The following is a 121896-nucleotide window of genomic DNA, read 5'->3' on the forward strand; positions in this document are numbered from 1 at the left end:
TTAAATCATAACATTTCTTCAAGCCTTTGCAGACGCCCTGTGATGGCATCACACCCCCACACAGGTCTGCGGACCACAGGTGGAGAACCACTGTTCTATGACATGTCACATGCAGCTATAGTGCCATATATCTGCTCTTAATGGTTTGACTTCATTTTAATTCTATGATGGAATTAGACATTTCTATAAGTAAAAATGTGGGGGCTGCAGGCCAGTGTACACTTTGTTTGTTTGTTTGTTTCATTAGTTAGTTCATTAGTTGGTTAGTTAGTTTGTCAAACATGTACAAAATAACAGGAATAACATGGAAATTAATACAGTAAATGGGAACAAATAAATGGGGATAGTAGGACAGGGACAGAAGGCATGCTGGTGCGCTTATGTACGCTACTTACAGACCTCTTAGGAATGGGGAGAGGTCAGCAGTAGACAGCTTAAAGTTAAAGTTATGGGGGGTTGAGGATATAACAACAGAGTCAGGTAGTGCATTCCAAGCACTGACCACTCTGTTTCTGAAATCGTATTTTCTGTAATCTAGTTTAGAATGGTTTACCTTGAGTTTGTATCTATTGTGTGCTCATGTATTATTGCGGTTGAAGCTGAAGTAGTCATTGACAGGTAGTACGTTGTAGTTTTGTGTAATTTTGTGTACTACGCTTAGGTCAGACCGTAAGCGGCCTAGTTCTAGGTTGTCCAAGCCTAAGATTTCAAGCATGGGTGCATAAGATATTTTGTTGCAAGCAGAGGAGTGGAATACTCTTCTCATGAAATTCCTTTGGACTTGCTCATTTGTATTAATGTCCGATGGAGATTGAGAGATATTGATGGAAAACAATTTGTCTAGTTAGCCTTGTAGAAAATAGATATTTGTGACTGGTCGCAAAAGAGATTCATTAACCCTGTTAGTACATAACCATAATGCTCCTTTTTTTTTATGCTAACAAAGGTGCGGCCTGGTGCTACCTGTGCTGTTGTTGGACTCGGAGGAGTTGGTCTCTCAGCAGTCATGGGCTGCAAGGAAGCTGGAGCTTCCCGAATCATTGGAGTCGATATCAACAAGGATAAATTCCCCAAGGCTAAAGAAATTGGTGTCACAGACTGTGTCAATCCCAAGGATTACCAGAAACCAGTCAATGAAGTGATCTTTGACTTGACTGGGGGTGACGGAGTAGAATATTCCTTTGAAGCCGTTGGAAAACCTGAAACCATGGTATGTGCATTAAGGTAGTACCACAATGGAAGAACTAAAAGGGACATGGGAAAGAAGTTATCTTTTACTAAAACCTAACATTTCTGTGGGCTTTATTGAAATAATCATTGCAGCAATTGTAGAGTGCTAAGTAACAAAATGCAGCAGGAATTTTATCTGGGGAAACGAGAAATAGGGCCTAGTTACTCTAATTTTACCTCAACAGGGATGGCTGCAGGCAAAGAAACAGCTTACTGTATTTTTTCCGCATCCCATTACATGTAGTCACAGCACATATTGCACCTTTCAATTTGGTAAAGGAGTCATGTGATTAGGAGAGCCAGTTTCAGTGGTGTGATTCAACCGGTTCACACCGGTTCAGGAGAACTGTTTGTTAACTCTTTATGAAGTTCTGCGAATCGGCTCAACAGTCAAGGTGTGCCTGCCTGTCTGCCGATTCCAATAGCTCACACACATCTCAGGCATTCCTGCTCATTTGTAATTAACCAAAGGAAGGAAAAAGAAAAAGAAGAAATAACCACATAGCCATTTCCTCAGCAGAAAAATTCTAGCCCCTTTAAAACTCAAGCTTAATGTGCAAGAGAGGTTTTTTCCCACTTCTCTCTCTCTTCAGTTAATAGCTCTGGCCTGGGGAAGACAACCAAGAACCATTTAACAGGTAAATACTTAGTTGCGATAACAAAACTGCAGGAATGCAGTCAGCATGGAAATTTACAGATCATACAGATTAACAGAGTTGGAAGGGACCTTGAAGGTCAACTAGTCCAATCCCCTGCCCAAGCAGGAAACCCTGCACCATTTCTGGCAAATGGCAGTCCAATCTCTTCGTGAAAGCTTCCAGCAATGAAGCTCCCACAGCTTCTGAAGGAAAGCTGTTTCATTGGTTGATTATTCTCACTGTCAGAAAATTCCTCCTTATTTCTAGGTTTGAATTTTTCCTTGTTCTGGACAGGATAAGGCCAGGGAAGGAGTTTTAAAAATGTTAAAACAGAGCAGGAGTTTCATCTCAGAGTTCTTGTGTCTTTTTAAATACACATTCTAATTAGCAGAATTGATTTTATTAATTTGGAATAGGGTTGCAATGCTCTTTCTATGTTTATGGATTTTGATCCGGCATTTTCAGCATTTAAGAATTAGCTTACAGTATTAGACTGTAAAGATTTCAAATTGTCTTGTAATTGTGTTGCTTGTGTGTGATGCAGCACCCACAACTTCTGAAGGCAAGCTATTCCATTGGTTAATTGGTTCCACCCTTAAGAAATTTCTTCTTAGTCCTAGGTTGTTTCTCTCTTTGGTTAGTTTCCATCCATTCTTTCGTGTTATGCCTTTTGGTGATCTGGAAAATTGTTTGACCCCCTCATTTTTGTAGGAGCCCCTCAAATTTCCTGACAGAACAGTGGAACAACTTATCTTCAGAAATTGTGAATACTCCAACACTGGAAGTTTTAAAGAAGAAATAACCATTTGTCTGAAGTGTTGTGGGGTTTCCTGCCTAAGCAGGGGGTTGGACTAGAAAACCTCCAAGGTCCCTACCAACTCTGTTATTCTATTCTATTCTATTCTATTCTATTCTATTCTATTCTATTCTATTCTATTCTAAATATTGGAATGGTGCTATTTTATTGTGCTATTTTATTGTGAGTTGAACTAAGGAGAAATTTCCTAAGGGTGAGACCAATCAAGTTGGCCACGCCCACCCAGCCACACCCACCCAACTGGGCATTAGTGCAGAGAACCGGTTGTTAAATTATTTGAATCCCATCCCTGGCCAGTTTGGTCTAGTGGTTAAGGCATCATAGTAGATACAGGAGACCATGCAAAAGAGAAATTGAAAACTTTCTTTCTGCAAATTACTTTATGGTAGCTTATCATAGGAAGGCATTGCCAAACAGACCATTTGAGGAGATGTTATTTTTGATACATTTGAAACAATAAAATCCTATTTGAAAGGTCAATGGAAGAATTCTGGTTGGAGTGGTAAACATTGACTTTGACTTGATTCAAGTATATGTCTTTGGATTGACTTTAGCTGGATGCCTTGAATTCTTGCCAAATGAATTATGGAAAGTGCATCACTATAGGAGTACCACCTACAGATTCTAAGATTACCTTGTCTCCAGGAGTTCTCTTCACTGGCCGCACTTGGAAAGGAACTCTATTTGGAGGTAGGGCCCCTATTTGGCTATTAATACAGTCTCTCTCTCTTTTGTACCCTATACTATGGGAGGCTCAATATCACCATATAATATAGCAATAGCACTTAGACTTAAATACCGCTTTACAGTTCTTTACAGCCCTCTCTAAGTAGTTTACCGAGTCAGCATATTGCCCCCAACAATCTAGGTCCTTGTTTTAGGATGGAAGGATGCATGGCTGACTCCACCTTGAGCCTGGCCAGTGGTGGGATGCTGCCGGTTTAACAACTGGTTCAGTGATTGCACACTTTGTGCACACGCGTGCACTTTGCACTGCGCGTGCATGCACAGTTTTACAAATACTAACCTTCTGTGTTACCATTTGGGAGTAACACAGCTGAGATGTGGCAATCCACTCTGCCACGCCAATCAGCTGAGAAGATAAAGCTGTTAGTGTTAAGAATAAATACAATTATTGACCTCCACCCTGAAATAAATGTGGAAGGGGGGAAAAATGAAAATCCCATCTTTGTCAACCTACATTAACCATCCCATCCATCCATTATGCATCATTGACCCATCACAGCAATCCTCACCCCATGCCCCATTAGATGTAGCCTCCTGCCACCAAAAGGTTGTCCCACACTTTACTTGATCTTCTGACACCAAATCATAGAATCAGATGTAGTTCTGCTATTACTTACAAGCAGGGGTGAAATCCAGCAGGTTCTGGCAGCTTCTGGAGAACCAGTAGCGGAAATTTTGAGTAGTTCGGCGAATCGGTAGTAGAAACTTGCTGGTCCCAGATGGGGTGGGAATGGAGATTTTGCAGTATCTTTCCCCTGCCACGCTCACCAAGCCACGCCCACAGAACTGGTAGTAAAAAATTTGGATTTCACCACTGCTCACAAGCCCAATTGCCCTTTAAGAAAAGTTAGAGGAGACCTCTCATCATTTCTCTTACATGGTTGGCTGAACAGCTGGAGGTCATCCAACAACCAGCAGACTGTTGCTTCTCCTGAAACTAGTTACTAAAAGGACCACCAAAGTCCTTTCAAACACAATAGTAAATTTCGTAAATGATTATGTTTAAGTAAAACAGGATCCAGAAACTCTACCAGAATTTCAATATGTCTTGATGTAAATTGGAATATCTGACTGCTTCGAGGGATGTTTTTAAAAACTTAAAAGCTGGAGTAGCAGGGAGAAGAACCTATTAAGTCAAGTAGCAGAGTTTCTGGAAAAAGAGTTTAAACATTTTGCAGTAGAATTTTTCTGGTTCCCTAAAATTGCTATCTTTCAGGATATTATTGTTGCTGGCAAATAACACATTAATCTGTTTTTTTTTTCAAAAAGAAAGCAATATTAGTTGCAGAGGAAGTGAATACTGAGTCTGGGAATTGGGAATATCCCAATTGCCCCTTTCACAGCTCTAATTATTTTTTTTTTAAAGATTCAGAGCACCAATGATTCATCTCCTGCATTATATAAATGAAAATTGTACTGAGAGGCAGAGAAAAAACTCATTATGAAGCTATATTGTTGTTCTAGTGGTGGTACTATTTACTTATTCATATCGACTTTTCTCAATTTAATATTCTCCAGAAATGTTAACTTGAATTCCAGCATTTCTCAGGCAACCTGATCTTTAAAGTCCAACACTTACGGAAAACACTAGGTCAAGGAAGGTTGATTTTCAATGATGGTCCAGTAATCTTTACAAAGGACAGACATGATAATATTATAGATTCCCTAATACAAATATTGAAGCAAGAACTTTAGAATGGGTTGGTTCCTACTCCTTGCCCTCTGAGAACCAGGACTTCAAGAATGAGGAATAGATGGGATCATAGAAATTTGAACAGAGTCCATAGGTTATCCAATACAGGAAAAAGTCTGTAATTTATACTGTAAATTCCTCAATTGATAGCAAACTCCTCAGCTCTGGGATCAGCAGATCATCTAATATCACATGACACCTAGTCCAATCGTATTAAGAGTTTCTGCCTCAAAGAAAAGCTGTAGAAGTGCATTTCAAATGACCTTGTAAAATTAATGCAGTATCTTTATATCCTTTTTTACTTTCAGATTGGAAAAGTAAAGATACAGTTCCTAAATTGGTTTCGGATTTCATGAACAAAAGGTTTAGCCTAGATCCATTAATTACTCACACTTTACCATTTGATAAAATCAATGAAGGTTTTGAGTTGCTTCACTCAGGAAAATGGTAAGACTTCCTTAAAAAAAAATTTCCCCCCAGCTTAAAATGAATAAATACGGTCCAAAAGATAATGAACTGTTTTAAGTACTCACATAATTAAAACTCAAAATTCATATTAAGGAATTGTCTGTTTTGCCAACAGAAACTTTGCAAAATAGCTACATGCCTTGAGTTTCAGGCAAGGTGCCTAAATCCCAGAAAGAAGAAAATTGTACTAAGAGAATTTGGAGAAAATATTACTGACTTTGCTTAGTTGTACAGTTGGGATGATGTAACAGAGGTGATCACGTTGTTGTGGCTGCATGTTGAATTTTTAATTCCACTCGAGAGACGCCCCCCCCATTTCTTATAGAAACTAGATTTAGGTAGGGGTGGGGTGCTGGGTGTTCGCAGAGATTCAGGAGAACCTCTAGCTAAGATTCTGTGCAGTTTGGAGAACCCCCAAATCCCAGTTCTGGCTGGCCCCACCCACCCCGCCCCTCCCAGGAGTCCCCACGTGGCCCATTTTAGATGAAGGTAAGTGAAGGGCATGCGCAGAGGCTCCGGGAGGGCAAAAAACGGGCCTACCAGAAGTTTGGGAAGGCCCGTTTCCGGCCGCCAGAAGGCCTCCAGAGCCTGGGGAGGCCATTTTTGCCCTCCTGGAGACTCGAGGAAAGCCTCCGGAGCCCAGTGAGGACAAAAAGCCCCCCTCCCCACCAGAGCTGTGGAGTCGGGAGATAAATGTTCCGACTCCGACTCCGACTCCGACTCCTCAGTTTTTTGTACTTCCGACTCCGACTCCGACTCCGACTCCCCGACTCCGACTCCTCTGTATTAATATGCGAATGTATTTTATACATTCCTTGAAGGAAAGAAAGGCAACATACATGTCATTACCACAGGACTACTGGCTGGGAAGCCAACAGTCTACTGTATTGAACAGTTTAAGCAAAAGACAAACACAATGAAAACAACAAAGTTTTATTAATTTTTTTTTATTAATTTAATTAATCAAGTTGCTGGATAGTAGCAGCAGGCATAAACATCAGGAACAGGAACTTTACCAGTTCAAAAATACAAACCACATTATTTGGTTGTTTTAGAACAAAAACAAAGCTTATCTATATGAACCAAAAACAAAATCTGTAAAACCTAGAAATGGTTTATATTAATCTTGAAATGTAGTTATAGGCTTAGCAAATGCAAATCAATTCAATGTAGAGTTCTAAGGAAGAGAATTGCCTCTGCCAGATCCTCTTTCATAGAGGCTCTTAAGTCAGACTTTATTATTTTTAGGGCTGAAAATAATCTTTCGACACTGACTTGGGTGGGTGGCATTGCAGTAACTATTCTGGCCACATCACTAACGATCTCTGGATAAACAAGGATGGCTTCTTCAACAGTAAGTTTTGATGAGCGATCATACTTTTCAACTTCTTTTAGTGCTTTATAAAACTCCTGTTGGAATTTTTTTATTTGGACATTTACTGGTTCTGTAACGCTTATGCGACGTCGCTTTCCTTTAGCAACTTCCATTTTGTCTAAGAAGGAATCAAAGTCTAATTCTTCATTTGAAGAAGATGATTCTGAGTTACCACTATTGCTTAAAAGAACTCCATCCTCCTGTGGAGGTATTTCAGGTCGTAATCCCTTCATGCGAACTGCTACATCATAGAGGGCCTTTTTCCCAGTAGCAATCTGTTTACTGTTCAATAAAAGTCGGCTCATTGGGTCGACATAAATAGCCGCTAACAAGATTTCATTTTCCAGCAAAAGACTCTCTCTTTTCATCATTGAAGATGCAATGCCCTCAGCTATTAACCCTCCATTTTTGTTCAGGCGATATAACAGGCTCTTCCATTCCAAGAGGAATTTACCCGGGGTTAGATCATCACATTGCAACCTCTTGGTGACAGTGAAGGGGTGAGAAAGAAGGTTCTCCAGCTCTTTTGTTTGTGTCCACTGGCTTGCAGTTAATGCAAGATTTTCATTGTCCATTTCTTCTATGAAGTCTTTAAGTTCAAGCAAACGCTTCACCATTAAATAAGTGCTTCCCCAGCGAGTTGTTTGATCCAAAATGGCTCCTTTTCCTGCACGTCTTTTCAAAATTGCATCTGTTTTTGGGGCCCTGGCTGCAACAGTTACTTGCCGTAATTTGCCAATTAATGTAGCTGCATGGCGATCTTTTAATCCATCTCTTATGGCAAGTTGCAGTGTATGAACAGCACATCGCATATGATGAATAGTAGCAAGCTTCAATGCTTCTTCAACAAAGTTGTCTAAAAAAATGTCAGCATTCTCTTCAGTTTCTAAACTTTCTCTAATACTTGCAGAGCTGTCTTCCTCTAAGTCTAATATCTGTTTGATACCTTCTTCATCTGCCTTCATCTTCTCAATTGTGCTCAACATGTTAGAAGCGTTATCTGTCACAACACATAAAATCTGTTCCTTTTTAATTTCAAAATCTTCTAGAACACCCTCCACTAACTTCTGAAGGTAATCACTGGTGTGATGTGCCTGAGTGTCCTTTACTCCGAGGGTCCGTGTTATTGTTTTGTTATTTTCATCCACAAATCTAACATTAATAGCGAAATAATTGACTCTGTGACGTGTGCATGCATCCATTTTAAGGAAGACAAAACGTCCTTTCATAACTTTCTGTAGTTCTTCCTTTTTACATTTGGCCTCCTCAATTATAAGTTTCCTTATACTTTCTCTTTCCAGAGAAACACCAAGTTTTTTTGCCATTTCTCCATTTAGGCCTAAAAAGGCTGTCTGTGAAAAGAAGGATAGTGGTACACTATTCTTTACTACCATTTCAATAATGTGGTGTTTGAATTTTTCTGGTGTCATCCTTATGGTAACTTTGTCAGATATAAAGAATTTTCTTATTTGTGATTGTTCTCCAGTAGATTTCTGAACGTTTTTTGTCACAGAAGTAGATGCAATGTTTTCATTGCTATCTTTCTCATTCACGGCTTCTAACACTTTGGGATGAAAACGCTGTAAGTGTCTTTTCAAATTTGATGCTCTTGTAGGTGCATTTTTATCAGGCCCACTGAAACTGCTAATTTTTGCATCACATTGTTTTTCACCATCATCATCTTTTCTAATACATTGGCACACGTAATGTTTTCCATCACTTGATAATGCAAAGTGCTCATAAACAGTAGACTTTGTTGTGTTTGTTGTTAGCAGTCTTTTTGCCATTGTTTAGGATGCCTCTTTCCCTAAAATATAAAATATGTTATACTAACTGGCATATAATTAGATTTTTAATATCAACATACACAGTCTTGTAAGTTGTACGTACATGGCTTTATACAAACAAATAAGCTATATATCCCAGCACTAAACCTAGACATGATTTGTCCTATACAATATAAACACTTACAGTTGAATCCAAGAAGCTGTTCCACCAAGTTCTTCTAAGCCAGTGGTTCTCAACCTTCCTAATGCCGCGACCCTTTAATACAGTTCCTCATGTTGTGGTGACCCCCAACCAGGGGTGGGTTCTAAATTTTTTTACTACCGGTTCTGTGGGCGTGGCTTATTTTGTGGGCATGGCTTGGAGGTTATGTGACTGGGTGGGTGTGGCTAGCTGGTCATGTGACCGGGTGGCCATGGCTATGTGTATAGAGGGCTGAAAAAAGTCATTTCTGACAGGTCCTCGCACTTTTGACTGGTCCTCACACTTATGACCATCCTCACATTTATGCCCGTGCAGCATTTTTAACAACCATGTCACTCATTTCACAACTGCTTCTCTTCACCATGGTGACAAGATAGGGCAAAAACGTAAAATGTGAGGACAGTCGTAAGTTCGAGGACTGGTCAAAAGGGAGAGGACCAGTCAGAAATAACTTTTTCAGCCCTCTGAGTAGTCCATATACATAAAAGGATACAGCAATAGAGAGGGATGAAGGAAGGGAAGGGAAATTAGAGTAGGAGTGAGGGTAAGAGAGGGAGGAAGAGAGGAGGAGAAGGAGAAAGGAAGAGGAAGTAGGGAGGAGAAGAAGAGGGTGAGGAAGAGAAAGTAAGAAGGAAAGAAAAGAGAGAGGTGGTAGGTTTGAGGAGAAAGATTGCTGTACAATAAAAAAGATGAAAGGGAAGAAAGCCAACCCCAAACAAATATAAAGATATTAAGATAAAGAATGAATTGTTAAACTTTAAAGAATAAAAGAGAACAAATATGAATAAATAACAATAATTAGAAACACACATACAAACATACAATGTATTTTCTTTGAACAGAGTATTTGGCCGGTTCATAAATTTAAACAGTGTTTAGTCATTTCAATTAAATTTACAATTTCTATATTTCCTTTTTGCCATATTTATTCCTCATCTATTTTTGTAAAAAACCAATATTACCCTTCATCCTCATCTCTAATCTTAATCAAATTCAATTTTTCCCTTCTATTCTATATTATACCCCTTCCCATTGTCATCTATTTTTATATCCATCCTCACATTGGTTAATTATGTAATATTACAGTTGTTTAATATGAATTCAACATTTTAATATAAATCAATTAGTTATATAACTACCTTTTTTGTATATTAATCAATATGAACATGAATATTCCAATTATTTCCATGCAATCCAATTTCTTACAAATCAATTAATTATATTTACCAATAATAATAAACCAAATAATTTCCCCCATATATTCCTCCAAACCACAACTTAACCATTTCTGCTTTCAACACAATATACAATTAATAGTATCTCAATTATTACAATTCCCTAGTTAAATAGAGCTTTTTTTCTTTTGTGTTTTAAAATCTCCTTTTTTCCCTAAATTTCCCGTTGTTTGCACCTACCTTTTTTGGTGAGGAAAAAGAAAAGAAATCTGCCTGCCTAATTTTCTAACATGCAAAGCCAACAGCCTGCTTTACTTTCTCTTTCGTTTTTCAGTATAGCTAGGGGGGGAAAAATCTGCAGTCTTTCCAAGCAAGCAAAAGAGCACTGAGCAAAACAGCTCAGAGCAAATCAGCTGGGGGTCGGGAGCCGATCTAATCAAGGGCTAATTAGCCTATGCTGAAGCTCCGTGGGCCAATAAAATTACAAAAAAACCACCGAACCATTTGTTAAATTGCTGGGTCGCCCGCCCCTCGCCCACCACTATTTATTGGCAATAAATAGTGGTGCGGAGGGGCGGGGCAAGCCAGCAATTTAACAAACGGTTGGGCTGCACCACTGGCTCTAGGGCGGCCCTTTGAAGCCCCGTGGCAAGAATTTAAACAGTTTTTTTTCCTCTAGCCATCGGAGGCAGCAATAGATTGGGAGTGGGCGGGGTAAACGAACGGCCAGCGATCCAACAGAGCAGAGAGTGAGGGTGAGTGAAGGCATGGGGGGGGCAGAGAGGGCTTTGGCGACTCCTGTGAAATGGCCGTTCGACCCCCAAAGGGGTCGCGACCGCCAGGTTGAGAACCGCTGTTCTAAGCTCTTCTAGCAGAGAGAGGTAGTTGGGCAGAAGCTGCTGCCTTCTCCTTTTTGTGTGCTGATCTGCTGCTGAAGATAGGGCAGTGGGAGGATCCAGGAAGGGGCATTTATTATAAAACATGATTTCCCTAGTAGAATCCCATAGTCATGTTTAAAGTTTAAGCTAACAATCAGAGTTTACAAGTTTTTATAGCCTTAGCTGAATGACAGCAGTTTTTCCAATGGTTTACAGCTTCAGTCTTGAACTATTGACCCTCCATTCCCTTCACTTATGCAAGTGTCTCTAGTCCTGCAAAAAACATATTTACTTAATCCCTTATCAGTGAGAGGCTAGGTTACCCATGGGCGCTGCGTTCCCTGTAACAGCAGAACACAACACTATGGAAAGTATAAGTATTGCCACTCCTAATTGTGCGTTGCGTGCCTTATAGTGAAGCACATGAAAAGCATGCTTCTTCACGGTCACTTAACGTGTTCATTTTGCGGTTACGTGAGGCACTGCATGCATTGGTCTTTATTCTTACAGTAGAGAAGTCATTAATTATAACTTTTTGTGAATTGGGACATTTAAACTTGCTTTTTTTAAAATTCCAATCTAAATTTAGTAGGAGTCGGAGTCGGTGCATTGTTTGCCGACTCCGACTCCGACTCCAGGTACCCAAAATTTCCTCCGACTCCGACTCCTCGACTCCGACTCCGACTCCGACTCCACAGCACTGCTCCCCACCATGGTGCAGGAGGCCGACTAGGCCACACAGCAACCGGGCAGAGAACCTCTTGCTAAAATTTTTTGAAGCCCACCCCTGGATTTAGGCTACAGTTTTCAAATAGTTGCCATTTTATTGTGAGAAATTGATTTTGCCTCCATTTTAATTATATTAGCTATTCTGAAAATTTTGGCTGAAGATGAAATTACCAGCATAAGGTGGTAATCAATTGAAATCAATGCTGTTAATTATCTAAAAGATTAAGAAATCTCACAGGCAAGACAGATGCTTCCGCATACTTGTGTGAACATTTGCACCACCAAATTATTTTTTCCTCATACTTTCTATCAGAAGTCTTCTGTTGTTATCAGGGCTGTCTTTTATACTGTACAAAAAAGCTGAGTAGCGGAGTGCCTCATTTGCAAAAGAGAATTCAGATTTCTCTGTGTTATTAATTCCTCCACAGAAATAATGGCATGTTAGAAAGTTTTAATTTTGGCAGAATCCATCCATTTTCCTGTTTTTTTCACCCTCTCTTTAATCTGCCTTGAAAGTTCTTACAATATTAATCTATTGATAAAAATAGTCATGAACTGTTATTATCAATGGCCTTACTTAAAGTCTAAATAAAATTTCTTGACTTTGCTAAGAAAAGAAATAACCACATTTAAATATAAACTGTTTTCTGATGTTTCAGCATCCGCTGCGTCCTGACGTTTAAAGGCTCTGATGCAGAAGAAAAATAGAAAACTACCATTTCTGTCTCTGAAATCCACCAGAAATGCATTATGCAGCATATATACTTCAATAAGCCAGTCAACAGAAACAGAATTATTTCTTTTCGTTCTATCTCTTTTCTCCCCATTCTGGTTCATGTGTTATTATTACTGCTGAATTTACCTGCAAGGATGACAACCCTGGAATTAAGGCAGTCCCACATGAAAGTAAAGATTAGGCAAAATATAGTTATAAACATGCTTAACCTTCCTGTGTTTTGTACACTTTCCCTATTTCATCATCTTCTTCCCCCCCCCCCTCTCATGATTGGTTAATTATGTGCCCCTAAAAGACAGGGGATTTCTAAAATTGTGTGCATGTGTGCTCATGACCTTTTTTCTCACAAATTATTTTCACAACATAGACGAATAGATAAATGCAAGGCCAATGCATAAGATTCAGTGGCTTTTATGGGTAGGGAAACAGGTGTCGTCTGGTGCTTTGTTGAAGTTTTAACTCATCCTATTCTCCCTAAACTGGGGTAAAAATTAGAGAGGAGATTATCAGAGTATTAAGCTATATTTTTCAGTCTGTTTGCAAAGATGAATTAAGTTCAGAGAGATGTTTCTTTTGGGCTTCAAGTCCAAGGAAACCCATGCACGTTTAGACTTCATTAAGTCTCATTAATAGGTCCCATTTAAATATACTCAGGGCTTCTAGTTATATTGTCTATCTGCTCATTGTCCTCGCATTTCCCTCCTACCCCTGCCATTTATAGATAAATGTGTTTGGGGAAATACTCATCATCTTGGTTAAATGCAACAACTAAGCAAACAATTAAATATATTAAATATACCAAAAGGTAGATAATCCAACAGCAGTAATGATCTGCAACAAGTTTAACTACTTCCAGTTTTAGAAACAGATTTATTTTATCACCATTTCTGTGCTTTTAATTCCCACACACACACACTTTTTTTAAGTGGCAGGATGGAATTTATATTTTTACAAATTCAAGATGGAAAATGATACACGGCTTTTTATTTGGTACAAATATTAACAGCTTGTCAAAGTTCTTTTGTCATTTTTAAATGTTGTGGGATTGGAATATTTTTCTATGCTGGGAGTTGAAGTCCACAAGTCTTAAAGCTGCCAAGTTTGAAGACCTCTGATTTACAGTTAGATTGGCTATTCACTTACATTTAAAAGATCACCAGCATCAATAACGGGTTCACAGCTTTGTCCTTCTCCTTTAACATAGAAGAATGGATGAAAGGTCAAGAGAGAGACTTTATCACTCATAATTCTTTTATAATTGTTTGGCACTTTTTATCACGTAAGACTGCCAAAGAGTAGGAGCCAAAATATTTTGGAAGAGACTTCACTTACAGATGGGACAACTTAACAGAACATAAGCTAGAGATTCACTATCCCCAAGGGATTTGAGATACTATTGGGTTAGTAATTTTGGCATTCCGATATGATGTTATTGTAAAATAATAAACCTCTTGGATCAGATTACGTGTTTATTTTCTTCCTCAATGGTTATATGGGTGCCTTCAGAAAACCCACAAACAAGGAATGAAGGCAATATCTACTGACCTAATACCACTCTTCAAAACATTTATTTTCACTACCGTAGCTGTTCAAAGAAAAATCCCATCTCAGGCACTGAAAGAATCAAAAAGAAGTTTAGATCTATCTATCAAGGTATATTGGCAAAGACATCAGAAAACTCTGACAATCAAATTCCAAGGAACCAAACAACTACAAGAGCAGAAGTCAAAGGCTCCATTTTCATTTCTTGTCTTTGTTCATATCACATTTCTTTTTCTGGAACTGGCTGAAACCCATGTCAGAAAAGATATCCTAACCAGTGGTGGAATTCAATTTTTTTTACTACCGGTTCTGTGGGCGTGGCTTGGTGGGCGTGGCAGGGGAAGGATACTGCAAAATCCCCCATTCCCTCCCCACTCCTGGGGGAACGATATTGCAAAATCTCCATTCCCACCCCACTCTGGGGCCAGCCAGGTGGTATTTGCCAGTTCTCCAAACTACCAGTACTCAAAATTTCCACTAACGGTTCTCCAGAACCTGTCAGAACCTGCTGAATAGCATGCCTGATCCTAACCCATAATGATCTAGGCTAGAGATCCAGGAATTATGAATAATACAGAAATTAGTAAAAGTCAGATGCAGATTAGAATTTTATTTCAGGGATCATGATCTCAAATTGTGTGGCTTCTGTGTGTTGGAGGAAAGAGATTAATGGATGAAATAGTAGCAATTAAAATCATCTGGGTTTTTTCCTTTACCATATTCTTTCTTTTCTCCTTTTTTTGAACCTTGATATCAATAATAATAAAGATTTGAATTCTTAATGAATCACTAACTTTCATTCTAGGGAAAACCTCAGTAGCATATTTTTTCAAATTCAGTGGCAAGAGGAAGATTGCCACCTGTTTTAGTAAACCATGGCAGAATGGGATTTACCTTGGAAAAAGTGACAGGTGGCAACATTACTGAAGTAGCTCCTAACTATTGTGTGGAAAGTTCAATAAGATTGGATGGATAGTTTGAGGCCCTCCCACCAACCCCACCACCACCACCGAATCTACCACATTCTGTATATACACATGCACTATGTCCCTTTCCAATAATGAGTAAACCTACAATTGGAAACTCATTCTATATTTTTTAAAAACCATAACCCAGCTTCTGGTAGCAAAATTTAAAAAAAATCAATTTGATTTACCAGGAATATTTATGCTGGTGCATTTTTAATCAACAACTAAGCTGAATTTGGAATGATTTGGAATATATTTGCTTTTTATAAAAAATGATGTTTTTTATGAACTGTCACACTTGTTTATTTCTTTTGAGTATTTAGCTGCAGTCAGTCATGTTAACTAAAAAATTATAATACTGACTCATAGTACAGATGTTATAATTCACGCATTTCTTTTCAGAATATGAACAGGTGTTTTTTTTTTTGAGTAATCAAATCAGACCATATAGAAATTTGAAAAACAGATGTTTCAGGCAAAACTTCTCAATTACTTGAACACTAACAATTTATGATAAAAAAAGAAGTCACTGGAAGCTCCTAATAAGTAACCACAAAAATTCCTCTATGGGCGAGGTCATTCTCTAGTATGGATCATAGCCACAGGAATATATTGGATGGATCACTACATTCTGGCAAGTTCTTTTCCAAAGTAAAATATCCAATAATTCCAAGCCAGAATGGTAGAGAGCATTAGGCCAGGAGAGACATATTTAAAACCATGTCAGATCCCCTCCCTCTCGGGTTTTATGACATGCATTTTAATACCTTCAAAACGCAATGTGAATTCAGTGTAACTGGACGATGTGCCATTATACTGAACCTCATTGTACAAGACTAAGCTTACATAACACATAATGTCATTGTTTTATTTTGGTTTTGTAAGGTTTTGTAACCTTACAATCGCTTCTCGGCCTTTTGACTAAGATCAAATGTAGTACCTGTAGTTCTATAAAGAGAGGCAGTTTGGTATAGCGGTTAGGGCACATGAATTTTAGTCTCACTGTAGTCTTAAAATCAGCGTTTACACTGATTTTACATTGCATTTACATTCAGTGAGGGACAGTCATTCTCTTCTCTCTTAGGAAGGAAACAATGGCAAATCCTTTCTTTGCCAAGAAAACAGCAGGGATTAGCCCAGTTGGTTATACCTTTAACCCAACTCACGTGTTCATTTAAACAGGAATGCAGGATATAAATTCAATAATATAAATGGTAATAACCAGCTGCCAGTTGGATTAGACATTACTGAAGAATTGAAGATAATCCCCCATTTCTCAGGGGAAAGTATCACACTGTTATCATAATCATAATCATAAGTTTATTTGTCAAGCATATATAAGATAACAGGTAAAAGTATAAACATAATTTGAATACATGAAAAGAGTAAGTAAAAAAGGAATATTAGGACAGGGACAGTAGGCACGCTGGTGGCACTTATGTTTAATAAGTATATTAAATTTATTATATTTAATAATAAACCTCCTATTTAATACACTGCTTTTTCTCCAGCAGCATAAAGTAGAGTAGCACACACAAAATTTCCCATTTTTCCCCACAACAAGTACAGATTGGGTTGAGAAAGAGACCCAAATCTCCCAAAGAACTTTGGTTGCTGGTTTCTCTGCTCCCAGTCCAACATGAAAAATTATTTTCAAAGTCTTTTGAGGACAAACGTGTTTCTGCTTCTCTCCAAATCATCTATAACCAAAAAAAGGAAAAAGGATTATTGTCCTATACTGCATACACCAGTGGTTCTCAACCTGTGGGTCGGGACCCCTTTGAGGGTCGAATGACCCTTTCACAGGGGTCACCTAAGACCATTGGAAAACAAATATTTTCAATGGTTTTAGGAATAATTTTATTGTTGGGGGTCACCACAACATGAGGAACTGTATTAAAGGGTCGCAGCATTAGGAAGGTTGAGAACCACTGGCATACACAGTATTTCAGAGTTGTAATCTTCTTCCCCAAATTCTGGTAAAAACAAATAATGTCCTTTCACACCACCTTTGCATACGAAAAAGTCAATGTATAGATGGAAACGAATTTACACAGTCCCTTTATTCAAACTGTCAGGTAAGAAGTTTCCTATGACGGTTACAGTCAGTATATTATCACATGCGGATGCTATCTAGCGCTTCTATGAATGGTGTAGTAGGCAATATTGTAGGCAGATTTCACTGCATTCCCCAGAGTCCTCCGCGGCGCGTCTACGGCAAGCGAAGAGTTCTAACTGAAAAAAGGGTTGCCTTTGGACCGCTCTTTGACCCTAAACTAAAGGAATCTCGATGGTGGAAGCTAAGTGCCTATCGCCGTGTTACTCTAACGTTCGCTTCTATCTCTCCCCTCTCCCCCCCACCCTCGAAATTTTCCAAAGCAATAGACCAGGGTTCTCCGAAAGCGAAGTGAAAAGATCTTCGTTGCAGTGGGTAATTTGCAGACATGGACACTTCTGGGAAAGTAAGAAACGGTTTATTCTTCTTAGGGAGAAAGTAAACTAATCTAAGCTGTAAACTCGTTTAAACGGGAAATGCATCTGCTAATTTGTGGTTAATCTTTGGTGCGAGCCCCGCTTTTAAGATATGTAAAGGATAGCCGGTGCTTCCCTCTTTTGTGTAGAACTAATAGAAGAACGTATAGCTTCTACAACAAACTACAGTTAAGCAAAACCAAGAGCTTAATGCACAGTTTAAGACGGCATATCTTCTTGCATGCTTTCTGTGAAATAATGGCAACCTAATCGAACAACCTGCAAGAATTATAGCTAGAAATCCAATGTTTGTTTAATTGCATTCAAATATATAATGGACTACACTGGTCTACAGTCGCCCCCCAGACAGAATTGCCATTCATTGGCACAACGCATACACAACGAGTAAATTATTTGTCTTGCTTGTTGGATCACGGTTTGCCCTTAAACTGAGACATCCTAAGTAAATAGATCCTAATGGCTTTGCTTGCAAGGCTTTTAGCTGTAGTTATTGCACTATGCTTCGTGTAGTAAGCCTAACACATCACAGATGAGCGGCGTTCTCAAAATATGCTAGACTAAAATGCGGTGGACTTCTTTGTTGTTCACAATAAATCCAAACAGTATGTTCAGTTGGATCGATTTCTATTTAAATATGTTTACCAGATTGATGTAGGAGTTAAGGCGTGAGGCTAGAAACTGGGAAATTGTGAATTCTAATCCCACCTTAGACACAAAGCTAACTGGATGACCTTAAGCCAGTCACTCTCTCCTAGCCCTTGGAAGCAGGCAATGGCAAACCATTTCTGAAATCTTGCCAAGAAAACCTCGGGGCTGTCCAGGCAGCCACCAGGAATCAAGATTGCCTTGAAGCAGTGGTGAAATCCAAATTTTTTTACTACCGGTTCTGTGGGTGTGGCTTGGTGGGCGTGGCAGGAGAAGGATACTGCAAAATCCCCATTCCCTTCCTACTCCTGGGGGAAGGATATTGCAAAATCTCCATTCCCACCCCACTCGGGGTCCAGCCAGAGGTGGCATTTGCTGATTCTCCGAACTACTCAAAATTTCCGCTACTGGTTCTCCAGAACCTGTCAGAATCTGCTGAATTTCACCCCTGCCTTGAAGGCTTTCTACCACCTAAAATGGTTACAATTGCAATCTAATTTTCATGCTATTGCAGTTAGTTATTGACATCTGAAGCATATATAACTAGGGATTTAAGTTGCAGGAAGTCCTAAATGCATACATGGCTGCATTCATCCCTTGCTTAGAACATATAATACTTGGATACAGTACTGTATAATACATTATCTAGCGTGTATATGATTTCTGGAAAATGTATTAGATTATATTATAAATCACTGATTGCACCGAGTGGGGATTAAAAACCTCAGGAATAAAGATATTTGTTAAGATAATACTATTAATATATAATTGCCTAAAGAGGAAAGGGCGCCCTGTTGCACCACTAGACTTGGGGTCATAGCTCAGTTGTAGATCACATTTCATTTACTACTTTGTCCAAGTCCAAGTTTCAAAGTAAATTAAAAATGGGCATTTTTTTAGGTGACTGGAAGCCAGAATTAACATTTTGGGAAAGTGAATTCATGTTATGCCACAGAGGTGGCTCAGTGGCTAAGACGCTGAGCTTGTCGATTGAAAGGTCGGCAGTTCAGCGGTTCGAATCCCTAGTGCCCACCCCGTTACTTGTCCCAGCTTCTGCCAACCTAGCAGTTCAAAAGCATGTAACAAATGCAAGTAGAAAAATAGGGACCACCTTTGGTGGGAAGGTAACAGCGTTCTGTGCACCTTTGGCGTTTAGTCATGCCGGCCACATGACCACAGAGATGTCTTCAGACAGCATTGGCTCTTCAGCTTTGAAACAGAGATGAGCACTGCCCCCTATAGTCGGGAACGACTAGCACATATGTTCAAGGGAACCTTTACCTTTACCTTACATCTTCATGATGCCTGTCCAAAGGGAGTAGAGCTTGTGGTGCAATCATGGGACATTAGGTTTCAAATTTGAGCCTCCTGTGGAGGCCTCAAGGGAGCTGATTACTCCCACAGGAATGGCATAAGAGGTTCTCTATGAACCCCACCATGAGCTGCTACATTGTGTGGGAATGCGGTGGCCATAGTATATGTGTAGACCAGTTTAATTGGTTGGACACATATATGGAGCTTGGCACCAAAATAATCTGAGTAGAAAAAGCGGGTTCATATGGATACTCTCTGAGGGGCCCTATTCGTTCTCTCTTTGTTCATAACATAGACTGTATTTGCAAAGGCAGAGACATCTCCTTGTGCTACATTCCTGAGGGTTGACGTAATCTGATACCGGGAAGATGGGCCTCTCGGCTAGCAGCAAATATGATAAGTTTTGTTTTCACCTTAAGTATCGCTTTCCTAGAATTCACGTGATTTACTGTAATATGGTAGGATGTGAAAGTTATGTCCAGATATGGAGAAAATCCTTTGTATCACAGATGTAATATGAGAATGTATAGCTGTAATCATGCCTTCTGATACGCCCTATACCCTTGTATAATAAAAGAGAGGTCTGGAGTCAGTTCGAGGCTCTCTCATCCCGAGAAACACCTGTCCTTGTGTTATCTCTAATCTGATCCTCTCATGAGGAGCCCACCAGGTTGATTGCAACACATTGAGAAGGCTTTTAGGCATCGACCAACTTGTGATGTTATAATAGTGGGAAAGTTCTGCTAGTTGATTTCATCTACTTTGTGCTTTGCATAGGATGAGATTAAACATGTTTGTTTTTGGTTTGGCTTTCCTAGGTTATCAAATGTAGAGCAGCTGTGGCTTGGGAAGTCGGCAAACCACTTTCTATTGAAGAGGTAGAAGTGGCTCCACCAAGGTCTCATGAAGTTCGTGTTAAGGTAGTTCAATTTTTTTTTAGTAATTTTCCATGGTCCTCTATTTTGGAAAGCACTGTTTTGTTCTTAAAGGAAAACTACAACTTGTCACTTCCTTTAATCTATTTTTCAAGCATTTGCTAAGCAGTTTGCTAAATAAATACTTGTACATTGGCAACCCTTGAATAGGTAAGAGAAAAGTAAACGGGAATTGTGTTTCATTCAGAATGGGTTTAGTAAATGTGTCCTGTGAATGCAGCCTTGCTTTTATTAAATTGTCATTCATAATCTCTAGTTTACGTGCAATTTTTCTGGCACCCCATTTGTGACCTCCTACACTCATTTTTAAGTATATTTTATTAGATATTTATGCAATAGCTTTATTAGATATTTATGCAATAGATTTTATTAGATATTTATGCAACTTTTATTTGGGAGTCACAACAGTGTACACAGTACTTCTTCTTACTTGTTTCCAAAACAACAACACTGTGAAGTAATTTGAGCAAAGAGAGAGAAAAAAACTGTGATTGGCTCCATTACCCAGTGAGCTTCTGGGTCTAAGGATAAAGTAAAACTATGACCTCTCAATTCCTAGTCCATCAACTCAACCACTGGATAAGGCTTAAAGGTACAAAATGGATCCCTGAGGTTTTGCAGATTGAGGGTCTTTTCTGATCCCAAGAAGTGACACAGCTAATTTAAAGAGTTGTAGATAGATTCTATTCATGGGTTCTCATGTTTTCAAAGCACCTTTCACCTTCCAATCCAATGCAGTGCTCATGTCAGCTGCATAGATCTAAATGAAAATAGTGGAGTGGACAGGGATGCAAAGACTCATTCTGAGTTGGAATTTGCGGAATATTAGTTTTGGCATAATTTGCTTGAATATTAATTTTGGCATAACCTCCCGTCCCATTTTCCCGAATGATGAAGCAATTGGGGCATGAATGCTTCCTCGTCCAAGAAACGATGTGATATCGTTTTAAAATTATCTTACTTCATTGTTTCATTTGGCATAAAAGTATGGGATATTTATCTTTCATACTTCATAGGAAATTCCATACTACCCGTGTTTCCCCGAAAATAAGACCCTGTCTTATATTTTTTTTTTCAACCCCGAAATAAGCGCTTGGCCTTATTTTCAGGGAGGTCTTATTATTTTGGGGCATGTGGAGCAAGATGGGGCTCCTCTTGCCGTCTTACCTGATTTCCAGCTCTGCGTTTAAATATTTTTGGGGAGGGCTTATTTTCAGGGGGAAGGCTTATTTGAGCACATGTGCTCAAAAGCCTGATTAGGCTTATTATCAGGGGATGTCTTATTTTCAGGGAAACAGGGTAAATGTTTTATTTTACATTACTGCTGTATTAAGAAGACTGCTGATAAATTAGAGCAGCATTTCCCAGCACAGTTAGATGGGTAACATCATCAGCAGTGTGGTCAGTTGGAGCTCAGAATTTAAATATAGCTACAAACAAACAAACAAATAAACAAATTAAGAACAATTTAAACTCGGACCACACGTTTTCTGAATAGTTTTTATCCCAGAGCTATAATTGCACTCAACAATGAACTAAAGGGCCACCATCAGTGAGTTGTTGGACAGTATTACTTGGTTGTTGTGTGGATGTTTGGGTGGTTTAGGGGTGGGGAATTGTGGTGGGTGGGAGTGTGTTTGGGGATTATGTGTGTGGGACCTGGTCTTTGGGTGTCAAGTAAATTTCGTTGTATGTGTATACTGTGTATACACATGCAATGACAATAAAGTTTATTTATTTATTTATTTTATTTTATTTTAAATGAACAACTGACCGCACTGACACGCAAGACATTTATAAGCTAAGGAGAATAGGACAAGACAATCCTGCTGATGATGTTACCCAGTCTGGTAACGAAACGTTCAGAAATTAAACTGAAACAAGCTTGGAGAGCAAACCACTGCCAAAATATTATTCATCTTTTTTCCGTCTTTAAGAGAACGGTTAAGATGGATGAGTGGAGTTAATAGCATGCATTCCACTGGTAAAGATAAACAGCCTTCAGCCCCATAGTCTGTGGCATCAGAGTAATAGCATTTTTACATTTGTTTTTCTCCATGGTTTAGAACCCATTGGCTTGTCCATATTCATATGAGACTGTTATACATAGATCATTGGAAGCCCCTAGTAACTACTCACATAACATCAGCTATAGTTGGACATAACTCTTTGTTCTCTATTATAGATAATAGCCACCGGAATATGTGGGACAGATGACCATGTTCTGGAAGGTTCTTTCCCCAAAGTAGAGTATCCGGTCATTCCTGGCCACGAAGGAGCCGGGATAGTAGAGAGTGTTGGGCCAGGAGTGACATGTGTGAAACCAGGTACAGAAAAGAATTCCTCTGGCTTTTTCCATGTGCATTTTAATATCTTCAAAATACAATGGGTATCCAACATACTGTATTTGCTATACACTATTGCCGTGATGGTGAACCTCTGGCACGTGTGCCAGAAGTAGCACGCAGCGCCCTCTCTGTGGGCAAGTGAGACATCGCCCCAGCTCAGCTTTGCCGCACGTGCCTCCCACGAGCCAGCTGGTCTTCGGGTCTCTGCTGCGCATGCGCTGGGGGGGTGCATGGGGGAGAAGCTCACACGCATGTGTTCAGGGGCGGAGCGCATGCAGCGGGGCCATGCACGCATGCGGGAGCGGGACGCATGCGGGGGGCCACACACATTGCATTTTGGGGGTGCGAGCGTGCACGCTTTGGCCACTCGGTCTACAAAAGGTTAGCCATCACTGCACTATTGCATAGAGTCTGCATTGTACAGAAGTGAGCTCAGATATTACAGACCATGATTTGTTTAACTATAGGTAGTCCTAACTTAAAACCACTTGTTTAGAGACCACCCTTTTCCGGGCCCTGAAAAAAAGACTTACAATCAGTCCTCACAATTATGACCTTCTCAGCGTCCCCATAAGCACCTTAACAAAATCTGGGTGCTTGACAACTGATATATATTTACGATGGCTGCAACATCTCAGGGTCATGTGACCACTCTTGGCAATTTTCTCAACCGCCTTCTGACAAGCGAAGTCAATGGGGAAAGTTCAATGATTCATATAACAGCTGCAGTGATTTGCTTAACTGTGGGGGAAAAGCTCATAAGATTGGGTGTGACTCACTTAACAGCCTTGTTTAGCAAGAGAAATTCTGGCCCTAATTGTGATCATAAGTTGAGAATTACCTATATGAACTGTGTTTATAGCACTATTTTTCCTTGACTACACCAGAGCACAGGAACGTCTTGTCAGACTACTTAACTGAATTGGTTATTCATTACACGAATTTCTCTATCATGTGGCTTCATATTTAGACACATATAGAACAATTGTGAGTCTTAGTGTCCCTTCACCATTTCATTCTTCCTCTTCCCAACAAAGCTGTATGTATAATAAAATAATTTTTCTCGCTCTCAGACCTGTACTCTGCGCACCTAACTAAGTAACCTTTGATCTATGAAAACTTACGTAATGAGGGTCCAAGGATTTGCTATGAACCATGAATTGCAAAGCTGAATTGTAGACCTTAAACCACAGATGCTAAATATGCTAAGCCGTGGTATAGTGTGAATGAAGAATGATTAAATATGTTTAAGTGAAAGTGCTTCTAGGACATCTGATTTAGTATTCCCCACTCCCACAATTCACAATGAATTACAATCTGAATTTTAATGAGTGCATGCAGAAGGCTGTTTCAACTATGGCAAATATATCAGGAAAAGTCTGCTTTATAAATCTTGATTTATAAAAATGTGGGTAATAAGTGTGATCTTTTGATCCAGAGATTTCATGTTTTTTTCTTTTGTATTTGAAGGAGACAAGGTTATTCCTCTTTGTATGCCCCAGTGTGGAGAATGCTACTCATGTTTAAAATCAAACACCAACTGTTGCCTGAAAACCCAGTGAGTTCCTTTAAAAACTTTTTTTTGTATATTTTTGGATTCAGAGCATTGCACATAAAGTTTCTTTTCTTACTGACAAGTCTGTTTATCTCTGAAACAGCATTTCCGAACCACAAAATCTGATGCCTGACAAAACCAGTAGATTCAGCTGCAAAGGAAAGCAAATTCATCACTTCCTCTGGATTAGCACTTTCTCTGAATATACAGTCATGCCTGACTCTACCGTTGTTAAAATTGATGCTGCTGCACCTCTGGATAAAGTCTGTCTTTTTGGCTGTGGATTCTCCACTGGTTATGGGGCTGCCCTTAATACAGCCCAGGTGAGAAAACCTATTTATTAAGTTGTCTGTGGAAATTCTCAATCATCCAGGTCATGATTATCCCAAAGGTGCTTTTCTTTTTTTCAAGAGGCAACTGGACTTTCTGTTTTTTCTTTGAAGATGTTTCGCTTCTCATCCAAGAAGCTTCAGGACTAGACTCAGCAGTCCCTCTGCATTTAAAAGATACAGGCCGCTCTTTTGAAGACAACAAAGTCCATATTTTGGACAGAGAGGATTGATGGTTTGAAAGAGGGGTCAAAGAGGCCATCTATGTCAAAACTGAACAGCCCTCTCTCAAAAGAGGGGGAGGGATGCGACATCATCCATCTCCAATCTACAACACAGACCTTTCAACAGTTCCAAGAAGGCTCCACACCAGAGGTGGGTTTCAACAGTTCTGGAGAACTGATAGCGGAAATTTTGAGTAGTTCGGAGAACCGGTAAATACCACCTCTGACTGGCCCCGCCCCCATCTATTCTCTGCCTCCCAATTCCCAGCTGATTGGGAGGAAATGGGGATTTTGCAGTAATCTTCCTCTGGAATGGGGAGGGAGTGGAGATTTTACAGTATCCTTCCCCTGTCATGCCCACCAAGCCACACCCACCAAGCCATACCCATAGAACCGGTAGTAAAAAATTTTGAAACCCACCACTGCTCCACACCAATTTGCACCACTCAGGTGACCCTGATGACACAAATAAACCTCCAAGTGACCTTAACGACCCACTAAAAGAATGCAAATGACCAGCTGTCTGCAAGGAGTATAAATCCTTCCATTCCGCACCATCCAGTCACAGCTGAAGAAGCTTCTTGGATGAGAAGCAAAATGCCTTCAAAGAAAAACAAGGAAGTCCAGTTGCCTCTTTAAAAAAAAGCACCTTTGGGACTATTTATAAGTTCTGATCGGCTCTCAAATTCTATGCCATTTAAGAACTTCTCCATCAATTCATTATGCTGCTGAGGATAGCTTGAATGTATCTCTGCTCCAGGGATGAAATGCTCCTAGTTCGGACTGGCTCAGGCGAGTAGGTAGCGATGACGGCGGGCAGTTCGGGGATGTGGTAGCAAAAATCCCTGCCCCCGCCCCCCATGCCCAGCTGAGCCGCGCGATCATCAGAGCCTTTTTTTCCTTTTAAATGGCTCTGACCAGCCAAGCTCTGACGATCCCAGCTGAGTTGCCTGCTAATCAGGCAACTCAGCTTGGATCGCCAGAGCCATGTACAAGAAAAAAAACTTTCTTTTTCTCTCTCCCTCCCCCCTCCCAAAGCCTCCAGCTTGCTTACCTTAGCTGCTGGTCGCAACGCAATCCATTGCATCAGCAAGCAACTGAATCTCCCTGCCTGCAATCAAGCTCATCGGTGAGCAGCTCTATCTGCAACTTTAAGACTTGTGGACTTCAACTCCCAGCAAAGCTGGCTGAGGAATTCTGGGAGTTGAAGTCCACAAGTCTTAAAGTTGCCAAGGTTGGAGACCCCTGTTCTATTGGGTAAGTTCTTTTTCCCCTTTGGGAGCTTTAAAAAAAATAGTTAATTGGGTTTTTTTTTTAGTTGTTCTTTTTTTAGACCTAGCCATTTAAAGTTTAGGAAGTTTTAAATTTAGCTGCTTTTATATAAAAATCAAAATAAATTAAAATAAAATAATATTTGTGCAGCTTTCTGAGATTTACTGTGTTTCTATAGTGTTTCACTCTAACTACACAAACACACAAAATCTCACAAAGCTGTATGTGGAATTTTGTGTGTGTAAAGTGTGAAAGTTGGTTTTTTGGACTTTTTGTGGCTGTGTGAGGTTCCTGCTTGTTGCAGGGGCCATTTTGAGTCTAGCACAGCTGCTTTTACATTGTGGGTGAGCCTGTTGTGTTGTGTTGTGTGTGTGTAAAGTGTGCAAGTTGTTTTTTTGGGCTTTTTGTGGCTGTGTGAAGTTCCTGCTTGTTGCGGGGCCATTTTGAGTCTAGCACAGCTGCTTTTACATTGTGGGTGAGCCAGTTGTGTTGTGTTGTGTTTTGTAGGTTAAAAAAGGGCAAAGAAGTAACATTGACTTGGCCACGCCCACCCAGTCACCTTACCACCAAGCCCCACACACTAATTAAGCCACGCCCACAGAACCGGTAGCAAAAAATTTTAGATTTCACCCCTGCTCTGCTCTCTTTCTCCATGACTCCAAAGGTTACACCTGGATCCACCTGTGCTGTTTTTGGTTTGGGAGGAGTTGGTCTCTCTGTGATCATGGGATGCAAAACAGCTGGAGCATCTCGTATCATTGCGATTGACATTAACAGCGACAAATTTGGAAAGGCAAAAGAACTGGGAGCTACAGAATGTATCAACCCTCAAGATTACAAGAAACCCATTCAAGAAGTAGTGCTGGAAATGACTGGACATGGTGTAGATTATTCCTTTGAGGTTGCTGGATGTTTGGAGACCCTGGTATGTATTTAATCAAAATGTATTGGCTCATTTGCCATTTGATGCTAGTTTCAATGAAAACACTATAGTGAAATTTTGATTTAAAAGAACATTCAGGATGACACAACATCTGCTACTACCAGCTATCTAAGTCAGAATATACCTCATTTGTGTAAACAGTCACCGTTTTACTTTATTTGCATAAATCCATTCTAATGCAAGTGATAATACAATTTAAATCATTAATCTAAATTTAAATGAAGTGTCTAATTACTTTGGATATAATGGACTTAGTCTGATATTTTGGAGAGATATTGGGAGACAGATTTTCTCCACTGTATCCAAAGTTTGAAAATGTCAATCCATTAAATCTGGATACTACTTTATGTATGTTTTCTCCAGGTTTGCTGTATTAATATTTTTGTGAAATTATTTGTCACTGCAGTAAAACATTTATTTCATAAAAATCAGCCCAAGGCAAGGTGGGTTTCAGCAGGTTCTGACCAGTTCTGGAGAACTGGTAGTGGAAATTTTGAGTAGTTCGGAGAACCAGTAGTAAAAATTCTGACCGGCCCCGCCCCATCTATTCTCTGCCTTCCAAGTCCCAGTTGATTAGGAGGAAATGGAGATTTTAAAGTATCCTTCCCCTGCCCCGTCCACCAAGCCGTGCCCACCAAGCCATGCCCCGCCCACCAAGCCACACCCACAGAACCAGTAGTAAAAAATTTTGAAACCCACCACTGACCCAAAGGATCATCTGATTCAGTGCTCTCTGTCTCCCAGTAACCTAATTGGTTCATTTGGGAAACTGACAAATGGAATGAGCCTGGTAGCATCTTGTATGGTTAACCAGCGTTTATTTTAAACTTTTATGAGCTGCAACTCACTTGATCAGTGACTGGGTTTGAAATACACAGGTATAAGGCAGAATGGGGAGGGGGAGAGAAAGAGATGGCAGAGTAGTAATATAGATGAAAATTGTCCAGGAAAGAGTTTTAAGCACCTAATCATTTATCAAGGTATATTTTAATCTCACATCAATCCCTGTATTTATAATCTCACATCGGTCCTTCTGCATTTTAGAAAGCAATCTGCAACTCATGATCGTTAATCTTAAAATCTTTCTGATGTTTGGCTTCCTTAGACTAACATGGCAGTCTTTCTACAGCAGGGGTGTCAAACTCGATTACATTGAGGGCCGCATCAGGGTTGTGTTTGACCTTGGATGGCTGGTGTGGCTGTGGCTTGTGTGGCTGTGGCAGCTCAGTGTCACTCGTGTTGGGAACACCTGTGGTGCCCCGAACACTCTGCCAGTGAAAACAGGCTCCCGAGCTCTGTTTTTTGCTGCAACCGCCTCCTGAAACCTTCTGCCAGTGAAACCGGAGCTCGGGAGGGCTGCGTGAGGCCTGCGCAAGCTGTTTTTGGCTGCAGTGGCCTCCTGCAATCCTCTGCCAGCGAAAATGGAGCACCGGGGGCCGATCCTTCACTGTTTCCTGGGGAGCCCCATGGGCCAGATCTAAGCACCTTGAGTTTGAACCTTGAGTTTGACACCTCTGTTCTACAGTGTCTCAAATAGTGTAGGGATATGAGTCCTCTTCCCTTCCTGCTTCTTGACAGCTGGGGTTCAAAGCATTCAGGGAAAGTAAATGGCCATCAAGACAACAAACGATAGTTCATTCCTCTATGGATCAGTTGCTGGGGTATAGCGGTTAAGATCTTCAATCAGGGTTGGGGAGAGACAAGTTCAAGTCCATTGTCAACCACAAAAACTCACAGTAGTTTCCTCTTTTGAACAACCTCATTTGGTAGCCATCACCATTTCTGAAGACAATTAGTTCGCTGTCTAAAAATGGATCCCTTTTTAGTTCAAATATTCTGCCCTTCAGGCAGACTGCCAAGGAAGCCTCTTGTTTGAGATTAAACTCTTGTGTGTTAGTAGCTAGAGCCTACAGTTAAGATAATTGGAAGATCAAATCTGTCTTTATTTATTTATCTATCAAAAAAAAATTCATATAGCTGCTCATCTCACAAACAGTGACCCTGGTCAGTGTTCAACAATCAGATTTAAAAAATCAACAAATATAAAAACAAGAATTATAATTGTATTGATTTTCTTAAGTAGCAAATGGAGGGTGCTATTTAGGGATACTGGACTGTCAATACTTGGTGTGCCTTGGTGGCGCAGCAGACTAAAGTGCTGTTAAGTGACACCAGCTGCCTGCAATTACTGCAAGTTCGAATCTCACCAGGTTCAAGGTTTACTCAGCCTTCCATCCTTCCGAGGTAGGTAAAATGAGGACCCGAATTGTGGCGGCAATAAGATGACTTTGTATAAAAAAGAACACCGGTTGGGGGGGGCCAAAAGCCCTACTAAGCAGGTATATACAAAAGTATGAAGGCTATTGCTTAACGCATTGTAAGCCGCCCTGAGTCTCCAGAGAAGGGTGGCATATAAATTGAACCAATAATAATAATAATAATAATAATAATAATAATAATAATAATAATAATAATAATAATACTGAAAAAAATCACTGATCAATTTTCCAGAAAGATCAGAGATCCTTTGGAAGGCTATCAGCAGATTCAGGTGTAACTTCCTAGAATTGTTGGTAAAAAATTTATTTTAGGAAGTAGGTAGTTCAATTCTTCTTGTGAGGCATGAGCGTCAGTAGTGGCTGTATGAAGATTGCAGAACATTCAGTATACATTTGCTTTATACTAAATCAGCTGTTATTTATCTTTACCATTTCCAGGGTCAAATACAGTATTTTTAATGTTCATTCATTGTCCCTTTTTTCTTTGCATGGCAAAAACTTCCTTAATTTCTTCCCTTTTTTTCAACCAGACAGCTGCTTTGGCCTCTTGTCACATGGGCTGTGGGATCTGTGTGGTGATTGGGATGCCCCCCCTAGGTGCAAAATTCCCATTGGATCCTATGCTGCTTCTTACAGGGCGCACCATAAAAGGGAGTTTCGTTGGAGGTATGTTGATAGATGAAAGATAAGTGAACACACCCATACGCAGATATTTTCTTTGTCTTTTTTAGTATGGAATTACAGTGGAAATGATGGTATGTGAACATACCTATAAACCGGAAATTGTCCTAGGATAATTGGTTCATTTGATCTGTGGCTGTATTACAGATAATCCTTGATTTACGACCACAATTGAGTCCAAAATTTCCAATGCTAAACAAGGCAGTTGTTAAGTGAGTTTTGTCTCATTATATGACCTTTGATGCCACAGTTGTTAAGTGAATCTCTGCAGTATCCCCATGATCAAAATTCAGACGCTTGGCAGCTGACAGATATATATGACGGTTGCAGTTTCCCGGGATCATGTGATCACCATTTGCGACCATTTGTGACCACCATTTGCGTCAAAGGGGAAACCAGTTTCACTTAACAACTGCAGTGATTCATTTAGCAATGGTGGCAAGAAAGGTAATAAAATGGCACACTTAACAAATGTCTCGCTTAGCCACAGAAATTTTAGGTTCGATTGTGGCCCTAAATCAAGGATTAACTGTATTATACTTATTTATCAGTTAGTTTGATGTATACTCCACCTTTCTAAAAGGTACAAACTGAGGTTCAAATGAAGTTATAAAATTCTGGCAAAAGAAGTTGTATAAGTTTTCTAAACAACAAAGAAGAAAGTTCATTTCTTAGCCTGGGACAAGAAAAACAGGCCTCTGAAAACCCAGATCTTTTTCAAAAGGGTGTCCCCTGCAGATCTTAGTAACTACTATATTTTTTGGACTATAAGCCGCATCTAAATTTAGAAGTGGAAAACAACAAAAAAAAGTTTTTGGCCTACCTTTTTTCAAGCCTTTTTTCAGCCCTTCTCCAGTCTTTTTTTTTTTTTTTGGTCCATTTTTTTGGCTTTTTTCGCCCTGTTTTGGGGGCTTATTTTGGCCTGTTTTCAAGGCTTTTTTCAGCCCATTTTTTTGGCTTTTTTGGCCCATTTTGGGGCTTTTTTGGCTCATTTCCAAGGCTTTTTTGGGGGCGTTTTCAAGGCTTTTTTCAGCCCATTTTTGAGACTTTTCGGCCCATTTTTTCTGAAAAAAAAAAACAGGCTGAAAAAAGCCCTGAAAACGGGCCAAAAAAAAAGGCTTGAAAATGGGCCAAAAAAAGGCCTGAAAAAAGCCCGAAAACAGGGCATGCCGAGGCCAAAAAATGGCTGGCGGGTGGACAGGGCTTTGGCAATATTCGGTCTATAAGACGCACAGACATTTTTGCCCCGTTTTGGGAAACAAAAAAGTGTGTCTTATAGTCCGAAAAATACCGTAAACAGTTTGGCTCTTGTACTAACTTTCTCCTACTGTTGCAATCCTAACAAATTCCTGTCCCATCCCATTTTATCTTCAAAGAGAGTCTGTGCACTTGAAATCTCCTCATGATTATTGCATATCAACCTTCTCCATTCTGGTGTCATCCAAATACTCTGTTCACAGTTACTCATGCCTTCATCACTCCCCAGGTTGTAGTATGCTATGCTGAATATGGTGCAATCTATGGGAAGTATCTGAAAGTTTCAGATGGTGTAGAATGTGGTGCTGTGGGCTATCTTCTAGGTGACCAAGGTGTTGGTCACCACCTTTAAAGCGTTCCATGGCACAGGACCCAGGTACCTTCGAGACCGACTTCTGCCACAAACAGCCTCCCACCGGCCAGTTCGCTCCCACAGAGAGGGTCTCCTCAGGGTGCCATTGGCCAAGTTATGTCGGCTGGCGACACCCAGGGGGAGGGCCTTCTCTGTGGGAGCCCCTGCCCTGTGGAATGAACTGCCCCCGGAAATGCAAGATCTCCGACCTCCGTGTATTTCGCTATGCCCTCAAGACCCTGCTGTTCCGCCAAGCTGGGCTATCAATTTAATGATTTTTAAATTGGGTTTTAAATTTTTGGGGTTTTAAATTTCAGCCGAATTATGTAATAATTTTAATTTTTTTAACTGATGTTTGTCGTTGTGTTTTTTAATAGGCTGTACACCGCCCTGAGTCCTTCGGGAGAAGGGCGGTATAGAAATAAAATTATTTATTTATTTATTATTTATTTATTTATCTGTGTCCTTAGAATGGCACATGCTGCATTGGCTGTCAGTTTGCTTCTCGGTCCAATTTAAGATGCTGGTTTTAAAGCCCTTCATGGCATGGGGCTAGGTCAGGGTTGTCAAACACAAGGCCCGGGGGCTGGATTCGGCCCTCTGGGTGCTTAGATCTGGCCCAGAGGGCCGCCCTAAAAACAGCAAAGAGGTTTTGTGAGATGGGTGGCCCAGCGGTGAAATGGACTTACCTTCACTACTAGATCGGAAATGTGAGCTTGCGCGCCTCTTCTGCATGCGCAGAGGGTCAAAAACGGGACGTAATGATGTCCCAGTGGGTGAGCAGAGCCTCCTGCCACCGGCCCTACCATCTCGCGCAAGCCGGATAGATCCGGCCGGATTTCACCGCTGGGTGGCCATATAATAATGAGAGGGAGAGGGAGGGAGACAGAGACTTCATCTGGATACCAGGTTAGGAAAAAGCTGCCATCTTTCCTCCAGAAAACGAAGCAGCAGTTAAGAGTAAACATTTAGCAATTCACGTGCTTCCAGTTTTACTTTATCATTCTATATTTGATTTTACAACAACAAAAAGTAATGTTACAAGTTTTGTTACAAGCGCTTTTGCGATTTGCCAAAAAGAAAAAAAAAAGTTTGACAAATTGCAAAAATGTTCATGGGAAGCAGAGCCAACATCTACATTACATTTGTTTTTGTTTCTTCTAGGCTGGAAGATGAAAGATTCAATTCCTCAATTGGTCTCCAGTTACATGGAAGGAAAATTTAAACCAGATGTTCTGATTACCCACATTTTACCATTCAGTGATATTGGGAAAGGGTTTGACTTGCTTCATGCTGGAAAGAGGTGAGATTTCTGCCCCATTGTTACCTACTTTTAACAGAAGTAGTTTCAGCTCAGACTTCAGTTTGAATTCCAAAAGCCAGATTGGTCTAGTGGTTAAGGTACAAGGCTAGAAACCAGGAGAGTGTGAGTTCCAATCCCACTTTATACATGAAAGTCAGGTGGGTGACTTTGAGCCAATCGCTCTCTCTCAATCCAACCCACCACACAAGGAGGTTGATGCGAGGTAAATAGGAGGAAGAAGGAATATTAGGTATGTTTTCTGCCTTGAGTTATTTATCAACATAATACAGGATATAAATAAATAAATAAATTCAGTTTCATCTACACATAGACCAAATATTAATTTTGTAGCTCCGTAAAGACCAAAAGGGCTTGCCAGGAAACCAAAGTATTTGCTGCACTTTTCTTAGATGTTCATCTCACAGAGCAGCTATGCTAAGTCTAAGAGTTCTCTAGATAAAAGTTAAAGGGTAATTGAAAGAGTGCATTTTATGCAAAAAAGTCCCTGGAACATATTGCCATCTCTGGTGGACATGTCCTAAGGTGAAAAAATATTGGGCTAAAATTAGAAGTTGGACAGAAGAGATAATTGGCCACAATGTGGACTTGAAACCAGAGACATTTTTACTAGGGATATTAAACAGAACCTACAGTAGGAGTGCATTTTAATGCCTTGTAAAGGTTTAATTCTACTAATTCATTGTTTTAATGAATTCTATATACACAAACCCCTCCCCACCTCCACCCCCAGAAATAAGTAGCCCCAACTGGCAGCCAGATCAACCAGCTCTATTTAGCTGATCAAACTCAGAATCTTGGAGGAGAAAATGACATGATTTTAGGTATCCCAGGTCTAAGCCGCTTTAAACAATCAGCTATAACCTCTTCTGCTCCTGGATGCAAATTGACAACCTGACTTCAAATGAGCATGATGTGGGCTCTGGGGGATAAACCAAACATCGACCTGGCTGTAGTAGTTTGTCCCAATTAAAGCTTTCAAGTTGCACACACAAACAACCTTATATAATGCATAACACAAGCCTGGAAGTTATAGTTAGATGCTGATCTAATCCAGAGTTACTCCTAAATTGTATATCCACTCTTTTTGGGGGAGAGTGATTTCATCAAGAATAGCGCCACGCAAAATGTGATGACCTTTCACAATGAATATTTTTGTCTTATGTGGATTCAGTTTCAATTTGTTTTCCTCCATTCAGCGGCCATCAGTATCCTTAGGCAGAACTTCAAGGGAGCTACACGATTGCCTGATAGTGTTACCTAGAGAATTGGATTTCAAGATCCCGCCCCAACAGTTGATGTGTTTATTTAAAAAGAACTGTAGGTCAAAAAGAGCCTTGAAGGACTTCACATGTCAAGCTGACCAAGGCAATTTCACTTCTATACATGCTGGCAGCGTTTATAACAAGGGGCTACCAAATGAGACAAGACTGTAAAATTATTTTGCAAATATTTTACCTTGTGCTAGGCTCTCCATTTCTGGCTTTCTTCTAATATTGAAGCAAGGTTGTTGAAGCAATTAATAAGTGGTTGATGCAAAGATCTATGAGGCAATAAAGTTCAGGAGATTCCTCAGATCTGCATGCAACTTTTGTTGTTGAATTCCCAGATTCCTCCATTGTTTGGTGAGTTACCTCAGGAGTGAATCTACACTATACACACATTGTGCGCCATTCTTTGTGGCCCACAACTACTTGACTAGATGGGTTTTCCACAGCACTGATTTCTTACGAATGGCAAATGCTGTTGTCCTGACATTGCCACATAACAAGTGCAGCCATCACATTTTCCAACTGCCTAGCCTGCCTTTCCCATATTCCAAGATTAACAATAATATCTGTCAGCAAGCTTTGAAAATAGGAAATCAGTCACAGGCTCTGAATTTAAAAATACTTGTGTTTTGATCATTTTTCTTTACAAGAGGATGTGGAAAGTGAAGCCTGTGTTTTTATTTTTCAGCATTCGTACTGTCTTGATGTTTTAAGTGGCTCAACTTGCTGAATCTGTCTGGAAGTCTTTAAGCATGGGAACCACGAAGATTACCCTTTTTCTTGGCCCTATGTTTGTTCTGAAAATACTGGAAAAAGACATTCCTATTTTGTTTCTCTGCGTGTTTATGTTTAGGCCATAGCATAAACCACACGATTTACAAGATGGAAAGTTGATTTTACTTGGCCCCAGATGCAAAAAAGAAAATCCAAGTCATGGTCTTAGTTTTAATTATCACAGAAAGAGCATAATCCAATTTTAAGGCTCCAAAGTGGGGAGGGGGGGAATCAATTGTATCTACATAAAATGTAGAAACTCATGTTTTTCACTGCTTAGCCTCATGGTGTTAGGATGTGACATGATTCAATAACTGAATTATACCAGAAGGGCTCCTGATTAGTGAAGAGAAATTAGGACCAATCACTCTTGATTGCTTTAGCCATAACAATTCTGTTTCCTTGAGACCTAAACCTCAAGGCAGTCCCTTGATGCCGAAAGCAGCTGCTCTCCTTTGGCAGTTCAGGGCAACCTCCCTTCATTTTCTCTGCACCACAGTTCTCTTGTTTTACCAATAAAGGAGAATATTTGTAGCTCAGGGTTTAAATGAGGGGCACCTGAGCATGGTGCCTGATGATCTTACCTAGTTTGAGCAATGAAATGTCTGCAAGAAAACAACCAAGCTCAGAGAGCACCAAGGATCCGGGGTGAAATCCAGCAGGTTCTGACAGGTTCTGGAGAACCGGTAGCGGAAATTTTGAGTATTTCGGAGAACTGGCAAATACCACTTCTGGCTGGCCCCAGAGTGGGGAGGAAATGGGGATTTTGCAGTATCCTTCCCCTGGAGTGGGGAGGAAATGGGGATTTTGCAGTAACCTTCCCCTGCCATGCCCACCAAGCCACGCCCACAGAACCAGTAGTAAAAAAAATTGGATTTCACCACTGTAAGGATCCCTTAATTCTTTTGTGTAGCCAGAAATCAAGGGGAGAATTTACTTGAATTTAGGCTTCCCTTGTTTCAGTCCAACCCCTCAACCATTGCACTTGCTGTCATAAAGCCTGGATGCCTCTGCTGCATAATCTTATATCCAAAATATATTATGAATATATAATCTTACACACTCTTACTTTCTCTCCTGTTCATGTTTCCTTAACACACCCATAGCTTATTGTGCTGAATGGAACTGTCTTGATAGGCTTGCCTTCTAATCATGTCAATCAAAAGTGGGTTTCACATACTGTAGTTACCAGTTCGCCCAACCCTGGAAATGTGAGCTCGCACTCGCGCACGCCATCCACACCTACGTGCAACATCAAACAACATGATTTTATGGTTGATTTTATGGTTGGTTTTAAAATTTGATACGGATTTTAAATTGATAAATTTTAAACTACGGGCCAAATTTATCTAATTATTTTAAATCTATTTTTTAACTGTAACTTTATGTATAAATGTTTTTATTTTGGCTGTTCACCGCCCTGAGTCCGAAAGGAGAAGGGCAGTATAGAAGTTTGAATAATAAATAAATAAATAAATAAACACGGCAATTCGTTTGTGCGTGCCGTCCACACCTACGTGCAACATCAAACAACTCCGCAATTCGCTTGCATGTGCCATCCACATGTATGTGCGATGTCAAAAACAGTGATATAGGATGGGATTGCGCCCGGCTGGTTTGCAAGAACCAGCTGAATACCACTTCTGATGTCAACTCTTGAGTAAATGGAACTAGAGTCAGTGGAACCAAAGCTTCTATCAACAGCTCCAGTAATTGTTTTATATGTGCTTAATTGTATCATGAAAGCTTGATCAATAGAAAAATACACATAAGGTCTCATTTGAGGATCAGCACTGCTTCAAAGTGGATAAAGCATAGTAATTTTGTTTTAAAAAAGCCCGGAAAAAATCATCATAAATGCAACAAATACCGGTTGGGTGACTGGGTCAGTCACACACGCTCAGCCTGACTCAACTCACAGAGTTGTTGTGGGAAATATGAGAGGAGAAAGGAGTATTAGTTATGTTCACTGCTTTGAGTTGTTTATAAAAATAGTAAAGGAATATAAATTAAATAAATACAACTTTTTGACTATATTGCTTTAACGTTTTCTTCCTTGACTTTTGGTTGAAAAGGGTTAATTTAAATTTGGCAACACATAGCAGTAAGAAAAACCTTTAGTCATAAATCATGTCCACATTTTCCATTGCAGTATTGTACAGTTCTTTTAGCCAGCATCCATTTCTCTGGTGGCGCAGTGATTAGAATGCAGTATGGTAGGCTTACTCTACCCACAGTCAGGAGTTCGATCCTGATGTGGCTCGAGGGTGACTCAGCTTTCCATTCAATAAAATGAAGATCCAGATTATTGAGGGCAATATGCTGGCATTGTACACTGCTCACTGTAAAGCACTATGGAGCTATATATAAGTCTAGGTACTGTTGCTATTTCCCCAGCCCTCCCAAATCTACCAAATAGATTTTAAATACTGAAGATTTGCATGTATAACATAAAGCAAATTCTCTCAAAGTCATACTGATAGCTACCCTAGAACCAGCAACCATGAGGGCAAGACTAAACCATGCTGTTACAGTGTCCATAGCATAAATCAACCTTCCCTGTATTGAGTGCCTGTCAGATGTGTGGAATTCAGATTACCCAGCTGGGGATTATACAAACTGAAGTCCAATGATTTTAGAGCATTCAGCTTGGAAAAGCTTGATGAAACTGGACATTAAGAACTGTCGCCAATGGTATCCCTTTATAATTAACTTGTAATTAACTTTTAATGTTATATTTTAACTATTCTTGTCCTGTTTTAATTTTTTACATTCAGTTATCCTGTTTTAACGTTTTATATGTTAATGTTTTATTTGTACACCATCCAGCGTCCCTCTGAGAGGGAGATGGATGATTTCTATAATAAATGAATGAATGAAATACCTCTCTGGGCTTCAGAATTAAGATAGGATATGAAATGTATAATAAATTGCTGGCTAAGACTGCAGAGACTATTGAATTGAAAGTTACTAAAACTTAATTTGGGTCATGCTTTGGAGTAGAGAAGAGATCAAAAGATTTTATCTTATTTTGAAAAGAAAAAAGATGGGGAAAAAATTCTTTTCAAACAATACCAGCTATTTTGTTTGGCTTTATATGAAGTGAAACCATTTATGTAGGCTTTTGTGATGACAGAACAAAAATAGGACTATTTTATATCATCTTTTCGATTTTTCAGTTAGATATTGGAAGCCTTGAGCAGGGGTGTCAAACTTGTCACTTGTCGTCATGGGTCATCATGTGACGTATCACCTTTTCCCCCTTCGCTATACCGGGCGTGGGCGTGGGCATGGGCGTTGCCAGCGCGTGACTCATCCGGCCCGTAGGCCATGAGTTTGACACCTGATCTAGAGCAAATCTTGGGACTCATGCTAAAGTTGCATGCAACTTTGTTTCCCTAAATCTCTTAAGTAAATAGAAGTTGACAAAAAAATCATTACATGATACAGAGCTGCACATTGCTTTGCAAATTTGAATGTATATTTATGGATGAAACTGCAGGCTGGGGAATTCTGGGAGTTGAAGTCCACACATCTTCAGGCTGACAAGATTGAGAAACACTGCTGTAAGTGAAACAAAATGGCTTTTAAAAAAGCTTTTGAGAGACAATATAGGAGACGGTTCCCCAAAAAATCTTTATCTTCCTGATTAAGATTCAGGAAACCTTTCTTTAAACAACCAGCCTCTATCTTTCCTATAATCAAGGAGGAATCCTGCCTCCTTCCTGCAAATATTAATGTGAGAAAGAGAGTCAGAATATTGATCATAATGTAATATGCACAAATATAGCTTGGTGTTAAAGTGAAAATACTTTACTTGCTGAAAATCTTGTATGCCCCTTTCATCTTAATAAAACTTGCTATAGAGCATTCTTTGTGAATTGTGGCTGAAAGAGAAAAAAAAATCAGTATTTTATAGCAGGGTGTTGTTTTTTTGTAAAATACTATTCATTATTGTAATGTCTTTGATTCATGACCCAGTGATTTACTCAGATCAGACAAGAATTCAATTTATGCATGATATTAGGTCATGTTTATTGGGTTGCTGAACAAGTCACAATTAGGTAATTTACAGTATGCCATGCTTAGCAATAAACCATTTGTTTTATTTATCACACATGATTTTTTGCATCTTAAATCATTTTGCCTCTAAACAAATCACAAGCAAAAATACAGTAACATCAATATATAGTAGTCACAAAAAAAACCCATAACCATATACGGTTAAATCATGTAACAAATTCAAAATAATAATTCCTAGTATTAGGCCCTTATTCACCTTGGGTACGTTCAACTGTTTACAACCTAAATACTCTTTGAAAAAGATACTTTCTAAATATCAGGATTGATAATGCAGTTCTTGTTCTTGGTGGTAAAACATTTCATAGGAGGGACCTACTAGAGAAAATGCTTCCCCGGTTCCTTCACACTGCACCTCAATAACAAAGAATAACTCTTAAGCCACATAGGACTTTAAAGAATATAACCAGCATCCTAAAAAGGGCCTGGGAACAGACAAGCTACTAATTCAACTCCTGTATCATTGGTGTTACAAAGCAGTACCGGGTTGTGGACATTTTGGCTAGCTGCAGTTTCTCGATGGTGTTGAAAAAGGCAGACTTGTGGAGAGTGAATTAATGGTCCAAATGTAAAGTGATGAGGGCAGGATGATGATTTCCAGCATCCCCTGTTCCAGAAATGGGCGCACAACTGGTGCACCAACTGAAGCTGAACATAACTTCCAACTGGTGCACCAACAGGAACTGAGTGTCCTAGACCTAGAGATTATGCTATCTCTGCATCTGTCTTGTCTGCCTGCCTGCCTGCCTGCCTGCCTGCCTGCCTGCCTATCCATCCATCCATCCATCCATCCATCCATCCATCCATCCATGTCTGTCTGTCTGTCTGTCTGTCTGTCTGTCTGTCTGTCTGTCTATCATCTCATCTGTCTATCTATCTATCTATCTATCTATCTATCTATCTATCTATCTATCTATCTATCTATCTATCTCCTTCCCTTCCTCCTGGTTAAAAATATATTTTATGTTTTATTATAACTTGATGATTTAATTTAAGGGTTTATTTAATTAAACCATTTTAGGTTTTTTAGTGATGCTTCCCCCCCCCCCTTTTCTCTGTTTTGTTTTTGGAAATTTCTCTCCTGTATTGTGCCAGCCAAATACGTTTCTACCAGGAAACTGCTGAAGTAATTTTATATTCAAGTGTGATTGCTACAGTTATTGTTTATGCATCAATTCTATTCATTGATTGCAGTGGCATCTACTTTTAGGCTGTCTTATTTGGTTAAATTTTGCCTAGAACACCCTGCACCAGCTGTGGTTGTGTAATATACTGACACACAAAGTAGTCACATGAGTAGCATTTGACAATTATTTTAAGTTAATAACAATAAAAATTGGATAATTAAATCAATCTTAAGAAGTCATGGGTTAATGATTAAAATAAGTCAACTATGATTAAGCACATCATGCAAATTCAGCTTTCGTGTGGCCATCTTCTGTGAGTAGTCATTTAATGTTTTATGTTTCACATTTGGAAGGCAATGTGAGAAATCTAGAGCTGTACTTTTGGGGCTAATTAGTGTTGCACATGCTGGGAATTTTGCTAAAGATTCATTAAAAAAAGAAGTGCTGCTTTTCCATTTATATTATTTGTCATATGAACTGTCATTTGTTTTAATAAATCTTTGCCTTGACAAACGTGTTATACGTCCAATGCAAACTTAATAGCTATTCCACAAGGAGTAATATTTCTCAATTATGATCCTATAGGAACACCAAACTTGTGGGATTAATACGGTTGCCCAAATGCATCATGTACTCTGAATTTATCCTTTATGTAAGTAGTTTAAGCAAGAGAACATCAATCAAAGATGTTTGTGTTTTGTTCTGTTTTTTTGTTTTTTGTTTTTTGCTGGTACGGACTAGTTCTTAATCAGAAACTTCTTTGGAACTAAGCCCTGAGGTCTGTACGCTTTTAGAATCTATTTTCTGGGGTCTAGATGGCAGTTATCTTTGGATGGCTTCTCCAGAGGGAGATCGTTTTAAGCAAAACTCTTGGAAAACATTGAACTTCTTAGTACAGTTGCAAACGAACCCTCCCCTTCCTGAGCTGACCTATCATAGATTAAACATTTTATGTGTTGTACAGGGTGGAGAAAAGTTACTCATGTATCTCTCAGAGCCAGAGCAATCAAGGAGAGAAGTCATTTATAGAAGAGCTTGGACACATTCTAAGCAGGGAGCTTGGAATACATGGCGACTGCTGGGAAGGTAAGGAAGACTCTTAATCAAAACCTGCCTGGACAGCATAATGTACATGGTTATTAGACCACTTCTAAAATGGAAGCATTTAAGTGCTCCATAAAAATGTATGGAGCATTCTGTGAATTTCACTTGTGCTGATTTACTCTATTCTCTGCAAAGGTCAGGCTTGAAGAACTATCCCACGCTTGTGAATTCAAAAAGTAAAGCTGCCTGACAAGTAAAAAAAAATTAAGCTTTCTGGAGCATTGTTGAAATGATTTAAAATTCTGCCGTGGGTAAGAAAACATATAGTCGTTTGGTTGCTTTATTAGAGCGTAGCATTCTTATCCTTCACCTGAACTCTAGGCAGACAAATGCTGACACAATTAGTCTTGTGCTTACAGTACTAAGACTTAGTGTTGTCTATGGAGTATTTAGGGGAGGGCCTTCTCTGTGGGGGCACCTACCCTCTGGAATCAGTTGCCCCCAGAGATAAGGAGAATCCAAGACCTTAGTGCCTTCCGCCGTGCCCTTAAAACCCACTTTTTCCAGCAAGCCGGGCTGGCTTAAGAAGAAATTTTAAATGTTTTAATTGGTTTGTATTTTTAATTTTGGGCCAAATTTATATATATTTTAATTGTTTTTAATTTGTATTTCATGTTTTTTAATTCTGGCTGTACACCGCCCTGAGTCCTCAGGGAGAAGGGCGGTATATAAATTTAAATTAAAATTAAAAATTAAAAATAAAATAAAGCACTCACAATATATTCTTCCTATATATTGGATTACTCGAGTCATTTCAAGATTGCATTCAAGATGTTGGTTAGAGATAATGGAATCACGATCTAATCTATAGTATCAGAACGGGGTAGAAAACTGTGTTGTTGTTTTTTCCTGTTATTTTGCTCTGCTGAGGAATTTTCAGGATGAGAGCAGGACCAGCAGCATCTAATAAGCCCTGTGGATGAGTATTAGTTCCCAAATATGTTATTAGGCAGTTTCATCTCGGGGGCTTTAAATGTTGTACCATGTTTGATTTAAATTGATACCGTGTTTCCCTGAAAATAAGACCCTGTCTTATATATATATTTTGAACCCTGAAATAAGCGCTTGGCCTTATTGCCAGGCGCTCAAAAGCCCGATTGGGCTTATTATCAGGGGATGTCTTATTTTGGGGAAAACAGCAGGGGTGAAATCCAGCAGGTTCTGACAGGTTCTGGAGAACTGGTAGTGGAAATTTTGAGTAGTTCGGAGAACCGGCAAATACTACCTCTGGCTGGCCACAGAGTGGGGAAGGAATGGGGATTTTGCAGTATCCTTCCCCTGGAGTGGGGAGGGAATGGAGATTTTGCAGTATCCTTCCCCTGCTACGCCCACCAAGCCACGCCCACCAAGCCACACCACACCCACCAACCACACTGACAGAACCGGTAGTAAAAAAATTTGGATTTCACCACTGAAACAGGGTAGTATTTTCATTCAAAGGGTTTGGTAATGTAAATGTGGACAAACCTTTGTTCTTCGCCATGCAGAAGACCAACAGTATTGAGAACCAGGAGACTCTGGGCTTTCATCTCACTTTAGGTTTGAAAGCCAATTGAGTGACTTTGGGCCAGTCACTCTCTCACAGTCCAACTTACCTCACAGGGCTGCTGTTGTATGGAAAAAAGGAGGGAGAAGAGACAGATATGTTTGCTGCCTTGAGCTTTGAGTTATTTATAAAAATAATAAAATCTTAATTTTTTTTTCTTGCCGTGCAGAAAAGTAATTGAATCTCACTGCAGTTTAAGAGAAATGTGCCAAGAGTAAACAAAAATAGTGTGTGTGCATGTGAATGCGTGTGTTTCCAGAGTAATGTTTAAAACAGAGTTTTCAGCCAGAAATCGTTGGATTTAGAGCTAATGCTTCCCACTCTTAGAATCTCTTTTCTGTGGCTTTAGAAACTCATCTAAATATGGGACAACTTTTTCGTTCGTTTTGCATTTATGGCACAAGATTCTCAAGTAGCTTTTTTTTACTTAGTAATAAATTATAACAAATGTAAAGTGTTTTGACTTGCAAACTCTGCCAAACGTAAAAGAGAACTACTTCGTGACAAAATGAATGTATGTGTGCTTGAGGTGAGGGAAGCCCATTTCTTACATGGGAACAGAGATCGTACAATTACAACCAGACCAGAAATGAAAGCTGGGAATAGTTGCTATGCATACATTGCTGTACATGATGTTAGACATTCCTTTCCTCTTTATGCTATATATTCTTTTACTGTTTGTGCCATTTGTGCGCCTTCGAATCAGTTTTTGACTCCTGGTAACTAGCCTGGACCCTTAACCGCTACGCCAAACTGGTTCATAAGTAAATTAACTTCTGTTATTACCTAACTTACCTAAGTACCAGAGGTGGGTTTCAGCAGGTTCTGACCAGTTCTGGAGAACCGAAATTTTGAGTAGTTCGGAGAACCGGTAGTAAAAATTCTGACTGTCCCAAGTCCCAGTTGATTAGGAGGAAATGGGGATTTTGCAGTAACCTTCCCCTGGAGTGGAGTGGGAAAGGAGATTTTACAGTATCCTTCCCCTGCCATGCCCACCAAACCATGCCCCGCCCACCAAGCCACACCCACAGAACTGGTAGTAAAAAATTTTGAAACCCACTACTGCTAAGTACTGACTAACCTACTTCTGTCTGTCTATCTATCTGGTATATAATTAATTACATAGTTAAAATGTTTTCTTATTTTCTGATTTTTGCAAGTTCAGTTAATTGGTATAAAAAGGTGTTTTTTTCTCAAAGAACTTGACTTCATATTGGCATGTGAACATGTTTTTATGAACATCTTTCCATGGATGTTTAGTTGCAATTCTGTATATTATATTTGCAAGCATATTTCCTAACATAAGGAATGGCCTTCCCTGCTATTTTTTTTTTCATTTGGTGAACCCATTACAGATTACAAATATTAAGCTGCAATTGTATGCAGAGTTAGCTGAAAGTAAACCCCAGTTAACATTCTGCATAAATATGACTAGGGGCATCCTTCCTCCCACTGCTTAAAGTGTTCTTGCATCTATAATCCTGCAGAAAACTAAACTAGCATAAATTTTGTAGTCTTCATTGCAATTTGGATTGCCTTTCTTCTGGCTTGCAGATCAACAATACTGTCCTCATGTCCCATGCTAGAAAAGCTGCCTTCAATTTTCTCACTTCACAGGGTCACCAGCAAACCATCTGCTCCAATATTAGTGTAATTCAAGGGTGTCAAACTCAATTTCATTGAGGGCCGCATTAGGGTTGTGTTTGACCTTGGGGGGGCTGGGCTGGGTGTGGCCAGCTCAATGCCCGTTGTGTCAGGGGCGCCTGTGGTGCCTGAGAACTCTGCCAGAGAAAACGGGTTCCCGAGCTCCGTTTTTGGCTGCAACAGCGGACCTCCCAAGCTCCGTTTTCACTGGCAGAGGTACCACGGGCCAGTTCTTCATTGTTTCCAGGGTGGCCCCATGGGCCAGATCTAAACACCCCGTAAGCCAGATCTGGCCCCTGGGCCTTGAGTTTGACGCCCCTGGTATAATTGATGGTTGTTTTGACATATCAGTCTCTACCACCTTTTCTATGAACAGGCTCCACTTTGCCTGCCAGGTGAGCATGAATTGAGCCGTCTTTCAGAACTCACCTGCTGTCTCCTCTGGCCTTTGGAGAAAGGCAAGAGGAAGCTCTTTACCCATCATGGCTGTGTTCCCATCGATCAGCTGCTTGATAGATTCAGATAGTTCAGGCTTGACCATAATAGCCGCCGCCCCCGCGCTGCCCCCCTGCCCCCCCCCGCCCCCCGCTTTGTTGTCCTAGCAATTCTCAGCCATTAAGCCTCCAAAATAAATTGTAGAAGCTGATTGAGAGGGTGGGTACAATAGCAGAGAGCATGCTGGCCTTCTCTTACATGTCTGTTTGTACCCGTTCCCTCTACCTCTGCTTGTCAACTGTTATGGGGACTGATCCACAACTTAGTACAGTACCTGGTAAGTACAGGGGAAAAGCCAAGCTTGAAAAAAACTGTATTCTCCCATTGTGTACATCAATGGTGGGTTGCTACTGGTTCTACCCGGATCAGCAAGCCAGTGGCGGCAGCAGTGGGATGCTCTGCCCACCTGTGCCAGATGCTTCTGCACAAGTGCAGAAGCATCGTGAGCATGCGCAAGCGTGCGCACAAGCAAACCAGTAGCAACAGGTTTTGCAACCCACTACTGGTGCATACCATTATGCTCTAGAGACAATACTGTACTACAGTACTACAGAGCCTGTAGTACAGTGGACTAAAGCACTGTTATTAACATCTGCTGCTTGCAATTACTGCAAGTTCAAATCTCATCAGGCTCTAGGTTGACTCAGCCTTCCATCCTTTCAAAGGTAGGTGAAATGAGGACCCAGATTGTGGGGGCAATAAGCTGACTTTGTATAAATATACAAAAGTATGAAGGCTATTGCTTAACGCATTGTAAGCCGCCCTGAGTCTCCGGAGAAGGGCGGCATATAAATTAGAAAGCAAAAAAAATACCTAGGGATCAAGAGGAATATGCCCGCCCTCTTCTAAATTGGACAATAGGTACTAGGCAGGGGTGGGTTCTACTTACCTTTACTACCGGTTCGCAAAGGGGCCGCGTGTGTGTTCTTCTGTGCATGCGCAAAAGGATTTTGATGATGTCGGGGTCAGTGGGCAGAGCCTCCCGCCGGTTTTACTACCAGTTCTATAGAACCGGTGCGAACTGGGGGCAACCATCACTGGTACTAGGTTAATTCCACTCCCTACTGATAGAATGGTTGGAGAAGTACTTCAGATTATATCCATGGTAAAACTGCCATAACTTGTTAAAATAAACCAAAGAGGTTTAATTGCCTTCCTTTTCTGGTTTAACAGTTCTTGTCACTCCTCTGGCTTACAAGACATATTCTGAGCATATATTTGCTCATTCCTCTGACTTCTCTTTTGATGGTCCATGTATACACAGGTGATTAAATGTAAAGCTGCAGTCATCTGGGAACCAGGCAAAGCATTTTCGATTGAAGAGGTAGAAGTAGCACCACCAAAGAGCCATGAAATTCGAGTGAAGGTAATGCAATGAATAAATTATGATTGTAATAAAATTTGCAGTTGTCTTGCATCTAAACTATTGAGACTTGCTAAAAAGGCTGCTGTTTAGGAAAACATAAATAACAAGACTTGAACCAAGATGCTGCTATCCGAAATGTCCCTGTTGATGGTTGCTCCACCAATCATCCAGTTCTTGTTAGCGCTTTTTTTTTTTCAAAGGGGTTTCCCTTCAGAATCATTTTGGAATAAATGTTTTGTATTGCTGACAGTTTCTTGATCTCCCTTTTGTGTTTGGGTACAGGCAGTGGTGGGCTGCAACCGGTTTAACAACCGGTTCTGTGAGTGCGCGCGCCTAACGCGCTTGCACACAGCGTTCAAAATACAGCAATTTGAAGCTCAGCTGCTTACCTTCTAAGGCAGCCCCAATAAGTAGAACAGTGGAGGCATGGAAATCAGCTGTGCCACCCTAATCAGCTGAGCCAGAAAGAAGGAAATATAGGACAGGATAGGTGGGGGCGGCTGGGTGGGCGGGGCCAGCTGATCGTCAGAACTACCGGTTCACATGCACCGGTCCAAACTGGCAGCAGCCCATCACTGGGTACCTGCAGCTTGTGAAATAGGTTCTTGACTATATCACATTACTGGTGGTCCATAGAGATTGTTCCCCTGCAACAGTTGCTTTTCTTTTGATAAAATGGCCATAGAACTATTGTACTCTCCAGAAAAAAGAAAGATGCAAATCGCCAGATTCTGCATCAACGAATATTCTGCATCCAGAATGAAGAAGGCAACTTGTATATATTTTATAGAACCAGTTTTTAATGAGATCACAGTTCAAATTTTGGTAACCACCCAAAACAAATCATTTTGAAACATGCAATACAGAAACCCATAAATTTGGTGTTCTTTCTCATGATCTCCAGGCAAACTAAAAATCCTTAGTCTTCCTTCCTTTAACTGTATAACTGTTATGTGATGTGATTGGAAGGATTGTTCTCTTTGAAGGCTTCCACAAAGCATCTTCTGGGTTCACTGTGCAAAGAAAATGCTGGATTAGATAGGCTTTGGGTCTGGTGAAGCTCTTTAGGTGAAAATATGAAGTGGACCAGAAGTGGGTTCCTCTTTCCTTCACTACCGGTTCAGAACTGGGAGTGCCGCTTGCGTGTGGCGCTTCTGCGCATGCGCAGAGCATCTGTGATGACGTCTGGGCGGGTGGGCGGAGCCTCCCGCCACCACCACTACTGGTTCACGGGAATGGGGGCGAACCGGTAGAAACCCACCACTGAATTGGACCCAAGCGTTGAAATGACATACTCTTATCTGTACAGATGGTAGCCACTGGGATCTGTCGGACCGATGATCATGTATGGAAAGGGGTTTTTCCAAACATAGATTACCCTGTTATTGGGGGCCATGAAGGAGCAGGCATCGTTGAAAGTATTGGACCAGAAGTCACTTGTGTAAAACCAGGTGAGGATATTATTATTATTATTATTATTATTATTATTATTATTATTATTATTCACATTGGATAGTACAGTACTAGGAATTTCAGGCAATTCTGAAGATGCAGCTATATTTTGAAATATTCAAAAGGGATCAGGTTCCTTATTCTCTTTTGATAATAATTACAAAAGGCCACACTCCTTGAATGCACACATATACTACACTGTATATATTACAACATTGTTGGTTGTTCGGAAGAATTTGATGCTTATGAAGGCCTATATCAGCTAAACTGGCATCTATGACTTGATATTGTTGTGTATATTATAGTAATATCTAGGTACTTGACAAGGACTCAAAAGGTAAACAAACATGTCATATCCAGTCTAAACATCTGGCTGATTGTGCAACCAACCATAAGTTATTAATATTAAAATGTCATAGTGCAATCTCTCTCTTTTAGTTTGAACTTTGAAGTTTATTAGATTTCTATACCGCCCTTCTCCCGAAGGACTCAGGGCAGTGTACAGCCATATTAAAACACATAGATTTATAAAATTTAAAACCAAATTAAAATCAATATATAAAATTGGCCTGCAAATTAAAACATACATACACCCATAATAAAAATCGTAATTAGGCTGCAGCTACTTAAAAATTATGTGAACGGTTGACTTCTTAAAACAGCAGCACAGGGCCGGATTTAGATTGAAAGAGGCCCTAGGCTATTCCACTTATGAGGCCCTTTCACCAGTGGTGGGATTCAATTTTTTAACAACAGGTTCTGTGGGCGTGGCTTAGTTGGAGGTGTGGCTTGGCAATCATGTGACTGGGTAGGCGTGGCTAGCTGGTCACGTGACTGTGTAGGCGTGGGTAGCTCGTCATGTGACCGGGTGGGCGTGGCTATGTGCATAGACTTTTTTCAGAGGGCTGAAAAAAGTCATTTCTGACTGGGCCTCGCACTTTTGACCGGTCCTCACACTTATGACCATCCTCACATTTATGCCCGTGCAGCTTTCTTAACAACCATGTCACTCATTTCACAACTGCTTTTCTTCACCATGGTGACAAGATAGGGCAAAAACGTAAAATGTGAGGACAGTCGTAAGTTCGAGGACTGGTCAAAAGTGCGAGGACCAGTCAAAAATAACTTTTTCAGCCCTCTGAGTAGTCCATATGCACAAAAGGACTACCCAGAGGGCTGAAAAAAGTCATTTCTGACTGGGCCTCGCACTTTTGACCGGTCCTCACACTTATGACCATCATCACATTTTATGCCCGTGCAGCTTTCTTAACAACCATGTCACTCATTTCACAACTGCTTCTCTTCACCATGGTGACAAGATAGGGCAAAAATGTAAAATGTGAGGACAGTCGTAAGTTCGAGGACTGATCAAAAGTGCGAGGACCAGTCAGAAATAACTTTTTCAGCCCTCTGAGTAGTCCATATGCATAAAAGGATACAGCAATAGAGAGGGATGAAGGAAGGGAAGGGAAATTAGAGTAGGAGAGAGAGGGAGGAAGAGAGGAGGAGAAGGAGAAAGGAAGAGGAAGTAGGGAGGAGAAGAAGAGGGGGAGGAAGAGAAAGTGAGAAGGAAAGAAAAGAGAGGTGGTAGGTTTGAGGAGAAAGATTGCTGTACAATAAAAAAGATGAAAGGGAAGAAAGCCAACCCCAAACAAATATAAAGATATTAAGATAAAGAATGAATTGTTAAACTTTAAAGAATAAAAGAGAACAAATATGAATAAATAACAATAATTAGAAACACACATACAAACATACAATGTATTTTCTTTGAACAGAGTATTTGGCCGGTTCACAAATTTAAACAGTGTTTAGTCATTTCAATTAAATTTACAATTTCTATATTTCCTTTTTGCCATATTTATTCCTCATCTATTTTTGTAAAAAACCAATATTACCCTCATCCTCATCTCTAATCTTAATCAAATTCAATTTTTCCCTTCTATTCTATATTATACCCCTTCCCATTGTCATCTATTTTTATATCCATCCTCATATTGGTTAATTATGTAATATTACAGTTGTTTAATATGAATTCAACATTTTAATATAAATCAATTAGTTATATAACTACCTTTTTTGTATATTAATCAATATGAACATGAATATTCCAATTATTTCCATGCAATCCAATTTCTTACAAATCAATTAATTAGATTTACCAATAATAATAAACCAAATAATTTCCCCCATATATTCCTCCAAACCACAACTTAACCATTTCTGCTTTCAACACAGTATACAATTAATAGTATCTCAATTATTACAATTCCCTAGTTAAATAGAGCTTTTTTTCTTTTGTGTTTTAAAATCTCCTCTTTTTCCCTAAATTTCCTGTTGTTTGCACCTACCTTTTTTGGTGAGGAAAAAGAAATCTGCCTGCCTAATTTTCCAACCTGCAAAGCCAACAGCCTGCTTTACTTTCTCTTTCGTTTTTCAGTATAGCTAGGGGGGAAAAAATCAGCACTCTTTGCAAGCAAGGAGCAGATCTGTGAGCAAAACAGCTGAGAGCAAATCAGCTGGGGTCGGAGCCGATCTAAGCAAGGGCTAATTAGCCTATGCTGAAGCTCCGGGGGCCAATAAAATTACAAAAAAAACACCAAACCCTTTGTTAAATTGCTGGCTCCCCCGCCCCTCGCCCACCACTATTTATTGGCAATAAATAGTGGTGCGGAGGGGTGGGGCAAGCCAGCAATTTAACAATGGGTTCGGCTGCACCACTGGCTCTAGGGCGGCCCTTTGAAGCCCCGCAGCAAGAATTTGAAGGTTTTTTTTCCTCTAGCCATCAAAGGCAGCAATAGATGGGGAGTGGGCGGGGTAAGCGAACGGCCGGCGATCCAACAGAGCAGAGAGTGAGGGTGAGTGAGTGAAGGCGTGGAAGCTGCTTTCTCCATCCTGCTCTCTTGCGTCCAGAGCCGGTGGGGAATCACGTGGCAGCCCACGTGGATCCCAGGCAGCGGAACTCAGGCTAGGGAAGGGGTGGGCAATTGTGGCTCTTTTACAACCTGTGGCCTTCAACTCCCAGAATTCCTCAGACAGCCAAGCTGTCTCAGGAATTCTGGAAGTTGAAGTCCACAGGTTGTAAAAGAGCCACAATTGCCCACCCCTGGCTATGGTAGGCTGGTGCCGTGCGGGTGGGAGGTGAGGGGCGGGCGAGCCAGCAATTTAACAAAGGGCTCGGCCGAACCCCCTAGAACCCCCAGAATCCCACCACTGTGTAGGCCCCTCTTGATCTTGAGGCCCTAGGCTGAAGCCTAGTTAGCCTATAGGAAAATCCGGCCCTGCAGCAGCATCTTTCCTCCTGGCTCATGCAAAAGCCTGAAAAAAATATAAACTGTTTTAAAGAATAGCAAAGTGGTGATGACCAAAGATCTGAAATACATCCTAGGAATTATTCTCTGTGTGTATAGCTTAAATATTGATTCCTTGAACTTTTATTAATAGGCTATGAGATTTTTAACCCCAAAATGATCACATTAGGACTGATTTTTATTCCCTGCAAGGTGACAAGGTCATTCCTCTCTGTGTTCCTCAATGCGGACAATGTGACTGCTGCTCGAGTCCAAAAGCCAACTGCTGTCTCAAATCCCAGTAAGTTTGTTGTACATATTACTTATTTGGGTTTTCCAGTTACAGCAGGGGTGTCAAACTCAAGGCCCGGGGGCCAGATTCGGCCCATGGGGTGCTTAGATCTGGCCCGCAGGGCTGTCCTGGAAACAGTGAAGGACCGGCCCGCAGTGTCTCTGCAGAAAAACGGGGTCGGGGGAGGCATGCATGGCCCACCCGAGCTCTGTATTCACTGGCAGAGAGTTGCAGGAGGCCGCCATGGCTGAAAACGGAGCTGAGGAACCCCTATTTTGCTGGCAGGGCGCTCAGGCCGCTACAGGCACCCCCGACCCGAGTGACATCAAGCTGGCCATGCCCACCCCTGTCACGCCCACCCTGGCACCCTGAGGTCAAACACAATCTTTTTGCGGCCCTCAATGAAATCAAGTTTGACACCCCTGAGTTACAGTGACCATTTCTGACCAACCCAGACTATGACAAAACACTGATTTGAATCTCCTCAAACAGCATTTATAAAGCTTTTCAAAGTCTGATGCCAGATGGAACCAGCAGGTTCACCTGCCGGGGGAAACAGATTCATCATTTCCTGTGGATAAGCACCTTTTCCGAATACACGGTGATGCCTGAGGCATCTATTGTAAGAATTGATGATGATGCTCCCCTGGATAAAGTTTGCCTCTTTGGCTGTGGCTTTTCAACTGGCTATGGGGCTGCCATCAATTGTGCCAAGGTAAGAAGAACTTCATGCTTCCTGCTTTGGTTGGAAGAAGAATTCATTCCATATGAATAGAAATGAACCTTGATTTGTTTGGCTTTTGCTGTAACTTGTGTTATAAATATACCGTATTTTTCAGAGTATAAGATGCTCCAGACTATAAGACACACCTACCTTTTTTTGGTGAGGAAAACAAAGGAAAAGAAATCTGCCTCTGTCCCTCAGCAATTTTGCCTCATTGCAGCAAACAGCAAATAGCCTGCTTTACTTTCATTTTGGTTTTCAGCATAGCTTGATTAGCACAAGAAAAAAAATCTGCTCCCAGCAATTTACCTCCTTGCAGCAAGCAGCAAAGGTCCACTCAGCAATAGGCAATGGCAATCCCTGCAGTCTGAAACAGCTGAGAGTCGGGAGGCCGATCCAACGGACAATCAACTTGTCCTAATTAGGCTGTGCTGAAGCTGAAATGGGCTGTTTCCTCTTGCTGCTTGCTGCAAGGAGGTAAATTGCTGGGAGGCAGAGGCCACAGGATGGGGGCAAGTGGGTGGGCCGGGCTACATTTGGTGTATAAGACGCACCTAAATTTTCACCCCCTTTTAGGGGGGAAAAAAGGTGCATCTTATACTCCGAAAAATATGGTAACTACTATGATTTGAGTAATCCTGATCTATTGTGATTGGTTACATTGTAAATATGGTGTTAACTTGTAAACCATGGGTTAACTTGAGGTCAGTCTCTGGCTTGTTTGATTTTGACTTGATAGATCTTGTGAATCCAATTATTAAGATTTGTAAATCATGGTTCGTGGCTTAGTACAACAGAGTGGCAAACAATGGCTTATTGTAACATGGAAACTCAATCATAGGTCTGAACACACAAGTGTTGCAAGGATATCATGCTGCTAGTTTGGACACAGAGAAGTAATGTCAAACATCCTTGTCAATTTATTACACATTGTGAAATAAATTATATTCTCTGCACTGTCTCCAGTCCTAGGTTATACCTTTTCTTGTGTATGTATTCTAACCAGGGGTGAAATGCTCCTGGATCGGACCGGATCACCCGATCCGGTAGCAATTTTTCCCTGTGGTTCAGCGATCCTGGAGCGATCGCCGCCCGGGTGTCATTACTTCCTGGTTTTAACCAGGAAGTAATGTTTTTTTACCTTCTGCGCATGCACAGGTTTTGCGCAAGTGCGCGCGCGCATGTGACACGCATGTGTGCACGTGACATGCATGCGCGCAGAGCATGCACTTCCTTATCTAAGGAAGGTAAGTAGATTTCACCCCTGATTCTAACCTTCTTGTTATATTCCAATGGTTAATTTTGTGGTATTGCACTTTTTTCTTGAAACTAAAACTATTTTTATTGCATTCTGCTCAGCTTTATTTATTTTATTTATTAAATTTATACGCTACCCATCTTGTGGTTTGAAGTGACCCTGAGTGACTCTGAGTTTTGTGTCCATGCTTGCCTTCTTGTTCTAGCCTTTGCTTGTTCTCATGCCATCTTCATCCATCCAGCTCCTGGGTTTGTTTGGGTGTCTTCCAACACAAGATTCTTCTTTGTATGATTTTTTTTTTCAGGTTGAGCCTGGTTCTTCCTGTGCCATCTTTGGCTTAGGAGGTGTTGGTTTGTCTGTGATCATGGGTTGTAAAGCAGCTGGAGCATCCAGGATTATTGGGATTGACATCAACAAGGATAAATTTATGAAGGCCAAAGAATTAGGAGCCACTGAGTGCATCTGCCCCCAGGATTTTGAGAAGCCGATTCACGAGGTGCTCGTGCAGAAGACTGGTCTTGGTGTGGACTATACATTTGAAGTGATTGGACGCATTGACACAGAAGTATGTGATTTGCATTGGCAATAATCTCTTAGGTTCAAATTTCCATTTTGTAGCAGAAAGCACCTTCAGATATTAGGATTAACATTCAAGCGGAAAATATTCTAGTGTCTTGTGGTCACATATTCTATATTTGGGGGGGAATCTTTTTTCCATTTTCTAGGAAAAAATGTGAACGTTAAATATATTGTATGTCCAACACATGCATACTTTGGAATCTTTGTAGTAGTATCAGCGAGTCACATCTAAGGATTATGATTATAAATAATCTCCTCCTCCTCCTCCTCCTCCTCTTTTTCTGTTACCCAGAGGACAAATGAGCAAACTGACATATTGGTTGGTCCTTCCAAGTTACAATTATATACAGGTAGTCCTTGAGTTACGACCACAATTGAGCCCAAAATTCATGTTGCTAAGTGAAACATTTGTTAAATGAGTTTGCCCAGTGGTGAAATCCAAATTTTTCTACTACCGGTTCTGTGGACGTGGCTTGGTGGGCATGGCAGGGGAAGGATACTGCAAAATCTCCATTCCCACCCCACTCTGGGGCCAGCCAGAGGTGGTATTTGCCAGTTCTCCAAACTATTCAAAATTTCCGCTGCCAGTTCTCCAGATCCTGTCAGAACCTGCTGGATTTCACCCCTGAGTTTGCCCCAATTTACGAATTTTCTTGCCATGGTTGTTAAGTGAATCATTGCATTTGTTAAGTCAGCAACGTGGTTGCTAAGTGAATCTGGATTCCCCATTGACTTTGCTTGTCAGAAGGTCGCAAAAGCAGTTCATGAGACCCCGGGACATTGCAACTGTCATAAATGTGAGTCAGTTGCAGAGCAGCTGACTTTTGATCATGTGACAATGGGGATGCTGCAACCGTCGTAAGTGTGAAAAACTGTCATAAGTCACTTTTTTCAGTGCCGTTGTAACTTTGAATGGTCACTAAATGAACTGTTGTAAGTAAGGACTACCTGTACTGCCCATATATTGACAGTAGGTTAAAGAAAGAAGTGAGGAGAAAGAGGTACCTTGTTCCAGCAAGAAAGACCTGTGGTGGCGCAGTGGTTAGAGTGCAGTACTGCCAGCTAATTTTGCTGATCACCTGCTGCCAGCAGTATGGCAGATCAAATCTCACCAGGCTCAAGGTTGACTCAACCTTCCCTCCTTCCGAGGCGAGTAAAATGAGGAGCCAGATTGTTGGGGGCAATAGGCTGACTCTGTAAACCGCTTAGAGAGGACTGTAAAGCACTGTGAAGCGGTATATAAGTCTAAGTGCCATTGCTATTGCTAAGACAGATAACCCATCCAAACAACCAAACCCCATTATCTGAATGAAACTATTGTCCATTTTTAATTCTTGTTTCCGAATGCTGCTAAGTGCACTAAGATGCACTAAGGATCTCCTGTTTATTCTTTGATGTAGCTGTATTCTCTTTTTTTATATAAGCAATACCTCTAGGATTATGTACAACCTATTTGTGGAAAACTTAGACAACAGTCTGTTCACTTGAATTCTTTTTCTTTGGGTCTCAAATAGGTCAGTGCCCTTGCATCGTCCCACCTGGGCCATGGGATTTGTGTATTGGTGGGGGCACCTCCTGCAAAATCACAGCTCTCTTTTGACCCTGCTCTCCTGCTCACAGGAAGGAAACTATTAGGCTGTCTGATTGGAGGTACGCATTGGCTAATGTGGGTCATAAATAAGATACTTCTAACCAGTATGTGCATGTGATTCGTTTTTCAAAATAAGAAATATGGTTTTTGATTGGTCCAGCTTGGTATAAAATTGTATAAAGTTGTCTTGACTCATCTAAAGAATTCTATCTACTATCTGCTTAGTTTCAGCCTCTGAATTGTCTCCATTTCCCATTGCTGAATTTAAACAGAGAACAGGAGGCTCTGGTTAGGAAATGCTGTTTTGTCAAGATTCTCAATATCTTATTAATGGAATGGAATGGAATGGAATGGAATGGAATGGAATAGAATAGAATAGAATAGAATAGAATAGAATAGAATAGAATAGAATAGAATAGAATAGAATAGAATAGAATAGAATAGAATAGAATAATAAACAGAGTTGGAAGGGACTTTCTAGTCCAACCCCGTATTTAGGCAGGAAACCCTATACCATTTCAGACAAATGGTTATCCAAACTCTTCTTAAAAACTTCCAGTGTTGGAGAATTCACAACTTCTGGAGGCAAGTTGTTCCACTCGTTAATTGTTCTAACTATCAGGAAATTTCTTCTTAGTTCTAGGTTGTTTCTCTCCTTGATTAGTTTCCATCCATTGCTTCTTGCCCTGCCCTCAAGTGCTTTGGAGAATAGCTTGACTCCCTCTTCTTTGTGGCAACCCCTGAGATTAGCTACAGTTTTCTTAAGAAATGACATTATAATGAAAAATGAATAATAAACACTTACCCCTTTTCTAATATAACAGCATTTATCATTGTAAGTATTGTGATATAACTGAAGAATTTGCTTACAGCTCAGCTTTCACCAACCTAATGTTCTCCAATTGCATCATTTCAATATTTTGAAGGACAGATCTCTATATATAAAAGCAAAAACCACTCACACCATAATCACGAAATCTCCAGAACCGTAAAGCCTACAAACTTGAAATTTGCCACATATGTTCCTCTTGGCTTCTAAGTGCCTAAGAAAGGATTTTTCGAAATGACCATCAGAACATTAGTATTTCCTATATTATTATTAACACGCTCTGATGCTAAGGAGTTCTACTCCCACTCCCCACCTGAAAAGAAATCTATTCCAAATGCAAAACACAAGCGGGGGAGAGGAGTTTCACTTTCAGTTTTACTTTCACAGCAGGAAGCAGCTTTAATACAGAACACTTGAGCTAAGCCACGGCCAGGTTCCTTCCTGTCTCCTTCTTGCTCACACAGCAAATAGTGTTTCACTTTCCAAACAGCCCTCTGATGCTAAGGATGCTACTCCCCCTCCCCACCTGAAAAGAAATCTGTTCCACGTTCTGATGCTAAGGAGTTCTCCCCAGCTCAAAAGAAATCTGTCCAAATGCAAAACACAAACAGAGGATAGGAGTTTCACTTTCGGTTTTACTTTCACAGCAGCAAGCAGCTTTAATACAGAAAAGTTGAGCTAAGCCATGCCCAAGCTCCTTCCTGTCTCCTTCTTGCTCACTCACACACTGACAGGATGCTAGCCAGATGAATACCGATGGATGCTGCGGGCTGGGACATTCTACTCCCCTTCCCCCTCTGTTCCAACTGCCAGTTGCATTATATTAACACACTCTGATGCTACGGAGTTACACATTCTACATTAAGTTTCAGGCTGTAAGTGTCAATTTATCAAGCCCGAGCACATAGTTTCGTAGCGAAGCAGGGGCATCCAGCTAGTTTATTATAAGTACACCAAAGTTGGTGATGCTGCAAAAAACAAAAAAAATCATTTTCAGTTCTTTTATGCAAAGAAATGAATAATTCAATTACTATTCCTATTTGTTTTCTTTTATAACCCAGGTTGGAAATTAAAAGATGCTCTCCCTAAACTTGTTTTGGATTATATGAAACATAAATTTAATACAGATGCATTAATATCTCATGTATTGCCTTTTGAGAAGATCAGTGAAGGATTTGAGCTTTTACTTTCTGGAAAAAGGTATGATTGTGTCAGCACATTACCAGCTGTCACATTTTATTCCTCTTGTTTTGTCAGATCTTTCTTCTAAAGATTTCATGCTGATACAGTTTCATCATTATAACTGACCTCTAAAGTACATGAGACTAAGAAGTAGTGATGTCACAAGGATAACCTGTCATACCTATGGATGAGAATATTTATAAAACAAGTTGAACAATGGGGTTCTTGGTGTTCTCTGAGTTTGAAAATTTTCATGCAGACGTTTTATTACCAAACTAGGTACCATCATCAGCACTAGCTCTGATTATGTTATTGTATCTAGCATAGTAGTGAAATATGTGCAAAAAAACTAACCAAGCTCAGAAAATACCAAGGACCCCATGATACCCTGTGAACTTCAGAACTGTGTAGGAATTTGAATCCACATGTTTTTGATCAAGAGATCACTGTCCCTTTCCAGTCCAAAGAACTTGAATTTCCATATACTTGGAAATGACAAGGTGTTTTTTTTTTAATTTGATTTATATGCCACCCTTCTCCGGAGACTCGGGGCAGCTTATAGCGCGTTAAGCAATAGCCTTCATACTTTTGTATATTTATACAAAGTCAGCTTATTGCCCCCACAAACTGGGTCCTCAATTTACCTACCTTAGAAAGGATGGAAGGCTGAGTCAACCTTGAGCCTGGCGAGATTCGATCTTACTTTAATTGCAGACAGCTGGTGTTAAATTACAGTGCTCTGTCTGTTGAGCTATCCAGGCTCCTGGATCAAAGATTGGCTTTGGCTAAATTATACAAATAAAAGATAGAATGAATGGAAATTGTTCTTCTTGTTGTACAAATTGTCGTACACTGCCTAGAGTACCTTTTAGTGTTTTTATACAAATTTGATTAAATAAATAAACACTCATTTTTATAATACTTATCTTTTTATGTGAATTTATATAACTTGTTTTTATATTTGTTGTTACATTTGATTGTTGCATGCTGCTCAGAGTCACTTTTGGTAAACTGGGTGGCTATACAAATTTGATTAATAAATATTCATTTTTATATTTATCTTTTAGTGTGGAGTTTTATATTTTTATATCTGTTGTTTTTATAATTGTATTAACTATTGTTACATAATAGTCTAGAGTTGCTTTTTGTGAGATGGGCAGCTATATAAATGTGATTGATTGATTGATGGATGGATGGAAATGGAGACAAGGTTATTGCACTAACACCTTAGTGTACATTAGATATTGCTAGGTAGACATTGCTTGCAAATGTGTTAATCCTCCTCTTTCGTTTTTTCTTTCAGCATTCGCTGCGTTTTGCTGTTTTAAAACTACAAATTTAACCTATCTCACAGTCTCCTTTGCAGTTTTGTGCAGTTTTAATAGCATCTCATTTAATACTGTACAACCATGTAATCTGTGCTGAAAACATTTATAATCAATTACATTGGTAAACAAATATGAAAAGCCACTTAATTTATAAGTTGTTGTGGAAAAATGCTTTTGATATGCTATTAAGGCCAGCTGATCCTCGTATCGTCATTACAGAGATCCATCCGTGTTTCCACAGCATGCAAGATATGTTTACCGTTTGGCCAGATTCAATGAAAAAGCAAACATGGAATCTTGGATCTTGGATTGAAATGTCCTATTGTGTCAAACAAATGGAAAAGTTACTTGTGTTATGTTGCAATAATAAATTGAATCAACTATAATCCTTTTTGAATAGTAGTCTTGTACCTATTGCATATTGGCTAACCCACTATTAAACAAATGAGATTGTTTTTTGCTATGTTTGTAGCTAGCGTGCCACCAAAATTGCCTGGGACAGATTTTGTGACATATCTCAAAGATGTCTGAACTTTCTTTGTCAAATCCATACTTGAGACACTACTCTAGTTAGGTAACCAGGGATGGGATTCAGCTGGTTTGGACTAGTTTGGGTGAACCAGATGTTAATTTTAATCTGGTTCACCGAACCAGTAGTTGCAAGGACTGGCTGACCCCACCCACCCCTCCCCTCCCAGGAGTCTCCATGCAGCCCATTTTGGATGCCAGGTAAGTGCAGGGCCCACACGGAGGCTCTGGGAGGGCGAAATACGGGCCTACTGGAAGTACTGGAAGTCCGAAAACGGGCCTGTTTCCGGCCTCCAGAGGGCCTTCAGAGCCTGGGGGAGGCCGTTTTCGCCCTCCTGGAGGCTCGAAAAAAGCCTCCAGAGTCTTGGGAGGGTGAAAACACACATACACCCATGGTGCAGGAGGTTGAGTAGGCCACACCCACCATGGCCACGCCCACACAGCAACCAGGCAGAGAACCGGTTAAAATTTCTGAATCCCACCCCTGGTTAACACTACTGCCACCACTACCCTTCAGAACCACATTTCCTCAAAATTTGCACAGCCCCGACAATGTTATCTTTCAGGAGAGCTTTTTAAAAAAGGGGTTTTCCAATGGGCCATGATGCAAGTTGACTTTGTCCCCAAATTAGATATTTAAAGTTTAGATTATTTTGGAATTTCCTTGAGGTGCTGACATCTGTCCTTCCATTTTTATAACTGGTTCTTCTCTTTTAGGATGATGAATGGTTTGAATTAAAAAAAAAAAACGGTATGCCACCTTGAATTATTTTGTGATTGGGCATCTTATAAATTGAATGAATGTAGGAATGAAAGAATAAAAACAATACGTTCCCACACATTTCTGTGTCACTTTGGTTGGTCATAATAAAGGCATTGATAAATTTAGATTTTGCCATTTATTTATTTTGTGGATTAGCATAGTTGGAAGGGGGTTTTGTCTCTGGATTAAATCATAAATCTAGAGCCCCCAATACACAAAGTAGCATAATTTCTATTTCCTTTTGGAAAACCAAGGTCCGTGATCATTAGCAAACGATAGGCAATAAACAATAAAATATTCTCACCCCTGGTTTAGAGGTTGGCCCTCCCGGAAGATCGGTTCATTGCTAAAATATTACAGCCCTCTCCTGTCTGTCCCTAATTGATAAGTCTGATAATCGAGTGTGCAAAACTTTCTAGCTAATGTATCTGCAATAGGAAGAGGGGAGTTAGCATATTCTAAGTAATCTGTTTAGAACAGGAAGAGGGGAGCAGCCCTTTTTCCATGCTGTCCTCCTTCAGAATGGTAGGTGTTCTTTGATAAGGCTATCGTGTGACCTTCAAGGAGTTTTAGGGCAAGGATCTGAGCCAAGAATGAGAGGCCTAAAAGCAACATGAAGGTTTTTTTAAAAAAATGGATTTCTGTAGCTAAAACTAGCTATAGTCCTACACGGGTGGGCTTCAAAAATTTTAGCAAGGGGTTCTCTGCCTGTTTGCTGGGTGGGTGTGGCCATGGTGGCCATGGCCTAGTCAGCCTCCTGCGCCCGGGGGGGGGTTGTTTCTGCCCTCCCCGGGCTCCAGAAGCTTTTGTCGAGCCTCCGGAAGAGTGAAAACGGCCTCCCCAGGATCCGGTGACCCTCCGGAGGCTTCCTGAACTTCTGGACTCTTGAACTTCATTCTCCCAGAGCCTCTGCATGCACCCTGCACTTACCTGCATCCAAAACAGGCCATATGGGGACTCTTGAGAGGGGCAGGGTGGGGTAGGTGGGGCCAGCCAGGAGTGGAATTCGGGACTTCTCCAAACCGCACAGAATCTTAGCCAGAGGTTCTCCCGAACCCCTGCAAACCCCCAGCAGGCCACCCCTGGCCCTACATCACCTTTATGCCCATCCTTTCTGCTTTCTTCCTCTTCTTTCTATCTTCAGAACTGTTCTCCCTTCCTCTTCTCTTAGCTTCTCTTCCCTTTTCTCCTTTGCTTGCCAGCCACTTACTTGGCTTCCCCTCACAGCTTCCCCTCCAAAATTCTCCACCTGACACTTGGCTTTTTGTGGCTTTTCTTTCTTCTTGCATCCAGGCCTAGCAATCCTTTTCTATTCCTACAAAACCTCCTGGTTACCCTGTTTCCCCTGAAAATAAGACCGAACCAGAAAATAAGTCCTAGCATGATTTTTCAGAATGCACATAATATAAGCCCTACCCCCAAAATAAGCCCCAGTTAAGATTGTCAGCCAGATGGATGCATTTAGTACCGTATTTCCCCCAAAATAAGGCCTAATGAGTCTTTTGGAGCAAAAATCAATATAAGACCCGGTCTTATTTTCGGGGAAACATGGTATATTTTTGCAGAATAGCAAGTAGAAAGCTATTTGGTCCCCAGTTTCTTTTTCACACTTCCTCCTTTCGAACCTTCTCCTGCAGGGAATTTCTAAGAAGGCCTTTAAATCTTTACATTCTGTAATTTGACTTTTTTTTTAAATGCTAATAGCTACACTCAACTGGGGGAAAGGTCTCAATTCACACACTTTAACAAGTTGTTGCCAAGATGGCAATTATGTCAGATCATGAATTGATGCCAGAGTGAATTTTTTTTAATGAATGTTCCTGGGGCGAGAGGATAGGTTACCTGAAAGGAATTTGCTCCATAATCTAAGGCAATAGAGGTAGATTCTTAATTGCAAAGCACAACACGTTCACTTCAACCCAGCTTCGGCTTTCAGCTTTCAGTTAGCAGAACATAACTGGTGGGGCTTGAAAATAAGTAATTCAATCCACAAACAGGACTAATGTATTTTATTCTGTTCCAGATCTGGAGTTTATTTACTCTTTGCAAGTATATGGAAGTGGATAAATGAGGAAATTCAATTTTTTTTTCCTCCCCACTCCTTTGTCTGAAAACAATTCATTCTCCTTCAATAGACACAAACAAAACTCTCATACAGGAGACGGTTGGTGTTTTCACTGTCTTGGGAGATTAGACTTCCTCCATTTCACATGGAATGGTCCTGAAGATTCAGACTATGCGATCATACAATTACCAGTTGCAGGATGCATAAAATGAAATGAATTTGCCTAGTATAATCCTGAGCAGAGGTAAGGGAGGATCTGAGTTTAAACTGCATGTTAAGTTGCCATTGAGGACCTGTATACTGCATGGGTCAAAAAGAGGGCTGTGAAAATATCCAGGGATGGGCTGCTGGGGGTTCGCAAGGGTTCGGGAGAACCTCTAGCTAAAATTCTGTGCGGTTCAGAAAACCCACAAATCCCACTCCTGGCTGGACCTGCCCACCCTGCCCCTCCCAGGCGTCCCCATGCAGCCCATTTAGGATGCAGGTAAATGCAGGGTGCACGTGGAGGCTCTGGGAGGGTGAAAAACAGGCCTACTGGAAGTTCGGGAAGGCCGATAACAGGCCCGTTTCTGGCCTCCAGAGGGCCTCCGGAGCCTGGAGAGGCTGTTTTCGCCCTCCCAGAGGCTTGAGGAAAGCCTCCGAAGCCCAGGGAGGGCAAAAATACCTCCCCACCATGGTGCAAGTGGCCGACTAGGCCACGCCCACCCAGCAACCGGGCAGAGAACCCCTTGCTAAAATTTTTGAAGCCCATTGCTGAAAATATCTACAGACCCCTCACATCCTGGATATAAATAGTTTCAACTTCTACCCTCAAAATGATACTATAAGGCACTGCACACCAGAACAAGTAGGCACAAGGACAGTTTTTCCCCCCATGTCATCACTCTGCTAAACAACTAATTCCCACAACACTGTCAAACTATTTAGTAAGACTGTATTAATATTATTCTTCTCATCTTTCCTATTACCTATCTCCTTTTCTACTTATGACTATAACTTTGTTATTTGTATCTTTACTATTTATATTGTTTAATTTAGTTTCCTAGTGCAGTTTATGTTGATTCTATCAATAAGTTTATGTTTATGTTTATGTTCTATAAACAAGTTTATTGTTTATGATGAATGTATTTTTATGATGATTATGGTCATGATTTATCACTTTATATCTTTTATGTACAATGAGAGCTTCTGCATCGATGACAAATTCCTTGTGTGTCCACTCACACCTGGCCAATAAAGAATTCTATTCTAATTCAAATCTATATTGTATCTACCCAAAATACTCATCTACACATACACACACACACACACATTTTTCTTAGAACTCAGAACCGTATAAAATTCACATGTATAAGCAGACGCAAACATGCCATGCATGGGGATTTTAAATTGCCACTTCTTATCTTGCATGAGCAAATGCCATGATATCTTCTTAGTATTATTCATTTACTAGTACCCTGTTTCCCTGAAAATAAGACCCAACCGGAAAATAAGCCCTAGCATGATTTTTTCAGGATGCTCATAATATAAGCCCTACCCCAAAAATAAGCCCCAGTTAAGATTGTCAGCCAGACTGAGGCATTTAGTACTGTATTTCCCCCAGAATAAGACCTAACTGGAAAATAAGCCATAATGCGTCTCTTGGTAAAAATTAATATAAGACCCGGTCTTATTTTGGGGGAAACACAGTAGGTATATATCTGGAGAAGAACTAGACATGGTAGACCACTATATATACCTTGGCCAATGGATCTCAATGGAAGCTGATACAATAAAGGAAATTGAATGGCATGTTAAATAGCAATAGCACTTAGACTTATATATCGCTTCACAGTGCTTTATAGCCCTCTCTAAGCAGTTTACAGAGTCAACATATTGCCCCCAACAATCTGGGTTCCCATTTTACTGACCTTGGAAGGATGGAAGGCTGAGTTTGAGCCGGTGAGAATTGAACTGCCAAACTTCTGGCAGCTGGCAGTCAGCAGAAGTAGCCTGCAGTACTGCACTCTAACCACTGCGCCACCACGGCTCTAAACAAAATGTGGTTGGCAGGCATTCAGCAGGCTAAGCATAATTTTGAAGAACAACCTCCCTCTATGCCTGAAAAGTTTTTGATCAGTGTGTGCTACTTGTTCTAACATATGCCAGTGAAACATGGACACTAATCTCACAATAGATACAAAAGCTATGAATGGTGCAAAGATACATGCTCGGCATTACAAGACAAGTTAGAAAGACCTGCACATGGATTAGAGAACGAACAAAGGTACACAATATCATCAAGAGAGTAAAAGAATTGAAATGGAAATGGGCTGGTCATATAGTAAGAAGAACTGATGGCAGGTGGACCAAGGCAGTCATAGAATGGATCCCACTTGATAAAAAGCATTCACGAAAGAAACCTAAAATAGTAACAGAGTAGGAAGGGATCTTGGAGGTCATCATCCAACCTCTGCTCACATAGAAGACTTGTATTAGGGATTCAAACCACTGAACTGCTGACCTTTCTGATTGACAAGCTCAGTGTCTTAGCCACTGAGCCACCTAGTCAGGCATCAACAAGATGGATTGACGACATCAGCAAGTATTGTGGGCCCAATTGGCAAAAGAAAGCTCAGGACCGTATTGGTTGGAAACATGCAGAAGAGGCCTTCATCCTGTATTGGATAGACAATGGCTAAAATGATGATGAAGATACAATATTTAAGAGTCCCTTTGATATAGTGGTTACGGCTTCAGGCTAGAAGCCAGAAGACTGTGAGTTCTAGACTGACCTTTGGCCAGTCACTTTCTCCCAGCCCTAGGAAGGAGGCAATGGCAAACTACTTCTGATAAACCTTGCCAAGAAAACTGCACAGACTTGTCCAGGCAGTTGTCAAGATACTTTTAGATTTTAATTCCAGGCATTGCAAACAAGTTTATTCTGTGTTTAGTACAGTACTTTATCATAAATGGATATTTGCATTAAAACATTTCATACAAAACCTACCGTATGTAGCCTATTTTAACTTGGCTCTCAAGTGCTTATTTTGCTGCTTCTTATGGCAGAACAGTCTTTTGACAACCACAAGTTCTTGTTAATTGAACTACGAAACTTTATACAAACTTTCTAATGTAAAATATTTGGCTCAGCCAACAAGGAACTCATAGTCTAAATATTTAGTGAAATATCCTGATAGATTGTTGTTTCCATCAAAGAGGAAAAATATGTTACATATGATCTTGCATTTTAAAGCCCTTTTATTCTTTGAAACCATAAGCAAAACAAAGTTAAACAATTGATGTGACATTTTAAAAGAATGCAATGAGTAATAGAAGGTTCCATAACAACTGATCTGTGAATAAATGAGCTAAACACTATATCGTAAATACTATTGAAATCAAGTCTATCCCACATTATAAGGCCTGCTGAAAAATCCATATCAGCATTGACAAATTGAAACTGAGTTTTCAACAGCTGGTTTATAGATTGTATTAAGTCGTTGGGGTTTTTTTAATCAAAAGTGGCTAGTTCATACACGTATTAAAACAAATAACAACTTAGAAACGGCAACACTTGGATTTACACAGTATCCTAAGATCAAAATAAACACGATGCCTTAGGGCCTCGCGTAATATGAATTTGGTCACTGAAATCTAATTCAGAATATATAAATCACTTTCTTGTAGAGCCTTGACTCAAAGCTATTTGCCAAATGCAGACAAAAAATTTTTTGCCCCTCTTTGAAAGTTCTTCCTGCAGACTGTTCATTCTATCTATAAACTTCTCCATTATAAGGGCCAGCTAATCAGAATTTCAATCAGAATAGAGCTGAAAGGGAGAATGGAGGTCTTCCAGTCTGACGCCCTGCTCAAACAGGAGACCCTATACCAGTGATGGCGAACCTTTTCGGCACCGAATGCCCAAACCGGAACACGCGCCTGCACGCACATGCACACCGGAGCCCGGAAATTGAAAGATCAGCTGGCCAGTGCGCATGTGTGCACCAGCCACCTGATCAAGTTTCCGATGCGCACATGCGCGCCGGCCAGTTGGGCTTCGGGTTTCCGGGGCTCCAGCACGTGCAAAGATTAGCTGGCCAGCGCGCATGCGCACACCAGAAACCAGAAGAGCAGCTGGCAATGGCACACATGCCCACAGAGAGGGCTCTGAGTGCCACCTCTGGCACGCATGCCGTAGGTGTGCCATCACGGCCCTATACCATTTCAGACAGGTAGCTGTCCAGTCTCTTCTTAAAAACCTCCAGTGATGAAGCACCCACAATGTGTGAAGGCAACTTCTGTTCCACTGGTTAATTGTCCTCACTGTTAGGAAGTTTCTCCTTAATTCTAGGTTGCTTCTCTCCTTGATTAGTTTCCATCCATTGTTTCTTGTGTTGCCTTCTGGTGTTTTGGAAAATAAGTTTATCCCCTCCTCTCAAATATTGGAATACTGCTATTATGTCTCCCCTAGTCCTTTTTTTCTCTATCGACTGAATTTGTTTATTTGTTAGTTTCTTAGGTCTATAATATCCCACTTTGCATGTACTAGGAAGAGAAAAGTCTTTAATTGAAGACTAAAATTTGACTGTAAAGAGTAAAAAGATCTATTATGAGATTGTCACCAACACTGGTTGATACCTGGCAACACACAAAGCAGTTAGCAAGATACGCAACGTATTTGCTACTAGGACAGTGCTGCCTTTATAATCCTTCTAATTGCTATGGATATGTTTACCATGAATACACATTTGTCCCTCAATGCTAATTAAATTATTTATACACTGTCATTAAGGGGATAAATGCCTGGCAGAAATTATGACGAAACCATTTAAGATTCTTCTTAAATGCCCAAAAGCATGTTTCTGCCACGAACCCTGCTTTCAGTTTCCTGGAACTTGTTGATGGACTAGAAGTCCTCTTAAAATGAAATGTTCACTCACCGCAGAAAAACCGCGTAGTAGCATGGAAACGCAGACAATTACTGGTCCATGTTTTACAGCTGCTAATAAATATAGAGCAGATAGGCACAACAATAAAGAACTAAATGAGACTAACCATCATCCATCTCCAAAACAAGTATGCATTTGCTATTTTTGACCAACTGTCCACTTGCAAGCAATCTACAAATATGGCATAAGAAGTTAATGCAACATCCTGTAATAGGGATAGGTAATATGATGCCAGAAGACAAAAGCTGGCCTTACACATTTCTAATGCCTTCTGTCCACCTTCCTGTCCCCACCTGGTTTTATATACCAAACATTCTGTTAATTAAATAATAACAGATACACAGTAGAGCAGGGGTGTCAAACTCTATTTCATTGAGGGCACATCAGGGTTGTGCTTGACCTTGGAGGACTGGGGAGGGCATAGGGTGTGGCCATGATGGGTGTGACATGGGACTCGTGTCGGGGGCACATGTGGTGGCCAAGTGCTAAGGCCAGATTTCCCTGAGACCCTCACTCACTCTCATTATAATCTCCTTCCTTCCTTCCTTCCTTCCTTCCTTCCTTCCTTCCTTCCTTCCTTCCTTCCTTTTCTTCTTTTTCCCTCCCTCTGCATTCTCCTTTCTTCTTCCTTCCCCTCTTTTGTTATTTTTCCTTCCTTGCTCTCTTCCCATCTTTCCTTCTTTTTCTTTGTCTTTCCTCTTTCTTTTTCTCCTTTCCTGTCCCTTCTTGGGTGCTCAAATGCAAAAGGGGAAACATTTCTCCTTTTGTTTTGTTTTTAGTTTGTTTTGATAGCCCTCTGCCAGTGAAAATGGAGCCCAGGGGGGCCACGCACGGACCCCCAGGCCCCATTTTTGACCTGGCTGGCCTCCCGCAGCCCTTTGCCAACAAAAATGGAACTCTATTTTCACTGACACAGGGCTGTAGGAGGCCATCGTGGTGCAGGGTGGCCGTGTGTGGTCCCCCGGCTCCATTTTTACTAGCAGAGGCACTGTGGGCTGGTCCTTTGCTGTTTACAGGCTGGCCCCATGGGCCAGATCTAAGCACCACACTGGCTGGATCCGGACTGCGGGCTTTGAGTTTGACCCCTACAGTAGAGGATCACCTATAGCAGTGATGGCTAACCTTTTTGCCATCGCATGCCAGAAGAGCGGGGGTGGGTGGGGGAGGTTTGCACGTGCACGTGCCCACACCCATAATTCTATGCGCCCTGCTCTGCCCTGCGCATACACGCACAACCCCCCCCCCCTCCGTTTCTACCATGTGATGTCCCGGTAGGCCTGTTTTTCTTTCTTACCTGGCTCCAGATCCTCTCTATGCATCTGGGAAGGGCAAAAACGGCCTTTCCCATTCCCTCGGAGGCCCTCCGGAGGCCTGAAAGGGCCCATTTCCCAACTCCCAGTGGGACAGGAAGTGACTTTTTTGCTGTCCCCAGCCTCCAGAGCCTCTCTTTCAGGAGGGCCTCCGAGGGAGTGGGAAAGGCTGTTTTCGCCTTCCGCAGTGTTCTATTCACGGAACAAAGGCTAAAGAAGGGAGGTGAGGCAGGATAAACACTTCACAACATGTTTATTGGCTAACAATAACAGCTAACAGTGACTCGCTCTGGTTAGCTAACTACCATGGAGAGCGAGCAGCGTTTGAGGCACTGACAGCTCTTTTATACTCAGCTGTCAGAAGCTGGGCCAATCAGGAGCCACCAATTTCCCGCCGGCTACCTGCCGGCACATGGACCAATCGGCTGCTCTATTGGCTGCTTGTGCTTGCTGTCCGGACATAACACACAGATACATAGAAAGGATCTGGAGCCAGGTAAGAAAGAAAAATGGGCCTTCCCCCCCCTCCCAGGCCCTCCGGAGGCAGGAAACAGCCTGTTTCCCTACTTCTGGTGGGCCCAGAAGGCCCAAAAATCAGTTTGCTGGCACGCGCATGCACACCAGAGCTGAGCTGGCATGCCCACTGATATGGCTACGCATGCCACCTGTGGCATGCATGCCATAAGTTCACCATCATGGACCTATAGAATCTGTACTGCTCTCTATTCTTCATCTGGAAACCTGCTGAGTCATGTCAGAAAAACATGTAAAAGTAAACCAGGCTGGTAAGGAGTGATGGGAGGCCATATCATCTATCCTTGTTCTATGACTATCTGGGCTCACCGTAGCAGATACTTTGTGAGGAATTATAAGCCTCCGTCACAAGTGACCCATTTTGTCACTATCCACAATAATCTTTCAACATTAGCCCATGGTCTCAAATATTTGCCTACCTTTGAACTGGCAAAATTTGTTCAAGACAATCATTATATCCTTCATAATAGTTCTGACTGCATGGTCACAAACAAAACTTAATTAACAACCATATTCAACAAGAGGGGAAAAAAGGACAAATCTGAATAGGCAATCAGATGAGAATGAGCATCTTATCAGCAATAGTACACAGCACAGCACAGAATAATACACTTCAGTGGTTAGATCGGATTCTAATAAAAATGAATTAGTATTGACAGAGCAAAACAAAAGAGACATGAATGGAGAAACTAGACTATTTATTGCATTAAGGTCTAACTACTTCAACATGATGTTACTCTGCAATCAATCTTTTACCAAAGAATTAACGCATAGAACCACTTAATAATAATAATGAAAATACTGTAGTATCACTCTAATAATTTTACCAGCTTCGAACACTTATTGTTTACAAAATATTCATATGGAATATAATTATTACACCATTGCATATATGCTACAAATTCTTGTTAAAAATTTAAACGCTGCAAAAATCAACAAGTCCTCCTTCTGGAACAAAAGGACGTCTTGACAAATGATATGTTCCAGCAATGTTTACAACAAATATTTAATGGCATTCAGTACAGCAGGAAACCATTATTTTTTTTGTATTTATTCAGCCCATATCTCATGCCATTATAATTATGTATATATTAGACAAAGTGCTTCTCAAATGATAGAATGAGTTAAAGAAAAACCAATAAATCCCTTGGCAAACACTGCAGATATTTGAAATGAAGGCTTAAATTGTAGGGTTGACCATGAAAGCTCTGAAACCTTCACAAAAAACATAAACAGCACCACAGGCAAAGTTTTAAGCAGGTTTAAATATCCATATTGCTTGTTCACCCTCATAAAGAGGATTCATTCATGTCCATTATTTTGAAAGGTTTTCAAATAATTTAAGAAAAAAGTTTATGAGAGTTCAACAACTGCACCCCTGAATCTATCACAACTCTTTTCACCTCAATATTCCAATCCTAGTTTGCCCTGTGAACTGATGCTCTTTGGCCTATACAGATAATCCTTGACTTATGACCACAATTGAGCCCAAGATTTCTGTTGCTAAGCAAAGCTGTGGTTAAATGAGTTGCACCCCATGTTACAACCTTTTTTTGCCACAGTTGTTAAGTGAATCACTGACGTTATTAAATTAGTAACCCGGTCATTAAGTGAATCTGGCTTTCCCCATTGACTTTGCTTATCAGAAGCTAGCTAGGAAGGTTACAAATGCTGATCACATGACTCCAGGACAGTGCAACTGTCATAAATACATGCCAGTTTCCAAATGTTCAAATTTTGATCACGTGACTATGGGAATGCTGCAACAGGCCTAAGGGTGAAAACGGTCATAAGTCATTTTTTTCAGTGCTGTTGTAACTTTGAATAATCACTAAACAAATGGTTGTAAGTTGAGGTTAGAATAGAATAGAATAAGAGTTGGAAGGGACTTTGGAGGTCTTCTAGTCCAACCCCTTGCTTAGGCAGGAAACCCTACACCACTTCAGACAAATGGTTATCCAACCTCTTCTTTAAAACTTCCAGTGTTGGAGCATTCACAACTTCTGCAGGCAAGTTGTTCCCCTGATTAATTGTTCTAACTTGTCAGGAAATTTCTCCTTAGTTCTAAGTTGCTTCCCTCTTTGATTAGTTTCCATCCATTGCTTCTTGTCCTGCCTTCAGGTACTTTGGAGAATAGCTTGACTCCCTCTCCTCTGTGACAACCCATGAGATATTGGAACACTGCTATCATGTCTCCCCTAGTCCTTCTTTTCATTAAACTAGACATACCCAGTTCCTGTAACCGTTCTTCATATGTTTTAGTCTCCAGTCCCCTAATCATCTTTCTTGCTCTTCCCTGCACTGTTTCTAGAGTCTCAACATCTTTTTTACATCATGGCGACCAAAACTGGATGCAGTATTCCAAGTGTGGCCTTACCAAGGAATGATAAAATAGTATTAACACTTCACGTGATCTGGATTCTATCCCTGTTTATGCAGCCTAGAACTGTGTTGGCTACCTTTATTTAGGCTTACCTTTATTACATTTCTGGGGTGTTTCTTAAATACCAATCATGGACTGGAATTCCAAAGTCCAGTTTATGACCATTTTGAGGCATTTTGAAGTAAAAGTCGTCTTAAATGGTTAAATCTTAATATAGTTTTGGGAAGATACCATATTCCCAATATTCCTCCAAAAATAACAGTGGAAAAATCCTAAAAACTCTGGGCCAGACGGACTACACTCAGGATCACTCTGCCGGTTTTGAAATAGCATCTCACTCCCTGTAGCCTTGTCACTCACAGCATCAACTATGACACCCCCGCCGACAAAGGTTGCCACTCTACACAGTGAGAGCTTTCAAAGAATCATGTTCAGGGCTGCTCCAAGCCATTTTATGGCTCAGCCAGTGATGAAATCCAATTTTTTTTACTACCGGTTCTGTGGGCATGGCTTGGTGGGCGTGGGAGGGGAAGGATACTGCAAAATCTCCATTCCCACCCCTACTCCTGGAGGAAGAATATTGCAAAATTCTAGCCGCCCTGAGTCTCCAGAGAGGGGCGGCATATAAATTTGATAAATAATAATAAAATCTCCATTCCCACCCCACTCTTGGGCCAGCCAGAAGTGGTATTTGCCGGTTCTCCGAACTACTCAAAATTTCCGCTACCTGTTCTCCAGAACCTGTCAGAACCTGCTGGATTTCACCCCTAGGCTCAGCCTTCTGCCTACGCTGTATAGCGTGCAGAAAGCATGAATGCAGGCAATTACAGTGTTTGCTTCAACTTTTTAAACTTGAGTGTCAACAATTCTTGATATGTGTTAGAGAACAATCATTCCTGACTCTATCTTTCTTGCTTCGTTTTAAAAGAGAGAGTGGAATAAAGTAGCATGGATTTGAGTTAATGCTTACGCATTTCCACATATCTACTGGATCTCTCTCTTTTCTTCCCTCCTTCTCTCTCTTTCTCTCTCTCCCCCCCCCCCCCTCTCTCTCTCTCTCACACACACACACACAAATATCTTTTGTGTCCAGCAATTATCCTCCCCTTCGCTTCACCTCCGCACAGTCCAGCACTCCTTCCGGTGGCCCACAATTCCTCTAACCAGCCAATGGAAGAGAAATTCCAAGAAAAGGAATCAGTCAGTCTTTATTCACAGCCCTAATCTTCATTTTTCCTAACAAAAAAGAGCATTTGGCAGAAAGACGGCAAGAAGGAAGAAGCTAGAACATTGGGCATCTTAGCTTCTGGAAGAAGTCAGAAGTTCACACCAATAGGAAGCTATCCTGTCCTATAGCTCCACAGAAAGCATTGCAAAATTATCACACTTACCCCTTTCTCTGGAGCATGCAGCATTAATCAGCCTAATTGTTCAAGACAGTTGGCTACCCCATACCACTGTAGAGATACGCACCATGGTACACATCCCTTCTACGTGTAATGGAGCAAGTTCATGCAGAAAAATAACTTTGCATGTACTGTACATGGGTGTTTGCGTGTGTGTATAATAGCTTATTTTTTTTTGGGCAAACACTATATCAAATGATTATATCTTACTTGCATCTGGATACCATCTGTTTGTATATTTACAAAACAATTAAGAATGGTTTGACATGTTTCTGGCAGTTCACACTGAGCAGAAACTACAGCCAGCTGGTTTCTGGGATGTGTCCAGAATAATACAGGGAATATAAGCCAGCAAAACTACTTTTGGCAAGTGCTGAAAACTGGATTTAGTCCAAACATATGAGTCTCAAATCCCAATATGGGTATGAACTTTCACATGAGTGACATTGTGGTTGAAAGGGGTTAGAATGATTTGGTGTTTAACTCTTTGTTTGCCGCCCAGCAAATTTAAACATTTCATGTTTAAAATGTTTAAATAAATATGTAACCCACCCACCCAACAAAGGCTCAAAATAATAGGCAATAAAAATAAATCAAACATCTCTAAAACCACACTTCTCAAACACCAGAACATTATCTGACCAAAAATAAACCAATAATTGTCTTTTCATCCACGGTGGTTTGATTCACAGTAGTGTGTATTTTACTTTGAAATCGCATTCAGCTAAATAGATTGCTTAAGCATATCCTTATCTCACTCATTAAAACTCTTATTTGAGGGATATGGTTACTCACATTTAAACAGACTATCTGAAAATTTTCTCAGATAAAAAAGCCTTGCTTTTAGAAATTCTAATTGATGGGGAAAGTTGAACCTGTTCTCCTAAAGGAAGTTTCCCAAAGTTCAGTGCTAAGGTCCTGAGATTTAATTGTTCTGTGTTTCTTTGTAAATGTTGATTATTTCTTAGGTTTATATGAGTGCTTGGTTTGTGTGAGTGGATCAAAATCTAGGCACGTGCAATGCATGGCTGTGTAAATAAATGACACATGTATACTTACAGGCTCGGTGGCAAATGTGCTTCCCCAGCCATATGTACTAACCAATAGAAGAGAATATGAGAGAAGAGAATATATTATTATTATTTATTTATTATTATTATTAATTTGATTTATATGCCGCCCTTCTCCGAAGACTCAGGGCGGCTTACAATGTGCTCAGCAATAGCCTTCATCCTTTTGTATATTTATACAAAGTCAGTTTATTGCCCCCACAATCTGGGTCCTCAATTTACCTACCTTAGAAAGGATGGAAGGCTGAGTCAACCTTGAGCCTTGGCGAGATTCGAACCCTGCAGTAATTGTAGGCAGCTGGTCTTAATAACCAGCTTAATAACAGGGTGCCTTAAACCCCTGTACTACCAAGGCTCTTTCTTGGGCCTTGATATTAGCATTGACTCCAAAGATTGTATATCCTGGTTTAAGCAAAAGGCCCCATGACTGTCACAAATAAATGAGTTTACTGAAAAGCATTTTGCTGGTAGATGTTCCCACAAATGCCTTCATTTGTGATTGTTTCTTAGTCCCTTTCTTTGTGGGGTGCCCTTTCTGTTTAACATATTCCTGAGAACAAAAAATGAAAGAAGCATTAGGAAAGGATACAGTGAAAAGGTTACTGTGTTATCCTTTCCATCCAATCATCCTGCAAGAAAGCCACAGTCCATATTCCATATATTCCTCTGCAGCAGGGGTGAAATCCAGCAGGTTCTGACAGATTCTGGAGAACCGGTAGCAGAAATTTTGAGCAGTTTGGAGAACTGATAGAAATTTTGAGTAGTTCAGAGAACCGGCAAATACCTCTGGCTGGCCCCCGAGTGGGGAGGGAATGGGGATTTTGCAGTATCCTTCCCCTGGAGTGGGGTGGGAATGGAAATTTTGCAGTATCCTTCCCCTGCCATGTCCACCAAGCCACGCTCACCAAGCCACGCCCACAAAACAGGTAGGAAAAAAAATTGGATTTCACCTCTGCTTTGCAGAACTTGTGAAAACTACAGCATGATGCAAATTACAGCTCATCTAAGTTACTCTACTGACACCTAATGTTCATAGAAGCCACTGCAGTTTTGGTGACATTTGCAATTTCCTCATTCCTAGGACTGAGATTCACCCAAGATTATCCAGCTGCTTTGGTGCCCAAGGCAGGACTAGAACTCAAGATCTCCAGGTTTCTAGCCTGATGCCTTAACCACTGCATCAAATTAGTTTTTTAAAATTTAAATACCATACTTTAAATACCAATCCAGTATATTTTTTTGCATTCCATATAAATAAATAAAATTAAGCACTTTGATCTTTAAGGGCTTATTTGGGAATAATAAACGTTAGAGAAACAAATGCACACATTTATCTTGTAAAAACACAGTGATTTATTCACATTTAAAGTTTTTGTTGCCCAAGGTTTTTTTTAATTTACATTGTTAAGTTTGTGTGCTTGTTCAGTTCTATATTTTATATTTTTTATAGCTTTTCCAACCGTACCTGTAGGGTTAGACACACGTCGTTTAATTAGGAAAAAAAATTGTACAAAGACTAGTTTACTCATGATACTAAGTCTGGTCTCCTTTAATTCTGGTAGAGCAATATGTAAACCTTACCATAATACAGGTAGTCCTCGACTTACGACCACATTTGAGCCCAACATTTCTCTTGTTAAGTGTAACATTTGTTAAAGGAATCCTGTTCCATTTTATGATTTTTGTTGCCACGGTTGTTAAGTGAATCACTGCAGCTGGTAAATGTGCAACACGGTTGTTAAGTGAAACTGGTTTCCCCACTGACTTTGCTTGTCCGAAAGTCGCAGAAGGGAATCACGTGACCCTGGGACTCTGCAACCATCATAAATGTGAGTCAGTTGCCAAGCATCTGAATTTTGATCATGTGACCATGGGGATGCTGCAACGGTCATAAGTGTGAAAAACAGTCACAAGTCACTTTTTTGACTGCCGATGTAACTTTGAACGGTCACTAAATGAACTCTGGTAAGTCGAGGACTACCTGTAGCGATCTATCAAAATAACTGCTTATTTAAAATTGTGGGGTTTTTTTTAAACTAAAGTATCTTGCAATTCCTCTTTTTTGAGTTTCCTTTGCTCTATATTTGGCAGCTTGCCCAGAGATGGGTGTCACATACCGTAACAACCAGTTCGCCCAGCACCAGAAATGGGAGTGCGCGCCATCCACGCATGCGTGCAGCGTCACAAAACACAGGAATTTGCTCACACGGGCCGTCCGCACATGCATCCGGCATCAAACAACACAGCGATATAGGACGGGATTGCGGCCGGGTGGGTGGGCGGGGCCAGGACGGCCCACCCGCAGGTCTGCTTTGCCCAAACCGGTCAGAACCAGCAGCAGCCCACCACTGGACTCGCCCTTCATATTTTCCCAAATCCTGATTTCTATCAGGCTCTGTTCTTTCAAAAACAATAGACCTCTAAATTCAGAGCGTATAAAATGCGAACTCCAAAAAACCCCCCAATCAACCCATCCAGGAGACCATCAAGGAGAGAAACTCCTATACAGGTAATCCTCTACTTACGATCACAATTGAGCCCAAAATTTCTGTTGCTAAGCAAGTCAGTTCTTAAGTGAATTTTGCCATATTTTACGCCCTTTCTTGCCACGGTTGTTAAGCTAATCAATGCAGCTGTTAAGTTAGTACCACCATAGTTAAGTGAATCTGGCTTTCCCATGGACTTTGCTCGTCCGAAAGTTGCAAAGAAGTGATCATATGACCTACAGGACACTGCAACTGTCATAAATATGAACTAATTGCCAAGTGTCTGAATTTCGATCATGCGCATGAGTATATTGCAATCGTACTAGGAAACAAATAAAAACAATATAATTGAAAGATACAAGCAACATGGTCATAGTAATAAGTGGGAAGAGATAGATACTAGTAAGGAAGAGAAGAATAATAGTAATACAGTCATAGTAAATTATTTGACATTGTTGTGGGAATTAGTTGTTAAGCAGAGTGATGGTATTGGGGGAGGGAACTGTTCTTCTGTCTAGTTAGTTTAGGTGTGCAGTGCTCTATAGCGTCTTTTTGAGGGTAGAAGTTGAAACAATTTATGTCCAAAATGCCAGAGATCTAATATCTAATTTTCACAGCCCACTTTTTGACTCCTGCAGTATACAGCTCCTCAATGGAAGGCAGGTTGGTAGCAGTTGTTTTTTCTGCACTTCTAATTATCCGTTGAAGTCTGTGTTTGTCTTGTTGGGTTGCAGAGTGCTGCACCTAATGTTTTATGATGAATGTATTTTTTACAACGACTATGATCATGATCTATCTCTATTGCTGTAGGTACATTGAGAGCTTGTGCACCGGAGATAAATTCCTTGTGTGTCTAATCGCCCTTGGCCAATAAAGAATTCTATTCTATTCTATTCTATTCTATTCTATTCTATTCTATTCTATTCTATTCTATTCTATTCTATTCTATTCTACTCTACTCTACTCTACTCTGCTTCTATTCTATTCTACTTTACTGTATTCTGCTTCTACTCTACTCTATTCTACTCTTATTCTATTCTATTCTACTTTACTCTACTCTGCTTCTATTCTACTCTACTCTGCTCTTATTCTATTCTATTCTATTCTATTCTATTCTATTCTATTCTATTCTATTCTATTCTATTCTACTTTACTCTATTCTACTCTGCTTCTATTCTATTCTACTTTATTCTACTCTGCTTCTATTCTATTCTATTCTATTCTATTCTACTCTACTCTACTCTACTCTACTCTACTCTGCTTCTATTCTATTCTATTCTATTCTATTCTATTCTATTCTATTCTATTCTATTCTATTCTATTCTACTTTACTCTATTCTACTCTGCTTCTATTCTATTCTACTTTATTCTATTCTATTCTATTCTATTCTATTCTATTCTATTCTATTAACGCCAGTGTTCAGTTCAGTGCAACGCCGAGCAAACAGCACCTGATAGCACCCGCAGTCGTTGGGGGAAGCGAATTTAAAGCAGGTCAGCCCTTCTAAAACCCGAGAGGCGTGTATTCATCCACACGTCAGCGCCTCCCTTCGACCCTCCTCCTGTGGTAGGCAGATCCCTGGGCGAGTGCGCATGCTTCGGCCTCTTTAGAAGAGATCCTTTCAGATTAACAGATTTGAGTGATCTGGGCTCGGCGGGGTTCACGTGTTCCATGGCGAGCGGGGTAAGGAGACGCTTTTGCTTTGACGCTTCAGAGCCCCGGGACTTTCCCACCCACCTTCCCACCCTCGAGAGGAAAGCGGCCGCCTATGGCTCAAGCTACCTCCAGGCGAGCTTTGTCCTCGCCAAAGGCCGTGGGAAAGGCAGGGAAGAGAGGCAAGGGTGGCCCTGGGTACCAGCGACGGGAGTTTGCGCATTCAGACCTTTGCCCAAAACTTCACGGAGTTTAATAGAGTTTAATTCCAGTGCAGGAGTCTCCAACCTTAGCAACTTTAAGCCTGGTGGACTTCAACTCCCAGAATTCCCCAGCCAGCTTTGCTGGCTGGGGAATTCTGGGAGTTGAAGTCCACCAGGCTTAAAGTTGCCAAGGTTGGAGACCCTTGTTCCAGTGGGCAAAGGGGCTGGCGAGACCCCCGGGTACAACTGCTGTATCTCAGACGACCACAGGTCGGAGAGGCGTTTTTTGTATCGCTTGCCTGCCACGGGGTAGGTAGCCTATAGATTTGGAGGTTCCCAGAAGACACGCGTGTCCGCGGACAGGGACATTCTGACGTTCAGGCATTTTAGCAGCCGGGTCCATGAATCCCAAGAACACAGCCTTCTGTTTCTCCGCTCAGACTAATCATCATCATCATCATCACCATCATCATCATCATCATCATCATCATCATCACTGAGTTGTACTTGATTGTGGTCTTCGTGTGCTATTTTTTTTCCCCCCAACTTGGCTTGAAATCGGTGATTTTCTCTGGTTGATTTGTCCTGATTTCTGCTTTGATGTACAGAACAAACTTTCAGGCGTTCAGATTTGGTTTTCTTCACACTGTCCCTCTTATCAGCGGGGTTCACACCAATGCTAAATCAAAATATGGGGGTTTGCTTATTTCTGGGTTGGGGTATTACATTCCTAGGTAGTGTGATTTGTAAGGCAATACATTCTGGGTTGTTTTACAAATCACTTTAGAAGTGATTTGTAAAGCATGCTTTAGACCTGAATACATTCTGGGTTGGGGTATTACATTCTAAACGTAGGGTGCAATGCATTCTAAACATAGTATAAAAGTACTTGATAGTAGCTATTCAACAAACCATGTTTAGGTTTCTGGGTTTTGTAATGTAAAATTTGCATGCCCACAAGCTTGTATTTTAATATTTTTTTAACTTGGCTCGTTTTCTCAATTTGCCTCTTAATCTTTTCAGCTAGAGAGGAGTCCATATAGGTGAAAAAATAATATTACTTTCAAATAAGTCTTGTGCTCCAGATTTCCAGACTATACCCACACAGTGAGGAATTTGGGAGTATTGTAACATTTATTTATTTATTTTATTTATATTGCGCTTTTATTATTTTTACAACTAACTCAATGCAGTGAACATATCCAACACACCTTCTTTCTATTTTCCCCAAAACAACATCCCTGTGAGGCAAGAGTGAGAGTGATTGGCCCAAAATTATCCAGCCAGCTTTCATGGCTAAAACAGGACAAGAATTTACGGTTTCTCACTTTCTAGCTTAGTGCCTATACAGTTTTTCAATAAATGAACTCCTTTGGAAAGCTAATGTGTTTATGTGGTCCTGTAATATTCCTCAACTTGCCACTTTCCCACTTTGTTAGGATTATAATTTCCAGAATTTACCTTCTGCTTTCTTTGTGCTATATGGGTAAAGTTTGTAATCTGTACTGAGATTATTGCATATCCAAACAATTTACGTGTTCAAAATGCTGGACAGCATGTCTGTTCAAACCAACCAATATAGCAGTTGCAGAATAATGAAAATTACTTATGGAATATAATGTCTGCATTTCATTACAGAATTCTCTTCCAAGTGTTGCTTTGCAGTTGCTAAGTCAAATCTTCAGGGCTTCAGGATTAAAATGGCTTGGGTATCTTTTATTTCCCCTGAGTAATACGGTGTTTTTAACTAGTTACCAAAAACAGTATAGACTATATAAAAATACAAAAATAAAAAATATTCTTCTGCAGCTGCTTAAAAAACTGATTTATTGCATCACATTTCTCTAGCCTTTTGTAATTTCTAATTGCTAACAATGCATCTTAGAACATACTTTAAAAAGTTTACTCTGTTATGGAAAAATTGCTTGAAATTGACCTGTTAGCCAGTATAAATTAGGAAACTAGTTCTTTGTTCTCAAAGCAGAAATTCTATATAACCTCATAGTCTAAATTCTTACAAAACATATTTTACTGTATTATCAATTGGATTTATGCATAATACTTTGATCATTTATGCTTATATCTTTTTCTCATGAATGCATAGTTGGTAACGATAAGGGCACTGGGAAGACTGCAAATATTTTACTTGGCATCATGTTTTTGAACCTTGCTCTGTAAAAAAATGAATTAGTTTCCTTCTTATGATTTTGCAACTTTGTGCATTGCAGTAAGAATTGAACAAACTGTTCAAGACAAAGCTTAAATCCAGATTAAAAAGGACAAGTGATAGTGCTGTGGAATTTCTTCCACATTTCCCATTCCAAATGACATTGACAAATTAAGAATTCTAACCCCCTGTCTAAACATCTAGATTTGGGGTCTCCAACCTTGGCAACTTTAAGACTTGTGGACTTCAACTCCCAGAATTCTAGGAATTGAAGTTCACAGGTCTTAAAGTTACCAAGGTTGGAGACCCCTGATCTAGAGTGTTTGCTGATTTTGTTAGAAGTGAAGATCCATTTCCAATTCTATGAGGATCTCCAAAGTTCCAGTAATGAGCAAACTTGAGTCTTGAATAGAAATTCTGGGATTGATTCCAAGATTTAAAGGTGATCGTCTCCATTGAATTCATTACATGGAAAGTTTTCTTCTCTTCTTTAGGTTATCAAATGTAAGGCAGCTGTTGCCTGGGAGGCAGGCAAACCACTGTCCATTGAGGAAGTGGAAGTCGCTCCTCCAAAAGCCCATGAAGTTCGTATCAAGGTAATGAATCAAGGGTTGAGTTTTAATAGATCTGCACACGTGGACGTAGTATTCATTGCAGCTACTCTTAATAGCCAATGCGAGACCAATATTTTGGGTGACTACTTTTATACTTTACAATTCTTGCTTTCCATGATAAATGATAGAATCCAGTAATAGAATTAGTAATAACAATTGTAAGTATTTAGTAGACTGTCCATGAAATCAGTGGTGGGATTCAGCCGGTTCTGTCTGGATTGAGCGAACCGTTAGTGGCGACTACGGGAGGCTCCGCCCATTCACCCGGACCTAATGTGCGACTACTGAGCATGCGCAGAAGGCTGTGCGCGTGCATAGAGGTGGCACATGCGTGCAAAGTGCGCACGTGCGCGCTCACATTTGCAAACTGGTACGGAAGGTACCAGTTAAGGTACCTGCATGAAATCCTGTTGTAACAAATATATATATATATATATAGACTCTTGCAGTTGCTTTGAGACATCTTTTTCTTGACTTGGTGACCTCCGGAAGTGTTGAGACTATGAGGCTCAGAATTCCCAGCCATGGGTTCATCTAGTGGAGGAGCCTATCTTAACAGTTATCAAATGTGTTTTGATGTAAGGAATAGACTGGACATGAACTTGAAGATACTACAGATTTCAGTAATGATCATTTATTGGTGTTGTGCTTCACATACTGTAGGCCAGTGATGGCGAACCTTTTTGGCACCGAGTGTCTGGAAGAATCCAGAGAAGCAGCTGGCCAGGGCGCATGCGCGCACCCGAAAATGAACTTCCGGTTTCAGCTACTGAACTTCCGGTTTCAGCCAGCTACTATTCTGGGTTTCTGGCGCGCATGCGCACGTGACGATCAGCTGGCCGGTGCACATGCTCCCACAGGAAAATGGCCAGCTCTTCCAGTTTCTGGCACTGCCGCATGCAAAAAGGCCAGCTGATTGTCGTGCACGCATGTACGCCAGAAATCCAAAAGAGGAACGGGCAACACTGTGCATGCCAGGCGACATGGCTCCACATGCCATCATGGCTGTAGGCCAAAGTTCCCCAACCTTTTCATCTTTGGGGAGGCGGGGTGGAAGAGGGGATGATTTCACTCGCCCACACCACTTCCACGCCCCAGTTCCAAAAGGCTCAAGGCCTGGTAGTGGTAGCCATGACCCGGGGGTTGGGGACCCCTGACATAAGCTATTTCATAAACTAAAAGAAGATTCCCTGTCCTCCTTGATACAGCAGATAGGCTGAGGCTGAGTTGCATTTATATCTCAAGTCCTTTTCTAGAGAACCCAAGAGTATTGGTCTTTTCTTTGCTTGCTTTACCTCATCACTGATCTAGGGTTAAACTGAATGGTAGAGATGATTGAATGGTAATATGAATTATATCTTTCCAATTTCTGCTCTGCTGTTTGGATTCTAAATTCTTTTTCCTAAAACATTATAACAGAGAGTCCTTAAGGTTGCCTGCGGAAAAGCAGTTTGCCTTGGGGATTGTTTTAATGTTTAAATACATAAGCTGAATCCTGGAAATGTACTGTCTTCCTCTTTACCGGGGGTATCCAACTTAAGGCCCGCAGGCCAGATACAGCCCACAGGGTGCTTAGATCTGGCCTGGAAACAGCGAAGGACTGGCCCGCGATGCCTCTGCCAGCAAAAACAGGCTCCCAATCTCCATTTTCAGCTGGGACAGCCTCCTGCAACCCTCTGCAAGAGGGCCGCATGGGAGGGCCAACCTTCACTGGCAGAGGGTTGCAGGAGGCCGTCCCAGCTGAAAACGGAGATTGGGAGTCCATTTTCATAGGCAGAGCACTCGGGCCGCCACAGGCACCCCTGACACAAGGGACATCAAGCCAGCCCACCCCGATCCCCCGTGGTCAAACACAACCCTGATACAGCCCTCAATGAAATCGAGTTTGACACCCTTGCTCTGTACAATTATTCATTTTATCTTCCTAGATTATTGCTACTGCAGTGTGTCACACTGATGCTTTTACTCTGAGTGGCGCTGATCCTGAGGGGAGCTTTCCTGTAATCCTGGGTCATGAAGGAGCAGGGATTGTGGAGAGTGTTGGAAAAGGAGTGACTAAATTTAAAGCAGGTAAGAAGTTGGGTCTCTCGATGTTCCATCAAGAGGAATAATAGCATAATAAGAGGAATAATCTTACATAATGTCAAAAGTCTTGGTTTTTTCCAGTCAACCATATTAGATGGCATGATTATGATATTGTTTCGGCTGCTTATGCATCTCTGCCTCAGGTTAGAATAGGTTATGCCTGTTCCTCAAATTTTTGTGAGGTTATGTGAGTCCTTGCCTTTGCCTACGTGAATTTTTATTTTTATAAATAAAACTTCTAACACAAGGTGGGCAATTTGTAGTCTCCCAGAGTCCGCCAGATAAAAATGCATACTTTTCTTATTTTTTTGGTTTGCAGAATATGAAAAATCAATGCAGTGAGTTTAACACATTTTATTTTTTAAGGCAAAAAACAGAACCTCTCAAATAGGGAGTGGAGAGAATTGAATGATCTACCCAACCTCTTTTTTATTGTGTTCCTTGACATATCCCCTACAATCCTTAACCACCCAAAATAGAGAAATGTGTGAATAGAGGCGTTCTAATTTAATACACTGTACTTTTGATCAGATGAAATTATTATCTGTTTTTCAGGAGACACGGTTATCCCTCTATATATTCCTCAATGTGGCGAATGCAAATTCTGCTTAAACCCTAAAACGAATCTCTGCCAGAAAATAAGGTTGGTACTTTTCATTTTTCTTCCTGGTTTGTGTGTTACAGTAATCAAATGTGCTTTATTTGCTTTTTGGTAGAACAGTGTATGTGAATTCAACCCTGTATGTGTGCACATTTGGCTTATCAAGTGGAACAAGGAGGGGTTTGATATATTTTCTCAGTGCCAGGTTTATACAGACAGTCTGTTCCATAGAACACAAATGTCTTCTTGGCAATGAATGAAAGTTTTCATTGCCCCAAATCGTTCTTTGCCCTGTTGTGTCCGTGGATGGGGATTTATAATCCAGCTCACCTGAGGAAAGCTAACTCAAATGGAGGCTCCTTGTTGATGGTGTTCCTTTCCTAAATGCTCTGGTATATGCTGTAGATGAGAAAACTGGAAGACTCCTGTTTCCCATTGCATTTCCAGTTGGGGGAGAATTTCAAAGCTTCAGAATTCCTTCAAAGCTCCTGTGTGTGAACAGGAGGTAAAACCTGGACGAAAAATCAGCTTGTTGGCAATCAGAAATAATATATCAATAGGGTAGGTAGATAGGTAGGTAGATAGATAGAAGGTGGGTGGGTGGGTGGATGGATGGATGGTTGGTAGGTGGGTGGGTGGATGATAGATAGATAGATAGATAGATAGATAGATAGATAGATAGATAGATAGATGATAGATAGATAGATAGATAGATAGATAGATAGATAGATAGATAGACAGACAGACAGACAGACAGACACGTGTTTTCCCGAAAATAAGACCCTATCTTATATTTTTTTGAACCCTGAAATAAGCGCTTGGCCTTATTTTCAGGCAGATCTTATTATTTTGGGGTACGTGAAGCGAAACAGGGATCCTCTTGCTGTCTAACCTGATTTCCAGCTCTGTCTCCCTAACCCTAACCAGAGGAAGTGGCGGGGACCCGCTGCGCATACGTTTAAATATTTTCGGGGAGAACTTATTTTTTGGGGGGGGAGTATTTTAGCGCATGCGCTCAAAAGCCCGATTGGTCTTATTATCCAGGGAGGTCTTATTTTTGGGGAAACATGGATGGATGTTGAATTGAGCCTTGGTGCTCTCTGAGCTTGTTTGCTTGCAGACATTTCATTGCAGGTAATATCAATGCCTTGATTATCAATGAAATAATATATGTAAGGCAACTGTTGTCAGATACTTCCCACAACAGTTACGTTACTTATAGTTAAATTAAACCATGGTTGTCTTAATGCTGATAAAGATTGCATATGTTCAGTGAGATAGGAGTGACCTTAAGCCCTAGGCCCAAGAGATTTCTATAAAAGAGATCACGAGTTGGTTTTTAGCTTACAAACAAAGACGCTGGCCAAGCAAGGAAGTATGTTTTAGTCGTGGGTTTGGTTGACACAAAAGGTTGGACAGTGGTTTGATTTACCTAGGAAGCAAGCCTTGCTTCTAAAAGTCACATTTCTGGTGGCAGTATGAATTCATTGGGGGAGATGAATTCCTTACTTCCATAAGATATGCAAGTAACAACTTTTTACTTGGTTTTATAGCTTATTTTTACAGACGTCTGCCTGTCCATTGGTATTTATAGATATAATTTGGGATTGCTCCAGAAGACACAAAAATGTGGCTGAGGGGTTGATGCCTACTGTGGATTGCCTGCTTGTGGCTTGTTGCATTGGCTACCATTGCCTGGGTTCACACAGCATGCTAAATCTTAATACATGGTTTACACATGGATTTTGTTTCATATAGGCTGCAAAGCTTATAACTAAGTTTCATCTCGGTATGATGTGCCTAATCCAGATTTATGCTAACAAAAAACACAGTGCACCAAATCAGGGTTTTAGGTCTGTACTGCAGCCTGCCAATAACTTAATGTATTGTGATACGTGAATGATGTAATTTTCCCACTGCAGGCTCACTCAAGGAAAAGGTGTGATGCCCGATGGTACCAGCCGGTTCTCCTGCAAAGGAAAGCAAGTTCTCCACTTCATGGGAACAAGCACTTTCTCAGAATACACGGTTGTGGCTGACATATCCCTGGCAAAAATAGACCCTTCAGCGCCATTGGACAAAGTCTGTCTGTTGGGCTGCGGAATTTCTACAGGTTACGGAGCAGCCTTGAACACTGCAAAGGTAGGACATCTGCTTCCTCTCAATTCTTTTTTCTTACAAGGTCATTTTAATCCTAAACTATTTTTTAAAAATTTATATTTATATATCCTATTTAGAGACCACCCCTCATAGAGCAAATCTGGGCGGTGATTATAATATAACACAGTGAGTAGGGCAGTGTGTCTTAATCTTAGCACTTTTAAGGTGTGTGGACTTCAATTCCCAGAATTCCCTAGCCGGCGCACTGGAGTTCTGGGAGTTGAAGTCCAAACAAATTAAAGTTGCGAGGGTTGAGAAATGCTAGAATAGAAAAACATTTTAGGAAAGAATCTTATTTATTTCTCCTATGACTATGAGCTGTATGCCCTGTGCACTCCTTTTATTCCCCCCCCCCCGTCCTATATTTTAAATGGAAAAGAAAGCATGCATATTTCATTTGGAAGTGGACATTTTTTTCCTGTTTCTACGTTTTATCAAAAGCTTTCCACTGGGCACTGTTAAGTTGTTATTTTCATGGAAGAAAAAGCAACTTGTAAAAGGTGACATTGGCTGCTGGGACACTGGCTGCTGTGCTAAGCCATGGTCTGTTGAATAAGCCATGTTTGGCTGGTTCACATGGATTTCTAAGCGAAAACATAATCACTTTAGAGTTCAGCATGCTGTACAAAGCAAGCTGTTATTAAACTTCACCAAGCTATCATTAAAAAAAAAATGTACAGGCTCAGTCATTAAATTTGGTAAGTAAAGAAAGGCCTATACAGGTAGGCCTTGAAATAACCAGAAAGTTAGTAACCAAAGTTATGAGGGACTCTCCAAAATCTACTTAACAACCTGATTTCAAACTTATGATGGCTGTGCGTGCACACACACACCACACATCTACACATGCACAGAAAGAGAAACAGGTTTTACATGATTGCATTTTGGGTGCTTGGCAACCGGCTCGGCTTTCCGTCCATTTGCAGCATCACAGTCACATGACTGCGTTGTCATGTGTCCCCCCCCCCTCCCCAGTTTCCAGCATTTATTTCCAGTTTCTGCAAAACATGGTAAAGGAATCCCTGTGGATTTTATTCCACTAATCGTAGCCGACTTTAGAAGGCAGTGCTCGTCTCTATTTTAAAACATGTCCTGTGTTTTTAAGGATTCCCTTAAAAACACAGCGTTGATTTAAGAACCAGCATGTCCGCTTAATGACCATGGCACTCAGTCAACAACCATGAGGGGGAAAAAAAGTAATAAAACCGGATCCAGTCACCTGATGACCCACTTAACAATGATTAATTCCGGGCTCAATTATGGTCATAAGTTGAGGACTGCTTGTAGATCACCTATTCTAAAGCTAGTTTTTATAAGAAACTGGCTGAAGATGGTAGGAGGAAGATAGTAATTCACAGCACTCAAATCCAACTCAACTCTTTTTCCAGGCCTGTCCTCCATTTGTTTCACATTCCTGTTTTAAAAGTTGAGAATGGTGGCTTTTAGACAAGAACATCGGTATGTGTGTTCACACACTATTTAACAAAACCATAATAGCAGCATTGCTTCTGATGCTACTTTTATGGTACAGTCTTGCAGTAGTGGCCAAAATTGTGGAAACCTTTTGGGAAAAGTGTATTTTTGAGGTTTGATAGCTAATAACACCACTTTTTTTTTTTGAGTTTCAAGATAATCATATTCCACTGCTGGAATGGCCTGGGAATAGCCCAGACCTTAACCCAATTGAAAATCTATAGAGCCGACTAAAGAAACTTGTTAGTCAGAAGCGACCCAGCAATAAAACCTAGTTAATAGAAGCAATCATTCAATCTTGGTTTCACATTATAATAGCTGCAGAACTAAAAGACTTGGTTCACTCCATGGGAAGATGTTGGAAGGCCGTAATTCATGCTAAAGGTTATCCAACTAAGTATTAACTGACGTGATAATTTTTGTATATCTTGTTTTTTCTATGGTGATACTTTTTGTATATCTCATTTTTTCTATGTGTTTCACTTTTCTTCTTTATACTGTAACTACTATTCTAATAGCAAATCCTTCATAAAAGTTATTGCATTACATTCTTGGTTAAATTATCTTTCCATTGATATATAATTTTATGGTACTGCTCCAAAAAAAAAAAGTGGTGTTATTAGCTAGTTTTAGAAAATACACTTTTCCCAAAAGGTTTGTACAATTTTGGCCACTACTGTAGTTAGGTGAACAGAGCAGCAGGGATGCCATTCTGCTTAGGGTCAAGCACATATGAAATAACAGAACAGAATAAGCAGGAGACCTTATACCATTTAAGACAAATGGCCGTCAAATCTCTTCCTAAAGAACTCCACTGATGGAGCACCCACAACTGAAGGCAAGCTGTTCCACTTATTGATTAATCTGTCAGGAACTTGCTCTTTAGTTCTAGGTTGCTTCTCTCTTTGATTAATTTCCATTCATTGTTACTTTTCTTGCCTTCTGGTGTTTTGGAGAGTAGGTTGACCCTCTCTTCTTCGTGGCAGCCCCTCAAATACTGGAACACTGCTATCATGTCACCTTTAGTCCTTCTTTTCACCTTTATTCCACACCTTTGTGGAATAAAAAGCTAGCAATTAGTATGTAAGCAGATAATACTTCCCGTTGTTAAGCTTTAATCATATAAATAAGTCTTCTCCATGCTTTGGGAGCTGGTTTGCTAGTCGTCCTTCTCTGTGGCCAATAGCCTTTCTTCATCCTGCGTTTTCTGGCATTCTTGCTTTATACAAAAACACAGGTGTGCAGGGCCCAATTGGAGGAGGAGACACTGGCTCTGTAGTGGTAGAAGGCTGAATTTTCCTCAGTAATTGTATGTTTTAAAAAGACCTTTCCTCAGTGATGGAAAATAGACAGCCATGGGGACAATGTCATTCTTTCTCCTGCCTCTTTTATTTTACACAGGTAGATTAGTAATACTTGACAATAAACCAGCTATTAATCCAGGTTAAGGTGACATATAAAGCCACCGCAGGATAACTAAACTAAGAACAGACCATGGCTATGGATTGAGCATAATGCTTTCCGCATATTTTCCTCATGGCCCAGAGTTAGAAGAACCTAACCAGAATATGTAATGTGGATTTACAGACAACTGTTACATATAAACTGGGTTAACAAAATCACAAATGAGGAGGTGACAAGCCACCTGGGAAAGCCAAGGGAAATAATCAAAGCCATTAAAAAGCAAAAGTTAGAATATTTTGGACATGTGATGCAACACCCAGAAAAATACAGCATCGTTCACTTAATCCTCCAGGGAAAGATTGAAGGCAAATGAGGTCCAGGCAGAAGAAGAATATCATGGCTTCAAAACCTAAGGGACTGGTTTGGACAAAACTGAGTAGCACTTTTTCATACGGCTGTTGACAAAAATAGGATTGCCAACATGATCACCAACGTCCGATGACGGATATGGCACAAGAAGAAGGAGAACCAGAATATAGCTTAATGTGATAAATGAACCTACCCAAATTAACTTTAAAGCACAAGTTACGTTTGTCAGTTTTAAAAGTTTTGAACTTTCCCTGTGTAAGAATTGTTTTCTGTAGCTTTCTTTCCCATGTCGTTAGTTCAATTGTCACATTTTCTTTAGGTTGAACCTGGTTCTACCTGTGCCGTCTTTGGCTTGGGTGGAGTTGGGCTAGCAGCTATCATGGGCTGTAAGGTAGCCGGTGCATCCAGGATCATTGGGGTTGATCTCAACAAGGACAAATTTACCAAAGCCATGGAATTTGGGGCTACAGAATGCATCAACCCTAAGGATTTCAAGAAACCTATTCAGGAAGCCCTGGTTGAATTAACAGATGGTGGAGTAGATTACTCCTTTGAATGCATCGGGAATGTCGGTGTGATGGTAAGCACAATCTGAGGCATCTTCCGTGGACCCACCATTTTTTTTTTATATTTAAGCTTCTTCTAAATAAAAAAAGTGAAATGGGAAGACGGTATGTTACAAAGTATGGGTCTCTAGTGTCATCTTATTTACAAGGATACTTTTACAATATTGTGATGGTGCAGTATCTGTACTCATGCCTTGCTTGTAATTTTTTCCGCCTCCCAAGAAAATAGCCAATGGTAAACTTTGTATTGATAATCCTTTGGCTCTGGGATTATTACAGCAATAGCACTTAGACTTATATACCGCTTCAGAGTGCTTTACAGCCCTCTCTTAAGAGGTTTACAGAGTCAGTATATTGCCTCCAACAATCTGGGTTCTCATTTTACCGACCATGGAAGGATGGAAGGCTGAGTCAACCTTCAGCTGGTGAGACTCGAACTGCTGGCAATCAGCAGAATTAGCCTACAATACTGCATTCTAACCACTGCACCACCCCGGCTCTCATTAATTGTTATTAACTCAGTTTTTTATTATTATTATTATTAACTGAGAATCTGCTAAATATTTGTTTTGTGATTGGCCACAATCTTATGTTAGCTATTTTACAAGAGCATGGAAAATGTCTTCTCAGAATTCTAACTGTGCCCCCCCCCCCCCCATTGAGCTATGGCCTTTCCTGTTTCTTGTGTTGCCTCATTTTCCCTTCTACATTCAACAGAGAGCAGCCTTGGAAGCATGTCATAAAGGTTGGGGAGTGAGTGTGATAGTCGGAGTTGCTGGTGCTGGTCAAGAAATTGCTACCCGTCCATTCCAGCTAGTTACTGGACGAACATGGAAAGGGACTGCTTTTGGAGGTATAGCTGTGCTGGGATACAACCACTGATATTGCTGAGCTGGGATCTTTTCCATTGCCAGTCTAGCTAGTACTTGGAAGTTGGAACTCCAGCATTTGGAGAGCTCCCCCAGCAAGGACTGTTGCATTTCAGTTCCACCTTCTCTTTATTGAAAATAGGATATCTTCTCACTAATGTATTCTTGGTGCCCAGCTTTGTGTGATGTTGAAGACTACATATAAGTCTTTTAGAACAGGAGTCACCAACCTTTCGGACCTCAGGGACCACTAAATGCATAATTTTAAATCCTGCGGACTATTAATATGATCTGCCTAATGACCGGCTGGGTGGACGTGGGTAGGTGGTCATGTGACTGGGTGGGCGTGGCCAATTCAATGTCACTCACATTGAGGGGTGCCTCGCTAGCCTCTACTCACCCCTCCCCTCCCAGCTACTCCTCCCCTCCCCGCCTGGGCTCCTTAGGGCCCCAACAAGAAGCAGTTGTTGGAGCTAAGCAGCCACCATGAGAAAGAGTTGGCAAAACAGCTCAGTTCAAATTGGATCTGACTGAGAAGGAGGCTCAGTTGAAGCACCTCACTGAGGACTACGAGCATAGGCTTTCCAAGCAGAGGGAAAACCTGTGGGAGTGCAAGGCCAAGTACTGGTGCCTGGAGGTTCAGTGCGCTGAGATGGTCAGCCAGTTCTAGGCCATGATGCAATCCCACTGGAACAAGACCCTCTGGCTCTTCGCCACCAGCGGCACTTCCCTCCAGCCTTTGCCAAAACCCCGGCACCAGGAGGCCGAAGCAGACCCCAAGTTGGAATTCTGCCCCCTCCGACCCACACAAAAAGACCCCGAAGGGGGAGACTATCTGCAACAACACAAACATTCATTGCACGTATCCATCCCAGGGGCCGTAGTTTGAGGACCCCTGATTTAGTGCAATATAAAATAATGCAAATAATTTTTCTGTGGACACCAACATTTTCTCGTGGACTACCAGTGGTCCATGGACCACCAGTTGGTGAACGCTGTTTTAGAATGTGTTGGGAACTGTGTGTAGATAGTGGAGAAAATGAGTGTGGTTAAAGTAGACATATCCAAAGTAAAAATATTTTTTCTTACATTCTGCCCAGCAAAATAGTATCTCCTCCATGCTTTTTCCCCTTCTTCTCCAGTTTAAATCCATTAAGTTGAAACTCAAAATTGGCAGCACTTTTAAGTAGTGATAGTTGTTACTGGTTATACTCCCATGTTCTAAAAAAAAAAAAGTTTCTACAACTTCTAGAATGTATCCTTCTTAGATTATCTTCTATGTAAGATACATCATTTTTAAAACAACACACAAATTATGTGGGGCACAACTCTTGCTTATAAAGAAAATTAAATGTCCTTTCCTGCACTTACAATGAAGATTAAAAATTAGAGACTTGATTACCATTTAGTTGTATTATAGGTCAAAAGAGGTAGAAGATCTGTTTTGGATTTTAAGATTGTTACTTTTGAATTATTGCCTGATATTGCTGTAAACATGCTTAATTAGGAGTATTTTCTCTTGTGCCGATTCTGCATTAGGTAGTAATTTTATTTCATGTCAGGTTGGAAGAGCGTGGAGAGCGTACCGAAGTTGGTAGCTGAATACATGTCCAAAAAAATAAAAGTGGATGAATTTGTGACCCACACTCTACCATTTGAGCAAATTAATGAGGCTTTTGAACTTATGCATGCTGGAAAGAGGTAAGTGTTTTGCTGCATATTAAGTTTATAACACAATTTTGTATAGGTCTTTTTAGAGATAATCCCTACTGAAGAATGGGCCTTATTTTTAGTTAGGTAGGCCCAAAATTACTGTTTAGTATTTAACCTGTACAACTGGCATCCTTTTTCTGGTTTTTTTTTTTTTTCCTTTTTGATAGCGGCTTGGCTTTTTATGCTTTTTTTTTAACCATCTCATGTTGCTTGGATCAACTGCCTTCCTTTGAATGGGAATGTCAGCACTATTTGAGATGACATCGAAACCTGACAGGGAAGTTATATCAGTATGCCAGTTTGGGTGCTGGGGTATTTTCCAAGATTTTGAGTTGATCCATTTAAAACTTTCTTCTGATGTGGGAGCACAGCTGTTTTGGCAAGATGTTAAAGCTATCTTTGCCTATAGAAAAGACAGCTTGTGCTACAGATTTTTTTCAGGGCCATAAGACTGTAGTCTGATGCCTCAGAGAATGGCAAGTGACCAGAATCGTCATTTTAAATTTACCGGTAAACATTGTCTTTTCCTTGCAATCTTACATTGGGAAGAGGTTAGAAAGAGGCGGCAAAGGGTGAATTACAGAAAGAAACCCATTAATTTGACTGTTCAGTTGCACTTGATGAGAAAAGTTGCTGAATGCATGGAGGACTACGAGATACTGTTACTTATCTGAAAAAAATGACTAATTTAAGATGATCTTCTAAAACATACTGAAAATATATGGTGCACAAAAGTCCTCCAGTTAGTGCCATTTCAACCTCTCTCTTCCTTTCCTTTCACTGGAAATGATGAAATAAAAAACTGGAAATGGGATAAGAGAAAAGTGTAGCTAGGAAGGAAAGGGGAAAAAACGGTTTAAACTGCTGAGATTGATATGCAAATAGACTGCAATGCTGAGCATTCTGGGAATTGTAATCCTCACCTCTGAAAAGCGCATAGGCTGGAGAAGTCGTAAGAGCATTGTTTTTACTGTACAATTATTTATGTTAGCTTGATTTCTCTTTAAGATATTGTAAGTTTAGAATACAAAATACTTCTCTATTTACCTTCAATAATTTAATTTTCTTCAATGTCTTATTTACCAGAAAAAATAACGTTGTCTTCTTGGTGACTATAAGCCAAGTCTTGCATAATTTGAGGAAAAATACAGCTTGTTTTCTAGTAAATATACAATAAGAAATCTTACTTTTGTGGTACAGTGTAACTGCACAGTTTGAAATTGTTTTTCTTTCCACTTTACAGCATCCGAACTGTTCTGAAACTTTAAAAAGTCTGAAGAAATAATGTTTAAAACCTTTCAACACACTTTTTGGAATAATGGTAATAATCAAGTTGGAACCCTCCTCTGCAACTAAAAGCATTGATCATGCCTTAAAATAGCACACACTATCTGTTTTTGTTTTTAAAATTCTGTATACAATCTAACTTTTTCCATCTTAGTGGATCAGGAAATAACAAACTGTAGGTTTACTTAAAATCAGAAACTATTTTTTTAATACTTCTACTAATAATTTTAGGATATCTTGGAAAAAGAATCATGATTAAAACTTGTCATTACCTTATAAGGATATATGTATGAAGGGTTTTTCTTCCCCTTTCAGATTTACCAATTATTCAGGAATTCTGCGGTAGTTCTGGTTTGTTTCAATAGAGGCAATGAAAGACAAGCAAAAAAAAAAAAGTTTTACTATAACCAATGGATTGCGTGAATAGGCTGTGGTTTCCAAGAACAATTTAACCCTATGAATAAATAACACAACTCCAAGTTAGACCTATTATAGCTTTTATTCAATGGGGGGGAGTAACAATAAGCAGAAAAGTCCCATCAATTGATCTAGGCTACCCATACTCATATATTTCACTGATATTTGCTCAGAAATATATGTTGCATTCCAGCCTTCCCAACTGCCAATGCGTGCGACCACAATTCACATAATTTCTAGATTTCCCTATGACATAAGACAGTTCCAAGGGCCTGAGACATCACCGAGATGATTTGAAAAGCTGTTTCCATAAGATTATAAAGGAAACTGTTTTTTTTGCTAATTAGAACTGGGTTTCACCTTTCTAATTAAATCCACTGCTGCACAGTAATTTTAGGTGTGGATATTTCTTTTTACATGTAGGGTACAATTCAAAGGTTCCTTATTTTTCTGGAATGTTAAACATGTTTGGAGTTTTGAAAATGTTATGGGGCATTCTCACAAATGAGCTGAGATAATGGTGGTTCGTTTTACTGCAAACCACCTTTCTGGTTACCAGAAAGATTTGGGAGGAAAGGGTTAACTCCATGTCTTCTAAGTAGCAGTTGGAACCTAAAGCTTCTTATCTCCTAGAGCAGTTTGTCTCAACCTTGGAAGCTTGAAAATGGGTGGACTTCAACTCCCAGAATCCCCCAGCCAGCACCGCTGGCTGGGGGATTCTGGGAGTTGAAGTCCACCCATCTTCAAGCTACCAAGGTTGAGAAACACTGTCCTAGTGAAAAGGTTCATCTCAGTTAGCATAACTAGTAACTGGTAAAGATGGATATGAATAGCAAAACTACATGTAACAGACGTGCAGTAAAATTATCCTGCATTTCAACCTTTAAACCAGATGAACTTTCTCAGTCTCCTCCTCTTCAAAAGGTGGGACTGTTGGACCCATTGTGCAGTGACCAGAAATGTACTTCAAAGTAAGTGCCAACTACTGTTTTGGGTCATTGGAGGTAGCTGGTTTACCATAACCAAAATGTCAGGGAGAGTCATAAGAGTCAATACTCTGACCCAGTGAGGCTAATTTTTTGCATCTGAGGCAACATAGTTACTATAGTCTATGAGCAGCTATAATTTGTTTTCTAAAAATGTCTTGGTATTTAATGTGCTTCAAGCTGTTGCTGGAAAAAAAAAATTCGAGAAATGGAAGGGAGTGAACGTGGTGAGCACACTTTGGACTATCATTGTGGGAAACCAGGTTAATTCGTGTGGTGCAGTAAGTATAGGACTCAATTGGCATGGTTCTAATTAGAAACTCTTTTGGAGTTCCAACTATCACATCAAGCCATACTATAGTTTGATTTTTTTAGCTTTAAGGGGGTTGTTTGAAACCAACCAAAGGCTTGTAAATCATGGTTTATATCTTATCTCATCCAGCTGAGGTTCATTCAACTCAAATATATGAATCTAATAAAAATAAAGCCAAAATCAGAAGTCAGCATTGAAGTATATCTAAAATTTGGTTCTAGAAGCAAAAGTGGTGCATGAATGACATATTTCCTCATCTGGCACATTTTCTCTGCTGCTGTTGGTCCCTATCTGAACTTGGTGGCTTCTCTGTTCTACCCACTGGTCAAAGACACCATTTGACTTCCTTGGCCTAGTTCCCTTTGTTGCTGGTTTCCTTCCTTGTGATTCAGGTACCTCAATGTTCTGCCACATCATTCTGGCTTTAAAATTCAGATCCACTTTCTGGAAACTTTGTCCTCTTGGAACTTTGCAATGCTCAATTAGGTACACTGTTCTTCAGCTTTCCTTTAAAAGCCATGAAATTCCAGCAGTCCAGACATTTCAGCAGTCTTCTGTCTGGGCTCCTTTGCCAAATCTTCATTAACCAATGTGCCATATCTACCTATACACCCTTTGCTATTCTAACTCTTCTAGAATCAGCCTTTTTAAAGACTTCTGTCCCCCACAAATGTCTTTTCCAGGCACCTGAAGAATAAGCAAAGCATGACTCTCAGGGCAACAAAAGCACTTTCATTTAGCTGCTCTGTCACAACTGCATTTCTTACACGCATGCACACAAAAAGAACAAACTGTAGGCCAACCACCCATACTTTAAATCTCCTTTCAATAAATAAGTTACCCTTTTTGTCATACCTGTTCTAAGCCTCCAAAGAACAATAAAGTCAGATGCTGCTGATGGAAGCAGAGATCATTTAAACCGCTTACGATGATTTTATAACTAACACAGAGCAGAAATGAGCATATTATGCCCATGATTTCATGACTTTTATTTCTCTTCATTTCTGTTGCTGTACTTCCACACTATGGATGAAGTAGGCACCAGAATAAAAAATGTGGTTGAGAAATCATTCTCATTACAGAATACAATGCTAGATAGAAACAGCCACTGGCCAACAAAATTAAGCCTTCCCTGACATCAACTATGGTAAATCTGTATAACCAATTCATATAAAGTATGAGGGGACATTATCATACTATCATCTCTGTTGCTGGTCTAAGGACCTTTGGGGAAAGATGAATTATTTCCAGGGCTGTCCAAATCTTGCACATTTCAAAGGCATTATCTTTGCTACAACAGCTTCCTTTTCATGAAATATCACATTGGCCAGTTGCAATAGCACCTACACCTGGTTTGTCAAATGCCTAGGAACATTTCAGAAAAATAATTGTGTGATAAAATGTGCCGTGGGAAACATGCAGCCTTATATCTTACTTTCCTGTCTGTGGCTCAGTTCTCATTACCACTGGCAAAGTTTTTCTCTTTAATGTGCAGTGAAGCTGATTTCAGTTGTTATGGACTAAAAAGTGACCATTTCTGATCCAGTTCCTGACAGCTGCATGCCACAATCCCAAAGTATCATTTGGGGTACCGTGATGAAATCAAGTGAGCCCTACAGTGGACAAACATTTGATCATGGCAATGAAGTCATATAAAGTCACAAATGTTACTATACATGGTAGACAGGAATTCTTTGTATTTTTTTTTCTATTTCAGTTGGAATAAGTTTTTTTACTAGTGAAATTTTAGAACCTTATTGGCTGTCAAGCACTACCCATTTTAAAGCTGTAATTTGATAAAAGCTCAAACTAGGCAGGATCTTAGTAATTTTGGCCTCCCTGCCTCACTTCACGGCTTTTCACAGAGAACCCCTGGGCAAAGGCAAACTCTCTTCATTAACTAGCAGTTATTGTACTTCTATTTATAATTACAACAGAGGCAACCAAAATGGTTAGAAGGAAAGGCAGCAAGATTCTAGAGGGACTAGTACACAGTACTAGTTTCATTTTTGTAGTATATAATGCCACCTCTGAGTTGTAAACAGCTGAAAACCTAGCCTGTTTAAAACTGCCTTTGCAGCACAAGCTAAGCAGGGATTGCCTTTGGAACAAGTAAAGTTCAAAACCTAAAGTAAGCTCTCACATTCACCATGAAAACGTTGTCTTAGGTACACCACCTGACAACTGTGGCAGTGACAAAAATCATCTGAATCCCAGCTTTTTGTTTTTGCTGTTGTTTTCTTTTGGTGGGTGGAAAGGAAAACAAAAGGGTACTACTTGAAAATTTCTTTTTAAAAGTTCAAACAGTGTTGGGGTCCTCTGCATCAGATTCTTCCAAGTTGTACGATGCAGACTTGCATTTCCCTTATCTATAGGCAATGACAAGAAAACAGGTGATAAAATCCCCCTTCCATCCTGTACATTAGTAAAATGCATAGTACAAATGCTCATGTCAAGGTCGTCACGTGGCCTATACTAGCACTGGGTCATGAAGTGAGGACGAATGCTATCCAACCGCCGGGTTAAGATGTCACACCCAGTATCTGTGACTAGGAGTGTGTGCTCAAACTGAGCAGACCGCTTGCCATCTCGGGTAACTGCCGTCCAGCCATCGGGCCAGGTTTCATCCTGCCACCCACCTAATGAAGACAACGTAAAACAAATTCAATACCGAGAATGAACATAACACAACAGATAACAGCTTTTGCAATTGTCTATGGAGATTCTCAAACATCCAGTTATGGTTGTCCCGAAGGTGCTTTTTCCAAAAGGTTTTGTTCTTTGAAAACATTTCACTTCTAATCCAAGAAGTTTCTTCAGTTGAAGAAGCAGCTTCTCAGATGAGAAACGAAATGTTTTCAAAGAAAAAAAACAAGAAACTCCAGTTGTCTTTTGGAAAAGCGCCTTTGGGATAGCCTCATCAATTGTTCATTTTTTTTACAAAAAGAAAAACTTCAATTGTTCATTTTTTTTAAAAAAGAAAAACCAGCTTTTTATATATATAGAGAGAGAGAGATGGAGGGAGGGGGGGGAGGGAGGGAGGGAGAGAGGGGGGGGGGAGAGAGAGAGAATGAATGAATGAATGAATTTTGGCCTGCTTTTCATTAAGTAACATCTCTGGAAGTATATTACAGCCGATAACCCTGCTATTTTCTCCCCTACAATCATCTTGGAGAAAAGCGAATACATAGCCCCCTCCTCCTCTAATTTGGCAGGCAATTGTTCTTCACCCTCTAAGAATGGCCCCAACATAATATGATTTATTGGTGCTGTTAAGAAGCTATTTTTCAATCAATTTCTAAGAGAAGACAACCTTTTAGCACAGGTTGATCTTTTAGCTAATGCTCATGTTTTTCCCAAAGTTTATTTTAATAACCATGAGGAAAAACTCGTTTCCCAGTACACTGATCATTAGAATAGTTTTGCTATCTGGACAAATTTTATTCACGTATTCTACTCTGGGTATTATCCTGGTAATATAGACCATTTATAGGCTCCATATCCTTATTGTCTCTGCTTCCTTGCACTCTTTCAATTACTCAGTTTTTATATATTTTTATTTATTTATTTATTTATTGGTTCGATTTATATGCCGCCCTTCTCCGGAGACCCAGGGCGGCTTACAATGTGTTAAGCAATAGCCTTCATACTTTTGTATACACCTGCTTAGTAGGCCTTTCGCCCCGCCCCCCCCAAGCGGTGTTCTTTTTAACAAATTTTAACAAATTATCTCTATGAAAAAATATGCAAAAGGATCCAATATTTTCAATTTGTGGAATATTTTTTTTTTAAAAATATGATGCTCTCTTATAATTTTATTTACATACATGACATTCAGAGGTATATTTTAATAATTCAATTGTGCAGTTTTTTAAAAAGCAAATTGCAACTACGGATTTCTTAGAAATTAGTATGAGCTGACTAGAGAGACTGTAAGATAGTTTAAGCATAACATAAAAACAACCTAGGATATAATATTTTGTACCTTCAAGAAAAGATGTAACAATGCAAAAATATGCAGCAAGATTTCTGCTCAACATTTGAAATATATTTTGTTTACAAGATAGCAGTTCACCAGTGACTAGGAAATGTTCATACATATAGCTCCCAAATTAATTTCAAGAAATTTCTAGTTAGAAACAGAATTCCTTAGATTCATAACAGCATATTACCTTCACAGATCATTGGTTCTATCGTAAATGCATGGCCAGGCTTCATTACTCCAACAGCCTTATTTTCTGGGAAGCACAATAAAATGTTATCAGGAAATGATCAATTCTCACAGACAAGACAGGAATAAAATACAAGACAACGCTAAAGTACCACAGTGATACAGTAGTTGTACACAGTTTTTAAAAAACCCTTTCTTTTCTTTCATTTACTATAAAGTACTTTGGATAGAGGTTTGGAAAGCTGGATCCAGTATAAAATAATTCACCCAAAACAAAAAGTAGATAGAAAAAAATTAATTTACAAAAATCCTTTCTAATTTCCACTTCCCTACCTGCAGCTGCCAATCCTAACTAAAATCAATTCTAGTGATTTCCTTCCCACCCAAATAAATGTATACATGCTGTTGCTAATGTGCTCATTTCTTTGGTAAGTGGGGTTATTATGTCATTGGTTTTTCTGTTGTTTTTTTTAAACTATTCTTGTAAACTGTCCAGAATCATTTTCATGGGACAAGCGACTATATAAATCATATAATAATTAAACAAAATACCTAGAATACACATATAAGTGAGTGTATATACTTGCTAAAATGTACATATTGAAAAAGGGCAGGGACGAGATAAATAGTCCCACAATTTAATAATTAGTATTTAAAACTTTCTATAAAAGCTACTCCACTTATAAAATTAAGAGATTTCCATCTGCATTGAACAATTTCATGCAGAACTGACAGAGGAAAAGACCTTCTTGGTGTTACACAAAAGGGTTAATACAGTCACCTTCTTTCTACAAGTGAGGAAATGAACAAGAAACTACATCAAACCATGGCAAATATGTAACAAGTTCCAGAAATGTCAAGATATAGCATTAGCCTGGCCCTTTTAAAGCAATTAACCATTGTTTTATGAGTTGTTCCCCTACTTTAAGGAAAGAATATAGAGCAGTGATGGCTAACCTTTTTGCCATCGCGTGCCAGGAGAGGGGGGGCAGGGGAGGGTCGCGTACGTGTGTGCCCACACTGATAATTCTATGCGGCCCGCCCTGTGCGCGCAACCCCCCCACTTCCCCCCCTGCTCCTGGCACGTGATGGCCTTGTAGGCCCGTTTTTCTTTCTTACCTGGTTCCAGATCCTCTCTATTTATCTGGGAAGGGCGAAAACAGCCTTTCTCAATCCCTCGGAGGCCCTCCAAAGGCCTGAAACAGCCCATTTCTCAACTCCCGGTGGGACAGGAAGTGACGTTTTTTGCTGTCCTCAGCCTCTCTAGGAGTCTCTGGAGGCTGGGGACAGCAAAAAAGTCACTTCCTGTCCCATTGGGAGTTGGGACATGGGCCGTTTCAGGCCTTTGGAGGGCCTCCGAGGAGTGGGAAAGGCTGTTTTGGCCCTCCGCAGATGCATAGAGAGGATTTGGAGCCAGGTAAGAAAGAAAAACGGGCCTTCCCCATGCCCTCCGGAGGCAGGAAACAGCCTGTTTCCCTACTTCTGGTGGGCCCAGAAGGCCCGAAAATCAGCTGGCCGGCGCGCACATGCGCACCAGAGCTCAGCTGGCATGCCTACTGATATGGCTACACGTGCCACCTGTGGCACGCGTGCCATAGGTTCGCCATCACGGATATAGACAAAGTACGAGATATGTATATCCACATCTCATTTCTCAGTCTGGCCTATGTTAGCAGTCTTTAAACTAACTATGCCTATAAAAGCCCTGATTCTACCTGTAGCAAATGTGGGAAAATTTCATTATTTTCAATAAAAGCAATATAACTTCATAATGTATTTACAGTTGCACAAGAATAGAAGACATTCACTTATATGTGTGTTGTAGGTATTTTATTTAATTAGCTATATGGTTTATGTACTTGCTCATCTCATACAAGTGACTCTGAGCAGCTTACAAGAATAATTAAAAACACAGAAAACCCCATGATATAATAACCCCGTTACCAAAGAAATGAGTATAAAATCCTTCACTGGCATCTGACCTTGTAGTAAGATTTACAACAGGATAACTATCATTTTACTATCCATCATTCTCCACATACTCTACTGAGAAACACTTCCACCAATCAATCTGAATTATTAAATAGACTAGGAGAGAAGAGAAGCAGGCAGGCAGGCTAACTAGGAAAGAATGGGCTAGCAGGAAGAATTGTTCAAATTACTAAAATACAGGCAGTCCTTGACTTACAACAGTTCATTTAGTGACCGTTCAAAGTTACAGCAGCACTGAAAAATGTGACTTATGACCATTTTTCAGAGTTATGACCTTTCCCCATGATCACGAGATCAAAATTCAGATGTTTGGCAACTGATTCATATTTATGACCGTTGCTGTGTCCTAAGGTCACGTGATCACCGTTTTGAGCTCCTGACAAGTAAAGTCAATGGGGAAGCCAGATTCATTTAACAACTGCAGTGATTCACTTAACAACTGTGCCAAGAAAGGTCTTAAAACAGGACAAAACTCACTTAACAAATATCTCACTTAACCACAATTAAGCTCAATTGTAGTCATAAGTCAAAGACTACCTTTATACTGTTTGTGGAGCCACCCTTCAAGAATACATCCACAACAATACTAACTGGCTCGGCCAGTTAAGGTGCTGACCACAGTATTCTGATTATAAAATTAGCTTGTCTGCTTCCCAACCCATTTTAAAATGCTCGTAAGACTGAGACAGATATGTGAATGTCACTTCCAATGCCAACTTCACTGTCTTTTAAGGTCACCAGCTATAGAAACGTAGGAAACGATCAGGTTTACTGATTGCTAGCAACCCAACACCAGGTATTGCTTATACTTACTGGCATAATGTGGCACATTGGGAGCGGTGTGGAAAAGCTTATGAATCCCATGTCCACAGTAGCTGCGAACTACTGAAAACCCATTGGCTTGAGCATGTTTCTGTATAATATTTCCCAATTCTCTATACCGTACACCAGGCTTTACTGCAAAGCAATGCATACATTTAGAAATCACAATGAAAACAACGATCGGTATTTATACACATATTCTCTTCTTTTGCGCATGTACACATTCTCTCTCAAAGAATTACACAAGAGCTCAGAATTTATGATACGGGGGCGGGGGGGGGAGGAAGAAAAGGAAGTTTTCTGATCAAATACTTTCAAATGTAAAGGTTTCAAGTTTGGACACACAGAACATTTCAACAGAATACTCTCGGGGAGAACAAGCTTACTAGCTGCCCAGGCTACAAAGACAGTATCATTTCTACTTTTCAGACAATAGTTCCACAGCTACAACTATGGCATAATGCAGTTTGCATTGTTTGTGGGATGGCTGTATTTAAATAGGGTGGCAGGCACCAGCTTAATTTTAAAAGAGGATAAAGTCACGGAGCATCAGGCTATAAACAGCTATTGGACTTGATGGCTGTTATATTACCTCTGAAATCATGAGGAGCATCATTTGCCAAATCTTAGGGAGCAACTGCTGGTTATCATTCCCCTTCTATATTTTTGAGCCTCCTGAAGGCATCTGCTTGGCCCTCAAATGACAAAGAATGCTGAAAACATGGACCTCTGGCCAGGTTCAACCTGTGGCTTAGGGTGACGGGTGAATCCAGTTGTTGTTTATAGTTTAGCATGACAGGCTCCTACTTTAATGTGCTTGTTTTACTGAACATTGTTTTAATAGGGTCTTGCAAAAACCACGGTGGTTCTTATAGGCAAGAAAAGGGAAGAGCTACAAAGCTTTCAAACTGTAAGTCATAATATTTAGGGTAGGCAAGCCAACATCATGGCAAGTATGCCTCTTTTGTATTGCTTCTTAAAACTCTTTAATATTTTTAACTCTTTCTCTTTTAATTACCACAAGTAACATGTTTGTGCTTTAAGAGAAGAAAATTTCCTCTAGTTTTCTCCAGCGTTTAACTGTTGAGAAAAGTGTTATTTATGTATTAATCCACTATGGATTTTCAATAAACATGTAGCATAGTGTTCAATCCAGCCATTTAATCATTCCTTGGGCAACATAAAAAAAACCTCTGTGTCCTGTTTAGGTATGAGTATTAGTTTCCCTGCAAATGCTAAAGCTTCAGGGGAAGAATTTTGATAATCAGTTTAATCTATTCTTTTGTTATGCAAGCTCATTGCCTGGATTTTGGAGAATTTGAACTGCCTCCAGTAAATGAATATTTTACAAGTTTAGGATGCCTAGAGAGATGATTAAGTTTCATCTTATGTTACATCAATTCATTTTCACTTTCTGCCTCAAAACATTTTTAATTTGTCAACAACATGCGAGGACACAGATTTACAAGAGAAGCAGACTGCAACTGTTAGACATTCAGCAAAGAATTCTAAACTTGACATTCCATTAATGTTTAGCCAGTGCTTCTGGAAACGATCAATTTTCTGAAACTTTATTTAAGCCATTTATTGTGCTATTAAAATTAATCATTTTGAATAAACCAGTCATCCCCACCAAAAGGAATAAAATTACAGCAATTTGGAACAGTGCAGCATGTTGATTGAGAGAGACTCCTTAAGGGAGGCAAGACTCAATATAACCGATCTTCTGTCTATAATGTGTAAAAAAGAAAATCAGGCACAGGTTTCAGAAAGCTCTTACCTGCATCAATTGCTTGCATTAGGCATTCATATGTTGTCTGAACTAATCGTTTTGCACCCTCATCAACTTCTCCAACATAAAATGTCTCATTGAGATCCCCATGATAACCATTACGATAAACAGTAATGTCCACTACAAGAAACAAAAAGAACACTGCATTTTCCAGTCTGTTTTTGCAATCCTAACAAGGCTACAGATCAAATATCAAAAACACATCACAAAATCAGAAAGCATCATGTGCGTGCCCCAGGACTCGGCTCTTTTTCTCCTATTTTATTTGACATTTACATGAAACCACTAGGAAAGATAAACCATGAGTCTAAGGCAAGAAATCACCAACATACTGATGACACTCAGCTGTATAGTATCTGATGGGTGCTAGGCTCTAGGAGGGAAACGATATTAAGACTCAGATGAAATCCAGGAAGACAAAATGACTTGTTTATCCCAAAAATTACCTAGAGCCAGTATAATTTCATATTTAGTGTCTGATGTGATTCTAAGTCCCTGAAAGATTTTATCTGGAATCTTGGGTTTCCTGGATTGAAAGCTCCTCCTAAAACATCAGATAGAGCAGTGATGGCGAACCTATGGCACGCAAAGCCATCTCTGTGGGCACGCGAGCTGTTGCCCTGTCAACTCCACCGCGCATGTGCGCACCCCTCCCACTGGCCAGATTATTTTCAGGTCCCTGCAGACGTGCGCGCATGCACAGGAGGGCAGGGGGCACATGCGCATGTGCAGGGGGCGGGGGAGTATGGGGGTGCACGCGTAAGGGGGCGGGGAAACACAGTGGGGGTCGCGCGTGCATATGCAGGGGGCGGGGCGCGCAGGAGGCATTGCATTATGGATGTGGGCACACACCTACATGCTGTCGCACGTGCACACATGCTTTCGGCACCCGAGGGAAAAAAGGTTAGCCATCACTGAGATAGAAACTGGGCCAAGGAAAGCCTTTGCCCAGCTACAGGTGAGAACCAAATGCAAACATTTCTGCAAAAGGATGCTCAAGTGGTGATTATTTCTGTCCTTACCACCTCACCGTTGAGTCAAAATAATCTGTTTTATTTGGGTTGCTTTTGAAGACAAAACAAAAACTAGTCCAAAATGCAACAAGTTGACTGTTGATGTCTCACACTTGGGTCAGCAGACTTTCGGACTGCATTGCATATGAATATTGGAAAATTAGTTGAAAATATAAATTGCTATACCAACAACATGGTAATCAAAAGCCTCCTCGTTTAATGTGGAATTATCAGGAATTAAAAAATAAAAAGGTCCTGTTAGTTCAGATTAAAAGTTTCTCATGGTGATTACCAAAAGGCATCTGAAGAAATAGCAATAACCTCAGCATGTAAATATAATTTACAATCTGCTATGGCAATGCAAGTATTGTTTTTCAGACTGGTAAACATTCAAGGGTCTCTTATGTATACAACCAGTTGCAAAACTCCCATTTTCAGTTCAGGCTCCTCTCAAGAAGCTTGATAACCAAAAGGGACAGTTAGTTGGAAGATGCAGAGACTTTTTTTTAAAGAAAGGAATTGTTATAAAGGTTTAAGGCTTTAATTCTGGACAAATATAAAAGTTGTAGAAAAGAAACAAAAAGAACTTAATCGGTTGCATCTGTATACAATTACCAAGTAGGAGATGAATGCACTATGACCAGTAAGCTTCCCCAGCAGAGTTTTTTAAAATATCAAGAATAAAGCATATGTTTTGGAGTTTGGTAATCCCCAAAGCAAAACAAAACTAATATTTTGGAAGGATATCATCATTGGATAGATGTTTACATAAACTCTCTCTCCAATGGCGATATCCTTCCAAAATTCTATTTCCTATGAAAATATTTATTTGATGTTTCCTACCATTAACAATATCGCCTTCTTGTAAGCGTCGCCTGTCTGGAATGCCATGGCAGATGACTTCGTTTACTGATGTACAGCAAGACTTAGGGAAATTGTAATAATTCAGTGGCGATGGGTAGCAATTCCTGGCAATACATGCCTGAAAAGAATTTTAAATAAGCTTTTCACTCAAAAATATTCCAAAGTGTAATTTTAATAAACGCAGCAATTTTAAGCACGCATAATTTCTGAAAGATGGACTAAAATCAACTATATAGGATTAGACAATTAATCTCTCCCTGGAACAAAGATCTATTTGAGACCCAATAGCATTTTTAAAGGGACATGGTGGCTCAGTGGCTAAGATGCTGAGCTTGTCGATCGAAAGGTCGGCAGTTCAGCAGTTCGAATCCTTAGTGCCACGTAACGGAGTGAGCTCCCGTTACTTCTCCCAGCTTCTGCCAACATAGCAGTTCAAAAGCATGTAAGAAATGCAAGTAGAAAAATAGGGACCACCTTTGGTGGGAAGGTAACAGCGTTCCGTGCACCTTTGGCGTTTAGTCATGCCAGTCACATGACCATGGAGACGTCTTCGGACAGTGCTGGCTCTTCAGCTTTGAAATGGAGATGAGCACCGTCCCCTAGAGTCGGAACGACTAGCACATATGTGTGACGGGAACCTTTACCTTTACCTTTTTAGCATTTTTAAAATACACATGATGCCTGACAACATATTAGTTTCCCTGTTTTTTTTTTTTATTATTTTAAGTATTAGGGGAAACTCAAGTCAGGTAGTACAGAGTCTGGCAGGTTTGCAGAAAAGTCTCAGGAATGCACTGGTGCTACAGGTGTAATATTGGGAATCTATGAACTAATGTTACATAGCCACTCCTAACTATGCAGGACATTAGTAGGCTGGATTTTTTTTTTAATTAAACACAGAATCTAAGCTTTAAAATATGGTAACTAAAATAGAACCTCATCAAAGTATCCTTACTAAATGAACAGCATGATCTATTTCTTCAGTGGTTACACCTGGCTTCACCATCATGGCAGCAACATCTAAGACTTCTCTAGCAAGCTGCAGATAAAGGAACAGAAATTATTTATAATGACAAATAATTTACATGGAATAAATATAAATACATATAAATATGTAATTAAATTTTCAGAGGAAAGCATACAAAGACTTTTCCTTTTAGATTCCACTTCATTTTAACTAATGTTGTGCAATATAAACTTACCCTACACACAACTCGCATCCCTTCTATATCTTCTGAAGAAAGGATCTTTATCTGAGAAGTTCCTTTAAGGGTCTGCTCTGACTCGGACATACCTAAAAGAAAGGATTATTACCATTATGATAACTAATAGATTGATCTCCCATGTTTCCTCCAGAAAGCTCAAGGTTAGAAAACTTATAAAGCTGTCCTCTTATTTTATCCCAATGACACCCAATGAGCTGAGAGATGATTATTCAAAAATCACTACAGAGCTTGTGGTTCAGTAGGAATTTAAATCTGCTTTTTTCCAGCCCCAGATTTCAACTATTACATTATACCGGGAAATGGTATCTATTCACAATAAATTTTAGAAACAAATGCATGTTGGTTGCATGCAAATGCTGTGGAAGATTTACTTCCAGTAAACTACCACAGCATTCACAAATAAATCAATGGTTAATATAAATCAATGGTGTGACCACATCTGGAATAATGTGTGCAGTTCTGGGCACCACACCTTAAAAATGATACAGTGGAACTAAAGATTCAGAAGAAGATAATGAAGGGGCTGGAGCAGTTTCTCTGCAAAGAGAGGTTGCAATATTTGGGGCTTTTTAGTTTAGAAATGAGACAACTGAGAACATGATTGAATTATACCTACGATGTGGATAACAAGAACAATGAGAAGCGTTACTCTCCTTCCCAAAAGAACCAGAGGTCACCCATTGAAATTGAATCTTAAAAGAATTGGGACTGACTAAAGGAATTCTTTTTTTACACAATAAGCCATTCAACTTTGGAACTCACTATCACAAAATTTAATCCTGGCTACTGGTTGGATTCCTAAGAGTTGGGATCAATGGCTATTAGCTTGATGGCAGTATAAGTGCTTCTGAAGACTGTCTACTGCAGGGGTCTCCAACCTTGGCAACTTTAAGACTTGTGGATTTCAACTCCCAGAATTCCTCAGACATCTTTGCTTTGCTTTGCTGGCTGAGGAATTCTGGGAGTTGAAGTCCACAAGTTGCCAAGGTTGGAGATCCCTGGTCTACTGGAAGACTAGAGAGCTTTCCTGTGCAATTGGTTAGTCATTGTGAGAACAGATTACTGAACTAGGTGGGCTAGGGGTCCAATCTAGTTGGGCAGTGCTGATCTCTTATATATGGTTTGATCAGCTTGGATCCAGATGAAAATTTGGAATGCTCTGATGTTGAAATGTCGGTACCAGAATGTTCCATTCCAGAATGGTAGGTTTTGCACATAAAGCCTGCAATTATATCTGAAATAATTTTAAAAGATAAAAGGGTATTAATAAAAGTAAAATATAAATCAGGAGCAAAACGAAGAAACACGTCTTCTTATTTGAACTTCCCTTTAATTTTTCTCAAACATTTGACAGAGTTATCTGGCGAAATATTGTGACCAAATGTGTGTTACCCAACAGAAGGATGGCTAATGCTTGTTTGTGAAATTTTAAAAAAATCACTTCTGCTTGAAATTTGTTGTTGTTGTTGTTGTTTTTCTAAAGCAACTAGTCACCAAACCTGCAGCATAATACATCCAAATGTTTTCGAGACATACTCATTCTGAAAAAGAAATAGTTAACACAGTTTAAATTAATCACAGGCTCAACAAATGAAAGTTGTACTATGCCTATAATTACCTAAGGGGTGATCTGCATAATCTGGCCTTTGAATGTAACTCGGCACAGGCCTCATTGGCATCTAAATAAAGCACAATTAAGATCTGTTTAAACATATTTATTAGCTTAGTCATTCTGAATGTGGATAACAGTTGCTAGAAAACAAACTATAAAATGGATATTTTCAAATCAAATGAAGGCATATATTAAAATCTCCCATCCAAGAGCCGCAAGCCAAGTGTGTTGTTTGATGAGCCGGTGTCAGATAACAAGAAACACAACAATGGGAGACGTCAGCAAAAGTAACTGGGAGTCAGCCTAAGAGTCTAAAAAGAGGACAATAATCCAAGTGGAACAGATGTTGGGGAATCAAAGAGAAGAAACTGAACTGGAACCAGGAATTAGAGACCGGGGTGGATAAAAATCGATGATTTTTAAAAAAAAAAATTAAAAAAGGATTTTTAAAAATTTAATCGGGTTTTTTTAATTTTTTTTTATCGAATTTATTTTAATAAAATGTTTTTGGAGTAAAAAAATCTATCTAAAGATAGTTTTCTATTTAAGATACATCAATAATTTAGTTTATCCAGCATGAAATGGAGCTTAGTTATGTAGCATGCAGCTGTATATTCTGCAATATTTACATTTTTGGTAAACTCATTCAATGAATCCGAGCTCTGCAAGTTAAATAGGAAACCTTCATTTTGTTTGCAAATAATATTAAAGATTCTAACTACCGTAAAGCAGGAATCCTCACATTTAAAGAGCACCTGTCATTTCAGTCATGGGAGCGCCTGTTAGCGGGCATCCACTCACCTGCTGCATGCCACGTCCCTCACCTTGTTGTGTCCCTGTTGCATCACCAGGCATCCCATTAAAATGAATGGGACTGTCAGTGAGACAACAGCGGGTCAGAGGAGCTGCTGCTGCAGGACAGAGATGACAATTGCTCTTTAAAAATTATGATGTAAATCAAGTTGATTTAAATCAAGCTTTTTTGCTAGTGATTTAAATCATGATTTAAATCAAATCCACCCTGTTGGAGATAAAGACAAGCGCACACAAATGTCCTTAGCAATTCTCAGCCTTTCTCTCAAGAAGTGGATGAAGAAGAATCAACACTGAGCTCCAATCACATTCCTCTGGGGATCCTTAGCTCCATGAAGCCTTGTGCACCCTAGAGAAAAAAATGTTCATCTCCCGAGTAACCCTCCCAAGATGTCTATCTTTAAACCATTCTGTATGTTGGTCTGAAACCTAGTAATCACATTGAACTCCTGGGCTCGGAAATCAAGAGAGTTCTTCTAGTTTAGATGCTCAAATTACAGGCTCAAAAGACAAAGGAAATACTGTTTCTGCTTCTGGTTCAGTCTAACTCTTTAGGAAATAGGGTTCTCTTAGTACTCAAGTTGCCCAATCCCATCTCTCTTCCTCTAATGAGGATTTATCTGAAGTGGCTGTATCTTAAAAATCCTGAGCTATAGGAATGAAACCCAAATAAAAACGTTTAAAAAAATAGTCATTTGGACAATAGCCAAGTTTCCAGTAATTTCACCATTCCTTTTTATAGCTATTGAAGTAATTGTATATTTATGACGTTTCAGTTTGACAACATGATGTTAAGAGGCAAAAGGGAATTCAGTCACTCTGAATAACAATGGGATACCACATTAGTTCCCAAGGCATTATGTGAGCCTTCCAAAAACCTTCCATTGAACTGTAATATTTAGGGTGGCAAAAGGAAAAAATATTAAATGTGTACTGCTTCAATTATATTTTGATATGCATTTTTGTCTCCTTGCTTTTTGAGTTGAAATAACAAGCCCCAACAAGATAACATGCCCTTGCCTTTAAGGATTGCGGAAGCACTGCAGGAAGCCTGTTGCTCTAATTGTTTAAAAAAATTCTAGTTTAAACTGGATGTTTCAAATCATTGCACTAAGAACTGCAGCTTCTATACAGAGCCAGTATTCCAAATTTTCTATAGACTCACCCAGCAAGACAACAGACTAGGAGTTCTCATTTTTATTAAAGTTTGCAAACGGGCAAAGACATTAGTAAGGACATTTGTGTGCACTTGTCTTTGTCTCCAACAGGGTGGATTTGATATCATGATTTAAATCAAATCCACCCTGTTAGAAAAGTATTGGCAATTATTTATGTAAAGCAATTTCCTATGTTCCCAAGTATGAGGTCATAAAAGCCTTTAGAAGACACAGAAAACACATTCTGAAATAGGTTTGCAAGTAACAATGATTTGAGAAACCATAGTTATAACTGTGACTCAGAAGAGCCCAGCATAATAATATAACTGTAACTAAATCATGACTGCTTGAGCGGAGAGAAAATGGAAGCAGGTAATAAAGAAACTTAAACCATGGTTTGTCTTCATAACTGGAAGCACAATCATGATTTAATTCTGAACTATAAGCAAATCAAATTTTAATTAGTATTAATCTAATACAGTGCTTCCCAAACCTGGGTAAATTGTCTAGTACTGGGTATAAGTTTTTTTTTGGCTTCTTCACATGAATTATTATCTAATTACAACAGGGACATTTAAATATGTACTTTCTGATAAGTGGTAAAAAGGACTTTCTGGTAAATGGTTTAGGTAATGAAGGAGGGACGTACTGCTCTAATATACGGAATATAAGTTATTCTATCTACATTCCTTTTTGATTCTGCAATCACCAGCTACATTACCACCATAATCAGCCACTGCACCCATGAGAACAGAAAATTATTTTTTCAAGTTAGTATTTCTTCAAAGACTAAGATACTGTTGTACATGAGTTCATCTCCTAGCAAAAAACCTAAACATTCTGTTAGCAGTCTTTATATCAGGGCAGGAACTGAATTATTTGTCAGTCCGCTCTACGTGGTTATTTTATGAGTTCACATTATGGCTTAATGCTACATTCAAAGCAAATTACTATGGTTTATTCAAAAACTATGTTTAATTAATCCTAGTTTAATATTATTAGTTTGCAGCAATCCAACCAGCACACAAGTAAACAATTCAACAGGATTCATTTATATAAGAAACTTCTTTATATACAATACCATACAGCAGAAACCAGAACCAGAACTCAGAATCCCGAAGTACAGAATCAATAATCACAGAAGTATAGAATCACAGAAGCACTCATATATATACAGATCAGTGAACCTAAGCCACACCCAGGCTCCGAGCCATCTGGGTCACCAAACAGTCCCCATTGGCTGACCTGTTACCATGTCTATTCCAATTCATGAACCCTTATATACTGACACTCCTCCCTTCATGACTGGAATAGACATAAAACTGCTACTTTTACGTTTAAATCCTTTAACAGCTGTATGTACCAAGTTACCTTTGGCTTTCTCCTATATAGCACTGCATACAGAGTATTATTAATAGAGGAACTCCACAGCCTATTGATTAAATAATTAGCAGTCAACATGGCTTCACACCAATATGACCTGCTCAGACCAGAATCCTCCAGCAGTGAGTCTTTCATTGTTTGTAAGACACCATTGCACCTCTCAACCATGCCATTCTCAGCTGCTGTGTACGGATTTGTGCATCTGTGTTTTATTCCTAACTGTCCCAACCACGACTAAAAACTTGCTGACATGAATTCCGAACCTCTGTCAGTTTGCAGCTGACATACTTGTTTATATCTCCTTTCTATGAAGCTTACCCATTACTTAAATTTCTGTAGCACCTCTATTTTACTCTTTAGTAAATAGCAAAAACCAAATCTGCTGTAGTCATCTACAATGACCAGCGCATACTTTGCTCCTCCCAAACTGGCTTGGCTTGCATTGGCTCAACCAAATCTGCATGTACCAGCTCTAGACCCTTTCTTGTCTGCCTTGTGCTACTTTTGCTTACTGGAAATGCCTCGGACTTTGATTACTTACATACTGCATAGTCCAAGTATGCCTTACACCCTTTTAAATTTAATCCTTCTCCAAACTGTTGCATCTTTTGCAAAACTCTGAAGCTGGTATGGCCAAGTTTTCTGTGCAAGAGATGATCTCATGAATCATGTGTCACATTTCCAAATGTTTGGACACATTGAACCTTTTGTCCCTGCAACACATAAAGATTATCCTGCTTTATGCCCTATGCACATACATTCCCATTTCTCTTTGTGAGACACTTCCTATTTACAAATGTGGTCTCAAACCCCTTTTGGTCTAGACTAGAGACTCTCAGTAAATTATGCTCCATTTCAGGCACACATAATATATTACTAAACTTTTCCTTCAGGCATGGAATCACCACACTGCCTTTTCCAATGACTTTATCCTTCTGGACATTTGCTAAGGCTACTGCATCTCCTCCAGCTGGATCTATTCTGAAAAACAATTTAGAATTATTAACAATTGTTTGACTTGCCCCACTGTCTATTAATCATTTGTCTCTGCTATTACAATAACCAACGTTTGCAACAGCAGCCTGTCCATCTGTTGTATCTTTTCTTTGTAAACAGTCTTCCTTCAAATGAGTCTTATCACCACAAATGAGACACCGCTGTTCTGTTGCTTTCTTTATAGAAAATCTTTGCTGGGCTGTAATCTGGTCTCTTCTGTTAATCTAGTCTCTGCAGACATGCTATCTGTTGCTGTTCTCTCTCTGCTCCTTGGGCCCCATCTCAGGAATTTCTCCTCGTGACTTTTTCTAAAATGGTGTTTGTTTTCTTCTGAAACCAAACAGGCTTTAAGAGCCTCCTTTCTTAAATCCTGTTCTTGTTTCCACTCAAAAACAGTTGAAACAATGTCCCATGTTTCATCAAGACTATTTAACACCAACAGTACCTTCTGAGATTCAGGGATCTGCATTCTACTCTGTTCCAACTCAATGAATAAAATCTGCATATGCAGCAAATGCCTTTCCACATTGTCTGGTGGTTGCAACCGGGCTCTGTATAATTGTCTTGATAATTGCACAATATTGCATGCTGACACACTCACATGCACACTTCTTAATTTCAGCAAACCTCTTTTGCAGTTTTTAAATTAGCTACATTCAGGAATTGTTCATCTTCTAAACTTAAGATGATGTAGGCCAGTGCCTTATCATGCTGTCTTTGATCTGCTGCTGCTAATGGCCCTTGGGGTGGATTAACAACAATATCCCAGAGCTTCTCAGCCTTCAGGAAGCATTCCATTTTTGCAGCCCAAATAATGTAATTCTTCTGCCCCAATTGAAGCAGAGAGCTCTCTTTGAATTCAACAGCTATCCTGCAAGCTTCTCTGCCTTCTTCCTTTTACTTTTTTAACACAGGGAGTCCTTCAGCTTAATTACAGTTCAGTCTTACTGTGTCTGGTGTGCTCTGGGCCCATAACCTATTAGAGTTTCAGCAATCCAACCAGTACACAAGTAAACAATTCAGCAGGATTCATTTATATAAGAAACTTCTTTATATACAATATCATACAGCAGAAGCCAGAACCAGAACTCAGAATCCCGAAGTACAGAATCAATAATCACAGAACTATAGAATCACAGAAGCACTCATATATATACAAATCAGTGAACCTAAGCCATGCCCAGGCTCTGAGCCATCTGGGTCACCAAACAGTCCCCATTGGCTGACCTGTTACCATGTCTATTCCAATTCATGCACCCTTATATACTGACCAATACATTATTAGTCACTCCCTATACTATCTGCACCTGTCAAGATTTAGAAAGGCCTTAAAATACTTTTTTTCCAGAGCCTATATGAAGTTGGAAGACCTCTTCTAAAAATATATTTTAAAATGCCTGATTTGTTCTCATCAAATTGAGCTGCTGTTTATATGCACAGTCATTTCCAAGCTGAGAAAATATTTGCAGAATAAAACCCAAATCTTCTATTATGGACTATCCACTAAAACAGATATGACTAATGTTTCCTTTGTTCTATATACAGCTGGTCCTTGACTTTACAATACAATTGGAATCAGAATGTCTGTTTGCTAAGCAAGGCGGTTAAATGAGTTTGCCCAATTTTACAACCTTTTTTGTCTGAGTTGTTAAGCGAATCACAGCAGCTTTTAAGCAAATGATGCAATTATTGAATTTGCTTGTCAGAAGTCATCAGGGAAGATTGGAAATGGAGATCATATGACTCTGGGACACTGCAGTTGTTGTAAATGTGTATGCCAGTTGCCAAGTGCCCGAATTTTGATCAAGTGAACATGGAGATGCTGTGACAGTAATAAGTGTGAGAAATAGTCATAAGTCATTTTATTCATTTCCACTGTAATTTTGAATGGTCCCTAAATTATTGGTTGTCAGTCAAGGACTACCTGTACTGGAGTACTATGTTTCTAAAAGGGACAGCATATTGCTGTCGAGAAACAAAAAATCTTATGGCATTTTAGAGATTAATAAACTTAAATTTATACAGGTAGTCCTTGATTTATAGTTCACTTACTGACTGTTCAAAGTTAAAATGGCATTGAAAAAAGTGACTTATGACTATTTTTCACACTTATGACCATCACAGCATCCCATGGTCATGTGATTTACATTCAGATGCTTGGTAACTGGTTCATATTTATGACAGTTGAAATGTCCCAGAGTCATGTGATCACCTTTTGTGACCGTGTGACAAGCAAAGTCAACGAGGAAGCCAGATTCACTTAACAACTGTGGTAATATAATAACTGCAGTGATTCACTTAACAAAGGTGGCAACAAAACTTGTAAAATGGGGCAAAACTCACTGTCAGCCTTGGTGTGCCTGGAGGCACAGGGCTGCCATTCCGGCGGGGAATGAAGAAGCCAGGACTGCCTTTTCTGGTGAGCGCAATGCCCACGGCACACTACACCAACCGGACTGCCGGACCCATGCCAAAACCGACGGTTGGATGGGTGAGGACAAGCCAGACCCAGCTGACCCATTGCCGATGATGAAATTGCTGTGAACAGTTGTAAGGTGGCCATGTGGCTGAGAAACGGGCAGACACCTGAGCGCTGCGTGTGGCTGGCATTTGGACTCTGCTAGATTCCCTGCTTGCTTTCAAGTGACCCAGATTGTGGAAGCCTGAGGGGTGGGGGGCGTGCATGGGTGAATGGGTGGGGCTAGGGAAAGATTTAAACAGTGGGGAGGGAACTGGACGGTTAGTCCTGACTTTTTATTTCAGTTGATGAACATCAGTTAGTGCCGGGGGTTCGTGAGGGAAATAAACCATTACACTTCAAGACTGTGTTCTTTGGTATTTTTCCTCATGCTTTAGACCGAAATCTGACGCTCATTTAACAAATTTCTCACTCAGTAACATAAATTTGCTGTCGTAAGTTGAGGACTACCTGTATAAGCCTTCATGGAAGTGGACTCGATTCATGAAAGACAAACGATAGAATTTGTTAGCTTCCATAAAACTCTCTTTAATGGATAGTAGGATATTTTAAATACATTAAAATAATGTATTGTAATTTAAATACATTATGGTAAATAATTATCAAAATTGTTTAACATGTACACATCTTTAAAAAAATAATTGGACAATCACATTCTCAAACTGGAAGAACTATCATGAAAAAATTAGCTTCCTGTGGTTTGACTGGTGGAAAAACTGAACAAAGTGACACATTTCAGTTATTTCACCCTATTTACCAGTGGATAATGTGGCCTGAGTTTCCCAGTATATCGATAACCAGCCCAGGGATCTGTGTTTATGTCTCCATCTATAGTCCAGGCAGAAACTTCTCGTTTTGCTTTCTCGTCTTCTATAAAACAAAAGTAGAATCATTACTGATTTTAATTAAGAAACTTCATCGAACATCAGAAATTGAAAAGTTAGATGGATAGATGGAACTTCTTTCCACTCTCTTTAGAGCTTTAAATTCCGCCCTCCCACCCTGCTTGCTTTTCCTGTACAATCTAACTCAGATACTATTTGTATAAAGATCATTTTTGCCAAAAAGCTATAAAAAAGAAATAAATCCAAATCAGTACTAAAGAACCAGCCTAGTCTTGTCCTGCCTGTTTGCAATAGATTCACTATCAAAACTCTACTGTTCCAATCATACTGTGTCTTTATTTTTCAGTTCCTCTGTCTCCCTGAACTCATTTTTAAACACAGGTGTCCTCGGCTTACAACAGTTCATTTAGTGACTGTTCAAAGTTAAAACAGCAATGAAAAAAGTGACTTATGACCGTTTTTCACACTTACAACCTGAGTTACCATCCCCATAGTCATGTGATCAAAATTCGGATACTTGGCAACTGACTCATACTTATGACCATTGCTATGTCCTAAGATCATGTGATCATCTTTTGTGACTGTGTGACAAGCAAAGTCAATGGGGAAGCCAGATTTACTTAACAACTGGGCTACTAACTTAACAACTGCAGTGATTCACTTAACAACTGTGGCCAGAAAGGTCATAAAATGGGGCAAAGCTCACTTAACAAATGTCCCACTTAACAACAGAAATTTTGGGCTCAATTATCGTCTAAGTCGAGGACTACCTGTATGCCACGTCTTGCACCATTCCTGAAGCACAACTGTTTCAGAAACTAAAGTCCAAGGTCCCATTTAGACATAGAAATCTACTAATGTGTAAAAAGCATTGTCCATAAAATATCTAGAAAGAAATCAGAAATATTTTAAGAAAGGGATTAAAGTATCAGATCACTTTCATGACCGTACCACTGCAAGCTACAGTTGTGGCTTCCCATGTGTATGAATGTTCTTCCATAAAAAATTGAGAAAATTTATATAGTAATTAAAAAAAGGAATCAAGGAAAATCATAACTTAAACCATTTTCCTCTGTCATCCAGATTGATTAATATTTCCCTTTCTGTTATATGAATCTAGCTGCTCTGAATTATCAACTATGTGTACATTAGTACAGCCAATTCAACAAATTCAATAAACCATAGTTAAGCAAACCATTATTCAGTGCAACACATAGACTGGGTTTTTTTCCTTTTCTGTTATATAAAAGACCATTCAGTCCTCTATGAATCCTTGTATGATGTACCTCAGACAGCAAACCCACATTTATTACAACAATAATAACCAAACAGTTATTACAGATTGATTTTAGGATGATTTGATGTCACCATCAACAAAATAGATTGTAAAGGAATATGATAAAATCAAAAGGGTGTACTTGCTTACTTGCTTTCTTGTGTAGCAATTTGTGAGTAGCCCAGCTTCCTTTAAAACATTCCTAAAAAGGCAAATTATATAAATTTAGCAATACTTTGAAACAGATTAACTTTATATGGCTAAAACAGTTCCACAGGTTATAAACCACACTCTAGAAAGATGAAGGAAAATAGGTTTTCCTTACAGTTCACTGCACTTCAGTTCAAACAGCAGACACTAATTGGATTTCTTTTTAATAGGGCTCAAAAGCCACTTGACATATAAGTATATATGTCTAATATTGCTTTTATATATTTGTAGTATATGTTTTAAAGCCTAATATATGTTTTTAAAGCACTTTAAAAACATATCTTAGTTTAGTCTTGGACTGGAAACATGGAGCCCTTTCGTATCTTTTTTATTTAACTTATTTGCCACCCATCTCTCAGTTCAAGGCAATTCTGAGTCTTTTATGGCAATATTTGTTGTGACTATATGGGCATTTATAGCCAATATATGGGGATGGGACATAAATTTGTAAAAAGTACAATAAACAAATTTTGGCATTTCAAAACGGAAAATAGTTTCCTGGAGCCTAAATGATAACATTCACAGCACTGCTAAATAGTACAGAACTCACCATCACATCTACCCCAACCATTAAAAAATAAAAAGTTTTCATGCAGCTCAAAACAAAAATTTAGCAAAATCATGAAGAGGAGATCCAACCATTGCTAATCCTACATTCCCTAAGGCCATGATGGTGAATCTATGGCACGCGTGCCAGAGGTGGCACACAGAGCCCTCTCTGTGGGCACATGCACCGTCGCCAGCTGCCCTTCTGGTTTCCGGCTGGTCTTCCCAGGTGCTGGAGCGCCAGAAAATGGCCTGAAAATGGCCTGTTTTGGGCCATTTTCAGGGTGTGTTGGGGCCGTTTTTCAGGCCAAAACCAACCTGAAAATGGCCTGAAAAATGGCCTGAAAATGGCCCAAAAAACACCCAAAAAACAGGCATGCGTGTGCCGGCCAGCTGGTCTTCAGGTTTCTGGCGTGTGCACATGCACGCAGGTTCCGGTTTGGGCACTCAGTGCCAAAAAGGTTCGCCATCACTGCCCTAAGGCAACATATAGATGGTTTCTTCTTACAATCCTGTTTTTCAGGAGCCTACTTTAGCCTGGAGTAGTCACTGCAAAAGGCAGCTCCACAGCACCAGTAAAAAAAGGTGGGCAGCTGAATTTCTCATATGTGCAACATTTCCACATCTATCTTTTTTTAATCCTTCAAAAATACATTCTGAATGCTTGATTCAACCTCGTTTCCTATGCAAATATTTCCCTCGACCCAGTTCTATTAAAAGCAAGCCTGACTTTCTTCATAATTTGTAAAACTATTGCTCTTTGCAACAAGAGCAAAAATACAACACAAAGATGTTCCCATTTCCATTTCCTCCCAACTCTCATCACCTTCAAACATTAATTTGTTAATGACACAGAGGTCATTAACTTTTCAATTGCCTTTTGCCTTTTCAATTTTTTTCCATCTTGCTTTCTTGCATTAATTTCTTAAGAAAAATAATCAAATAGATTTCATACATCATAAACCTTAAAAACCTGACAGAAGCAGAGTCTAATCTTGTGGCCTTCCAGCACATTTAACTGGAAGTCAATTAAAGTATTTATCATCAAAAAAGATTACAAAAGGCTTCTTCCTTCAAAACCTAGCAAACATATATTTGTATGAATACCACAGAGACCATGTAAGGTTTAAAACAAGCATTTATTACATACGTACACAAATTTTCCTCAGTTTCCACACTCATGCCATTCATTATGGACATTGCATGTGTTTTACACTATGCACTATACACTATAGTTTATGCTTTTGCTAGTGTGTACTAATATGAATTCAGGCCCAACTGCAAGCAACATCAGGATCCTAAAATTAGATAAATAAATCAGACTTATATTTAAATATGATTTGAGTAGGAAAAAAAGGACACTTCCTTATAACTACTCCCCAAATTTCTGTAGCCAGCTCAGGTAGCTCAACTAGATGACTTTGGCTAATTTCAAATGAGCATGGTACCTGGGTGGTGTACCAATAAGACACCCAAGAACTCTTAGCAGGGCTGAAATATTGAAAAACCATTTTGGAAGAAAATCATGGCAAATTATTTCTCTATTAGTTTCAGTAAAACTACATGGATATGCCCATGTAGTCACCAAAAGCTGAGGCTGATTCAGAGGAATACTCCACATGGAGGACAGAAATGTCAGAAATTTGGAAAAGGGAAAAAGATTTTCCTTCTAAAAAAGAAGGCTCACCTGATTTTAAAAGCTGAACTATGGCAACAAAGCCACGATATTAAATGAAGACAAGGCAGGCCGCCCATGTTCAGAATCACTCCTAATTATGATTGCATTTCAGGATCCCCTAAGACATTGGAAAATTTAGAATAGTTGTGGTGCCAAGGCCTGATTTTCTTCAAATCTGACACAGAAACTTGTTACAGTTAATATCAAAACCTTAGCCTGTGGGCTGCTTTTAGAGGAAAAGTTTTGGCCAAAATTCCCTCGGCAATAAACTAAAATATCCAAAGTGCAACAACAATCACTTGTTGACAGACTGGAAGAACACAGCCCTTGTTTTTTTCCTCTCCAAAATCTGTCTTGTGAATCTTGATGACAGAACGGATTTTTTTTTTTTTTAAAAAAAAGGGGGGAGGGAGATGTCAGCCTTTGAGTGCTTTGTCCTTCAGCATGTATGGGGCCTATTCCTAATATTAATGAATAAGAAAACGAATCTCCCCTCCCTTGCTTTAGATTCTGACATGTGAACCCCAAGGTAGAAAAAAAAACCCTATAAAAAGGGGGTTGGGGGTGGAGGTAGAAAGAGGGACGGTAAGAAAGATTTAGGGCTCTTCCTGTAACCAGAGTTGGGTGTGTTGGACTACAAGTGACATCACTGGGAAGAATGGACATTGTAGTCCTTTGCTCTACCGAATCCCAGGTTGAATGATAGTGCCTCAGTTTTGCTTTTTCTCTTAGCAACAACCATAGGAAAAAGGCAAACTTGAAAGACAGACAGACAGACAGACAGACAGACACACACACACACACACACAGAGAGAGAGAGAGAGAGAGAGAGAGAGAGAGAGAGAGAGACCCTACTAGCATAAATGCAGAAATCTGGGCAAAACCATGCAGCCCTTCTGAATTCAGTCCCTCACTTCCCAGCAAAACGTGCTCGGGCGGCCAGAGAACAGGCCCGGGCCCAGCCAGCCTGAGTCACACCTGCCTTGGCAGAGCAGCAACCACCCCGCATGTCCCCCAGGCGCAGGAAAGCCCCGCGTCCCGAAGCCCCCAAGTGTCGAAACCGAAAGGAAGGAGGCCGACGCAACCGGGGCCCCGCTCGAACCGAGCTCCCTTCGGGAGAATCTCTGCGGCCGAAGCTTTCCGCCGACCCGCCCTTCGGCGGGCAAAGGGCGCCATGAGCAGCGGCGGCTTTACCTGCGAGCAGAAGTAGGATCCCTGGATGCCCAGCTTGATGCAGGTGGGGCACTGCAGCTTGGCCTCGCTGCTGCAGCCCGCCGTCTCGCACACCCGGGCTTCCACCGCCGCCATGCTGCCTGCTGCGACCGCCGCCACAGGAGCGGACGCAGGCGGACGGCGGGAGCAGCGGCAGCAGCCACCGGGAAAGGGCGGAGGGAAAGGCGGAACTCTCGGCCTGGAGGTTTCCCGACTGAATCAGGGAGGGGCTCCAGGCCCCGCTTGCCCGCCCCCGCCGGCTCTCCCCGCCCTCTTGAGGAGAGGATGGGCGGAAACGGAGCGAGGTTACGGCGCCGCTTCGGGCAGGCCGCACCGCCTGCCTGGGATATCAATCTCCGACACGTTTCTCTAGTCGCCGGGAGTGTTTTCCTCACCGCTGTGTAAGGCCGCGGTTGTTCCGCGAGTTTGCGCTGGAGCCACGCGCGAAGTGCCCTCCTCATCCGGACTTGTTGCGCACGTCAGGCTTCGCACGACCAACTTACCTAACTCAGATAACGGATCCTTGGGTTCTTTCGATCGTCCAGGCTTGGAGATCAAATTCACTGCCCGGATTAGCTTGGCGAGGT

The 121896-nt window shown here is 40.3% G+C and overlaps 5 protein-coding genes across 6 annotated transcripts in view; 4 read left to right on the plus strand and 1 right to left on the minus strand.

Moving 5' to 3' along the window:
* LOC139320675 (alcohol dehydrogenase 1B-like) overlaps positions 1 to 12501 on the plus strand; it is a 17087-nt gene extending 4586 nt beyond the window's left edge. The window contains exons 6-9 of the mRNA XM_070949110.1: positions 947 to 1210; positions 3240 to 3375; positions 5434 to 5572; positions 12399 to 12501. Of these exons, the coding sequence (XP_070805211.1) occupies positions 947 to 1210; positions 3240 to 3375; positions 5434 to 5572; positions 12399 to 12447 (588 nt within the window). The 3' untranslated portion in view covers positions 12448 to 12501. The remainder of the gene's footprint in view (positions 1 to 946; positions 1211 to 3239; positions 3376 to 5433; positions 5573 to 12398) is intronic.
* Positions 12502 to 17248: 4747 nt separating this feature from the next.
* Positions 17249 to 37097, plus strand: LOC139320678 (alcohol dehydrogenase 1-like). The gene is made up of 9 exons (XM_070949111.1): positions 17249 to 17447; positions 20256 to 20357; positions 22558 to 22699; positions 24191 to 24278; positions 24379 to 24598; positions 26765 to 27025; positions 29853 to 29988; positions 32777 to 32915; positions 34893 to 37097. Exons 1-9 carry the CDS (start codon positions 17430 to 17432, stop codon positions 34915 to 34917), a joined length of 1131 nt encoding a protein of 376 aa, XP_070805212.1. The 5' UTR covers positions 17249 to 17429; the 3' UTR covers positions 34918 to 37097.
* A 4058-nt stretch (positions 37098 to 41155) lies between these two features.
* On the plus strand, positions 41156 to 59251 carry LOC139320776 (alcohol dehydrogenase 1-like). 2 transcript variants are annotated; one of them, XM_070949223.1, is made up of 9 exons: positions 41156 to 41271; positions 46239 to 46340; positions 47650 to 47791; positions 51296 to 51383; positions 51867 to 52089; positions 53661 to 53921; positions 55450 to 55585; positions 57417 to 57555; positions 58841 to 59251. In XM_070949223.1, the coding sequence occupies exons 1-9, from the start codon at positions 41254 to 41256 to the stop codon at positions 58863 to 58865; spliced, it is 1134 nt and encodes a 377-aa protein (XP_070805324.1). In that variant the 5' UTR covers positions 41156 to 41253; the 3' UTR covers positions 58866 to 59251. The 2 variants fall into 2 exon arrangements, with proteins under 2 accessions (XP_070805324.1, XP_070805323.1); XM_070949222.1 differs by having other exon boundaries at positions 59085 to 59251.
* Positions 59252 to 77946: 18695 nt separating this feature from the next.
* Positions 77947 to 93788, plus strand: LOC139320056 (alcohol dehydrogenase class-3). Its single transcript, XM_070948179.1, has 9 exons — positions 77947 to 78025; positions 80860 to 80961; positions 82908 to 83049; positions 83620 to 83707; positions 85588 to 85807; positions 89391 to 89651; positions 90355 to 90490; positions 92069 to 92207; positions 93463 to 93788. Exons 1-9 carry the CDS (start codon positions 78014 to 78016, stop codon positions 93485 to 93487), a joined length of 1125 nt encoding a protein of 374 aa, XP_070804280.1. The 5' UTR covers positions 77947 to 78013; the 3' UTR covers positions 93488 to 93788.
* Positions 93789 to 93986: 198 nt separating this feature from the next.
* METAP1 (methionyl aminopeptidase 1) lies at positions 93987 to 121502 on the minus strand. Its single transcript, XM_070948222.1, has 11 exons — positions 121292 to 121502; positions 117814 to 117865; positions 116300 to 116412; positions 108721 to 108781; positions 107079 to 107170; positions 106832 to 106915; positions 105856 to 105994; positions 103988 to 104119; positions 102199 to 102342; positions 99395 to 99460; positions 93987 to 97861 (listed from the first exon to the last, which is right to left on the minus strand). The coding sequence occupies exons 1-11, from the start codon at positions 121403 to 121405 to the stop codon at positions 97698 to 97700; spliced, it is 1161 nt and encodes a 386-aa protein (XP_070804323.1). The 5' UTR covers positions 121406 to 121502; the 3' UTR covers positions 93987 to 97697.
* Positions 121503 to 121896: the final 394 nt, after the last annotated feature.

This window comes from Pituophis catenifer, unplaced genomic scaffold (genome assembly GCF_029215685.1).
Source record: "Pituophis catenifer annectens isolate HBS135680 unplaced genomic scaffold, rPitCat1.0.hap2 SCAF_8, whole genome shotgun sequence".
Classification (NCBI taxonomy): domain Eukaryota; kingdom Metazoa; phylum Chordata; class Lepidosauria; order Squamata; family Colubridae; genus Pituophis; species Pituophis catenifer.

What these genes read in the sequence shown, in the direction of transcription:
- LOC139320678 (XM_070949111.1), top strand. An exon ending in CTCATGAAGTTCGTGTTAAG is followed by an intron (nt 20,358 to 22,557) that starts GTAGTTCAATTT and finishes TCTCTATTATAG; the next exon opens with ATAATAGCCACCGGAATATG. An exon ending in TTGCTTCATGCTGGAAAGAG is followed by an intron (nt 32,916 to 34,892) that starts GTGAGATTTCTG and finishes TTTATTTTTCAG; the next exon opens with CATTCGTACTGTCTTGATGT.
- LOC139320776 (XM_070949222.1), top strand. An exon ending in TTGGACGCATTGACACAGAA is followed by an intron (nt 53,922 to 55,449) that starts GTATGTGATTTG and finishes GGTCTCAAATAG; the next exon opens with GTCAGTGCCCTTGCATCGTC. An exon ending in ATTAGGCTGTCTGATTGGAG is followed by an intron (nt 55,586 to 57,416) that starts GTACGCATTGGC and finishes TTTATAACCCAG; the next exon opens with GTTGGAAATTAAAAGATGCT.
- LOC139320056 (XM_070948179.1), top strand. An exon ending in CCCATGAAGTTCGTATCAAG is followed by an intron (nt 80,962 to 82,907) that starts GTAATGAATCAA and finishes TTATCTTCCTAG; the next exon opens with ATTATTGCTACTGCAGTGTG. An exon ending in CAGCCTTGAACACTGCAAAG is followed by an intron (nt 85,808 to 89,390) that starts GTAGGACATCTG and finishes CATTTTCTTTAG; the next exon opens with GTTGAACCTGGTTCTACCTG.
- METAP1 (XM_070948222.1), bottom strand. Translation starts at nt 121,405, where the DNA reads ATGGCGGCGGTGGAAGCCCGGGTGTGCGAGACGGCGGGCTGCAGCAGC. An exon ending in TAGATCATGCTGTTCATTTA is followed by an intron (nt 105,995 to 106,831) that starts GTAAGGATACTT and finishes AATTCTTTTCAG; the next exon opens with GCATGTATTGCCAGGAATTG. An exon ending in CAATGTGCCACATTATGCCA is followed by an intron (nt 99,461 to 102,198) that starts GTAAGTATAAGC and finishes TGTGCTTCCCAG; the next exon opens with AAAATAAGGCTGTTGGAGTA.